Below are 132,267 nucleotides of genomic sequence, written 5' to 3'. Positions count from 1 at the left end.
TTCATGCTGTATCACATTTCTTGTGGTGGTAGTTTCAAGCTTCTCTTGTTTGAGAAGTGCTTTATAATTTACACGTGCAGTATCTCATTTAGCCGTATCTCATTTAACCTTTAACAATATTGTAAGGAAATGGCCTTAAAGAGGTCTTGCCAGCTCTTGGATGGCCAGCCCAAGTTAACATATCTGGAACTTGAACACAACCTTATGATGCCATATCTAAGATTATATCCGGGTTACCTCACCTTTCCTTTTCTTTTGTTTTTTTTTTTTGTTTTGTTTTTTGAGATTGAGTTTCGCTCTTGTTGCCTAGGCTGAAATGCAATGGGAGGCTCTTGGCACACTGCAACCTCCACCTCCAGGGTTCAAGCGATTCTCCTCCTTCAGCCTCCCGGGTAGCTGGAATTACAGGTGTGCGCCACCACACCCGGCTAATTTTTTGAATTTTTAGTAGAGACCGGATTTCACCATGTTGGGCAGGCTCCTCTTGAACTCCTGACCTCAGGTGATCCACCCGCCTCAGCCTCCCAAAGTGCTGGGATTACAGGATAAGTCGCCGCGCCTGGCTACCTCCCCCTTTCCTTTCTCAGTTTCTTAAGCATCAAATCCCTCACACATGCTGCAGCTAATTCCCTTCCATTGATGAGAAAAACAAGGCTGTCTGAAGAACTGCCTCGCCTTTCTACTTAAAAAATCCATGATTCCTCACACCTCCTCTCGTACCTCTCCTGACTGCCATTCTTTAGTGCCAAGATTAGTTCCTCAAGATCTTTGCTTTTTATCCCAACCTCTCCTGCTTCCTCAAAACCTTATTCTTCCTATGTTTTATTCAGTCCATTTTTCTGCCAAGAGTTCTGATGAAGTCCTGAAAGGGGAAGAAAATCGTCTTTTGATCTAGCTCCTCTTCAACGTATTAACGGTGGTGGTTCTCACCGCTATATTTCTCAAAAGAGTGGTCTCACTGTCTGCTTTCGTCATCTTTTTATAACCATCACCACCCGTTTATTCCTCCCCTCTTTCCTATGGAGACTTTCTTGTAGATCATGAGTGACCATTTTGCTGGCCTTTTCTCAATAGGCAATCTCTTTAGTATTTACCATTTTTTGTACTTCCTCATCCTTAAAACTTGTCTCCTCCTTGACTTCTGAAATACTCTACTCTCCTAGTTTTCTATCTCTTTGGCTGCTTCTCACACCCTCCATCCTCACTAGTTCCCCTTCCTCCACTTTATCTCCTACCTTTGCATCTACAATTCCTCTTATGTGAATGATTCCCAGACCAGCGTTTCCAGTACTGATGTCTCCCCTGAGCTCTTGTCATAGATTTCTAAATCTGCACTCAAATGTGTTCCTATCACCAAGTCCCACATAGCATAAACTTCACTGAACTTCTTTGCTCGCTGAACTGCACTCTCTGAGTTTTCCTATTTGATTCTCTCCAGAGTGTCATCATTCTGCTTTCCCTCCTGCATGAAACCTTAGAGTGCTGCTGGCCTCCTTGCTCTTGTTCCATATCCAGGCAGACAGCAATTTCTTTCCATCCCCACTGCCAACACCTCACTGCATACACTTTTTAAGATGCTATAGCTCTTCATCACCCTCACTTTAAGTATCACAGTAGTGTCTGAATTATCCCTGCCCTTTATTTTTTAATTGATCTACACAGTTCTTCCAAGTTGATTGTAAAAACATATACAAACATGATGCAAGTCAGTCTTCATTCTAAAACCTTCAGTAGGCCGGGCGCGGTGGCTCAAGCCTGTAATCCCAGCACTTTGGGAGGCCGAGACGGGCGGATCACGAGGTCAGGAGGTCGAGACCATCCTGGCTAACACGGTGAAACCCCGTCCTACTAAAAAATACAAAAAACTAGCCGGGCGAGGCGGCGGGTGCCTGTAGTCCCAGCTACTCGGGAGGCTGAGGCAGGAGAATGGCGCGAACCCAAGAGGAGGAGCTTGCAGTGAGCTGAGATCCGGCCACTGCACTCCAGCCTGGGTGACAGAGCAAGACTCCGTCTCAAAAAAAATAAATAAATAAAAAATAAAACCTTCAGTAGCTCCCCATTTTTGTAGGATAATACCTGGATTCCTCAATAGATTCCTAAAACTGCTTTTTAGTTATTCCCTAAACATTGTCAAGCACATTTCTTGGTCTTTGCCAAGTTGTCGGCAACATTCTCCTTCTTTTATTATTCAAACCTACCCTTCCTTCTATGAAAGGCTTACTTCACAATACACCCTTGAAGCTTTCTCTTATCTCAAGGCCCCAGATTCAAGCTTAATAGCTGTTTTGCCTATATTATTCACTTTGCAGTTTGTGCTACCTTGTGGTATTGTTTTTATTTATTATGTGTATATATATATGCATGTGTATATATTTACACACTATATATATCACATACATACACGTATACTCTCTCTGTTAAGATGGAAAATCTTGGCAACCTAGACAGTAGTCATTTAATAAAGACCTGTTATTGATGAAGGAGAGAATGGTGATCTCAAGTAATGGGAGGACAAACAGGACCACCTTCAATCAAGAGTTTCGTGGATAGTGAAGACCATAAGTGATACGGGGTGACATCATAGGATGAGAGCGGATTTGTTAAGGATGCTCCTTTCTCAGAATTAATTCAGTGTCTTCTTCCATGCTCACACATTGCTTCATCTGTCTGGGGACCCCAGGCAGCAAATAGTTAAAGGGAAGTGCAAAAGTCATGGGATTAGACGAACAGGACTTATGAAAGTGACCAGGGTTCATGAAAGTATCTAAAGATGGCCGGGCGCGGTGGCTCATGCCTGTAATCCCAGCACTTTGGGAGGCTGAGGTGGGCGGATCACGAGGTCAGGAGATTGAGACCATCCTGGCTAACACGGTGAAACCCCGTCTCTACTAAAAATACAAAAAATTAGCTGGACGTGGTGGCGGGCCCCTGTAGTCCCAGCTACTCAGGAGGCTGAGGCAGGAGAATGGCATGAACCCGGGAGGCAGAGCTTGCAGTGAGCCGAGATCGCGCCACTGCACTCCAGCCTGGGCGACAGAGCGAGACTCCGTCTCAAAAAAAGAAAAAGAAAAAGAAAAAGTGTCTAAAGAGTTTCAGCCCACCCCTGTTGCCCAAGACAGGGATGATACTGAAGGCAAGAAAGACAGGAAGGGAGAATGACCCATCAGGAAATCAGGCAAGCCTGGTTTGCGCACTTTGCTTGATCAATACCACTAGACATTGAGTGGATATATGGAAAGGGACCAGAGAGCTCTATCAGACTTACCTTTCACCATTCCATCTGTCTCTGTTGCCATCCTTCCTTCTTTCCTTCAAAAGAAGGAGACTCCTTTCTCCTAAGACCTGTGCTTTGAAGTTCAGCCCTGCCTACCTCCTCTCTCTCTCTGTCTTTATCTTCTTTCTGGTGGATCTTTTTTCCTCTCATGTCCATGCTTCAGTCTCTCCTTCTACCCTATGCCCCTCTCTAGCTCCCAATCTCTACTTCTTTATAGCCAAGCTGCTTGAAAAGAATAGTCTACATTTGCTCCTCTTCTTCTTCTTGCATTCTACTCCTAAACACAGCTCTATCTGGCATTTGCTCTCACCATTCCTCTGAACTTGCCTTTGCCAAAGTTACCAATAACTTCGTATTTGTTAAACCCATTGGATACTTTTCAGTTTTTAACTAACTGAATTCACTGTAGCTTTTGACAGTGACAGTTTTTTGTTTCTGTTTGTTTGTTTGTTTGCTTGAGACAGGGTTTCACTCTGTTGCCCAGGCTGCAGTGCAGTGGTGTGATCATAGTTCACTGCAGCCTCAATCTCCTGGACTCAAGCGATCCTCCCACCTTAGCTTCCCAAGCTGGGATTATGGGTGTGTGCCACTATGCCCAGCTAATGTTTTTATTTTTGTAGAGATGAGGTCTCACCATGTTGCCCAGGCTAGTCTTGAACTCCTGGGCTCAAGTGATCCTCCAGCCTTGGCCTTCCAAAATGTTCAGATTGTAGGCATTAGCCACTGCGCCTGGTCTGACACTGACAACTTTCTTCTTGAAACTTTCTTCTGCCCAGTTGCCATATGCTATTCTTGATTTTTCTTCTACCTCCTGCCGCTCTGACCACTTCTCTTTTTCTCTACAGGACACTGCTTCTTCCACTTGGCTCTGAAATGTTGCTAGTTCCCAAGGTCCTTAGCCCTCCCTCTTTTTTTTTTTTTTTTTTTTCTGAGACGAAATTTTGCTCTTGTTGCCCAGGCTGGAGTGCAATGGCACAATTTCAGCTCACTGCAATCTCTGCCTCCCAGGTTCTAGTGATTCTCCTGCCTCAGCTTCCCAAGTAGCTGGGATTACGGGCATGTGCCACCATGCCTAGTTAATTTTGTAATTTTAGTAGAGATGGGGTTTCACTATGTTGGTCAGGGTAGTCTTGAACTCCTGACCTCTGGTGATCCACCTGCCTTGGCCTCCCAAAGTGCTGGGATTACAGGCATGAGCCACCTCTATGGTGGCTGCTTCTTCCTCTTCCTCCTCCTCCTCCTCATCTTCCTCCTCCTCTTCTTTTTGTTTTTCTTCTTTTTTAACTTTTTCATCCTCCCTTGATTGATGTGGGATTTGGAGGTGATTTATAAAGCATGAGCCCACTTGTTACATGGGGGCTCTTTTTACTCTATTATTACCTCCATCATATCTCTGAATTCACTCCCTGTTTTCAGTTCATTCTCTATAATCCTGTTAGTGATCTTTCTGCAACTCCAGTTTGATCATACTCTTTGGTAGCTCTTCCATGCCTTTGTTTACTCATTTAATGTCCTTTGAGTACCTGGAATATGATTTTCCCAAATGTCTTCACAGCTTACTCCCTACTAAAATAATAAGTTCCTTGACAGCAAGGACTTTTGACTATGTGCCAGGCACCAGAGATGTTTTGTTAAAACAAGCAAAAATGCCTGCTCTCATGGAACTTACCTTCCAGTAGAGGGAAGCAGCCAATAAACAATAAATATGTCAGGCACGGTGGCTCATGCCTGTAATCCCAGCACTTTGGGAGACTGAGGTGGGCGAATCACTTGAGATCACTGGCCAACATGGCAAAACCCCATCTCTACTAAAAATACAGAAATTAGCTGGGCGTGGTGGTGCACGTTTGTAATCCCAGCTACTCAGGATGCTGAAGCAGGAGAATCACTTGAGCCCGGGAGACAGAGGCTGCAGTGAGCGGAGATCATACCGCTGTACTCCAGCTTGGGTGACAGAGCGAGACTGTCTCAAAAAAAAAAAAAAAAAAAAAAAAAAAAAACCCAAAAAAACAATAAATATAATAACTGCGAAACTATATGGTATGTTAGAATGTGAGAATGCAATGGAGAAAAATTAGGCAGAGTGAGAAATTAGGCAGAGTGAGGAGCGTCCAGTGCAGGATGAGGGTGTTACAATATAGTTGGAGTGGTCAGGGTAAGTATCATTGAGAAGGTGATATTTGAGCAAATACTTGAAGGTGAAGGAGGGACCCATGGGGAAAAGACAGTTCAGATGAGGGAAGAGTTGGTGCGTACTGAGAGAGGAACGTGCCTACTCATGTTTGAGCAACAGTGAGGAGGCCACTGTGACAAAATCAGAATGAACTAGGGGGAGAGGAGTAGGAAGTGCCTTCAGGATAAAACTCCATATGTCTTAAAGTGATATATATAATCTCATATGTATATATGGTTTCCCATGACCCTGCCTCTGTCAGCCCAGTCAACCTCATTTCTTGCACTGCCCCATCCAAACCCAAGCATGCACACCGGGTTTCAGCCTTCTTTTATGATTATACAAGCTACTACTTATTCTGCTTCGGACACCCTGCCCATTCTTCTTTGTCTAATGCATTCCAACCCATTCTTCAAAGCTCAGTTTAGACATCAACTTCTTTGGGAATCCTCCATTCATCAAGTTTTCATTAGGTGTCCCTCTGGGTGCTACCCATGGTACTCCGTGATAACCTCTATCAAGTCTTTAACATTCTGCATTTCAATTTTCTACTTGCTTGTCTGATTCAGCCCTCTGTTCTCACTGTTCCCCTCCTTTTCCACACTGGGAACTCTTAAGGACAAGGGACCTTGTCCTGTTTCTGCATCCTTAATACTGGGCCAGTGTCTGAAACTTAATATGATTTAATAAATGTTTGATAGTGAATAAATGGCCAAGATTCATGTTTCATTTCTAAGAAACTGATCATTAGGACAGATGACTGGAGAAATTTATTGTTCATTTCAGACAGATCATTTTTGTCTTTCCGATTTTCTTTTTTAAAAGGGCCTGATTCCTAAAACACAGAATCTGTAGTGCCATCTAGTGGAAACAGCTCAATAAAAATGCTATACTATGAATAAAACTCAGTTTCCTTCTGTTGTATTTTATTTATTTTGAACCAAGATGGACAGGGAAGGGAGGACGAGGTTGCACAGACTTCAGTGCACACTGCAGGCTGGGCATTTTTATTTTTATCTAAAAGTTCACTGTACCTGAGAGGACTGTAGTTGTGAGATCTAACAGGTATAAATAGTCCCTTATCACTGACATTTTGTGAAAACGGGCAACTCTTCAACTTTGAGAAGGTAAGAAGGAAACAGCTAGAATAATGTGAGCTTTAGAACTCTCCTTGTGTAACTGCTTGTAGGTCAAACTAGAAGTACACAAGATATCAGTTCCATTATTAACAGCTATCCTTTTAGAAAAAAAATTCTTTACTGTTATATCCAAGACAGACTCCTTAGCTCTTCTCAATTGACTCCTAGTTGTCTGATCAATTGTTTGTCATGACCCCAAACTATAGTTGATATAGTCAGGACAGGAAGCTGCACCCAGTCTTAGCTGGTCTGGTATAAATATAAGCGGTTCTTAGACTATTTACATTTTATTCATCTATTTCTCTGAACTCCCTTTTTTATGTTTATTACATAATAGAGCTCAATATTAATGTTGTTTGAAATACATGTTTTAAAAATTACCTGCTACATTCTGTTAATGTATTTTATTTTTAAAATGTGGATAACTGTGTTGTGATTATATTATTTTTACATAAATTTATCTTCCATATAAAATATTCATAAGTCAAATGAGTAACAATAGTAAGAAAATGGCACATTTTAGAGACTGAATTTTGTGCTGCATTTGGCAATAATGCTTGTGATTAAAATTAGTACAGTGCTGATGCTGCTGTTAGAGAATTGATCATAAAAGGCTCTTGATAATATTGCATTATAATTTAACACTTTTTTCCTTTTAGGATTCTTTCATTACTTGTACTTATTAAACATGTCAACTTTAAAGATTGATTTTGAATGGAAAGTTTTGGTTTAGAAGGGGCCCTTTATTTGGAATAAGTTTGCCCCAGTTATCTTGCTCTCTGCCAGAATGCTAAGTCAATGAGGGCAATCTGTTGAGTTTTCTGTATATCCTCAGTGTCTAGTTGCAAGTCTGACTCATAGTTGGAGCTCAGTAAATATTTATTAAATGAATATATGAGAAAATTGAGGTGCAGCAAGGTAAAGACACTGATTGAAGGTCACATATGGCAAGGTAAAGACACTGATCGAAGGTCACATATGACATTACTGGCAGAATCAGGGCAAGAATCCATGTCTTCTGACTCCCACTCCATTGAGTGGTTCAATATAACAACTTGTCTTGAATCAGTACTGCTTTTAGATTCAGATGCCTGTGGCACTTGCCCTGGACCCTTTGCTTTCAAAGAACCCACCCTGGCCCTTCTCCAGCCACACCTCTTCCCATGGGCCAAGGCATCCCAAGAGTACATCTCTCCCCTCACCACCCCACCCTCACCTCCTTCAGACTAGGTTCCGGCCACCTACAAGCCCGAAATTCTCTGACAAATAGCCAGAAGCCCACTCCCAGGCCCATGCAGTTGTGGACTGCGAGCGTCAGTGTACAGACACTTAGGCCTCAGGAGTGGTCAAAGGACAGCTTTTGCGGGGGTGGAACTTGATTAAGCCTGTTGGAGTGTCCACACACATATGCAAGGGCCTCTGGTAGGATGGAGAAAGATGAGAACAGGCCGTGAGCTGGGTGCCCCTGTTTGTCCTCTTGCTAATGGCCACTCAAATATTAGGGGTAGGCCTGCCTCCTATATTAAATCTAGTTTCTCCACATATTTAATATCGTTTAAACCAGCACTAAATGAATGCCAGTATTATGCCAGACACTGTGCTGGATATTTTCAAATGCATTACCTCATTTAAATGTTATTCTTCCATAAGAATGCTCAGAAGTAACTTACCCGACTTACCTAAGGGCAAGCAACTGGTAAGTTACATGCATAACCTATATCCTCAGGAAGTAAGTGCAGCACCAAAATATGGGGGGGTGTGTGTGTGTGTGTGTGTGTGTGTGTATACATACATATATATACACATATACTTTTTCTCGAGTAAATAATGTATCTGATGAAAACATGCAAACAATTTATGAGAATGTAAGTCAACAGTAAATCTCCCATGCTAGGCCTCGAGTCAGAGACAGCCAGTTAATAATTTTTTTAAATTAAAAATATCTACATATTTTAAAATTTATCATCAATAATTTTTAAACATTTTTATTCAGGAAACTTCAGATATATGATATATACAAGCATAGGGAAAAGTATAATTAACCCCTAAGTACCCCTCACTCAACTTCACCAGTTACAGCATTATGTCACTCTTGTTTAATATACTTCCCCAACTTTTATTATGTTTTCTCTGCTGGGGGTTTTTAAAGAACATACCAGATATCATGTCATATTATTACATTATATTAAAATATTAGATGCTTAATTTATAAAGATTTTGATGTAAAGATGGAAAATATTTTGAATTTTCCATGAAGACCTCTTAATTTAAAAAATGCCACATAAGATTATATATACCATATAACATTTTACCAATGTTATTTAAATTTATTTATTTATTTATTTAGAGATGGAGTCTCGGCCTGTTGCCCAGGCTGGAGTAGAGTGGCACAATCTTGGCTCACTGCAACCTCTGCCGAGTTCAAGCAATTCTCCTGTCTCAGCCCCCTGAGTAGCTGGGACTACAGGCACACACCACCACACCTGCCTAATTTTTGCATTTTTAGTAGAGACGGGGTTTTGCCATGTTGGTCAGGCTGGTCTCAAATTTCTGACCTCAGGTGATCCACCTGCCTCAACCTCCCAAAGTGCTGGGATTACAGGCATGAACCACCATGCCCAGCCCTGATTTTTAAATATTCAATATTTCCTCCCTTGTTCCAAAGGACTCAGGTGAGAGTCAGGCAATACATAATAATTTTGTGACTATAAATTCAACGTGTAGCATTCCACCTCATGCCATGCAGTTTTCTTTGCAGGATTCTGTGAGACTGAGTCTCTTTTTATTTTATAGTCCATCCACTTTTTATCATCCTTTCTCTTCTTTTGGAAGAGCTGTTGAAAATGGTAAGCAAATAAATGCCTTTTTTTCTCACTTCTCTGAGAGATAAAACCTGAAAATGATGAATATATAAGGGCAAACTATGATTTAACGTAGTGCCTTTTCTAATTCAGATGACAACTAACTTTTCTGAGCTAAAGTGTGCCCACATCCTGATGATAATATTTAGAGGATGAGTAGGTTATAATATATCATGGCATACAGAGAAGTCTGTACATTAGTTCCAGGAATGTTGCTAGGAAATATAAATAAATAATGTTCCTAGATGCAAGGAAATAGAAATAATTCCACCAACTGGGGCAAAGCCTAGGTATTTATTTCTATATTGACAGCAACTATTTTTTCTTAAGTACCTATTTTCTAGATAGCATTTAAATCTGCACTGCATTTTAATACATTTTTCACTTTTTTGCACAGTGTTCAGGACCTGAAAGCTCCTTCTCCTATTATTAATGAGGAGTATATGATGTCTTCAGGAAATTCTGATGTAATAAAGCCCTTCTATTATTCAGTGTTCCGTGTCCCTCTTTTAGACAGAATCCCATCAAGAAAATCTTTGGAATAGTGCTGTCTGGAGCACTGGACTGGGGAGGGCCGGGTGAATCTCTGTGTTTGAGGAGCTGAGAGGCAGCAATCTGGGTGGAAAGAAGGTTCAGAGACTTGTTTGGAAGCTGCCTTTGCAGGGTAAAGCACTGTTTCATATATGCATCTAGTGTGGCCTGGAGCAATGCTGATAGAGATTAGGAGGTAGGAAGAGGTGAGGTGGGTAAAGTCCCTCCAAGCCACCTCTGGTACTGCCATCACTCTAGACCTGTGTTGTCCGACATGAGCACTTGAAATGTAGTTGGTCCAAATTAAGATGATGCTTTAAGTGGAAAATGCACACTGGTTTTGGAAGATTCATTATGAAAAAAAAGAATATAAAATATCTTGTTAATAATGTTTTATATTAATTGCATGTTGAAATAATAATTTTTTTTATTTTTACAGTTTTTAAGGTATATACTTTTTTACAGCAGTTTTAGGTTCACAGCAAAATCATGCAGTTTTTTGTTAGAAAATTTACAATTTATCTTACTTTACATTTATATAAGTGATGACTATATATATATATATATATATATATATATATATATATATTTTTTTTTTTTGAGATGGAGTCTCGCTCTGTCCCCCAGGCTGGAGTGCAGTCGCCGGATCTCAGCTCACTGCAAGCTCCGCCTCCCGGGTTCACGCCATTCTCCTGCCTCAGCTTCCTGAGTAGCTGGGACTACAGGCGCCCGCCACCGGGCCCGGCTAATTTTTGTATTTTTTTAGTAGAGACGGGGTTTCACCGTGTTAGCCAGGATGGTCTCGATCTCCTGACCTCGTGATCCGCCCGTCTCGGCCTCCCAAAGTGCTGGGATTACAGGCTTGAGCCACCGCGCCCGGCCGTGATGACTATATTAATATTCTTTCTAAAAACTAATTGTAATAGGAGTTCATTCTATTATAATCTGATTTATTCCTTCTTTATGTTAGATCTGTTTATCTCATACATTCTAAATGGGAGCAATATTGCTGCTAAATGGACAGAACTTGGTTCTTGGATTGTTAAAAAATCCTACTCTTTTAAAAAATTTTTTGTTTTAGATGGGGGGTTACTCTGTCACTCAGGCTGGAATGTAGTGGCACAATCATAGCTCATTGCAACTCTGAACTCCTGGGCTCAAGCAGTTCTCCTGCCTCAGCCTCCCAAGTAGCTGGGACTACAGGTGCACACCACTATCCCTGGCTCTTTGTCTTTCAGCATACAAAGCACAGATATATATGTAGTACAAAATCAGAGACAGATAGATGATTGATTGATGATAGATAGATAGATAGATAAAGATAGATAGATAGATAGATAGATAGATAGATAGATAGATAGATAGTTTCCTGAGGAGTGATTAGGAAAAAAAAGTCTAAAATTGTTCCTTATGGGGTTCGTCATGAAAGGCTGACAAACACTGATTTATCTACACTTGATATTCTTAGAGTGTGTGCACATAACAATGGAGCTTTGCAATGAACTATCAATCTCCAAAGCTTCCTAAGGAGTGAGAAAAGTATAAAATAGATGAAAGATACAGAAAGATTTACATTTACAGATTAGGAGGAAGGAAGTATCTGAGGAATGTTAGAAATCTCTACCACTGGCCGGGCGCAGTGGCTCATGCCTGTAATCCCAGCACTTTGGGAGGCTGAGGTGGGTAGATCACTTGAGGTGAGGAGTTCGAGACCAGCCTGGCCAACAGGGTGAAACCCCGTCTCTACTAATAACACAAAAATTAGTCAGGTGTGGTGGCGTGCACCTGTAATCCCAGCTACTCGGGAGGCTGAGGCAGGAGAATCGCTTGAACCCAGGAGGCAGAGGTTACAGTGAGCCGAGATCGTGCCATTGCACTCCAGACTGGGCAACCAGAGTGAAACTCCATCTCAAAAAACAAACAAACAAAAAGGAAATCTCTACCACCAACTAATCACCAGATGTTAACCTTTTTGCCAAATTCATCTCTCTCTCTGTCTCTCTGTGTGTGTGTGTGTATGTGTGTGTGTATTATCTAGGTGAAGCGAACATAGATGTTCTTTGCATTTATTTTTTCAAATGTTTTCTAGGTGTGAAATTTTTCCAAATAAAAGTTGGGGAACTGCCGAGCGCAGTGGCTCATGCCTATAATCCCAGCACTTTGGGAGGCTGAGGCAGGCAGATTATGAGGTCAGGAGGTCAAGACCAGCCTGACCAACATGGTAAAACCCTATCTCTACTAATAACACAAAAATTAGCCAGATGTGGTGGCGTGCACCTGTAATACCAGCTACTTGGGAGGCTGAGGCAGGAGAATCGCTTGAACCCAGGAGGCGGAGGTTGCAGTGAGCCGAGATCGTGCCATTGCGCTCCAGACTGGGCAACAAGAGTGAAACTCCATCTCAAAAAAAACAAACGAACAAACAAAAAGGAAATCTCTAACACCAACTAATCACCAGATGTTAACCATTTCTCTCTCTCTCTGTCTCTCTCTCTCTGTGTGTGTGTGTGTGTATTATCTAGGTGAAGCAAACATAGATGTTCTTTGCATTTATTTTTTCGAACGTTTCTAGGTGTGGAATTTTTCCAAATAAAAGTTGGGGAAAGACTGAGCGCGGTGGCTCACGTCTGTAATCCCAGCACTTTGGGAGGCTGAGGCAGGCGGATCATGAGGTCAGGAGTTTGAGACCAGCCTGGCCAACATGGTGAAACCCCGTTTCTACTAAAAATACAAAAATTAGGTGAGCATGGTGGCGGGCGCCTGTAATACCAGCTACTTGGGAGGCTGAGGTGGGAGAATCCCTTGAACCTGGGAGGTGGAGGTTGCAGTGAGCTGAGATGTACCACCGCACTCCAGCCTGGGCAACAGAGCAAGACTCCATCTCAAAAAAAAAAAAAAAAAAAAAAAAGATTAGGGAAAATGCCATACTTCCCCACACCCTGTCTCTACCCATTCCTGTACTCCAGTTCTATACTGGGTCCTATGGAACCACAGTTTCTTGGTAACATGTTTTCTCTCACCTCTGGATGTTTGCATATATTTCTCCCTCTGCAGGGGACATACTGTCTGGCCTCCCACTTTGTCCTTCACACACAGCCTTTGCCTAGATAACTCCCAAGGGTCTTTTAAAGTTTCACTTCCTCCAGGAAGCCTTTCATGATCACCTAACCCCACTAAAGTCTACACTAAGACTCTCATATATATTTCCTTTATTGTAATTGTTCTTATTATTGTCCTTGTCGTACAATATTATACATGTACATTAAACTTGTCTGTTTTCACTGCATTATGAGTTCCTTAAAAGCAAGGATTATGATTTTATTCATTCTTTGTCCTCTGCAACAATGACAGGGCCTCTCACAATATTTATTAAAATAATAATTAATTTTTCAATAAAATGCATAGTTGCTTATATAATCCCATTCAAAAGGAAGGAAAAAAACAAGAAAAAGGGAGGGAAAAAGAAACTTTGATGTTTTATTTGGTTTGTAAAGCTTTACTGATGACAGCATAATTTCAGGTTAGACTTATATAAAATGTTGAAAATAGCTCCCAGATCCCCATTATTAGAAACTCTGGGTGAAATATCCCTGACAGTCCTAGAAGAAATTGGTTGGTTGTTTCTCTCAGCGACAACCGAGCTGTTTCTGCCTCTATCTTACTCTGCAGGAGCTGCGGTGGGAGGGCGGGAAGTCGGGGAGAGTGGGGAGGATACAAAGATGAAAAGTAAGGGAATTGTTTTTCAGGAATTTGGAGTTTAGCAAGAGATACAGATTCATGAGTAATACCAACAGTTCTACCTTACATTTGTATCTTTTTTTTTTTGCAGTTTACAGTGCAATTTCCCATCATTTATTCCTCAAAAAGTCCTTTAAAGTAGGCATTATTGGCACCATTTTAAGGGTGATTTTAACATAAGCCAGAATGTGCTATGAAAGTAAGACGTTCTTTTTGTTTGGTGGTTTTCTAGAGTCCAGACATTTCCCCTGTATCTAGAATCCATCATTTAAAATCTACCACTCCTTACCATATTCTGCACCTTTCCTATTGTATAAAAGTGTGTCGGTATAACCCAGGCTGCAACTTCAGCCTTCAACAGCAGGGACTATTGTCTAATGAAAGTTGTACTCCAGATGGAAAATTTCTCAAGTGAAATGGATGGGATTGGTAAATCCATTGTTTTCTAAATTAGCAAATAGTTGGGTATGTAATAATATACATTTATTCAAGACAAAGGCTATGATTACAGCTTTTCAAAATACGTGTGCAAACGGATGAGGACTAAAGCATACACGTTCTGATCATTATTAAGGAGGTGGATTTAGGAGTAATTATTTTCTCTATAAATTAAAAATCATCAATAATTTTTAGCATATGTACATACCCAAGTTTTGCACATTAATTAAAGAAAGCTGAGAATCACCTATTTTCAGTCCTAAAGGATCCTTGGTTTATTTAACCCACTAGTTCAGTAGCCATTTTTCCTCTGTCTTCCTGGCTCCAATCAAGTCTTCCCACCTTCTCTCAAGAACATGCAGAGGACTTTGCCAGAATTATTGGATCAAACCACCGCACCATGACACATTGATCGACCTGGGAAAGAATTGTTTGTCTATTTCTCAACTTCATCACTCTTCTGTTTTGAACCTGCAGGCATGATGAATGCTTGCTCTCCCCTTCCTGATTACTTGTATTTGTATTAAAGGGGTGATTCTCGGGCCAGGGGTGGTGGCTTACGCCTGTAATCCCAGCACTTTGGGAGGCTGACGTGGGCAGATCACCTGAGGTTGGGAGTTTGAGACCAGCCTGGCCAACATGGTGAAACCCCCATCTCTACTAAAAATACAAAAAGTTAGCCAGGCATGGCAGTGGATGCCTGTAATCCCAGCTACTCGGGAGACTGAGGCAGGAGAATCACTTGAACCCAGGAGGCGGAGGTTGCAGTGAGCTGAGATCACGCCATTACACTCCAGCCTAGGCAACGAGACCGAAACTCTGTCTCAAAGAAAAAAAAAGGGGTGGAGGTGGGGGTGGTTCTTGGATCACAAATTGAAAGTCTGAGGGCAGGAAGACGAGTCTTGAGCCTATGGCAATTGTTCACTTGAGCGCTAATGCAAATCTGGGCAGAGTCCTGCAGGCCTCTTCTTCCCATATGTGGCAGGGAGTTGGCACCCTGCACATGTGGCCACACCCAAGTGCTCACCCTTTGTGCTGCAGTTTCAGTTGATCAATAGTTCAATGACATTTGTATGTAGGGAGGATTGCCTGACCGTCCTAATGGCTGTTAGGGAGGTCTGATTATTCCTTTTCTTTATCTGAGCAGATATACATCTGAAAGGCCCTGGAAGTCCTTGGAAGCACAAGCTAGTAACAGCTCCTGAGATTTGGGAGGTCCCATTTCCAACAGGGCTATTTCTTCAACTGGAGGCTTGCATAGCATCATGGTTGCCTACTTTTCCTGCAAATATAATATAGACCATTACTGTGGGGAAGGGTCACTCTCTACTGGAACATTTGAACCTGATGAGTCTAGTATAGCTATGCCCAGCCTAAGTGCTGTAAGGGCCCAGAGGATTACCCTGCTCCTTGAAATTTGATTGTGTTTCCCCAGAAAAGCCCTCTTTCATGTTTATACTACGTAGCTCTAGAAGTAAATGTGTCTGTATCCCTTTTGCCTGACTGGCCAGCACACAGGTGTTTTCAGTCTTCAAGGACTACAAAAAGTTAAGAGTGAAGGAAAGAAAACACACACACACACACACACACACACACACACACACACACACACCCCGGTTTCTATCCTGAGAGCCCCAGGACAGAAAAGATTGTAATCTACCTCTGGCCTAAAAACATCCCTAGCACTCAGCAATTTAGTTTAGTTATATGGAGACAAACTGCCCCTTTATCACTCAATTCTCCTCCTTTGAAGATTGGACCCACACTGGTTTATTTTTTATCTTTTCATGATCTATGGTCTTTTGTAACATTTAAAATAGTAACCTGTGGTTTGGGGAGGCCATTAGCCAATTCTGTTCCCTTAACAGCATCTACCTGCTGAGCCATTGTGCTCTAGTTTTTAAGTGTCCTCTGACCTGGTTTGCTATCAGTAGCTATTTGCACAAGACTTTCTGTTGTGCCCCAGCTGTTCAAGCATGAAACCTCTATTCTTGGTTAAATGGAGGGAAAAAAGCAAAGTTCATATCTTTCCTTTTGTGGTTCCTTGATATTCATTTGCTCTGACCACCACATGTACTTAATAACAGCTAATTTTTATTAGTTCCTTCATATATGCCCATGTTATGGACAGCATTGTGCCCCCCCACCCCATATTTATATGTTAAATTCCTGACCTCCAGGATACCTCAGAACGTGACTCTATTTGAAGAATCAGCCTTTAAAAAGGCAATTAGGGTCAAATGAGGTCATTTGGGTGGGCCCAAATCCAGTATGATGGTTGTCCTCATAAGAAGAGGGAGAACTCCATGTGCCCTCCCTTCCCATCCTCCTTCCGCCATCTCTCCATGCTGCCATAATGGAATGCATGAATGCCCTGGCTGATGCTCTCAAGAACGTAAACACTGGAAAAGGAGGCAGACACCAGATTCCTACTAGGCTATGCTCCAAAGTCATCATTGGGTTTCTAACTGTGATGATGAAGCATGGTTACATTGGCAAATTTGAAATCACTGATGATCACAGAGCTGGGAAAACTGTTGTGAATCTCACAGGCAAGTTAAACAAGTGTGGAGTGATAAGGCCCAGAGTTAATGTGCAACTCGAAGATCTAGAAAAATGGCAGACAAATCTGCTCCCATCCCTCCAGTTTGGTGTCCTTGTACTGACAATCTAAGCTGGCATCACGGACCACAAAGAAATAAGACAAAAACACACAGGAGGGAAAATCCTGGGATTCTTTTTCTAAGAATGTGATACATACTTACAAATAAAATGCCTTAGTGGAAAAAAATAAAAAGAAAAGGGAGCGACATCAGGAGTGCACACACAGAGAGAAAACGCTGTGAGTACACAGCAAAGAAGGCAGCTGTCTGCAAGACAGAGAGAGAGGCCTCAGCAGAAGCCAAATCTGCTGACACCTGATCCTAGACTTCCAGGCTCCAGAACTGTGAGAAATAAATGTCTACTGTTTAAGCCACACAATTTGTGGTATTTTGTTATGGTAGCCCTAGCAGACTAACACAGGCAGGCAATGTAATAACTGCTTTTTATGAATTATCTCATTTAATTGTAGGTACTATTTAGACAGGCACTCCCAGTATCAATTTCGCCCACAGCAGGAACTCTGTTGAGAGTATGCTCAGGCTTGACCCTGAAAGTAGGTAAGTAGAATGCTCCGGCTCGTAAATGGATGAGGTGGGGAGAGAAGTTTAATGGACACAGAATTCCCTGACACTTGTGTATCTTTATCGAGATTGTATCTACTTGTTTCCTCCTTGTTCATTAAAGGAGAATGGTAATACCCTAATTTACACCAGGAAGACTTCTTACAAGTGTTTGTTTATTTATTAAACTGATAAGCCCTTTCTGATTATTCACTAACAATTTCAAATTTTTTCCTCTATTTTGTTCTTTCTTACCCATCTCCATGGAATGGCTGGGTGAATGTATGTGCACATAACATTTTCCTTTCTGTATATGCTGGCTAAAACTGTAGGTCTCAAAGGTTATCAAAAGTTCAGAAACAGATACAAGTATATGTAAGAAAAATATACATAATAAAATATTTTAAAAAGTCAGTGGGGGTGAGGATAAATTAATTAACAAATAGTATTATAAAATCACTTGAAAAAATAATAGTTAATTCATCTCATCGAATATACAAAAAATTAATTTCAGATTGGATTACATATTTAAATGTTAATAAAACATGGAAGCATTAAAATGTAAAGATTAATTTTTTGTATAATCGAGGGCTGCAGAAGGCATAAGTACTAAAGGAAGTACTTAAATATAAAGAAAGAAACCAAAATAGAAAATATCGGTAGATTTGACTACATAAAAGCAGTGTGGTGGGTCATGGCAAAAAGGCTAGAACCATATGTAATCTATTCTCAACATTAGTGCACTCAGGAGGATTTAATAATTAAATCTGTTCTTTCCAGGTATACTTAAGACCAACAAGAAGGAACACATAATCTGGTCTCAGGAAACATTTTGCATCATCTGGTTAAGACTTCTGCCTCATCAGATTACAGACTACAGGTGAAGCCTTGAAGAGAGCTCCAAGGAGCTGCATGGGCACAAGGCAGTGTCCTCACAGTGAGCTAGGAGGAGGCTTGCACTGTCACTGCCAGACGCTTTGTGCATCAGGGAAGGCCTGAGCGTAGTACTTAAGCAGCCATTGCTGTCTCCTCCAGGGAGAGGAATCATCCTCTTCACAGACGGCTGAAGATCTTACGAAGCTGAACCTCCCAACAAATCCTCATATTTTGATACAAATAAGAATATGATTGTCAATATTCATGCAATGTTTTAAACCTTATGTAGCAATTTTGCACATGCTTGTACTCTTTCAGAAATAGTGTGGGTTGTGATGATAGATTTGGGTTTGAATTCTGGTTAACCATTTGGCTATGTGATCCTGGGTGACTGACTTAACCTCTCAGAACTTATTTTCTCCTCTATAAAATGATGATGGTGATGGTGCTAAGGTCAAAATGATACCACCTTATGGGATAAGGATTTGGTGACAGAAATACCTAGTTTGGCGCGTAGGAGGCACTCCATTTCCTTCCCTTCTATAAAAGTGGTTAGTTGCATCAGTAGACCTCAGATTTCCACAGTAGTTACATGTTTATATAGTGATGTGTTCTCTTCAAACGTGTCTCATGTTACATGGTGATTTTTTTAAAAAGATAGGGTCTCATTCTGTCACCTAGGCTGGAGTACAGTAGTGTGATCCTAGCTCACTGCAGCCTTGAACTCCTGGGTTTAAAATATCTTACCGCCTTAGCCTCCTGAGTAGTTGGGACTACAGGTGCATGCCACCACACTTGGTTAATTAAAAAAATTTTTTTTTGCAAGGACAGGGTCTTGCTATGTTGCCCAGACTGGTCTTGAACTCCTGGCCTCACGTGATCGTCGTGGCTTGGCATCCCAATGCACTGGGATTACAGGTATAAGCCACCACACCTGGCCTCACAGTGATTCTTAACTCAGCAATGTGGCATGGAGGTGTTAATATCTGTATTACTAAAAAGCACCCCTGAGCCTCCTGACTGAGAATTGTCAGTCTATAGTATATGATACCACAAGTATCTCTCATGAGTTTGATATTTTTGTGATACCTTATTCTTCACTCTTAGTAGCTTTATTTCAATAAAGTAAGGCTTTGCTTATATGGGAAGGCAGTGCATTAAGCTAACGAAAATTATAGTTGATAAACTACCTTCTCATATATAGCTGGATGCTAGGGAGTATTTTTGTTGGGGGTGGTGCTGGAGGGAGTTTTGATGGAAATAATAGTAGAAAGATGGAGAGTACACAAGACCTAGAGGAGGGTTGATTGAACCATAAGGAAAAACAGATAAAAGGGAAGGTGAGAGGAATTGAAGACAATGATCATTTTTCTCATAGAGCCTCATTTAGCAGGCTGAGACTTGGCTGTTTCGGGAGTACCGGCTGTCTCTCACTAGAAACTGCCATCTTTATGCTATCACCCTGTCTCCCATCCAGTCTCACCTACCCGAGGTATAAGGCCTGGACTCACCACTTGAGTTATACATGGCTACCTGATCCATCTCATCAAAGGCATATTAAGTACTATAAGATTCTCGGATTTAATCTGTCAAAACCTAAATAGTTCTCCCTATAATGATACATGAATGGTTACAAATAAAGTTTGGTAACTGCAAATATAGAAAACTAGAGAGAAAGGAAGTGGTCCCAGTCTACCATGAGCAGCTCATAGCCTAGATGAACTGAACATAGCTTTTGGTTTGTTCTAAGGAAAGGATATAAGACCGAAGTGTCCATAAAGTTCTTAAAGTAACTTTTAGAGTTTGGGGTAAGAGATCTTTCAATTGAAACTAAGAATACTTCTTAGGCCAGGCAATTAGATTTGAACTGAAGAGATAAGATAAAGCTGAAGGTCAAAGTTATGACTTTGAGAAGAGTCAGGCAATGTCATCATCAAGGGAGCCAATCTTCCAGTAGACAGGGTCTTCTGGAGTGATAACTACAGACCCGCTGTTTCCAGGCTGCAAATTAATTGCATTGGCCCAGCAGACACCATCAGTAAACAAGCCTTCCAGGGAATATCTACTTGATCCTTTTTCACAGAGCAAACTTCCAAGGGCTGCCTGGGTCCCATCCTTATTTTGTTACCATCTTCAGGGAGTCCAAGTGCACAGCAATGAAAAAATATTGTGTGATTTTGTGCTAAAATGCATGTGTAGACTAAAGAAAAGAGTAACATCACGGTGCGTTGGACCATGAAGTGATAGATAGCTTCATGAGGAAAGAAGAATTTGGCAGGGAAGTTGATGATGGGTAAAATTTAAAGAAAGATGGGAGACAGCAAATGTATCCATACTTCTGGAATGTTTTAGCTTTTGGCACTTAGGTTTGAGTATCCCCAGATGTCTGTGGTGTACCTCAAAATCTGGTCCTTGCAGTTGGGCTGATGTGATAACATCTGTTGTCTAAGGTATCTACTGTGTGCTCATGGACAAGGCATCTGTTTCTGTGACTGTTTATTTTCACTGATGACTCCCATATTGAAACTCCGGGGAATGATTCCATGAAAGATGAAATAAGCCAAAGTTCGAAGGAGCAAACAGTTCAAACACATAGTAATATAGTCGGAATTAGAGCAGCCTGATGGATGTGTGGAGATTCCACCAGCTGGAAGCAGACTGGGAATTACAGGTTTCATCAACAGAACCAGAGCACATGACATATGCCACAGGGCAGAATCCTTATTATGTAATAATGACCCTGCACACTTCTCTCCCTCAATTAACAATGCACAGATTGAGGTCATTGTGTATTTACAACCTGGAGATAGCTGATAGCCCATACTTCACCTTGAAGTTTGGCTTGTCTGTTCCCTCAAATGTGTTAACACTTCTGAAACGTTTTTACCTTTGGCACCTCGGTTTGAACATCTCCAGATGTTTATGGTGTACCTTAAAATCTGGTCATTGCAGTCGGGCTGATATGACACATCTGTTGTCTAATGTATCTACTGTGTACTCATGGACAAAGCCAAATAATCTGGGCCAGGATTGTTTATGCTTTCACAGTTTGCTTTCTCAGTTTGGTTCGGCATTGATCTCTTCTTGCAGAAAGCCTATATTGGGACCAAACTGGGAATGCAACAGGGCAAAGTTGGTCTAAAAATCCTCTGGGAATTTGCCATTTGGCAATTAAATTTTCTGTAGATTACATCTCTCTACCAATTACCAGTGTGACTTTTAGAACGTTATAAAATCTGAGCATAGCCAGTTACCTTTCCTTTTCCTTGAGCCTCTAGGTCTTTATCTGAAAAATTAAAGGACTAGAAAAGATGACTTTGAGTTTTTTACAGCTCTAATATTTGAGAATTTAATAACTGCTCAGTAGTGAAAGTCAGATTTCTTGACACTAGAGCAATTAGTTTGTCCATCTATACGTATTCCTCCTACATTTATCTGCCGGAAGCCCATTGCCACTAGTATTTTCCAAGATGGAAATGTGCCAGAGTGGTATAAGCCCAGTGGATTTTCACCAAGAAACTAGACCCAGCCACCCAGCCCATACTCACAGTCTTATCATTCCTCCCATTCATTTACCCATTCACTCAACAAACATTTATTGAAGGCCTGTTAAGTGCTAGGTACTAATCTTTAGAACCTACTCTATGACTTTTCAGTCCATCTTGCCTTCACTCACTTTTTTTGACAAACCAGGAAGACAACGGTGTAGGAAATGTATATTTAATCATTCTCTTGAACGATCAGAACTCTAAAATCAGTTTTCCATAACAACATGTAATACAGTCACCGTGGCTCCAAGGTCCAGGAAGACAGTGGTTAACACATGAAAAGTGTGGGAAGGGGGCTGGAAACATATTCTTTTCCATCAAAGCTTCATTCCTCAGGGCCTGAATTCCAACAGTCATTGTCCTTGCTTTCAAAAGTCTCTGTGTGCTTCATGAAAAGTATACGTTTGTTGCCTTAATTTGAATCGTGGCCAGGCAGGGTCTGGAGATCTAAATTCAGAGTAAGAAAACCTGAGCTAGAACTTAGGCAGCTCTCTTGGAACTTGGCTTGCAGGGTAGAATGAAAGGAAAGAAACTTAGAAGCTCAACAAGCTGAAGATAATCCCATCAGGCATTTCCCACAGGCCTTGTCAACTCTGTTCGCTGAGAGATGTTATCCTGGTGGCTGATAGAGTTCTGGCTCTCTGTGCTGAGGCAGCAGCCAAACAGACAGAATGCTTACTTGCCAATGACTAATGTGAGGAAGCAGACAGCTTTGTTGGCTCCCCTCTTTCTAGGCCCTTTTCTACTCGAAACCAGGGTTTCTTAGCCCTGACACAGTTGACCCTTCGGATTGGGTAATTGTAATGGGGAGACATCCTGTACATGGTAGGAGGTTGAGCAGCATCCCTGGCCTCTATCCGCTAGATGCTAGTAGCACTGTATCCTCCTCCACTCCCTCACTGTGGTAACAAAAATTGTCTTCAGACATTCCCCTGGGGATGGGGGGCGAAATCACCCCAGCTGAGTCCCACTGCTCTAGATGCTATTGAAAACTGAGGTCATAGCTGCCCATGCAGGATGGAAAGGAGAAGCCTCAGAGTTTGTGATGACAATGCCATCTATTCAGGGTGAAAGGTCCTTCCCTGGACCATTCACGGATGAACATCATCTGAGAAATAAATCCACATTTGTTTAAAAAGAAGGTGCTCAGTTTATTTATAAAATCAGTGTTGCCGACTGCTTTGTTTATGCTAAAATTATGATCATTTTTCTTATCTTTGGCATTTGTCAGTTGGGAAGAGAAGCTGAGACACCTTTGGAAGCATCATAAAAAGTAAATCGTTTGACCCATTACTAAAATGCAGCTGCCCCTGAGTTGCGAAGGGGCAGTCAATTAGCAGCGTCTTAGAGTACCTACTACAGCTTAATTTGTGGAATATAAGATGTGGATATATTGGGATAGGCTTTCCAGGAGTTTCCTCAGAGCAGCATTACAGCACATATAACTAAAAATTCAGAGACAAAGGACATTCACTATCCTATCCTCTCACTCCCCAGGTGATAGGTAGGGGGAGGTCCCTGAGATCTGGGATCACTTGTTCCATGTGCACTTTACTTATCACTCTTAACACACTTGCCTAGTTCAGATGAATTATTTTCCCAACTTCTAATATGCCTCTGAAGATAGATTTATCTTGTTCATGTTGGAGTCTTTTGCTTTTGGCTTCTTTTTGTTTCTTGTTCTTGTTTGTTCACTCCAGACTTCCAGATATGAATTCATTTCCTCCCAGAAATATAAAACTAGGTCATATCTGGTGGTGAAATACTTCTGTAGATCCCTGGGATTGTGGAAATAACAGCAATAAGATACCACTATAGCCATTCACAAAACAATTATTGAGAACTGAGAGCTTCCCTACCACTGCGTGGTGTATCTCTTGTTTAGAAAGGGGCTTATTTTTCAGTATTTTGATGTTGTTTTATTGAGGCCTCATGGTCCCATGGGTTGCTGGGGAAAAAGAGATAGCTTGCATCTCTCCTTAATGGGGTATCATCCCAGTGGCAGTCTCAAGGAAGAGACGGGTCCTCATAGTAAATGAGAACTGAGAGGAGTCTGGGCAGTCTCCTGAATAGAGGTGGAAAGGTGGTCTCTGCCGCAATTCCTAACCAGGGAGTGTGTGTGGCCTAAAATGCCATGACCCATTATATTGTGTGTCTCAAATAATGTTCTCTTCATTTACTTTTATTAATTTTTTTTGAGATAGGGTCTCACTCTGTTGCCCTGGCTGTAGTGCGGTGGTGCAAACAAGGCTCACTGTAGCCTCAACCTCCTGGGCTCATGCAATCCTTCCACCTCAGCCTCCTGAGTAGCTGGGACCACAGGTGCACCTCCATGCCTGACTAATTTTTAAATTTTTTTGTAGAGATGGGGTCTCACTATATTGCCCAGGTTGGTCTTAAACTTCTGGGCTCAAGCAGTCCTCCCATCTTGGCCTCTCAAAGTGCTGGGGTTATAGGTGTGAGCCACTGTGCCCAGCCTTATTCATTTACTTTAAAAAATCTACTTGATTTATGGTTATTCCTCTATGGTGCCAGGGAGGAAGAGGTGGACTGCAGCTAACTGGGTAATTGTATATAAGCCTACATGTGCTGCCTGTGAACATTATCCATTAGATGTATGCCATGGCTTTTTGTTTTTAAGCTGTCAATTATTACTCTAAGGGAATACAAGGTAAAGATGAGTCAGCTATGTTATATAGGACATTTTATTTAGTTGCAGGTTATTAAACACTCATTTGCAGTGTTGTGGGGAATCAGCGAGAGAAAAAAGTGCTTTTCCCTCTACTAGTGAGATTCCCAAGTTACAGTTTCCTTAGGGAAATCTCTGCTGACAACTGCGGAGGATTGGAAATGATGAAAACTGGCAAGTTTCCTTACAAAGAATCTCCGTTGTTCGCTGCACTATAGTGAAATCTTGGAGAACAAGAGAAGGAATGAAAAGCAGCAGATCAACAGATCTTTACCTGCCCCTGAGGACTTAGCAATGCAGGCAAGGAATACATGTGCCTTGGAGAGTGTAAGATATAGATCATACCTGCATGCCAAGAGGATGTAAAATACAAAGACCCTCGGGAAGGTGGGATATAAGCTAGGAAGTACTTTCCTAAAATGGATAAAGGAAGTACTGGGTATAAATTGCCATAGAGTAGAGAAGATTTCCAGGAAAAGACAGTGAGGGAGGGAGCAAGACCAGAAAGTAACGGTGGGTAGCAGGTAGTGGTAGGCAGCAGTAGTGGTAGGTAGTAATGGTGGGTAGGTATGTGTCTGTGACTTTGACTTTGATATAGTAATGCCCAGAGAGTCACTTTAGGCTCTGGAGCAAAGGAAGGCTATGATGAAATTATGTTTCAGAATACTTCGATTCTGGTACCGTGTTTCCTATCAGTTAAAATAGGGAAAGGAAGGAGCAGGCACAGTGTTTCAAAACCAGTCTGGGTGTGAGATGATGAAGGCTGGATTAGGGTCCATCTGAGAGGCAACATGGGAAAATGTGATAGGTAGGGGTTAAGAAATCGACATGAGGGACAGAGGGGAGACAAAAATAGCTCTGAGGCTCTAAACCTGGAGGCTTGGTGGGGATGCCACTGAGTCATATGGGAGTATCAACTGGAATTGCATGATCTCAGCTTTCTACACATTTCATATGCAGAAGAATATTCAAAAGGAAACATCCTAACAACCATTGGAGCCAGAGGACTGAAGTGAGAAGGAAATCTCAGCAGGAGGGCTAGTTGGTGAGTCATCTGCCAACTGTCCACAGGGGCCGGCTGGAGGGGCAGGGAGGGGTTTTCATGTGAATGATGATATGCACGTCATCATGCTTTATAAATAACAGTGAAATTCAGGGTCATTAGTCAGGGCTAAATATCTCTTTCTCTTCAATAAGTTATTTTGCCTTCATTGATGACTGAGTAACTGATAAGGTATTTGAATTTACACAAATACTTGAATTGTATGTTATTTTTCCTATGGGTCTGTCAATGAAGTCTAGGCTGTTTGCTTACCTAACAAATGATTACCTTTCCCAGTACTAGTGGAAATAATGTCACAGCCCTGGTGTCATTAAATGTTTCTCTCTGTGGCTGATGCTGAAGGCTATCTGACTCTCATTAGGAGCAAAAGCACCCACAGAACCAGTCTCCCACACTATTTGTGATTAATCTCACCTGTTGTAACAATGACTTTGCATGCTTTTTTTTGTGGCCGAGGCACATTATTTTAGCATCAGGTAAGGGGCGAGAGGCAGAAGTGCCCAGCTGATGGCAAGGAAAGAAGAGACACACAGGGAAGCCTTTGAGTTTAGCAGCTGCAGGTGACTCCGTCTTTTGATCTCAGATTCTGTGAAGTGAGAGAAAAAGTTAAGGGTCATGCAGGAGAAGCTGGCTGTCTTCTTCACATGACTGGTTAGCAAAGAAAAGTACCTGAAAAACAGAACAAGTTGTTCCTAATACAGGCAGTTTTTTACCCTTTGCCCACCTTTCCATAACTGGCTTAAAAGTAGAGTTTTCTCTTTCTTCAGAGAAAATTCCATTCTGTGGTCCACTCCAGTGAACATTCAGCCGAATGAAAAACTATACCAATAGAGAGATTGTTATTGGTTACCAAATAAAGAATAGGCTAAACAAATAGCCATGGCCAGTTCTTGGCTTGAGATGCATTTTCCCTCCAGGCAGTGATCTTTACAGGATCCATGTCATTACATTAGCTTTCATCATACCATTATAAAGTGTCTGGGAAGTATTATTCCCATTCTGAAGTAGAGAAAGGTAGATATAAAGAAATGAAATAATACTTCTTTTGCTCGATTTCCTCCCTAGACAATCCTATCTCTTTTTTTTTTTTTTTTTTTTTTTTTGAGACGGAGTCTCGCTCTGTTGCTCAGGCTGGAGTGCAGTGGCTGGATCTCAGCTCACTGCAAACTCTGCGTCCCGGGTTTACGCCATTCTCCTGCCTCAGCCTCCCGAGCAGCTGGGACTGCTCCCGGCTAGTTTTTTGTATTTTTTAGTAGAGACGGGGTTTCACCGTGTTCGCCAGGATGGTCTCCAGGATGGTCTCGATCTCCTGACCCGTGATCTGCCCGTCTCGGTCTCCCAAAGTGTTGGGATTACAGACTTGAGCCACCGCGCCTGGCCCCAATCCTATCTCTTTTATTTCATTTCAGCTCTGTCACTTACCAGCTGTGTGGCTTTAGGCAAGTTACTCAATATATGTGCTCCAGTTTCTTCATCTATAAATAGGGCTAAAATACTAATAACCTACTTCATAGGGTTCTTACGAGGATTAATGAGTTAATGCATGCCAAGCACTTAGAACAGTGTCTGGCCCATAATAAACACTCCATAAGTATTGGCTGTAAAAACGACAATGGAACCAACATCACTCAAGCCTAATAAGCATCACTTTCATGCTGGTCACTTCCAAGTCTACCTCCTTAGTTTGAACTCTGTCCTGAGTTCCACAACTAGATTTCCAGTTGCTGCTAGATATGTCGTTTAAAAACATAATTATTCAGTAAATATTTCTGAGTACTTACTATTGGGGTTCAAAGGAGTCCAATAAATAACAGCCTCTTCCCCACCTTAGCTCTGAACCAATTAAAGAGAAGGACGAAAAAGTAAGGCAACTGGAAGATCAAAATATCACCTTTAGTGCTGAAAATCTGTTACTAGAGAATGAGGCTTTGTAGGCAGGCAAGTGGGCTACAGCCTAGACTCCCTAGTTAAGACAGAACCAGACTGGCACAAGTCTACTGCAAGAGCAGATTCTACCCCTGAACAACTGACGGCCTGGAGGAGCACAGCAGAATGGATACGGGCTTCCTAAGCATTAGCAAAAACAAAGAGAAAAAGAAGGAGCTGAGCTACTTATGTTCAGCTGCTCCTAATATACTCATCAATCAGATAAATTAATTCCTTGTTCTCCGGGGAAGAGTGAAAGAGGGAGGAAGAGAGAGGCTAAAAAGATTACACTGGTGGGGATCCCTTCCCATAAAAGGAAATATATGGAGTAAGGGTGTAGTGTTTTCCCCAAAACCTATCACATGCCGGAGTATTGTGCTAAGCACTGGGCATCTCTACCTGCGTACACTATGGGCATTTTAAACTGAACATCTCTAAAACTCTCATCTATTCCTCATACATGTTGCTCCTATGTTTTGGGTTTTTTTTTTTTTTTTTTTTTCCTGGTAGCATCACCAACCTTCTAAGTATCCTGGGTAGGAATATCAAACCCATTTTGACTTGTGATTTCTCTTGACTTTCACATTTGCATCACCAAGGACTGCACATTATTTTGTTTAAGCAACTTTTGATTCTTCCCCCTTTTCTTTCCCATTGCCCCTGCCCCAGTTAACACTCTCACAATTTCTCCCCCAGACCATTACTGTAAGCTCCTGACTTCATGTCTTCCCATTTTATCCAAACCATTTTTTGTCTTCCAGCCTGAACTCTGCCTTATCTATGGATCCACTTCAGTCATAATTAACAACCCTTCCCCATAGGTACTAAATCTACACTGTGATTAATTTCTCTTTTGATACTTACACTATTCATTTCAGTATCTCAGGGGGCTTAAAAAAGCACTCTGAACATACTTGGCACACAATAGATATTTGTTAAATGAATGACCTAAATTAGTAGTATAGGCAGAGAACACAGGATGTAAATCCCATGGCCCCACTTAATTGTTTAAAAACATGTATGGAGCACCTACTTTGTGTATAACAACAAGAAATTCTGCGATTTTCTTAATTTTGAGCTACTAAACGTTGTATTTCATCCTAGACTGACACTTCAAACACTTGTTTTGATGTATCCAACAAGCATGTAAAGAAGAAAGATCTATTAATTGAATAAAAGGTGTGCTCAATGTCTATGTCTTGTTCAGTTATGGCTCTTGCTACTAGAAGACATTATTTACACAGTTTGGAGCTTTTCACTGAGAACTGGACTGAGATACCGTTGTCAGCACCCGTTGTTTTAAATGACCAATACTTCAGTCCCTCCTTCCTTCAGTCCCTCCTTCTCTTCTGGAAGGCCTTTCATCAGATACTGACTCAGTGGCCTAGGTATGGGCAGCTGACCCAAGTTGAGTCAAAGTCCTTCTTGGGAATGTAGAATGAGACTGATGAATTGAGGTTCAGTCTCATCACTCTCCTAAGAGATTTTTAACTATAGGTATGCTTGGCAACCACGTCTTGCCATAGGGACTAAAACAAGAGAGAGTAAAGAAAGAATTAAGTAGAAATGAGAGACAAAGAATCTCAATGGGATTTAAGTTCCTGGTTCCAGCTGTTCCTGAAGTCAACTGAACTTCCTGTCTTTGGTTCCATGACATTCCAGTACACTTCATACATTTCCCTTTCAGCCTAGGTTTATTTATATCGGTTTTCTGTTACAGGCAACTAATAATCCTAACCAGGATAGTTGCCAATTTGTTCCTCAAGATGGCGCAAGAGCTCTCACTCTCATATATAATTTTTTAATGAGATACTTTTAAGAAATTGCAGTAAAAGCCGGGCGCGGTGGCTCACGCCTGTAATCTCAGCACTTTGAGAGGCCAAGGCGGGCGGATCACGAGGTCAGGAGATCGAGACCATACTGGCCAACATGGGGAAACTCCGTCTCTACTAAAAATACAAAAAATTAGCCGGGCTTGGTGGCGGACGCCTGTAGTCCCAGCTGCTCGGGAGGCTGAGGCAGGAGAATGGCGTGAATCCGGCAGGTGGAGCTTGCAAGGAGCCGAGATCGTGCCATTGCACTCCAGCCTGGGTGACAGAGCGAGACTCCGTCTCAAAAAAATAAATAAATAAATAAATATAATTTTAAAAAAAGAAATTGCAGTAAAAACACAACAAATGTACTAGCTTAACCATTTTTAAGTGTACAGTTCAGTAGTGTATATCCACATTGTTATAAAACAAATCATTAGAACTTTTTCATTTTGCAAATCTGAAACTCTATACTCATTAAACAAAAACCTTTTCCTCCTTCAACTCCTCCACCCTGCCCCCTGCTAACCACCGTTCTACTTTCTGTTTCTATGAATTTGACTGCTTTAGATGCCTTGTTTAAAACATACAGTATTTGTCTTTTTGTGACTGGCTTATTTCACATAGCATAATGTCCTGAAAGTTCATTCATGTCGTAGCACATAATAGCATTTCCTTCCTTTTTGAGCCTGAATGGTACTGTATTGTATGTGTATACCATATTTTATCTAGTCATCTACTAATGGACATTTTGGGTTGATTCTACCTCTTGACTTTTGTGAATAGTGCTACTGTGACCACGGGTGTGCAAATATCTGATTCAGACTCCGTATTCTTTTGGAGGCATACCCAGAAGCAGGACTGTTATATCATATGGTAGTGCGTCCAGAATTGGTTGCTTCTGGTGGGTTCTTGGTCTTGCTGACTTCAAGAATGAAGCTGCGGACCCTCGCGATGAGTGTTTTTTTTTTTTTTTTTCCTCTTTGAGACGGAGTCTTGCTCTGTTGCCCAGACTGGAGTGCAGTGGCACGATCTCGGCTCACTGTAAGCTCCACCTCCGGGGTTCACGCCATTCTCCTGCCTCAGCTTCCCGAGCAGCCGGGATTACAGACGACCACCACCACGCCCAGCTAATTTTTTGTATTTTTTTTAGTAGAGACGGGGTTTCACTGTGTTAGCCAGTATGGTCTCGATCTCCTGACCTTGTGATCCACCCGCCTCAGCCTCCCAAAGTGCTGGGATTACAGTTGTGAGCCACCACGCCTGGCCTGACTGTTACAGTTCTCAAACACGTTGTGTCTGGAGTTTGTTTCTTCAGATGTTCAGATATGGCACGTCTGGAGTTGTTTGTTCCTCCTGGTGGGTTCCTGGTCTCTCTGACTTCACGAATAAAGCTACAGACCACTTCAGTGAGTGTTACAGCTTTTAAAGGTAGTGCGGACCCAAAGAGTGAGCAGCAGCAAGATTTATCGTGAACAGTGAAAGAACAAACCATCCACAACCTTGGAAGCGGACCCCAGTGCGTTGCCCCTGCTGGCTCAGGTGGCCAGCTTTTATTCTATTATTTATTCCTACCCACATCCTGCTGATTGGTCCATTTTACAGAGTGCTGATTGGTCCATTTTTACAGAGTGTTGATTGGTGCGTTTACAATCCTTTAGCTTGACACAGAGCACTGATTGGTGCATTTACAATCCTCTAGCTAGGCAGAAAAGTTCTCCAGCTCCCCACTTGACCCAGGAAGTCTGGCTGGCTTCACCTCTCAGTAGTTATTTTTTTAAATTGTTTTGATGACACTTTATACTATTTCCTGTAGCAGTTGCACCATTTTATAGTCCCACCAACAGTGCATTAGGGTTCCAATTTTTCCACATCCTCACCAACATGTTATTTTCTGTTTTTGCTTTATTTTGTTTTGTTTTTAGAGTAGCCAGCCTAATGGGCATTAGGTGATATCTCATTGTGGTTTTGACTTGCATTTCTCTGATAATTAGTGATTAGCATCTTTTCATTTGCCTTTTAGTTATTTTTATATCATCTTGGGATGAATGTCTCTTCAAGTGCTTTGCCCATTTGAAAATGAAGTCACTTGATTTTTATTGTTGTTGAGTTGTAGGAGTTCTTAATCTATTCTGGATTGAAACCCCTTATGTAGATAAAATGATTTATAAATATTTTCTCCCATTCCATAGGCTACTTTTGTGTGTGTACAATTTATTTTTTAAATTGATATATCAGAGTTGTAGATAATTTTGGGTTCATATGTATAATTTCAAATTAAAAAATCCTAAGAATATGATTTATTCAGTTAGATTCAGCAAACATTTATAGGGTACTTATAATGTGTAAGGTATTTTGTGCCTAGTGCTAGGTTTGATTTAAACGGCGGCTTCCTGACATACTCCTTTCACTACAGTTTGAACCCAGTTTAGCCCCAGGAAGGATGGTCTTAAAAGTCATAATTCAGTCTATGCATTCTCTTGATACTAGCTCAACCTAAGGTTTTGTATGCACTAAAGCACTGCAGGGAAACTAGGGTGCTGGGTCTTCTCAGCCAGTTCTCAGCTAGGGTGCTGGGAAACCAGTTCCATCTAAGGCTTTCAGATTAATCCTGAGCCAAATTAGTGGGATCATGAGTCAGTCTCATGAGGGATGAACAAAACTAAGTCAGACTCCAGACTTTAGTCTTCAGATTCATAGGCTTCTCAAAGTCAGGGTGGAACCAAACCTTGGTTTCTAGCCTAAGATTTGGAGGGCTTGAAGTCCAGCTGAACATATCAGAGATGTCAAGTAATTAATTATCACTTCCCCACTGCTATGCCAAGGTAGTCCTACCGAGTTACACAGAGTCTCAGAATCCTAAACACTGTTCCCCAGATAACCGGTCAATGAGAAAGCATACAAGATGAAACCTAATTGCCATCTTCGACCTATATGTCATACATATTGTTTTGTGTTGGGCTTTCTCTTATGAAATACAATCTCAACTGGAATTGAGTGATTAAACTCTTAGTGAAGAGGACTTTATAGAGATTTTTGTGCCTTGGTATATATATCTATTAATGTAATTAAATTTTAATTTAGATTTTACTCTTTCCCAAGTAAATCCATACAAAAGCAGGGAGGAACCCACCTGTCACTTTGATATCCCCTGTTGCTTTGGCAATGTCATTTTCAATCATACAGGAGTATGTGTTGTTGATCGTAACATTGTACAGCACAGACACAACCTTCATGGTCACATTCTCAGAGTTCAGCTCGAAGCTGGTATTGGAGACTTCCGAGAAGTTGGCTCCCTGGTCAACTTGGGATGCCCAGACCACTGTGGGCTGGGGGAACCATCGGGGAGCCTCACACCGCAAGGTCTCTGAGCTGGCGTTATAGTCCACATTCACCTCTGGTATGCTGAAGGCTGCAGGGTCAAAAGTCGAAAAGGGCAGATGCCAAAGTCAGACACATAAGACAATACAGCCTTTGAAGTGCTAGGTCTTAAAAATGCAGTCATTTCTTTTTTTAACCATTGAAGCTACTCAGTACTTCCTCAGAGGTCCATCTGTGTGTGGCTGATTGTATTATAGGCACGAATAATTATTTGCTCATAGTATTGCTATACATCACAACCCTTTGGCCAATCACAAACCCCAAGGACCTAAATTCTAGGTATATTACTGTTACAATAGGTAATTTTCTCCAAGTAAGAGGAACTTCAGTGGTCATAAAAAAGCTTATCCCTTAGGGAAATTAGGCATTTTCCTAGGGATCTATGAAGCTTCTGGATTTTATGTATTTTTCTCCCTGGAGGATAAAGTTAGGGTGGGGAGGGAGAAGGAGAGAGAAGAAACAAACAGTATTCATCTATCACCCATAGAAATTCCATCCACAAGCTTTGTTATCACAGAGATTTGGAGTTTGCTTGGGTAGAGACTGTCTGCTCTGGTATCCAGGGATAGAAATAGAAATTTATTTTCCTCCAAGGTAATTCACCTCACTGGAGAGGTAACTGCATTTTGAAATTAAGACTTAGCTTCCCCCCATATCCAGGCAGAGAGACAGTTGTGGAAAAATGTTAAAGCCTGGACTTTTTATGGGGGCAAAATATAATTTATTAATTTATTTGGCATCTTCCTTTACCTGGGACTGAGCTGGTGCTGAGTAAGTAGTAAAAGGAAAGCCCTTGCCTAACCCTTAAGGAGTCTGTTATCGAGCAGGGGAGACAAGACTCATATGCTCGGAGCAGGCAGGGAACTTGCTCTTGGGAGATGATGTGGGAAACTAAGTTTACATGACAATGAACCACCATTCATTAAGGGGGCACATACTCTGTGCCAGTATTGTATTCCAGACCTTATTTCATTTGATCCTCACAACACTCCTGTGAATACTATCATCCCCATTAAAAAACAAATCAACTTTTAATTTTGAAATAATTTTGGGTGTACAGAAGAGTTGCATAGAAGGTATAGAGTTCTGGCATAAGCCTCACCCAGTTTCCTCTAATGTTAACATCTTAAATAACCAATGTGCATTAGTCAAAACTGAGAAACCGGCCAGGCGCAGTGGCTCATGCCTGTAATCCCAGCACTTTGGGAGGCTGAGGTGGGCAGATCACCTGAGGCTGGGAGTTCGAGACCAGTTGACCAACATGGAGAAAACCAGTCTCTACTAAAAGTACAAAATTAGCTAGGTGTGGAGGCGCATGCCTGTAATCCCAGCTACTTGGGAAGCTGAGGCAGGAGAATCACTTGAACCCAGGAGGCAGAGGTTATGGTGAGCCTAGATCGCGCCATTGCACTCCAGCCTGGGCCACAAGAGCGAAACTCCATCTCGAAAAGAAAAAAAGAAAAAACAGAGAAACTGTCATCGGTACATTACTATCAATTAAATACCAGATTTGATTTGTATTTCAAGTTTTTCCACTAATGTTCTTTTTCTGTTCCAGGATTCCATCCAGAACACCACCATGCTTTAGTCATCATGTTGCCTGAGTTTCTTCTAGTCTGTCATGTTTTCCCAATTTCTGTATATTCCATGACCTTGACTGTTTTGAGGAGTACTGGTTAGGTATTTTGAAGAGTACTGGTTAGGTATTTTCCATGACCTTGACAGTTTTTGAGGAGTACTGGTTAGGTATTTTGTAGGACGACCCTCTGTTGGAATTCATCTGATGTTTTTCTCCTGATTAGACTGAGGTTACGGGTTTGAGAGAGGAAGAGCACAGGAGGCAAAGTGCCCTTCTCATCACATCCTATCAGAAGGAACATGCTGTTAACATGACTTATTAATGATGTTAACCTGGATCACCTGACTAAAGCAGTGTTTGCCGGATTTCTTTGCAAGCTGGATTTCACTAAGTCTAATATACCCTGAGTGGGGTAGGGAAGGTTTCAAGCTCCATTTTCTGGAGGGGAAGAGATCTAAATAAATTATTTGGAATTCATCTGTAAAGGGAATTTGTTTCATATCCCTCATTTATTTAAAAAGTATGAAGTCATATGTATTTATTCTATACCTTTGAGTTATAATTCAATACTATATTATTTATTTTGTTGCTTAAATTGCTACAGCTTTGCCATTAGAAGCTCTTTCAGTTGGCTCTAGTATCCCTTTGACATGACCCCATTTTAAGATGAAGAAACTGAGGCTCAGAGAGATTGCTTTGCCCAGGCCACTGTACGTACGCAGGTCTGATTCTAGATCTGAGCTTCGAATCATTGCATATACATATTATGAGGTGTGCAAGAAAGGCCTGTGCATACTAGTTTAGGCTGGAAAGGCCCAGTTTCGGTCTATCCTTCAAGGCTGCCCTCCAATGCCAGCTTCTCCAGGGGGCTTTCCCATGCCTCCCCTCCTATGCATTTGAATGGGATATCTCTCTTCCTCTCAATCACTCTATTTATATTTCTCTTAAAGCATTTGATACACTTTACTAATTATTATCATTTACAGACTTTTATTATCTCTGTCTGGACCCTTAACTCTGTGAGATCTATACTATGAGCTCTGCAAGGGTAAGGGAAATCTGTTTCATCATCTTTGTACTCCTCACAGTACCTGAGTCCCTTGTATACAAATTCAGAAAACAAATGTTAAATTGGGTTGGCAACAAAGGGTGGATTTCAGTGTTGCAGGGGAAGGGGAATTGATAAGTTTACAGGACAGTGTTGTTTTTGTTTTGGTTAGTTCCCTTTGAACTTCTAAAATGTGCCCACTGTCATGAGTCTCTGAAGGTACTGATTTCAGGACTGGACTTGGGTCTACTTAGCATGGAAATGTCCCAGGCTAGGCTGCTCTTATTAGCTATACCAGGGGCTACCACAAAAGAGACTACATTTATTTTGTTGAATAGAGAACACACTGGGAAATTCTGAAGCAGTGAGAACCCAGAACAAAAGATTTTTAAGGCCTCTCTTATAGTTGGCTACCTTTGGGGTTGGTGTGGGTCTTGGCCATAAAATGGCAAAAATAGCTGTTAGCAGAATTGGGAGTGTCATTGTCTGATATTGGCCACAACATGATATTTCATCAGTAACTCGTAATCTTTAGCCTCAAATAGTTTTGGTGCTTTAAAAAAATGTCTCTCCAAAGTAACTCACCTCCAGTTTTATACTCAAGGTTAGCATTCCCCTTGCCTTTAGAAGTGATGATATAACATTTGTAGGTGCCAGCGTCTGTAAGTTGTACATTTTTCAGCCGCAGAGAGGCATTGCCAACTATCACTTGATCAGCAAACACTGCTGTCCGGCCTCTGAACATTTCATCCTGCTCCGACAGCTCATCTTTGCCTTCTTTGAACTCATGGACCAAGCCTATAACACCTTCCTTCAGCCATTGTATCACGATATCAGAAAGTTTGATGTCAGGTTCAAAAGTGCAGCTCAGGATTCCATCCTCCCCAATGTTCCCAGCTGAGGCAACAGTAGTGACTGTGATGGAGTGTCTTCCTGCAGTTCAGGAAGCAAAGATCAATGCTAAGGGAAGCCTTGGAACTTCTACAACCAAACCCTTCATTACTGAAAGCCAGACAGAGACTTCTGTGATAAATTAAAAATACAGAAGAACATGAGAGGCATTAAGAAAAAGAAGACAAGAAGAGAAAAAGCAGGAAGACAATCGTTTTGATATATATATATAGCAGATCTGTCATATATAATGGCTTATGTAAGACCAAGTAACCCAAACCCTGAGAACACATTGGACTTGGGGTTTGAAGATGAAAATTCAAGTCTTGATTTTGTCACTTAATAGCCATGTAACCTTCAATAAGTCATGTAACCTTCTTGGATCTTAGAAAATTGGAGGTAACAATATCTGTCTTACCTACTGTATTAGTCCATTTTCACACTGCTGATAAAGACATACCTGAGACTGGGAAGAAAAAAAGGTTTAATTGGACTTACAGTTCCACATGGCTGGGAGGCCTCAGAATCATGGCGGGAGGTGAAAGGCACTTCTTACATGGTGGTGGCAAGAGAAAAATCAGAAAGATGCAAAAGCGGAAACCCCTGATAAACCCATCAGATCTTATTAGACTTACTCACTATCATAAGAACAGTATGGGGAAACTGCCCCCATGATTCAATTATCTCCCATTGGGTCCCTCCCACAACACATGGGAATTACGAGAGTATAATTCAAGATGAGATTTGGGTGGGGACACAGCCAAACCACATCATTCTATCCCTGGCCCCTCCAAATCTCATGTTCTCCCATTTCAAAACCAATCATGCCTTCCCAACAGTCCCCCAAAGTATTAACTCATTTCAGCATTAACTCAAAAGTCCACAGTCCAAAGTCACATCTGAGACAAGGCAAGTCCTTTTCACCTATGAGCCTGTAAAATCAAAATCAAGCTAGTTACTTCCTAGATACAATGGGGGTACAGGCATTGGGTAAATACAGTCATTCCAAATGGGAGAAATTGGCCAAAACAAAGTAGTTACAGGGCCTATGCAAGTCCAAAATTTTAAAGCTCCAAAGTGATCTCCTTTGACTCCAGGTCTCACATCCAGGTCATGCTGATGCAAGAGGTGGGTTCCCATGATCTTGGGAAGCTCCGCCCCTGTGGCTTTGCAGGGTGCAGTCTCCCTCCCAGCTGCTTTCATAGGCTGGCGTTGAGTGTCTGTGGCTTTTCTAGAAGAACAGTGCAAGCTGTCAGTGGATCTACCATTCTGGGGTCTGGAGGACAGTGGCTCTCTTCTCACAGCTCTACTAAGTGGCACTCCAGTGGGGACTTTGTGTTGGGGCTTCAATCCCATATTTTCCTTCTGCACTGACCTAGCAGAAGTTTTCCATGAGAGCCCCACTCCTGCAGCAATCTTCTGCCTGGGCATCCAGGCATTTCCATACATCTTCTGAAATCTAGGTGGAGGTTCACAAACCCCAATTCTTGACTTTTGTGTACTCACAGGCTCAACACCACATAGAAGCTGCTAAAACTTGGGGTTTGCACCCTCTGAAGCCATGCCCAAGCCCCTTTTGGGCACAGCTGGAGCAGCTGGGACACAGGGAACAAAGTCCCTAGGCTGCACACAGCATGAGGACCCTAGGCCCGGCCCACAAAACTATTTTCTCCTAGGCCTCCAGGCCTGTGATGGGAGGGGAAGCCATGAAGACCTCTCACATTTTCCCCATTGTCTTGAGGATTAATATTCAGTGCCTCATTACTTATGCAAATTTCTGCAGCCAGCTTGAAATTCTCCTCAGAAAATGGGTTTTTCTTTTCTTTCACATTGTCAAGCTGCAATTTTCTGAACTTTTATGCTCTGCTTCCCTTATACAACTGAATACCTTTAACAGCACCCAAGTTACTTCTTGAATGCTTTGCTGCTTAGAAATTTCTTCTACCAGATACCCCAAATCATCTCTCTCAAGTTCAAAGTTCCACACATCTCGAGGGCAGGGGCAAAATGTCGCCAGTCTCTTTGTTAAAACATAACAAGAGTCACCTTTCCTCCAGTTCTCAACAGGTTCCTCATCTCCATCTGAGACCACTTCAGTCTGGACCTTATTGTCCATATCACTATCAAGTTTTTGGTCAAAGCCATTCAACAAGTCTCTAGGAGATTCCAAACTTTCCCACATTTTCCTGTCTTCTTCTGAGCCCTCCAGACTGTTCCAACCTCTGCCTGTTATCCAGTTCCAAAGTTGCTTCCACATTTTCAGGTATCTTTTCAGCAGTGCCCCACTCTAGTGGTACCAATTTACTATATTAGTCCATTTTCATGCTGCTGATAAAGAAATACCTGAGACTTGGAAGAAAAAGAGGTTTAATTGAACTTAACAGTTTCACATGGCTGGGTAGTCCTCAGAGTCATGACGGGGGGTGAAAGGCACTTCTTACATGGCAGTGGCAAGAGAAAATGAGAAAGATGCAAAAGCGGAAACCCCTGATAAAACCATAAGATCTTGTGAGACTTATTTACTACCATGAGAACACTATAGGGGGAACTGCCCCCATGATTCAAATTATCTCCCACCAGGTCCCTCCTACAACACATGGGAATTATGGGAGTATAATTTAAGATGAGATTTGGATGGGGACACAGAGCCAAACTATATCACCTACTTTAAAGGTTTCTTATGAGGATCAAATCAAATGGATATTAACTTGATTTGCAAACTGTAATTACACATATAAGGTATTGTTATTCTCAGTTAACCAGAAGTGGTACAGAAGTGAAATCTCATGTTAACTAAATGTGGCTAGTCATTCTGAAGAATGCTGAATTCTAAAGTGCTGTGACTTTTTTTTTTAAATTTATTTATTATTATTATACTTTAAGTTGTAGGGTACATGTGCATAACGTGCAGGTTTGTTACATATGTATACTTGTGCCATGTTGGTGTGCTGCACCCATCAACTCGTCATTTACATCAGGTATAACTCCCAATGCAATCCCTCCCTAAAGTGCTGTGACTTTTATCTCAATTTGAATGATGAAGAAACTAAGGCATTGAGAAAATAAGTGATTTGATCAAGTTTATAGTGCTAGCTATAGCATAATGAAGAATTGTGTTTAATTCGGTTGACTTTTGGTTTAACATGAAAGCCACCCTCTCCTCTCCAAACATACCACCAGTAGAAATATTAATTATGTGCCAGCCGTATCCAACTACTTCTTCTTCACTTGGCCAGACTACAGCCCACCCAGTCAGGGAAGGATCAATCAGCTGTTCATTGTACACTGGGGGCTGCTGACTGAGGACACCTACTGGGGTGATTTAATTAACTGAATCTTCTTGAGAGGCTCTTTCTGTGGGTTGGATATGAAACTAAGGGCAGATGGCCTTGGAGCCCAAGAAGAGTGTGGAGGAGACACAAAGAAGTATGGGGGAGAGACCATGGGAGAGAAAAATGGAAAGAGTCTTCTATCCCCAGAGCTGTCTTGGATCCTGGGGGTGTTCAGGTCTAGTTCCTGTCCTAATCTCTGCATATCCTTTAAACAACACCTGATATTAAAGTGGCCTGCACAAATCTCTCTTTCTTATAGCCAAAAAAGCCCAACATAACGGGTCCTGAGCACTTCTTAACTGGACTTTTCAGCTTCTTTATTGATATTTCTACCTTTCGTCTTTGCCTCCATCCAATCTACTTTACATGCATTAATCCTACAGGTAGACCTTCTTACAATATAATTTGAACATGTCTGTTTCCTAATCACTCATCTTTAATGGTTCCTAAGAGCTGTGGAATGGATTTCACATTTTCCAGCCTGACCTTCAAAGCCAAATACTGCCTGGTACATAGTAAATGCTCCATACATATTAGCTCTTACTGCTATCTTTGCAGCCCTATCTCCAACTACATCCTCTCACAGTCCATTCTATCTGTATCAAATTATTTCTTGATTTTCTGCCTTCAATAAAAAACACACAAACAAAGCAGACATGTGTGTTTTTTTTTAATGTAAGAGGTAAACATTATCGGCATAAGGATATCCTTGGCTCTTCTCCTCTTCCAGCCTATTAGGGGTTGGAATTATCTCATTGACTCCTAGACCTCTACAAAGTAAATGAGGGTAATGAATGAGGAAGAGAGAACTGGAGAAGCTAATCTAGATGGATTTGCAGCAGAAAGAACAGAAGGCTACTGATGGAAGAAAAATTATAACTAGAAAAGGAGGAAGAGGAGACAAAAACAAGTACATAGCCTGGTTTGGAAGGATGTTTTAGAGGCTTGAGATTGTGAGAAGAGAGACTTTGGAAGCAGCTGCCATGCATGGCCATTCCTGTGGGAGATCTGGGAGAGGAATTATAAAAGGGGACAAAATGAAGTTTTTGTGGTGTAATAAGAACACAACACACCTCCATTCCCTGTGTTGGTATTTTCTTGAACATTGATTTAAAGATTCAGTTTGCTTTTCAAGTATTGTTACTTAAAGACTGATATCCAAGGCATCCCAGGCTAGCATGGGTTATACAATTACACTATGCGCCTTCACACCCCTGTTCATCTTGCACCTTTTAATTCACAGCTCACACTTCTTTACCACCAGTTATCCAAATTCTACTTATATTCAAGTCTGTTCAGATGGCAGCCCTCCCATGAAACCTTCTTTTAATTAACGAAAGGAAAAATTAGTAGATTCTCTCTTTACTTTCTTGTACCTTTTTTTTTTTTTTTTTTTTTGCCTTTATTATAGCAGCTATCTCCCTCTACCTGGTCTCTAGTCTATCTCCGAACTAGTTTGTGAGTGTTTCAAGAGCAGAGACTGTCTTAATCCTATCTGTAAGTCTTGTAGTGCCTACAGCTATGTTTCTGCAGAGAAAAATAATGTTTGTTGAGTTTATGAATAAATGAATAAATAAATGGAAATCAGTAGAAATCAAAGCATTGTTTGAAATAGGCTAAAATTATTGTAGGAGTAAGGGACGTTTGGCGGGATTACCACATCTAAATTTTGGGGAAATGTGAGCCAGTGAAAAGGAAGGCAATAAAAATACAGAAAGGTTCACAATAAAATCATGAATCAAATACAACCATGTTAGAGCAAGGGTAAATTTGAGGGTTGTTGATAAAGTGCCATTAAAGTTGAATTGAAAAATTACTTCTCAGAGAAAAATACATGATTAGCATGGTTTATGGAGAGAATGAAATGGTAGTGACATATCTTAGTTCTGTAATTGTATTACTGAATTAATTTTAATATGTTGGCCTTGAGCTCACAGGTAGGGAAACCAGCCACCTATCTCCCGGAGAAGTTAATGATTAAAAGCAGCAGCTGTAGAGTGCCCCAGGGACCTGCTGCAGGTTCTAGTCATATAAGGTTGCATTAATGATGTGGCAGATGGAATGAGTATAATGTTGATTAAATCCCCTCCACCCCAATGTCAAATAAAGAAGAGAAATAAGAGCCAGTGAGAACTTAAAAAAACCACAGGGACCTAGCCATTGCTTTGCACCCAGAAAGCAGTCAATAAAATACTTGTTTGTTAAGTGAATAAATGATTGTTAAAAGTGATAAAATTTAATTTGCAAGCAACCACATGTAAATATTACTTCTCACAAGAAAAGAAACTATTCAGACTTGCAAACAAACATAGGCTTAAGGAGGATTATACCGTCCGGCCTCGTATGACTCTCCAGGCCTATTGACTACCAGAGATTCTTTTTTATTTTTGTTTTTTGGAGACAGATACTCACTCCACCAAAGATTCTTGTGTGATTTGTTGAGTCAAAGGACAAAAGGGCCCCATGGAGATGGGTTAGAGGCAGGTACCTATTGATAGAGAATTCATTAAATGGGCACAGATTTTAAGCATTTCATTAGCCTCTAAGATTTCATCAAACCCCTTTAAAATTGGAAGACTGAGCCACTTACTGAAAATTAATTATCCAGCTTGTGAGGGCTAATTACTACCACAGCTCCTGTCTGCATGAGGAAAGTGGGGCTGTTAAAGCGGGGGCAAGAGGAAACCTGAGCAGCTCTGTGTTCACACGGCGGGAGGGAGTACTATTGAATCAGCGCTCTGTTCTAGGAGCAGGAATATCTTGAAGTGGGGGTACGGGTAACACAAGGCAAGGATTCTTTGCAGAAACTATGATGCTGGGGCAGCCTACAGCACTGGATGAAACCTGGAAAATGAGTTGTCCTTTGAAATGACTCAGAAAGACAAGTTCTGTACATTCCAATAGCATAGCGAGCATGCTAGATGTCTTCAGCAGATGGTCATCAGCATCTGCTAAAACTCAGCTGTCCAGATGGGCACCACAGCACATGGCTTACAAGGTGGAAATGCAAAGATTAACCTTGGGATCACACCTGTGAGTGCCACTCTTGCCAAAGAAGACGGTGGGGTTGAGAGAACAGTTCGTTCTGTGAGAAGAAATTTAAAAGGACACTGGGCCAGGCCAGATACGGAACAATGTAGGAAAGCAGCAGAACATGGTGTTTGAGAACATGGCACAGGTGCAGGCTGTCTGTGTTCAAGTCCCAGCTCTGCCACTTATTGGATATGTAACCTTAGTCAAGTTTTCCAACCCTTTATTTCATAATTTTTTAAAATCTGTAAAATGGGGATACTCCCTTAGAGGGTTCTTGAAAGGACTTAATGACACGATGCAGGTAAAGTGCTTAATACAGTACCTGAATTGCCACATGCTAAACCTTAAATCAGTATTGATATTGATAACCATTATTAACTAGAATCATTTGGAAAGATTGCAGATCAGAGCCCCAGGAGGTAAGGAAAGCAACATTTCACTAAATGTTTGCTTACAGTGACTCATTTGAAGCCATGAGAGAGTAAGAATGACCATTATGCCCATTTATGGATGAGGATAGAGACTCCGTGAGGTTAAATGGCTTGCTGAATGCCTTGGATCTAACTGTTAGTGGAGTCAGGGTCAGACACAACCTGGTCTGGCCCTGAGCCTATGCCCTTTCTACCAAATTTTGCTGATACCCAGGGCCAGATTGAGACATGTAGAGTGCCAACCCAATAAGAAGATATCCCTACTTCACTTAAAAATCCAAACCATTAAAAACCACAAAATAAGTGTAAGAAAGGCCCATAGCGTTTATTTTCTCAGATGACTCGAAGTTTTTTTTTTTTTTTTTTTTTTTGGATAGATCAAATATTTTCTAAATAAACTGTGCAATGTTTCCGTTTTGGTGTCATCAGCACACACCTAGTTGGTTTATCCAGTGTTTGAAGCTGGAGCATTACTGCAGTGTGATGAGTCCTTCACCAGGTTACTTAAGGGTTTGTGTCTGCTGCTTGAACCCCAACAGCTGGGCGGTGAGCCAAGGCCTTGGTGCCCAGCTGAGGAGCAGATGTCCCTGAGAACCTAAACATCCCAGACAGTATCTGAGAACACACCAAGAAAAACAGTCTCATTGCAAACACACCGCAGGCAAAGAGCCAGAAAACCAGCTTAAATGTAGCCTAGACATGGGAGACGGCACAGATCTCTAGGGCTGTCTTGTGCCGCCCAGGAGTACCCTGTATGTAAGTCCTAATAAACTCAATTACTCACCAGACTGGACTTGTCTAAGTCATTCTTTGGTCTTTCAGCTGCTTCCCAGTTCTGGCAGGGGGGTGGGGGTTGTGGGGGCGATGCGGGACACATGTTACAGTTCCAGGTTTTGCTCGTAACAATTATTAGGAGGCAGCATCCTGTGGCTTCAAAGGAGGCCTTTCCTGGTGTGACCAGGAAATTGTGCAGTTCCTAGGAGGTGCTATAGGAATGCGTTAATAATAGCAAATTTTTACTAAAAGCACTGATGGCATCCATATAAATAACAATGGCAGTTGCTTATCACACACAGGTGTCAGGCACTCGATAAGAACTCTCCTTTAATTCTCACAATGACCCTGCCTGTTTTACCAGTGAGGAAACGTTTAAGTTGTATCCCAAAGGATATACAGTTACTGTGAGCCCTGAGATTTGAATGGCTCTGATTCTGAGATTCCTCCATTATACAGAGCTGTTCAAAGTCACTCAGAGAGTGGGTGATAGCGCAGGGACTGGGCTGGGTATGGTTAGGGGCCTTTCCGTCACGTCTCCTTCCTTCTCGAAGGCTTATCCACAAGAGCTGTCCTTTAACCAGGGGCTGATTGGAACCCCTCAACCTCTCTTTCAAATGGTCTACCCCAAATGCATTTTATGTTTTATGGGGTCTTTATTTAGAATTTATAAGGAGCAGGATGGCTATGCAAAGGTGGCTATACAGCATCAGGAGAGTTACCAAGAAATAGAATTTCTTTCTGTATTGGGGAAAAGTTTTACATTTTCAAAAGCTGTAGTCTCAGGAATCATGCCTGCAAGGCAAACCACAAAACACCCTTCTTCACCACAACTCTGTGTGGACGTTGTCCTTGGTATGGGGTGATGGGTAGGAGTGTAGGTTAGTGAAGCAAATTCCCAAGGCTGGAAATACAGCCATGCTCACTTGCTGACTGTGTGTGTCCTTCCACAAATTTCTCATCTGAACATAGTAATAACATCTACCTCCTATTTGTTGTGTGTAGTAAGACAAATCATGTATGCAAAGTTATTCAGTACAGTGGAGTGCAGGAAGAAAGGATTCAAAAGATATTATCATCAAGATAAAGTTTAGATATTTGTCTTCACCCAAATCTCATGTTGAAATGTAATCCCCAATACTGGAGATGGGGCCTGGTGGGAGGTGTGTGGGTCATGGGGGCAGATCCCTCATAAATGGCTTGGGCTATCCCCTTGGTGATAAGTGAGCTCTTGGGCTCTGAGTTCACATGAGATCTGGTCATTTAAAAGTATGCGGCACCTCCTCACCACTCTCTCTCTCCCTCTTGCTCCTGCTTTCGACATATGACATGCCTGTTTCCCCTCGCTGTCCATCATGATTGAAAGCTCCCTGTGGCTTCACCAGAAGCCAGGCAGATGCCAGCAACATGCTTCCTGTAAAGCCTGCAGAATCGTGAGTCAATTAAACTTCTTTTCTTCATAAATTACCCAGTCTCAGGAATTTCTTTACAGCAGTGCAAGAATGGCCTAATACACATCATTGTCTGCTTAATGCTTTTTGCTTAATTTCAATGTCTTATATATTAAACCAGCTAACATTTTACTGAATTCATTTAAAGTGTGCTCATATGATGATCTCTGATAAAGGTTATAGTCCTTTTAATAGAGGCAATTGAAAAGTCCAACTAAACAGTATTAAACTAATAAACTGCCCATTTTATCCAAATAACCAGCTGTCACCCAGTGAAATGGGAAGGAGGCAGAACACCTTTTTATTGGCAGTAGTAGAGTTTCAAATTTTTAATGGTACATTACTGGATTGAGTAGACTATTACTTCTATCTATTCACACCTCCATGCATCCATCCAACTGTCCATTCAAAAAGCATTTAAGGAGCACCCTGTGCATTCAAGGAACTGAATTCAGTTCTCAAGGTGGCTGTCGCTATGCAACAGGAAAAGATATGAGTAGCAAACCTGTTGACTAACACAGGGAAGTTATGACATTCTGAAAATTCTTGCTAGGGTAGTCAACACCACTAACAACCAAAAGATAAACAACTCTCTGAGTTCTGATGCCACGTCAGTGAGCCTCAGGTCCAAGAAAGTTTTGTCATTAAGATTTAGAGTGACAAACAAATACTAGGGTTTTAATTGAAGGTGATGTATAAGATCAGGAATAGGGTAAATTATAATTAAGAGTTAAACCTTAGTGAGGAAGGTACCAAAATGTACTTTAGCATTAATATCTTTAAAACTTATTCTAAAATATTTGGTTTATCAGTCAATATTTTATTTTCTTATAAAGAATATATATGTAAATCCGAAAGCAGTGGCTCATACCTGTAATCCTAGCACTCTGGGTGGTTGAGGCGGGCAGATCACTTGAGGTCAAGAGTTCGAGACCAGCCTGGCTAACATGGCAAAATCCTGTCTCTACTAAAAATACAAAAAATTAGCCAGGTGTGGTGGTGTGCGCCTGTAATCCCAGCTACTCAGGAGGGTGAGGCAGGAGAATCACCTGAAGCTGGGAGGCAGAGGGTGTAGTGAGCCAAGATTATGTCACTGCACTCCAGCCTGAGCAAGACTCTGTCTCAAAAAAAAAAAAAAAAAAAAAAAAAATCAGCCAGGCGTGGTGGTGCATGCCTGTAATCCCAGTTACTCAGGAGGCTGAGGCAGGAGTATTGCTTGAACCCAGGAGGCAGAGGCTGCAGTAAGCCAAGATTGTGCAACTGTACTCCAGCCTGAGCGACAGAGCAAGACTCTATCTCAAAAAAAAAAAAGAATATATATGCATATAAACATAAAGTGTATATATACATTCATGACATTATATACATATTACATTTATATACATACATTTACAAAAGTTTTTGTATGTCTGTATTGAAGTATACAAACATAACAATCCACATATCATAACTGTACAGCTTGAAGAATGATTATAACTTTATTCCATGTAACCATCATCACAACAAAGAATAGAACCTTACTGCCCTTCCAGCAGTGTCCTCATTCCCCTCCTCACTGCTACCTGCTTACTTGTACCCAAAGGTAAGAACCATTATTATTACTCTACCTTTTACCAGCAGAGATCATTTGCCTATTTTTCAACTTCATATGCATGGAACCATACAGAACTTACTCTTTTGTGCTCTTCTGTAGTTCCACATTATGGTTTGCATATGAAAATGTACTCAGTCTCTGTCACTAGGAAACAGAAATTAAAACCACAAAATTCCACAACACCCAGTATTGGTGAGGTCGTGGAGAGCTTGATCTCTCATGCATTGTTGGTGAAGAGTAGATTGGCTCATCACTTTGAAAAATGGAATGGCCGTATCTACTTAAAGCTATTTATTGGCCTTTTGTACATACTCCTTGTGAGCTGCTTTTTTAAGCACTCACACTCCTTATGAGCTGCTTTAAGACATTAGAAAAAGAATCGAAAGATGGTCAAATAAAGCAGGAAGAGGAATATTAATAAAGACAAAAGCCAAAATTAGTAAAATAGGAATACAAATCAGAGAAAACATAAATAAGCTAAAAGCTGGTTCTTTCAAAACTACTATAAAGATAACAATACCTTATAAATCTATTTTAGTATATGAGAGAGAAAGAGAAAACAGAAGAAAGAAAACAAGAGAGACAGAGTAGAATAGAGAGAAAGACAGAGAGAGAGAGAGAGAAAAAAAAAACAACCAAGATTATGAACGGGAAAAGAAATAAATTAACATAGGAAATCAATATTAGAATGAAACAGGCTAGTGAATTCAGAAACAGATGCCCACACATTTGGATACGTGATTTACGACCATGATGGCACTGGAGGGAAGTGGGGGAAGGACAGTGTGTCCAATAAACGGTGCTGGGTTTACTGGATACCATAAGGAAAAAAATGAATCTTGACCCCTCTCTTGTACTACATACAAAATTAACTCGAGATGGTTTGCAGATATAAATGCGAAAGACAAAACAATAAGGCTTCTACAAGATAATCTAGAAGAACATCTTCATGACCTCGCAATAGGCAAAGATTTCTTAAACAGGTTACAAAAAGCTCCAAATATAAAGAAAAGGATCAACAAAAATTAAAATTAAGAACTTCTGCTCATTGAAAAACATCATTAAGAGAGTGAAAAAGCAAAGTGTAGAGTTTAAGAGATTTGGTGATGCCTGTAACTAGCTTGCATCCACGATATACAAGGAATTACTGACAAATCAAAAAGAGAAAGACAAATATCCCAATAGAAAAAAATGAATGAAAGATAAAATATACATGTTATTTATTTTTTTATTTTTAATGTAGAGACAGGGTCTCTTTGTTGCCCAGGCTGGTCTTGAACTCCTGGCCTTAAGCAGTACTCCCACCTCAGCCTCCCATAGTGCTGGCATTATAGGCATGAACCACCACACCTGGCCTAAAATATACATGATTGATGATGAAGAAAGTGGGGAAGGGATGAATGTCTTTCTAGCAAACACAACTCTAGCAAGTTTTCTTAGCTTTGACTTTGTGACAAAATTGAGTGGCAGCATGTCTACACTGGAGGAGTGTGGCAGAAAGGTCTCTGGAATATAGAAACTAAAGTTATGGAGCTTTGGTCATGACTGAGTTAAAATGAATGTGTTGGACTGAATCAGGTGGTTTATGAAAAAAAGAGCAGAAAATTCGCCTCAGGGAAGACAGCTGCCGGCCTTAACTCACTCAATGTCAAATTAAAGCAGCATCCATAAAAGATGCTTCAGAGGAGTGGCCTAGGCAGAAGAGGAAAGTGAAGACTCTTCCGCAACTGACATTGGTTAGCTACGTTCAGAAACTAACCATCTGTGCTACAGTGGTATCTGTTTCCTACAAGGTAGAGTAGTCATGACCAGTTTTCTCTTTACCTAAGACCCCTGTGTACAAAGATTTGACATTCTTTAACACTTCAGTTGAAGCTTCGTTGCAAAGAAATCATCCACCCAGGACAACCACTGACAGAATGGCTCAGAGGCAGCACTTTACCTGTGATCCCAGAATGACATCTTCAGCACTGACTGATAGACTACTGATAAACATGTCGTTTGATTATCTCAACTAACTGGTGATGTTGACAGTATCTCCCCACTCAAAAATGAGGAAACTAGACTGGGCACAGTGGCTCAGGCCTGCAATCCTAGCACTTTGGGAGGCCGAGGCAGGTGAATTGCTTAAGCTCAGGAGTTTGAGACCAGCCTGAACAATATGGTGAAACCCCATCTCTACTAAAAATAAAAATATTAGCCTGGCGTGATGGTGCATATGCCTGTAGTCCTAGCTACTTGGGAGGCTGAGGTGAGAGGATGGCTTGAACCCAGGAGGTGGAGGTTGCAGTGAGCTGAGATCATGCCACTGCACTCCAGCCTGGGCAAGAGAGCCAGATCCTGTCTCAAAATAAATACCTACCTAATGAAAAATGAGGACACTGACGTCGAGGACTTAAATGACTAATGTGGAGAGAGCACAAGAAGTAGAAGAATGAATGCTATACTCTGAGGTTTTCTGGGTCCAAGCTCTGGGCTCTTCCCATGCTACCACACTGAGTGATTAGGAGTTTAATGGTGAGGGGTGAATAGATTGCAGTAATGCAAGAAATCACATACCTGAAATACCAAAGCCAATGATGAGTGCAATTGCTCCAGCCAGAATAAAGATGATGCTAATTATGCTACGGGAAGAGAGAGAGTGAAACACAAAATTACTTCTCCGTTCCTCTTGATGTGCTGCTTTGCAACCAGGGTACAAATCTGTTGTGGATAAGATGAGTTACATAAAGCATCTCAATTTTTTCTTCCACATAAGCTTCTTCCTAGAAATGGGTACCTTAGAAAGGAATTTCACCAATTCCATCCCCATCCCCCTGGGGCTCTGTGATCAATGAAAAGAGTGACCCTTGCCTCTGACTGTGCCATTTACTGTCCTATTTCCAGATCAGGGAAGACCATATATGAAGGCTATTGGGGCAAGAATGATGAAAACACCTCTTCAATGCCAGGTGCCACTTGAGAAGGACTGGTCCCTTTCCCAGCCTGCCCTGAGCATCACTGTCCACCCTCTTGTGTCATTTGTCTTCCTGTCTTGTCTCCTTCCATAGACTTTAAACTCCATTAAGGATAATGGCCACATCTTCTTTACTTTGTACCCACTCATGCCTCATCTACTGCACTCCACACGTCCTCAGTGGGAGTCTGTTTTCTCTTATTAAAAAAACAAAAACAAAAACATATTTACTACAGAAAGTTTAGAAAACATAAAGAAGCAAAAATGAGACAAATAAATCACCTGTAATCCCATCATCTAAACACAACCACTGTGTTTTGATACGATCCTCACCAATTATTTTTTATTTTAAGTTCTGGGATACATGTGTAGAACGTGCAGGTTTGTTACATACGTACACATGTGTCATGGTGGTTTGCTGCACCTATCAACCCGTCATCTAGGTTTTAAGCCCTGCATGCATTAGGTATTTGTCCTAATGCTCTCCCTCCCCCTGCCCCCTAACCCCCGACAGGCCTCAGTGTGTGATGTTCCCCTCCCTGTATCCATGTGTTCTCACTGTTCAACTCCCATTCATGAGTGAGAACATGTGGTATTTGGTTTTCCGTTCCTGTGTTACTTTGCTGAGAATGATGGTTTCCAGTTTCATCCATGTTCCTGCAAAGGACATGAACTCATTCATTTTTATGGCTGCATAGTATTCCATGGTGTATATGTGCCACATTTTCTTTATCCAGTCTATCATTGATGGGCATTTGGGTTGGTTCCAAGTCTTTGCTATTGTAAATAGTGCTGCAATAAACACACGTGTGCATGTATCTCTATAGAAGAATGATTTATAATCCTTTGGGTATATACCCAGTAATGGGATTGCTGGGTCAAATGGTACTTCTGGTTCTAGATCCTTGAGGAATTGCCACACCATTTTTTATGATGGTTGAACTAATTTACACTCCCACCAACAGTGTAAAAGCATTCCTATTTCTCCACAACCTTGCCAGCATCTGTTGTTTCCTGACTTTTTAATAATCACCATTCTAACTGGTGGATCCTCACCAATTTTTAATGAACAGATTAACAAATGACACGTGGGAAACTAAATAAATAAATAAGGAAGTATTGCTTACATGTACTAAGTGCTAGAATTATATGGCAGACATGTTGTTCCAAGCAGCATTTATAACTTATATCAATTATCCATTTAGTAATCTTAGGAGGAGAGCAAATTTTATTGTCTCCATTTTATAGATGGGGAAGTGACACAGGGAGATTAAGCATCTTCCCTAAAGTCACACAGTTGGCAAGTGGCAGAGCAGAGATTAGATTTTAGAATTTGTCTCTTAAATCTGTACTCAACTCCCTCCAAGTGTACCAAGGGTAGGAGCTCACAGATGGGGCGGGTCCCCTTTCTTTGCCAAGGGGAACATGCACTCCTTGAGGGGTCACCTGCTTTAGCTCGTGAGAGTGACTCAGGCAGAGCAGAAGGCACAGGTCAAAGTGGTTCCTGGGAAGCTCGCCCGTTGCTGCCTGTCCTGGTGCATACATCATCGGTCAGACGTCCTCAGCCGCCCTCTCACACGGCTGCCAATTCACACGCTCCCAACACCCACGCTGATGTTACTCAATAGGCAGGACAAAAGAAAGGCACAGGGAGGCAAAGAACGATGCTATAGAGAGGAAAATGAAGCACGGAGCATTGCACTTTCTGCCCTGAATAGGCTCATTGTACCCAGCCTCCTATGGCTCACGAATGGACCCACCAGACAGAAACAAGAGTACCCTGCAGGCCAAGCCCTCATGAGGTGCAGCCACAGGGCAGCAAGTGAAGCTTTAAATAATAGGGCATCTGCTAAACTGATTCCAAGGGGAGACTACATTTGGCCACTGCTCCTCTTTTTCCACACCTCAGTGCAGCCTCAGTGCTTACTGGTCCAAGAGAGTGAGAACAGCTAGATAAAGTTATAGCAAGAGGCACCATCCTCCGGCTGTCTTTGACTACTGAGACAGGCAGCTGACTTGTGTGTGACCAAGGGTTTTCATTCACTTTGGGTAAATTACTTCATCTCTCTGAGGCTCATTTTCTTTTTTTGTAAAATGGGAAATAAAGTAATTCCTGCTTTACCTATTATAAAGGTTGCATGTCCCCCCCCCCACCCCTGCCAACATTCACGTTGAAGTCCTAACCCCAAGTACCTCTGAGTGTGCCTTTACTTATTAATAGGGTCACTGTGAGAGGTGAAGCCAGCTGGACTTCCTGGTCAAGTGGGGACTTGGAGAACTTTTCTGTCTAGCTAAAGGATTGTAAATGCACCAAGAAGTACTCTGTAAAAATGCACCAATCAGCGCTCTGTGTCTAGTTAAAGGATTGTAAACACACCAATCAGCACTCTGTAAAATGGACCAATCAGCAGGATGTGGGTGGGGCCAAATAGGAGACTAAAAGCTGGCCACCCCAGCCAGTAGGGGCAAACTGCCTGGGTCCCTGTGTACACTGTGGAAGGTTTGTTCTTTCGCTCTTCACAATAAATCTTGCTGCTGCTCCCTCTTTGGGTCTGCACCAACTTTAAGAGCCCTAACACTCACCATGAAGGTCCATGGCTTCATTTCTGAAGTCAGAGAGACCCCGAACCCACTGGGAGGAACAAACAACTCCGGACACACCACCTTTAAGAGCTGTAACACTCACTGTGAGGTCAGCGGCTTCATTCTTGACGTCAGCGAGACCAAGAACCCACCAGAAGGAATAAATTCTGGACACAACTGCAGATGTAATTAGTTAAGGTCATACTAGAGTAGGGTAGGGGTGAATTCCTAATCCAGTATGGCTGGTGTCTTTATAAAAAGGGGAAATTTCAATGCACATGAACACACATACCCACACACACACACATGCAACACCATGTAAAGATGAAAGCAGAGATCTACAACTCAAGGAACACCAAAGGTTGCCAGCAAACCTCCAGAAGCTAGGAGAGACATGCAACGGATTCTCTCTCACCACTCTCACAAGTGACAAATCCTGCAGACATGTCCATCCCGGCCTGCAGCCTCCAGAGCTGTGAGATAACACATTTCCATTTCTCAGCCACCTGGTTTGTGGTACTTTGTTACAACAGCACTAGCAAACTAATACAAAAAGGTCATTTCAGGATCAAATTAGATGATGAATGTGGCATTATTCAGAAGGGGCTATTCATACACACTTTTTACTATAAACACATTTTACACATAAGCTATTGCTGCAAGTTTATTATTAAAAGCTGTGACTTTTACGGGAGGGGACCTGAGCAGCGACACTGAACAGATATGTGGGCACTCACCTAGAAGAGGGGGACAATGGAAGTTGTGTATTTCAGCCAAAGCTCCTAGCCCCTCCATCACACCAGGCCCACGTTTCCCTCACTGTGAAAACAGAACCCTGCCATCTGTCACCAAATTCCCTATCGGAGCAGGAATCACCTTGAGGTTTGTTCTGAACGAGTATTCCCTTGGGAAACAGTTCAACTTCCAGAGCCTTGGAAAGAGAAGCAGGAACTATCAGAGCAGCCAAATTAATTCCTGTCTGTTGCTTATTAATTTTTTAGAAAGATGAAAAAAATATTTCACTGTAGGGGTTCTTACATTGCTTTCTGATCTTTGCTTTCCCCTCAATGATTTCCAATAACTATGCTACAGGAAATGTTTAATGCAAAACTATGTCTTCTAACCACTGCATTGGGATTCACAGTGTACTTTTGGTACCCACTCATTACAAAAGGGCCCAAATAAAAATCAATGCTTTCGGAGGGCTTGCTCATTTAGTAAACATTTATTAAGTACTTACTATGTGAAAGACATAGTGCTAGTCAATATGAAGGAGACGGAGAGATGTTGTAAACAAAGTCCCTGCCCTCAAGAAGCTTATAGTTAAACTGAGGTGACATACACACAAACCTTTGTAATAATCTGAGGCAAAATGTGATCAGGGCTTTAGTAAAGAAACAGACAGACCAGGCACGGTGACTCACACCTGTAGTCCCAGCACTTTGGGAAGCTGAGGCGGGCGGATTACCTGAGGTCAGGAGTTCAAGACCAGCCTGACCAACATGGTGAAACCCTGTCTCTACTAAAAATACAAAATTTAGCTGGGCGTGGTGGTACACACCTATAATCCCAGCTACTTGGGAGGCTGGGACAGGAGAATTGCTTGAGCCCGGGAGGTGGAGGTTGCAGTGAGCCGAGACCTAGGGAGGTAGGAAGAATTTAAACCCAGGGGAAACAGAGATAATCAAAGTGCATTTCCATGAACAAATTTCAAAGAAAGTGAAGAGAAAGGCTTTATTCAGAAATGTATTGAGCTGATCCATGCTGCTACACACTCTCTGTCCAAGGCAGAAACACACAGAAAAGGTATTATTTCTGCTGCACTGGGGGTGCAGGGGGTCAGGATCTAAGCATTGCACTTTAGTGCTCTGGGCTGTGGGCTGGGAAGGTGCTTTCAGAGGCTGCAGAACCCAGAGCCTTCCAGGTGAAGGAGTAGCTTTGCAGCCTGGAATTCTGTCCCCCTTCCTGAGGAGGGCCTGGTTCGGTTCCCTCACATTCCTGCTTCAGCTGCTGCTGCCTTCTGCAGCACGTGAAAGAAACTGGGCCTTTGTTAAAACATGATATGCACATTCCTGAAAAGCCTCACATTCTGCGAAATTACACAATAAAGGTAACAGGCCTTATGGGGAAAAATAGGGTTAAAGGCAGACCGCTCGAAACCTATGTGGCTTTGTCATTACTCTACTAACAGAAACAATAACTAGTACCTCGGGAGATAACTTGGACAGACAAGTCAGGCAGCTCAGTAGGGCCGGAAACTACTTCAGGGGAATATATAAATATAAAAATGAATATAAAAAATGCACAGATATAATAAAATAAATACTCCGGCTGCTGGGTGCTGTGAGCCGGCGTGGTTGCTGTGAAGGTGGGTGCGGCAGATGTGCAGCCTAGAACTCGCAAGGGTAGGATGTACTTCCCTGGAGAGGGAGCCCCGTGTGCAGATGTTCATTCAAAAAAATTCTTCTTAATAAAATAAAAATAGAACTGAAAGCCATGCTAAGCCTTTCCCACTGAAGTTCTCATTCTATTCTGCTATTTCAACTCTCCTTGCTTTGAAAAAAAAAAAAAGGCATGTGAACCAACACAACCTCCATGTTGTCCTGCCATCATTCCCGTTTTTAAACCATACATGAGCTCACTGATGCTATAGAAACATACACTGCAGCAGACAGGCTGTATTACTGTACCACACACCAAAAAATAAACCAGAATAGAGACAACTATCTCTCCCTCTCTCTCTCTCTTTTTTTTTTTCCGAGACGGAGTTTCACTCCGTTGCCCAGGCTGGAGTGCAGTGGCATGATCTCAGTTCACCACAACCTCCGCCTCCCAGGTTCAAGCTATTCTCCTGCCTCAGCTTCCCAAGTAGCTGGGATTACAGGCGCATGCCACCACGCCCAGCTAATTTTTTATTTTTAGTAGAGATGGGGTTTCACTATGTTGGCCAGGCTGGTCTTGAACTCCTGACCTCATGTGATCCGCCTGCCTCAGCCTCCCAAAGTGCTGGGATTACAGGTGTGAGCCACCGCAGCTGGCCGGAGACACCTATCTCTTAAGGACAACCATTCATTTATCAGAGGTCCATGGAATGGCATAACAGTAGCTGACGCTTAACAGGCATGTGTGGTAATTCTTCATTATATGGTATCTCGTTCAACCCTACAGCAACCCCATGAGATAAGTACTACTCTCATTACCTTTTTACGTGTGGGGAGACTGAGGCTTAGCTTAAGTAACAGATGAAGCTGTCATAACTGGAAGGTGGGAATGTCAGGTTTCGATTTGAGGGAGTATGACTTACAGACTTGAGGTCTTAACTACATGCTATACTTCTAGAAAAAGTGGCAGGAGGCCTCATGTTTGGAAGGCCCCCGTCACCTCCTCAAGTTCCTTTTCTAAAAACAAGAGCTTTCTGGATCTGCTACACAGTGTATAGAGCCCTCAGTCTGGAAAACATAAAATGCTTTTTGTTTTATTCAAACATGAATGGCTTCTATGTTCTCGAGTTTCTGCTTCCTTCTCAAATACTAACAGAACTGAGAGATACCACATTCCTTATAGATCATAGTTCAGCTCCACTCGTGTGACTGATAAATGTCTAAAACTCTGAAAACTAGATTAGTTTTGCAAATGTGTGATTTATTTGAATATACCAAGCAGGATTTTTGAGTAAATCAAGTTGCAGCAAACATATTACATTGTTCACAAACCAACGAAGTGACTTGGTTTATAAAGAATGCTGAAATTAAAGACATTTACTTCAGCCTATCCAAAGAGGAGATTAAGGCTGGGTGTGGTGGCTCATGCCTGTAATCCCAGCACTTTGGGAGGCCGAGGCGGGCAGAGCGCTTGAGGTCAGGAATTTGAGACCAGCCTGGCCAACATGGTGAAAGCCCGTCTCTACTAAAAATGCAAAAATTAGCTGAGCCCAGTGGTGTGCATGTGTAGTCCCAGCTACTTAGGAGGCTGAGGCAGGAGAATCGTTTGAACCCAGAAGGCGGCGGCTGCAGTGATCTGAGATCGTGCCATTGCACTCCAGCCTGGGCAACAGAGCAAGACTCCATTTCAAAAAAATCAAAAAATCAAAAAGCAAAAAGGAGAGTAAAAGCAGAAAAGGAAATTTATTTATGGGGAAAAAGTATTTCCTATAAAGGGGAAAAGGAATTATTTTCAATGCTATGTGGAATAAAGCACTGGGCTTCAAGGTAAAACTAAACATTTTCTAGATATTGATTAGCATAGGTTTCAGGTTTCTGAGAAGCTTAGATTGTTGTCCACTCCAATTTTTGTTTTGCTGAAGAATTCAAGGTGTAGAGTATGTTTCCGCCGGGCGCGGTGGCTCACGCCTGTAATTCCAGCACTTTGGGAGGCCGAGGCGGGCGGATCACAAGGTCAGGAGATCGAGACCATGGTGAAACCCCCTCTTTACTAAAAATACAAAAAATTAGCCGGGTGCGGTGGTGGCGCCTGTAGTCCCAGCTACTCAGGAGGCTGAGGCAGGAGAATGGCGTGAACCTGGGAGGCGGAGCTTGCAGTGAGCCCAGATCGCGCCACTGCACTCCAGCCTGGGCGACAGAGCGAGACTCCGTCTCAAAAAAAAAGAAAAAAAAAAAAGGTGCAGAGTATGTTTCCTGGCCTCTACTCCTCTCCCTGTATCTCTTTATACTGGTAAAGTCAAGGCCTGCTTTGGTCCAGGAAACCAAGAGCAGAAGCATCAGGAATGGTGAGTATAGGCTTGAGGAGAACTTGGCAATGAGGAGGAGTCATTACATGAGACTTGAGGGGTGTGTGTGGAAGAGAGAGGACTTCCTTTCAGGGCAGCCTCTGCTCCATCAACATGGCAGTGAATGGCCAGGCTTTGTATTTGGGAAAGGAATTTTGGGGAATTGCGTACAAGAGACTTGGCTGCTGTTGAGTATCAGATTGAGGCATCCTCTTTTCTTTCTAGCTACCCCCAATAATCATAGCACAGTTTAGTGGATTTCTCCAAAGCACAGGCCCCAGAATAAATCATGACCTGGGTCCCAACACTGTAAAACTAGGGTAACATGGCTGGCAGAAAGATTTCATCTTGTATGCCAACAATCATTTGAATGACTGGCAGTTGTGGCTTAGAATATTGTGTTGAAAAGACGGCAAGATTGCCTCTGTGTTCACAGGGAAGAGTGCCACCACTAATGAGTCTTTTCTTTCTTTCTTTCTTTTTTTTTTTTTTTTTTTGGCGGGGTGGGTGGGGTGGGCGACAGCACGTTGCCCATGCTGGAGTGCAGTGGTGCGATGACGGGTCACTGCAGCCTTGACCTCCCACACTCAAGCAATCCTTCCACCACACCTCCCTGCAAGTAGCTGGGACTACAGGTGTACACCACCACAGGTGCACACTACCCAGCTAATTAAAAAAAAAAAAATTTGTAGAGACAAGGTCTCACTATGTTACCCAAACTCCTAGCCTCACATGATTCTCCCATCTTGGTCTCCCAAAGTGTGGGGATTACAGGCATACCAGACTGCGTGTTTTCTTTCTTTTTCTCTCTCTCTCTCTTCCCTTCTTTTATTTCCTTCCCTTCCTTCCTTCCCTTCCCTCCCTTCCCTCCTTCCTTCCTTCCTTCTTTCCTTCCTTCTTTTCTTTTCGAGATGGAGTCTCTCTCTGTGACCCAGGCTGGAGTACAGTGTCATGATCTCGGCTCACTGCAACCGCCACCTCCTGGGTTGAAGCAATTCTCCTGCCTTAGCCTCCTGAGTAGCTGGGATTACAGGCATGCGCCACCACACCTGGCTAATTTTTTGTATTTTCAGTAGAGATGGGATTTCATCATGTTGGCCAGTCTGGTCTCGAAATCCTGACCTCAAGTGATCCACCCGCCTTGGCCTCCCAAAGTGTTGGGATTACAGGTGTGAGCCACGGCACCCAGCCTTCAGTGTTTTCTTTTTGTTGTTGTTTTTAGAGACAGGGCTAGCTGTTCCCCTGGCTGCAGTGCAGTTACACAATCATATCTCAATGTAGCCTTGAACTCCTGGGCTCAAGCAATCCTCTCGCTTTAGCCTCCTGAGTAGCTGGGACTGCAGACATGTGACACAATGCTCAGCTAATTTTCTTTATTTCATGTAGAGACAGGGTCTCACTATGTGGCCCAAGCTGGTCTCAAACTCCTGGCCTCAAGCAATCCTCCCACCTTGGCCTCTAAAGTATTAGGATTCCAGGCGTGAGCCACCACACCTAGCCTTGTGAATGTTTTCTAAGTGAGCATGTGGGCCCCATGTATTCCATCCTTGGGTTAGCAGAAACACATGAAAAGAGGCTTTAAGTCACGCCTAGCTACAAAACCAGGGGAATCTCAGGCTAATTTAATAGCAATGTAATGGCAGTACAATAGCAATGTTAGCTGACACTCCTCCATGCACATTTTTGGCTCACACTTTAAGAAGAACACTGATTAACATGCATACTTAGAACAGGGTTTCTGAAACTCCGCACTACGAACTATTTGTGCTAGATAATTCTTTGTTATTGGGGGTCATCCTCTGCACTGTAGCATGTTTAGCGGCATTCCTGGCCTGTACCTTCCAGATACCAGTACCACCACTACCCTTGTTGTGACGACCAAAAATGTTTCCAGACATGTCACCCCAGCTGAGAACCATTGATTTAGAAGAAGTGAAATCAGGGCGGTGATATGACTAGAAATCATGTTTTTTGAAAAATAGTTGAAGGAACTAGGGTGGTTCAATTTAAAGAAGACTAAATATAGTGATGTCATTTCAGTATTTGAAAGGTGGTGTTTGCAGGAAGGGGAACATCACACACCGGGGCCTGTTGTGTGGTAGGGGTAGCGGGGAGGGATAGCATTAGGAGATATACCTAATGTAAATGACGAGTTAACGGGTGCAGCACACCAACATGGCACACGTATACATATGTAACAAACCTGCACGTTGTGCACATGTACCCTAGAACTTAAAGTACAATAATAGTTTAAAAAAGCAAAAAAAAAAAAAAAAAAGAAAGAAAGAAAGGTAGTGTTTGGCCTGTTCTCCATCACTCTGGAGGAAGAAACAGAGGCACTGAGTGAAAATTCTAGGAGATTAGATTTAGACTCAAAATATGGAGAAACTTTCCAACAGAGTTCGCGGAGACTGGCCTGCAGTTTCATGTGCAAGCAGGGGCTGGGTAAACACACAGTGGGTGGGAAAAGTTTCTAGTACCAGATAAAGCTTCAAAGAATTTTGAAAGTCCTTTTCAAATAATTAGTTATATGATTCTGTAATTTGATATTTTCTGGGATTTGCTGCGGCCTTGGCTTTGTCTGCACATGCCTCCTAAAACCTTTGTTAATAATATAAGAATGATTGCTAATATTTATTTGAGTACATTGCCTCATCTATCTAATATAATCCGTAGGACGACCTATGGAGATAGATACTATTATCTTTGTTGTATAGATGAGGAAGCTGAGGCCTAATGTTAAGTAATTCCCCTGAGGACTCAGTCCTGGGAAATTAGAGAGAGCAGGATTAGACTCAGGTCTCAGATGCCATCATCATTGGTCTTCATCATTATACCATATTTTATATTAATCAAAAGATTTGTAAATCTTGGGATTTGAATCAGGGGTTAGGCTTGTGTTTGTACAGTTGTAACTGATGGAAGGACAGTACATACAACCTTACATAGATTGAAAAACATTTCTCTCCCCCACAGGAGGTGTCTTTCATCTCGGACTCTGGAAGGAAAACTGGAAGGGGCGTGAGTATCAGGTGGAAAATTTCACAATGTTAACAAGTAGACACCTTTCCTTAAACCATATTTGAGTTTTCAGCAAAGCCATTCTATTTTATTCTTAAGCCTGTCCTATATATAACATCACCCTGATTGCCGTAAGCACACATTAGCATTTCATCATCATCCTTGAGCACACTATTTGTCACTGGCACAAGCGGAGCGAGACAAAAGGCAATGCAAGGTTGATTATCAGTCCTTTTCGTAATCATACCTGTATTTCCTGTTCCTCCTTATTCGCACTGCAGAGAAAAAAAAACATTTCCACAAGATTCCTTCAGCAGCATAACTGATCCCATTGTGTTGAATAACAAACCCACTCCAAACCTTTCATGACCCTCCCACAAAGGGCCTGTACTGTTAGAAAAGCTGAGTATCCCATAAGCAGTCTCTGTGGTGTAAACAAAAACAGCCTAATTGTGTGTCTTCCAAAGTGGAGGTTAAGAGAGATTGCAGGGGTGCTCACAGCACCTGGGGGAGGTCTGGCTGATAATGAACACTTCTTTTCATGGTTGGCTGTTGTCCTGGCTGCTCTCCCATTCACCGACTCCCCCGCACCATAATCTTGGCATTCCCTTGCTCTCCCCACCTCTCTCCACTTCTGTTCACCTCTCCTCCTCCAGCCCAGCCATAGACAAGGGCAGGAGCACCACTCAGGGAAAGCCTGATCATTTCTGGAATGGACAAAACAAAAAGAAGCTGCTGCTATTCCTCCCTTTATCCACTCCAGGGAGAATCCAGCATTTCCTAACGGGGGCTCCACAGGAGCAGGAGACATGAACAGCTGGGCAACACTGCAATTCATCCTGTACCTGCCTCCAGATTCAACACGACTTTTTTCCACAGGGCTATTGTGAGGGTCCAAAGAAACAAACTATTCCTTACAAAACGTAAATATTAGCTGTTATTTTAAAACCATAAACGTTAATTCTTGTCTAGGCATGGTGGTTCATGCCTGTAGTCCGAACACTTTGAGAGGCCGAGGCGGGAGAGCTGCTTGAGGCCAGGAGTTGGAAACCAGCCTGGGCAACATAGTGAGACCCTGTCTTTACAAAAAAAATAAAATAAAATAAATTCTTATTTTTACTTTTCACTATTCCCAAATTTAAATAACTCCTGATTGCTTATCAAAGTTCAAACTGTTCTTGCCTGGTGGTCATGGAAAAGAAAAAAGAAAATTGAAACTGATCCTAGAATTTAAGACCACCTTTAAATGCCCCGAGCTGTTTTTCTAACCCTTCTCCCTTTAAGAAGCCCTGTGTTCTCATCAGACTGTTCACTGCCCCGTTGCTCTCTGCTTAGAACACGCTTCCACCTCTTCCTAGGTAATCAGAAGCAGACCCATCCAGAGCCCGGCTCAGCTCTGACCTGCCTCAGGCTCCTTCCTGAGGGCCAGCCTGGAATGTGCCCTCCCTTCTCTTTTTTAAATGGATGTAAGGGAGTGGGAAGGCAGGTGAACCTCAGGAGGCTGAACCTGTGTGAGGAGAAGAGGAGGAAGGGCTTGAGTGGCACTGGGGTTTGAGACGGGAGCTGGGAGGGGGAACTAGGCCCCGAAAGGGCTGACGGGAAGGACAGGGCAGGCTCCCTGTGAGGGACTTGCATTTCTATTTAGCCTGTCCTCCCCATCAGTCAGCGAGGTCATCAGTCAGTGTGGTCATCAGTCAGCATGCTCATCAGTCACCCTGGTCATCAGTCACCCTGGTCATCAGTCACCATGATCTGGGCCTCAGGCAGATGGATGGCCTGACAGGGAGAGTGAGCTGTAATCTAGATTACCTTTGCAACACCCTAAAGCCACCGTGACTATTTTGAATTTCATTCCTTTACTTGCCTTCAGGAAATCTGTGCCTGTCACTGAAGAGATTCAGAGAAGCACTTGGGCTGGCTGCTTCTCAGAAAGCCTCGCCCTGGGATCAGTTCACTGTTTATTCATTAATAAAGCTGGAAACAAGTACATCTATTACCCTCAGAGCTTTTCTCTACAAAAGCCTATACACCCGTCTCAGGCAGTCTGAGTTCTCTATGTACAAGGTCGTATTTGTACACTCCAAGGCTTCTGTCATCCACTGTCTTTATTTTATAATGCCAGAAAGTCTTCCCAGTGAAAAGCAGACCACTGTATCCTAGAAGTAAGTAGGGGATGTATTATTCAGTCTTCCAAAAGATCTACCATGAATTCCAATGCAAATCCTCAACTGCTGGGATCCACATTCTCTTAGTTTATACTGGGGCCCAGTTCTGGAGGTGTAGCCATGTAGAGCTTGTGAGAATTTAGGTGCGAAAATCAGGCTGCCAGACCCACCCCTTGAGGGCCTGGCTTGCCTGAGCAATTCCCCGGCTGCAGCCCCTGGGGCCGCTCTGTACCGTAACAACCCTTGCCTGCCTACATCAAGGCAGGGGAGATGCTCCCTGTCCTAGGGTGGAGGCGTCCTTAAGTAGATGATCCTGACCATCTGTAGCAGACACAGAGGAAGCTTCCCAGGCCTTCCAGCCTGGAATCTGTAGTTTTCTTACTCCCTGGAGCTGCCTTCAACCCAGGGCCTGCCTTGTGATTTCAGATTCTGTTACTTGGTCTTTTCTGTCTGGTCCAGCCTGACTTCCTGGGCACCAATCTTAGCTTTCTCCTATAGATTTCAGCATTTCCCCGGTAGAGACTCCCAACCTGATGCTATGTGCTACGTCCTGTACCTACCCCACCTCCGGTCGCCATTCTGACCCACTGAAGCCCGGGACCGGACACTGACCTGGAGATGGGCTATGGGGCTCTTATGAATCACAAGAAGTCTGTTTTATTTTCTAAGCCTTCTATACATTCTGATACCATTTCTTAAAGAAAAAGAATAAGATTAAAATATAAAGTATTGATTTAAGCATGGAAAGCGAAGAAAGCATACTAAACCTGAAAGTTTGAATAAAAATATAAGCTCAAGAAGAATTTACATAAACCTGTGACTACTTTCTCCCATCTCCCATCAGCTCCATACTCCATCCATTCTAAACCACTCTGGGTCCCTGACTACGCCAGGTTGCTTTTTGCCTCCATGCCTTTGTTCCTATTATTTTTCAAGTTCTTGGAACATGCGAGGAACTTACTAAATGCTTGTTAAATAAATGCCCCACCTTACAGACTGTTTCCCTCAGAGCGTCTAGCACATAGTCTTTAAAATATGTTGAATTAATGAACAAATAAATATCCATGCTGTGCTATTAAGAGAAACTAACACATTCTTAACTTTTGAGAAACCATTTATGGGAGAAATTGTCATTTATCTTTCTCTTTAAACAGTCTTTTGAAAAATTGAGGTATGGGAAATCTTACTGATGCTATAAATTGTAACAAAATGCCTTGGAGGGTTGTACAGGGAAGACCTGGTTGACTGTGGTTAAGAAGGGAACCTAGAGATTCATAATAGCTGTGCTTGAATAATTGTTAATCTTGAGTCCTCTTGGCCATTTCTCTCCACAAATAAGTTACAAAATAGAAGTGTTTCTCTAAAAGAGAAAGGACTTTGTAGGGAATGAAGAGTTAAATTTCCAGAATAGTGCATACTAAATAGCCTTTTAAAAAATCCTTGCTAAAAATACTTAAAATGCTGAACAAAAAGAAAAGAAAAGAAAACAACAACAACAATAAAAAACAAGACAAAACCACACACACATTTTTGAGTACTTCATTTTTGCCAGCAAGAAAAATGAGGGAGATTTGCGGAGGCTAAAAATGAAACCAACACATGCATCCAGATCAGTAAGAGAGTTCTGGGCACACTGGCTATGCATTCCAGGGACCAAAAGCTTCTGTCTTCAGAGCCATGCCAAATACCAGAGACAGAGCTAAGGGGCCATTCAAGCTGGGGACTCACTGCCAAGAAGGAGGCCTTTAAAATGAAATCTTGGTTTCAGGGGTTTTGGGAAATGGAGGTGTTATGAATTCAGGCCTCAAATCTGCATGATGACTGGCTTATATATACACAATTTCAGGGAATAGATATATTTTTTCTTTACCTAGCACCAAGACCAAGTGAGGTTGTTGCCTTCTTATACTCCCCGTGCCCCAGCTTTGCTGTCCAGCAGTCCAAGTTATCAAGAACCTTAAGATATGGAAGGTATTTATTAGGCCAGTCCGGTGTCACCTGAAGTCTGGGCAACACTGGGCTATCTGCAAGGCTGACTGAGCTTGTCCTTCCAGCATTAGCCAAGCAGGAGCGGCAGCCTATCTCTCCCATCCCTGAGCAACACACCCACAAAAAGGGACCAGATGGAAAAGTTAAGATTCGATGAACTTATCTAGAAATTTATAATCAGGAAAACTAGAAAGAAGTGATTTTAAACATTTTTTTTTTTTACCTTGTATGTATTTTTATAGTTCCGTATTCTTTATACTTTGAATTCTATGCTGGTTGGTGGGGATGTCAGTGGGCAGTACTACCATCTTTTTAATACTTACAGCATTTTTCTGAGCTTGAGGGAAGAATATTTACAGTCCAGAGACGGAGCTCTTTCTTCACTTGGTGCCCTTCTTCATGATGTGTGTATGTAGCGTTGGGAGGATAGTGCCTGGCATGGAGCAAAGGCACTAAAGATGTTGGCTCTTTCCTGCTACTCCGAGGTTAAGGACTACAGTAAGAGCCAGGGTGACTGTGGATACCAAGTGTGTTGTGTTTCAAGGCCAAAGGGGTGAAGGATAGAGTTAGGAGAAGGTTTCATCCGGAGACACTTAGAGGTAGATTCTGTTAGGGACTGAGAATCCTACTAGGCCTAGAAGCAATGCCTAGCCAGTTTTCCCTTGATCTAGAAACTAATTAGCTTTGCTTCTTGCTAACCCAGAGACAAGAAAAAGAACCAATGCTGGTACCTCTAATGCTGCCACAGCGAAGTCAGATCGTGACTTAGACTTGAGAAGTCAGGATAAATAACTAGCTCTGTTAGTTTTATATTTATAATGTTTCTTAGTTTCTCCCATCTTTTAGGCATATCTTACCCAAACCTAGGGCAGAAACATTTTTTTCATATTTTAGTCAAATACAACAGTTCCCAGTGGTCACGCAAGTCTCAGGTTTCTTCCTGAGAAACCCAGGAAAGACCAAGTTATGGCAGCAGGAACCAGGGCCTTATGGGAAAAGAGGCAGGAATGACTAGGGTCTTGGTCCTTTTCCATCCAGGCAATTTTTCTACTACTTCATGGAAACGAACCACATTCCACTAGAAAAAAGTTTCCATGGGCTACCATCAGAATCAAAATATAGCTAGGCTGGGGATGTCCTGATCCCAATGCAAAAGTGGCATTTGTAAACCAAAAATAAAATTCTGAGACCCCTCAACTAGCTGAATGGACCCCTCCTCTTGGCCAAAGGCATTCCAAAGTTAACCTGCAAAACTAGTTCAGGCCATGATGGGAAGCACAGACATGCCCCATTATACCCTCATCTCTTTTGGAATTCAAAAATATCCCACCAGCATTACAATCAACATAGGTTTTATCCGATAAGAAACATTTACAATGTATTATTCTCTCTGAAGCCTGCTACTTGGAGGCTTCACCTGCATGATAAAATCTTGGTCTCCACAACCTCTTACCATAACCTAGAAATTCCTTTCTATTGATAATAACTCTTTCAACCATTTGCGAGTCAGAAAAGTTTTAAATCTACCTGTGACCTTGAAGCCCCCCAACCCCCACTTCAAGTTGTCCCACCCTTCTAGGTTGAACCAATGTAAAGCTTACATGTATTGATTGATGTCTTATGTCTTCCTAAAATGTATCTCAAAGCAAGCTGTGCCCTAACCACCTTGGGCACATATCATCAGGACCTCTGGAGGCTGTGTCATGGGCACATCCTTAACTTTGGCAAAATAAACTTTCTTAATTGATTAAGACCTGTCTCAGATACTTTTGGGTTCACACATTCCTTGCATGAAATTCTGCCTCACTGTTGTGAAATGTGGTCCCTAGCTATAGGAGCTATCTTTTCCAGAAACTGGAAATGTAGTTCAACCATAGTCATGAGTGTTACTTCCAGGCATGAGAGATCTGAAAGGTATAGTTTGGCTTCATAGCTATTTGAATTTCTGGAATATGTCAATGGTTGGAGAGACAATAGGTAATATAGCTGAAATTAGAACAATCATGTTAAATCTGAGGCATGCAGCTATCGGTGTGGTTGGACTCCCAAGGAGGCATTTTCTCTCAGTGTGTAAAGTGGATTGTACCTGCTAGGACAGCCAAATGAAACGTCTTCAAGATGCTGGGGCTCAGAAGCATAAACCAGGCAAGGCCCTTAACTGGTTACAGCTTCCTGCTTCCCTGCCTCAGCAGTATTAGAGGAGCAAGTTCATTCTTAGGCCTTTTGAGTATTTTGTGATTTTATAATGTTATGTTTTATGTTGGGACCGGGGCTTGGAAAGTGAAATGAACTAGTTATTGCAAAGGAAAAGAAATAATTGGATAAGAGATAGAATGCAGGGAATGAGAGGGTAGGTATATTGGATGGGGCCCCTTATTTTCCCTCTCCACTTCAAGTCTAGATATTCTCTGTACATTCATTGATGTCCGTGAAGCCATGGGCACTGTAGGAAGACACATCTGAATTATCCAGGTCAGTAGTTGCTCATATCTGGAATCCCAGCACCTTGGGAGGCTGGGGCAGGAGGATTGCTTGAGGCCAGGAGTTCGAGACCAGCCTGGGCAACATACCTCGTCTCCATAAAACAAATTAAACAGTATTTTTCAGGCTCCAGAACTGACCCTGTTCTTGAATTCCTTAGGGCAGATTCAGAGGGGATTACCATTTTTATATATGGCTGCTAAGATTTCTGGGCTCTTTTTCAAACCTTTAAAAAAAGAGCTTTTTGGCTAGGAGCAGTGGCTCATGCCTGTAATCCCAGCACTTTAGGAGGCCAAGGCGGGTGGATCGCTTGAGCCCAGGAGTTCAAGACCAGCCTGGGCAACACGGTGAAACCGTACCTCTACAAAAAATACAAAAATCAGTTAGGTGTGGTGGTGTGCACCTGTAGTCCCAGCTACTTGGGAGGCTGAGGTGTGAGGACTGCTTGAGCCCAGGAGGCAGAGGTTGCAGTGAGCCACTGCACTCTAGCCTGGGTGACAGAGCAAGACCTTGTCTCCAAAAAAAAAAAAAAAAAAAAAAAAAAAAAGAAGCTTTTTCCTACCCATTTAACAGTATTACCAAGAACCTCTAATTTCATTATTGTTCCTTCTGGCACTTGAGGAACTAGGGGACAAATCAGTAGCACGAAGTCCCCAATGACATACAGGATCCTGTCAGCGCGCTTATGAGCTACACAGACGACTCCTTCTTTAGTGTATAGCTTCCCTCCAGACAATTTTTCAGGGAAACTGGTGACCATATACATCAGAAACTGTTTCTGTGTCCTCATTATACCAGGTACAGTCCTCTAACACAAATTTGTTACATTGTATTGAAATTATCTGGTCACACATTTGTGTCTCCTTTAGTCTCCTCTAAGTTTCTCAAGAACAGGGACCATGTCTTTTCATTTTTGTATAACAGGATGTTACATTTAAAGTTTCAGCTGAGGTTCCAAGATACAATAGATGCTGCCTACCAAAGTGAGGTGCCACATCGCTTTGCAGAGCTTAAAAAGGGAATCTTTAAAGAAAAAACCCAAAAATAAAAACTAAATTATAAAATGAAAAAAAGAAAAGAAAAAAAACTAAATAAAAAGGGGGTATTTGACAATCATTTCCATAATTCTTACCCACCTCACTCACTGAGACAATTATTTCCACAATGCTTAGCTGCTTCACTCAGATGAAGGATATTAAAAGGACCAGGGTAGGAAAAGATTTGGGAAGATATTTCTTTGGGGATTTTTTTTTTTCTGTGCTATGTGAACATCCTCCTCCCCGCCTCTAACACACGAATACAAAGCTTAACTTGAAGAGCTTGTAATGTGTTCTTGATGGGGTAAGGTGGGGGACACCAAGGATTAGAATTTAAATCATACTTGAGAAATTCAATATGATCTAGAACAGATCAGAGAGAGAGGAGAGAGACAGACAGACAGAGACAGAGAGAGGGAACACAGAGAGCTGCGAGACACTCTTCTATGAGGCAAGGAATGTACATCCTTCCAGCAGGACAGATGTCCTAGAACCATGTGGAGTCCTCACCAGTAGGAATAACTGGGAGAGGGAACTGAGCAGTGAGAGTCATGTGTGAAGTAGACTTTTGGGGAATAAGGGACTGGGGCAACATCAGGCAGTTGAAGGTAAAACCAGGTTTTCATTAGAGGCTTCAGAAGTTTCATCATGTATTTCTATACATACGCTTTAAAAGGTCGGAGATAAAAAGAAATTATTCCTTTGATTATAACTACTGGTCATGTTTCATCAATCACATTTATTTCCCTAAGTGTCAGACATCATGCCTGATTCATCCTAGGCATTTGATAAATGCTAAACTGAGCTCACCTGATTTTGGGACATGTTCTATTACTATACCAAAATATGTCCATGAGACAGCCCAACTGAATGGCAGCCCATTTTTTTTCCCCAAGATCCTTCAGGCCATTGAAAGCAGTTCATATTTTCATTTCAGGGTAACGACTCCTTAAATTATACTTTTGGATAGGTTTTATGTGAACAATTTTAGGTAGTTTTATGTGAACAATTACAATTAACTAAATATAAATACATATTTAGAAATCAGCTAATTGGCCAGGCACAGTGGCTCACACCTATAATCTCAGCACTTTGGGAGGCCTAGGCGGGAGGATCATGAGGTCAGGAGATCAAGACCATCCTGAATAACATGGTGAAACCCAATCTCTACTAAAAATACAAAAAAAAAAAAAAAAAAAAAAAAATTAGTGGGGCATGGTGGTGGGTGCCTGTAGTTCCAGCTACTCAGGAAGCTGAGACAGGAGAATGGCATGAACCCGGGAGGCAGAGCTTGCAGTGAGCCAAGATCATGCCACTGCATTCCAGCCTGGGTGACAGAGCGACACTCCATCTCAAAAAAAAAAAAAAAAAGAAAAAAAAGAAAAAGGAATCTGCTAATTACTATATATAAGTAAAAAATAGTTTTCTAACTCCAGAGATACAATGTTATTATAATCCATATAAAGTCCTGATGTCTGTGGTCTAGGTTTTGGCAGTGTCACGGTAAACAAAATATCAGCCAAGCAGAAAAGTTTAGGTGAATCCCATGAATATTTAGAAAAATATCAAATGCATTACATGGATAACACATGGCAAAACTTCCTCTTGAAAAGATCCTCTTTACCAACTTCCACCCTTCTTATTAGTTCCCCCAAACTTTTCCCTTCCTAGAATTTCCTCAAAACTCTCTCTGAAGTTCACTTCCTCATCTCTTCTCCCTCTGTGCCCACCCTGCTGCCTATGTTCTTGTTTTGCACCTGCAGGTCCACTATCCTCTGTCCTTTCTGTCATTTCCTTTTCAGTCTTCTCTGCATGATTTACTCCATTGAACTCATAATTGTGAGTTGGGGAATGTGGAGATTTAGCAAAAAGTGCCAAGATTTTCACAAGAAGTTGGGTAGAAAAGGAAAATTCTGTGAGTACTTAATTGTTTTTCCTTGTCGTTCCATGAAAGGGAGACTTGGCAAAAGTCAGCATCGGGAACAACAGGAAGAGATGACCTGCTTTACTTGCTCTGAAGCTCTGCAGAGGTGGACTTTCTTCACCTCAAAATAACTCTCATCTTTAGCCTGATAATAAAGTGAAACTTTAGAACAAGGAAGTTATTTCTTTGTTTTTGTTCCTGATTAAAATATTTAGTATGATGTTTCACTCATTAGTTATTGAGAGCTGGGTAAATGAGTGTATCAGTTACCTTACTGGGAGTAGAGTTGGGTGGTAAATTAAAAGGAAGGCAGCTAAGAAGGGGGACATCAGTAAAATGGTGGGATAGGAGATCCCCACTCATATTCCCCCATAGCAATGTTAATTTGGCAACCACTGGTGGATCCAGGTACCTTTGTGGGAGCTTTGGAATCCAAGTAGGAGGTTGCAAAACCCCAGTGAAGCCCAAGACCAAGGAGGTAGGCTCATGCCTTGGTGGCAGACTCACCCACTACAAGATCCAGAAACAGCTGCATCCTCTGTGGATTCAGCTACAACCCCATTTGGTCTTGGTCCTGCCACCAGCAACATCAGCCAAGGAGCCCGGGAGGAGTCACACACCACACATAAGTGCCTCAGGTAACAGGCCCATTGATCTTGTTCCCACCTGTGGGCTGCAAATCAGCCTATGACCCAGTGCTAGTCCCTCTCCACTGTGCCCGTGAAGCAGTCCTGTTCACTCAGGACTTGATGGGAGACGTAACTGTCCGTGCCCATGGAGACAGACCTGCCAATCTCAGTCCAGCTGAGGATTCTGAAGCAGCCCTATGACCTACCTTCAGCACTTCTCAGGCTATGGCCTCGACAGTCCTAACCACCCAAGAACCTGGCAGGAGCCATGCCCATCCATGTCTGCAGAGGTAGGCCTGAAAACCTTGGTCTCAACTGTGGATCCTGAAGGAACTCTGTGACTTGGTTTCAGCCCCTTTTAGCCACAGACCAGAGCCAGTGCTGCCTGCTTACTAACTCAGCAGGGATTCTCCCAGAGACTTGGCAGGAGCCATAGCCATACACACACCTGATAACAAGACCACTGTCCACGACCCGCAGACCCTGAGGCAGACCTTTGTCTCAGTATCAGCCCTACTGACCAAAATCTAGGACTCCTCCAGACAGGATCCACACCTGCCCAAGCCATTGGTAATGGGTCCACCAACAGTGGACCCCGCAGCAGACCCAGGAGCAGTTATGTAACCCGACTCCAACCCTGCTTAACTATAATCCTGGATGCAATACCATCAGCCCAGGGAACTGACAGGCAAATGTCCTTACCTGCCAAAACCAATCTATAAAGTCTAAAACAGATGTTTGGTCCTTACAATACATAAACACTAATGCAAGTCTATGCAGATTAAGAAGAATCAGGCAAACGTGACACCACCAAAGAAACTAGTAAAATTTCAGCAACCAACCCAAAATATGAAAATCTATTAATTGCCTGACAACAATTTAAAATAATGATCTTAAGCTCAATGAGATGCAAAAGAACACAGACAATTAAACAAAAATCAGAAAAACAATACATAAAAAAGAAGAGTTTAATAAAGAAACAAAAACCATAAAGAAGAATTGAACAGAAGTCTTGGAGCTGAAGAATGTAGTGACAGAACATTTGATAGAGAGAGAGCTTCAACAGCAGACTTGACCACGCAAGAAAAAAAATCAACGAACTTAAAGACAGGTCATTTGCAATCAGCCATTTAGAGGAACAAAAAGAAAAACAATGAAAAATAGTAAAGAAAGCACATAAGACCTTTGGGCCACTATCAAGTGATCAAATATATCCATTATGGGAGTCTTAGAAGGAGAAGCAAGAGAGAAAGAGGAAAACATACTATCTAAAGATGTAATAGGCCAGGCGCAGTGGCTCATTTCTGTAAACTCAGCACTTTGGGAGGCCAAGGTGGGAGGATTGCCTGCAGCCAGGAGTTTGAGACCAGCCTGGGCAACATAGCCAGCCAGACTACATTTCTATAAAAAATAAAAAACAGTCTGGATGCTGGGAGGCCAAGGCAGGCAGATCACCTGAGGTCAGGAGTTTGAGACCTGCCTGACCAGCATGGAGAAACCCTGTCTCTACTAAAATTACAAAATTAGCTGGGTGTGGTGGACCATGCCTGTAATTCTAGCTACTCAGGAGGCTGAGGCAGGAGAATTGCTTGAACCCAGGTGGCAGAGGGTGCGGTGAGCTGAGATCGCGCCATTGCACTTTACCTTGGTTGGGCTACAAGAGCGAAACTCCATCTCAATAAATAAATAAATAAAATAAAATAAAATAAAAAATAAGCTGGGCATGGGGACAAACACCTGTAGTCCTAGCTACTTGAGAGGCTAAGGTGGAAGGATCTCTTGAGCCTAGGAGTTTGAGGCTGTAGTGAACTATGATCATGCCACTACACTCTTGTACTCCAGCCTGGGCAACGAAGCAAGATGCTGTTTGGGGTCGGGCGGCGGGGCGGGGGGGCCAATATAGTGGTTGAAAACGTCCCAAATCTTAGGATATATATATATATATAGACATCCAAATTTACAGAGCTCAAAAGATTTTAAGCAGGGTCCCCAAGGAATATTACTCCAAGACACATTATAACAAAATAAAATCCAAACTCAAAGACAAAGACAGAATTTTGAAAGCAGCAAGAAAAAAGAGACTTGTCACATATAAGGGAAATTTTATGAAGCTACTGGTGGATTTTTCAGCAGAAGCCTTACAGGCCAGGAAGAAATGGGATGATATATTCAAAATGCTGGAAGAAAACAACTGTCAACCCAAAATACTAAACCTAACAAAACTGTCCTTCAGAAATGAAGAGCAGATGAAGATATTCGCAGATAAACAAAAAGCCAAAGGATTTCATTACTACTAGACCTGCCTTATGAGAAATGCTAAAGAAGGTTTCTCAAGTTGCAATTAAAGGATGCCAAGTAACAATATGAAAGCATATAAAAGTACAAAATTCACTGGAAAAAGTAAATATACAGTCAAATTGAGAATACTCAAATTCTGCAACTGTGGTACAGGAATCACATTATACTGTAGTATAAAAGTTAAAAGACAACAGTATTAAATATAACTATAGCTATTATTTATTTATTTATTTTTGCAATGGAGTCTCACTCTGTTGCCCAGGCTGGAGTGCAGTGGTACGATTTCGGCTCACTGCAACCTCCGTTCCCCAGGTTCAAGCAATTCTCTGCCTCAGCCTCCCAAGTAGCTGGGATTACAGGTGTCTTCCAGCAGGCGCGGCTAAGTTTTGTATTTTTAGTAGAGACGAGGTTTCACCATTTTGACCAGGCTGGTCCTGAACTCCTGACCTCGTGATCCACCCACCTTGGCCTCCCAAAGTGCTGGGATTACAGGTGTGAGCCACCACATCCAGCAACTATAGCTATCATTTTTTAATGGGTATATACTTTTAAAAATATAAAGTGTGACATTGATATCATAAGATGTATGTGTTGAGGGTAAGATTGTAGAGTTTCATGTGCAATTGAAGTTAAGTCGTTAGCTTAAAATAGACTGTTATAAGGTGTTTTATGTAAACCTCAGGATAACTCAAAAAAAATTCTAGTAGACAAAAGATAAAGAGAAGTGAATCAAAGAATAACACTACAAAAAAGTAATCAAATCACAAAGGAAGACAGAAAGACAGAAGGAAAGAAACTACAAACCACTCAGAAAACAATTAACAAAATGAAATAATAATAAGTACAGTTAGCCATTAGTATTTATGGGTTCTACGTCTGTGGATTCAACCAACTGTGCATCAAATATTAATATGTCAGGAAGAAAACAATAAAATAACACAGCAATAATAATGGAAATAAGAATAACAATACAGCATAACAACTATTTACACAGCATGTACATTATATTAAGTATTTTAAGTAATCTAGAGATGATTTAAAGTATATGAGGGATGTGCATAAATTATATGCAAATACTACACCATTTTATATAAGGAACTTCAGCATCTGTGGATTTTAGTATCAGGCATTTTGGGGTTGGGGGTGGTTCCTGGAACCAATTCCCCACAGATACTTAGGGATGATTGTACTTGCCTATCAATAATTACTTTAAATGTAAATGGATTACATTTTTCAATCAAAAGACAGAATGACTGAATGGATTTTTTAAAAAGATCCTACAATATGCTGTCTACAAGAAATTCGTTTTACCCTTAGGACACAGAATGAAAGTGAAGAAATGGAAAGAGATTCCATGCAAATGGTAACCAAAAGAGAAGAACAATGGCTATGCTTATATGAGACAAAGTAGACTTTCAGTCAAATTTTTGGGAAAGACAAAGATAATAACAAAGATAATGACAAAGGGGTTAATTCATCAAGAGGATATAACAATTATAAATATAGCTATGCATCCAACCTTGGAGCATCTAAATATATAAAGCAAATATTAACAGAACTGAAGGGAGAAAAGGCAGCAAAACCAAAATAGTAGGGGACTTTAATATCCCAGTTTCAATGATGGATAGATCATTTAGACAGAAAATCCATAAAGAAATGGTAGGCCTGAATAATTCTACAGACCAAATGGACCTAATAGACATAGACAGAACATTCCATCTAATAGCAGCAGCAATAAATGGTATTGGGAAAACCAGAGATCCACATGCAAAAGAATGAAATTGGATCTTTATCTTATACCACACACAAACATTAACTCAAAATGTATTGAAGACTAAATATAAGACTCAAAATTCAAACTACCAGGAAAAAAGCTCCCTTTGATGCTGGATTTGGCAATGACTTTTTGGATATGACACCAAAAACACAAGCAAAAAAGCAAAAATAAATAAATGGAATACTTCAAACTAGAAATCTTCTGCAAAGAAAACAATCGACAAAACGAACAGGCAACCTAAAGAATAGAAGAAAATATTTGCAAACCATATATCTGGCAAGGAGTTAGTGTCAAAATATATAAGAAACTCATATTACTCAATAGCAAGAAATCAAATAACCCTAGTTTTAAAAATGGGCAAAGACTTGAATATACATCTTTTAAATGGCCAGCAGCAAATGAAAAGGTGGTCAACATCACTAATCATTAGGGAACTATAAATCAAAACCACAGCGAGATATCACCTCACACCTATTAGGATAGCCCTTATCAAAAAGACAAGTGATAAAAATGTTGGTGAGGCAAGGTCAGGAGATCGAGACCATCCTGGCCAACATGGTGAAACCCTGTCTCTACTACAAAAACAAAAATTAGTCGGGCACAGTGGTGGGCGCCTGTAGTCCCAGCTACTCGGGAGGCTGAGGCAGGAGAATGGAGTGAACCCAGAAGGCGGAGCTTGCAGTGAGCCGAGATCGCACCACCGCACTCCAGCCTGGGTGACAGAGCGAGACTCCGTCTCAAAAAAAAAAAAAAAAAAAAAAAAGGTTGGTGATGATGCAGAGGAAAAGGAACATTTGTATACTACTGGTGGGAATATAAATTGGTATAGTTATTGTGGAAAACAGTATGAAGGTTCTTCAAAAAATTAAAAATGGAACTACCATATGATCCATCAATCTCACTGCTGGGTGTCTACCCAAAGGAAATGTAATCAATGTCTAGAAGGCATATCTGTACCCCCACGTTCATTGCAGCATTATTCATAAGAGCCATCATATGGAAACAACCTGTGTCCATCAATACATGAGTTGACAAAGAAATTGTGTCTCATATTTACAATGAAATATTATTCAGCATATGAGAGGCAGGAAATCCTGCCATTTGTGGTAACATAGATGAACCTGGAGGTCATTATGCTAAGTGAAATAAATCAGACACAAAAAGACAAATACTATATCCTCTCATTTATATATGGAATCTTAAAAAGTTATACTCATTGAAGCAGAGAGATGAATGGTGGTTGCCAGGGGATGGGGGGTTAGGGAAAATGGAAAGGTGTTAGTCAAAGGGTACAAAATTTCATGTATAAGAATAAGAAGTTCTGAGGATCTAATATACAGCATGGGGCCTGTACTTAAAAATATTGTTTTATAGGCCAGGCACAGTGGCTCATGCCTGTAATCCCAGCACTTTGGGAGTCCGAGGTGGGTGGATCACCTGAGGTCGGGAGTTCGAGACCAGCCTGACTAATATAGTGAAACCCTATCTCTAGTAAAAATACAAAAATTAGCCAGGCATGGTGGCAGGCACCTGTAGTACCAGCTACTTGGGAGGCTGAGACAGGAGAATTGTTTGAACTCGGGAGGAGGAGGTTGCAGTGAGCAGAGATCACACCACTGCACTCCAGCCTGGGAGAGAGAGCAAGACTCCATCTCAAAATAATAATAATAATAATAATAATAATATTTTATTGTACAGTTGAAATTTGCTAACAGCAGATCTTAAGTGTTTTCAATGCACACACACACAAATAACTGAGGTGGTATATGTGTTAACTGACTTGATTGTGGTAATCATTTCACAATGTATATGTACATCAAATCATCACATTGTGTGCCTTAAATACATAGAATTTTTGTCAATTATACCTCAATTAAGCTGTGGGGAAAAAAGAGAAAAGAGGCTAAGAAACAAGAAAGAAAATCTCAAATATTGAAGAAGATGGGAATGTTAAATTAAAATTTTGTCATTTTCTTTTTCAATATGTTGGCAGGGTTAGTGTTGGTTCTGGAAAAAGGCTTTAGTGAAAATTAATACTTTAAGGCATCTAAATGGTTGGTAGGAGCATAAGTTGGTACCAATTTTAGTGTGGGGAGAGGCGGAAACATTTGGCCACATATATCAGAAGACTTACGATATGCACAGCCCACTTTGATCCAGTAATTCTATTTCTAGGAATTCATTCTACAGAATCAACAGGATGCATTTCCAAGGTTTTCTATAGTGTTGATTAAAATTAATGTAATAGGATTGGGTGCAGTGGCTCACACCTGTAATCCTAACCCTTTGGGAGGATGAGTAGCGAGGATTGCCTGAGCCCAGGGGTTTGAGACCAGCTTGGGCAACATAGGAAGGCCTTGCCTCAACAAAAATTTAGAAAATTTAGTCAGGCGTGTTGACATGCACCTGTAGTCCCAGCTACTCGGAAGGCTGAAGTGGGAGGATCACTTGATCCTGGGAAGTTGAGACTGCAGTGAGCCATGATGGTACCACTGCGCTCTAGGTGAGGCAACAAAGTGAGACTGTGTCTTGATGATAATAATAAAATAAAATATATGTAATATTTGTGGCAAATAATTGAAGGCAATTAAATATCCAACAATAGGGAACTTCATGAGTGAATTAAGGTTCATCATTAGTGACAATACTATGCATTTGTTAAAAAATCATATTATAGAAGATTTATTTGAGAAATACTTATAAGACCAATAAGTAGAAAGTAGCTTCCAAAATAATATGTACAGTATTTTACTATGTATTAAATACATATATAGAGAGAGAGACAGAGAGAGAGAGGAAAAAACAGACTGGAAGGACATATAAATAGTGGTTATCTCTAGGTTAGGACCGATAGAGATTTTCTTCCTTTGTGCTTTTTTGTATTTTCCAAATTTTCCACACTAATCCAATATTATTCTTATAAAATAAACAAGGAAAACATATTCTAAAAAAGAAAACCCTGCCTTTTTTTTTTAGAAGAGTACAATCTAACTCTTTTAGATGTTGGGCAAACAGGCATATCTCTCCCTTTAATGCTCTCATAAAGCTGGTAACTTAAATACTTTCCTGGGTTAGTGGTTTGCATTTTCAGAAGAACTCTCACAGAAAGAGCTAGTACCCAAGTGAATATGTGCTATAAATTATAGATAGCTTGTTTTTCTTCATTTCAGTGAGCAAGCATGTTCTTCATAAGTTGATACATGGCTCACAAGCTACCCCAGGCAATGGTTAGAGAGCAGCCTCAGTTCCAGAGAGCCCAAGCGAGCAGCACCTGGAGCCCCTAGAATTTTCGAATAAACAGAATACTTCCTTCCCAGTTTGACACCTTTGGGGAATGCTAATAAAAGTCACCATCTTGCAATTCACTTCTTTACAACTTTATTTGCCTTAAAGATAGAAAATTGTGACGCTAGCAGGAGCCTCTACCCAGATTAAAAAGATTCTCTTGCAGTTCACATACTTTCTGCCTTGGAAAATCATCATTTACTTTCACGCAACATGTTTATTAAGATAAGGACAATATGTTGGGGTCAGTATTAGTGAAACTATAAGTACTTATTTGCTAAGCCCGTAAAAGTCAAGCATTTCATTGACCTAGTAATTTGTCTACTAGAAAATATCAATGTAGAAATATGAGAAAACAGATTTATCATGTACCTAAAGAGAAGTAGCAATGGTCATACCCCTCCACCTTCTCATTGCTCTCAGAGAACTCAGGATATATTATTAGGATTTTTTTGACTTTTATAGAGGACAAATTTGAGGCAGGAGAATAGGGTCTGGAGACAGGGAGCATATGGCCCATTCATGCTGACTTCCTAGAACTAAATCAAATGGAAACGCTTCAGCTATAACAGGAAATATCCTCTCCATTTACTTAGGGCGTACACTGAGTAAATGACTTTGAAACTTTACTTCATCCTCTTCATTTACATAGGGCGTACACCAGGTAACCAATGGAAACCTCTAGAGGGTATTTAAGTCCCTGAAAATTCTGTAACAGGGCTCGTGCGCCCCTATGCTTGGCCTGCTCCCACTGTGTGGAGCATACTTTCATCTTCAATAACTCTCTGCTTTTGTTGCTTCATTCTTTCCTTGCTTTGTTTGTGTGTTTTGTCCAATTCTTTGTCCAAGACGCTGAGAACATGGACACCCTCCACCAGTAACAAAATGAGAGATAAGGATCTGGAAGATGGCATGGCTTATTCAAGGTTTGCCAGTGTTTGCTTTTTCGGTGAGTCTAAATCAAGGGCTGTACTTCCATTTACATCATGAGAAAGCAAAAAGCTTGTTCTTATGCCTCCTGGTAACTGGGTGTTTGTAGCAATGCCCCTGAGAGTCCAAGAATTTCTCCTGTAGGTATACTCACTCTGGGCACTGCTTTCTACTGCAGGGGCACAAAACTGTCGGGGCCCCATTTAATGTCACTTCAACCTTACCCAGCTACAGTTAACCACTTTAATTACATTAACATGTGCTATCCTAGGGATGCCCCCACCCTACCTTTCAACTCTCATCTTCCACTTCCCTGAATTATCGCGATTATTTCTATTCACGTCTAACAACTGCTAGGTAACCAGATCAGATCGGCACAGTGATGTCAAAATGCCTTCTCACTCTCTAGAGAACTGGTCATGCTAACAACATGTGAATGACAGACAGCCCTAATAAAGGCTTGTGTGTTATATGTGAATGACAGACAAGCCTGTTAAAGGATCTCTCGTGGGAAAGATTCCAGATAGTGGGACAGTGGAGTAAAAAAAGAAAAAAAAAAGTAGAAGTACTAAGGATTTAGTCCTGGCCAGCCATTGTTTCACTGTACTCTGATTCTACCCCCATCCGACATTTCCATTCCCTGTCTTAGACATTTGGCTCCAGTGGCTGCAGAAAAATTAATTCAAATTCTGGTTACTTGTGCCTTCAGCATCTGTGGTCTGTGTAGGGGTATAAGTAACCTAGGGCTGCATCGCCTCCTGCGTCCACACTGGCGTCACCCACCTGGTAGTTGTCAGCAAATGAAATGAACATCTATAAACTAAGATGAGAATAATACCCTGAAAGGTAAAGTAATTAAAATTATAACAATGAGACAGCAGTCAAAACAATACCCATGTTTATTTAATATCTATCATTTGAGAACTATGGGGTGGCCCATTCCTATCACCTCATGAATCCTCTACTTTTATGAGAGAGGAAAGAGCGTAGGTCAGTTACAAAAAAAGCCAATGTGGGGCAAGGTTAATCAAAAAAGCATTGTTGTAGAAGGGGAAGGCCTGAAAAATATGATGACTTTGGATATCAGATATGGGAGGGCATTCCTGGGAAGTAAAAATACCAGCCTGTCCTTTGGTTCCTGGGCATCTGCTCAGCCAGCATCTGCATCCAGTTTGGAAGGTGGGAGAAGGCCCCAGACGCTGCTCCTGGGCTCCCACATTCACATACTTTTGTCTCATCGTGGCTTCTATTCTTTTGTAATTACCCCAGTGCCTAGTTTCTTGAAGGTGTCCTAATGTATATTAACAAGTATTATTTTTAAAGGCATTACATTTTCATAATATTGGGTGAATCACAATTAAGCAGATTTCTTTAAGTCTATAGGATTGTTTAAAGCCTTTAATATGCTAATGCACAATGAATGCCCTAGAAGAATATATATTAGGTCAAATCCTTTGAAACTACCATTTTTCTTTTTCTTTTTTCTTTTTTTTTTGAGACTGAGTCTTACTCTGTCTCCCAGGCTGGAGTGCGATGGCACGATCTCTGCTCACTGCCAACTCTGCCTCCTAGGCTCAAGTAATTCTCCTGCCTCAGCCTCCTGAGTAGCTGGGGTTACAGGCGCCCACCACCATGCCCAGCTAATTTTTATATTTTTAGTAGAGACGGGGTTTCGCCATGTTGTCCAGGCTGGTCTTGAACTCCTGACCTCAAGCAATCCACCCACCTTGGATCCACCCTCCCAAAGTGCTGGAATTACAGGTATGAGCCACTGCGCCCAGCTGAAAGGTTCTTTTTTTTTTTTTTTTTTTTTTTTTTTTTTGAGAAGGTGTCTCGCCCTGTCGCCCAGGCTGAAGTGCAGTGGTGTGATCTCGGCTCACTGCAACCACTGTCTTCCGGGTTCAAGTGATTCTCCTGCCTCAGCCTCCCCAGTAGCTGGGACTACAGGCATGTGCCACCACGCCTGGCTAATTATTGTATTTTTAGTAGAGACGGGGTTTCACCATGTTGGCCAGGATGGTCTCCATCTCTTGTGATCCGCCCACCTTGGCCTCCCAAAGTCCTGGGATTACAGGCTTGAGCCACCATGCCCGGCCCACAAGGATTCTTTTAACTGTAAAATTGCTTTAAAATTTTGTTTTAACATGAAAAGTTTTCATGGAGAAAGCAGAGCACAAAAGCACACACATTGTATTAATAACTATGTAAAAACTATTCACAGTTGGACTTTAAAACGGCAAAAACAAACAAAAAAACAGAGTCATTTATAAGGATAGAACTATGGGCCAGTCATGGTGGCTCATGCCTGTAATTCCAGTTCTTTGGGAGGCTGAAGTGGGAGGACTGCTTGAGCCCAGGAGTTTTTGAGACCCACCTGGACAAGATAGGGAGACACCATCTATAATAAATAAAGTAGCCGGGCATGGTGGTGAGTACCTGTAATCCCAGCTACCTGGGAGGCTGAGTTGGGAGGTTGCTGGAGCCTGGGAGGTCGAGGCTACAATGAACCATGATCTCACTGCTGCCGCCCAGCCTGGGAAACAGAATTCTGAGAAAAATCCCAGTGTACGCCCTCCCCATTCTTTCCAAGGTTGGAGAGTAGTGTCAAGAAGAAGATGACCTCCAGCCAGGACTTCAGTATTACGTTCCTCTGGCCTCCTCACTGAGCTAGGTGGACTCCAAGACCTAAGAGACAGGTAAAGCATTACTCTTTGGGCAGCTTCTCTGTCTCCTTACCCAGATGAAGCCTGCCTACATAGCTCTTCTTACCTGATTTCTTCAGGTATTCCCATCACCCAATGGCTCTTTTCCAAAGTTTGCATTTAAGTTGGTTATTTGAAGTTCTGTACAGGATCCTACAGCAACACTATTTACAGATGATGGTTAACTTTTCCAGCAAGGCCCCACATATCTGTTGGATTCTAATGTTTTAGATGTCCTGCACTTGATTTATTTTGAGGCAGGATCTCACTTTGTCACCCAGGCTGGAGTGCAGTGGTGTGATCTCAGGTCACCGCAACCTCCGTCTCCCCAGGGTCAAGCAATCCTCCCATGTCAGCCTCCTGAGTAGCTGCGACTATAGGCGTAATCCCCGCTACTATGCCAGGGTAATTTTTTTGGTTTGTTTTTTGTTTGGTGGGGTGCAGGAGGTAGAGACAAGGTTTCTCCATGTTGCCTAGTCTGGTCACGAATTCCTGGGCTGAAGTGATCTTCCTGCCTTGGCCTCCCAAAGTGTTTGGATTATAGGTATAAACCACCCTGCCCAGACAATTCTGTACATTTATAACGGGAAAGGAAAATAGTAGAAAATAATCCTATCATAAATGCACAACTGCAGTATAGAATGCACTCTTGAGGGTAACTTAGGGAACTAGCTCCAACTTACAAAGCTGTGGCCATGGGAAAATGCCATCCTGGGCTTGCTTACGTCACTATCCCAAAAGCCCCTCAGCAGTCTCTTGGTGGAGAGCGAGACTGTCATTGCCCAAGAGAATTCCTCTGCCCAGACCTTTAGACAAAGCCTGGCCTGCGGGAGGGACTCCCAGTGCAGCAGCACCACAGAGCTGCTGACCAGAAAGGCACAGTAACTCAGGATTATGGCTTTCCCCCCGGGGGCTCTGTGGGGGAATCCCTCCGTGTAGGGGAAATTCTGGAATCCTGATCTCCCCCTTTCCTTGCACACATCCCACTCACAAATGCAGTCTTGTTCCTAGGTTCTGAGCCAGCAGCAATTTGTAAGCCTGTCCCTAATATTCCTTGCATACTGTCCTTCTGAAGGACCTGACATGAGTAAGTACCCAAGAGATATATAGCCCCTTTATGGGAAGCACCCACAGAGCTGGTCCCAAGGTGAAGGTGAACACTGTGGGGGGGGGGGGGCCTAAAAACTTGGCTTGTTTTGCTAAATTGCCATGACCCCATATTAAGGTTATTAGACAAAGATCACCCGGCCTAAGGCCAATAAAATGACACCATGACTTCCCCATCAAATCTGGCTGCTTCTCTCTTGGCTGCAGAAAATCATTAATATTTGGTCTCTCTTCAACAAATGGAAGAAAGAAGGAAGAGGCTAGAAGGCAGTTTCCTTGCATGAGCAGAAGTGAAATCAAATCTCAGCTTCTTGCCTCCCTCATCCAAATCTCTCCTGCCTCAGGGCTTTCCACCAGGACCTGTCTGGAAAACTTATCTCAAGCTTTAAGGGCTTATGCCTGGGGCTCCTCTGGATGCGAAAAGAAATTCCCTCCCACACAGTACTTGCTATTACATGACTTACCCTATCATGCCTCATAAGACTTTATGAAGCTTCTGCCAACCACTTTAAAAGATAATTGTTCCCATACTGTTATATTCTGTTCCTGAACACTTAGGTCTTTTGGCAAAAGGTAGGGTCAATCACCAAATATAGGAAATGGATGAAAGGGTATGTCCTTGTACCTGACTGCAGAGCTTGGTGGCTTTGAGTCGTGGGGGCAGCAGAGGAGAAAAGCTGCCACCAGCAACTACATATAGAGAAACGGAGGCTGAGAGACCAGCCGATGTCAGGAGTGAGGGGGAGAGCAGCAGATCAGGGGAGTGTAGTGTCATGGAAACCAAAAGAAAGAGCTTCAGGGAGGTGGTGGGGACATCTGTGTTGAATGCTGAAGTGAAGACAAGATAAGAACAGAGGTGTAAACATTAGACTCGGCCATGTGGAGGTGATGAGAGGCATTGACAGGAACAGTATCTAGGTATAGTGGGGACAAAATCCATCTAGAGTAAGTTGAAAAGGAAATAAGAATATGTTGCTAAGCGCTTTATGTCTTAGCTCATCTAATTCCTATTACAATCTTACGATGTAGATTCTAACGTTATCCCCATTTTACAGATGAGGAATCCAGGCACAGAGAGGATAACTAAATCGCTCAAGGTCACACAGTTAGAAAGTGTGACTCGGCTCACTGCAGAGTTGGATGGACCCAGACAACCGGGCTCCAACCTGTGCTTGAAACCGCTACCTCACTCTCCTTTTGCAATGCCACAAAACCAGAATGAACATTCACTCCAGGCAACACCAGCAACAAGTGCTGAAAAGGAAAAAAAGAGAGATGGGGTGGGTAGCTGGAGAGGTTGTGGGACCAAGACAGGGTTTTCTTTAAAGACAGAAAATCCTGATACACGGGTTGCACGCTGATGGGGATAATAGAGGTGCAGAGGAGAGATTGATGATGTCGGCTGGAGGAGGTGTTTGTGAGCTGGGAGATGAGATGGATCCAGAGCACAGAGGGGCTGACCTTTGATAGGAGCTGAGCAAATCCTCTGGTACCAGGAGGGGAGGCAGAGAAAAAGGGCACCCGGTGAGTGTAGCAGGTAGTTTCGGATGTGAAAAGATGAAGGAGTACCTGTCTGCTGGTTTCTCTGTTCTCAGTGAGGGGTAGAGCAAGATAATCGTCTGAGGCTGGATGGGGAGAAGGGATGTGGATTGTAAGAGGATTGAAGAGGGAAGAGAGGTATGAAATGGCCATTCTGGGGGTGGAGGTGCCAAGAAAACACAATGAGGAGGCAAGGCGGGGAGCTACAAGAGACAATTCCTACATTTTATGGATGCACTCTCGGTCTCTCAAATCTTTCATGGTTTTTATCTATGACGTTTTTCATTTTAAATTGCAGAAAAAGAAAGAGGATAACTGCCTGCCCTCTCTCCCATGATCCCTGTGCTGGCAGCAGCGGGAACACATCTGAAGTGATGTGATAGAAAATCAGAAGCATTGCAGGCGGATGGTTTGGGATTGTGAAAAGCGCATACGGAGAGAAATGTAGCCTGGGTTTCTTACCTGTAGAAACTTCATGGCTTTTCCTTTGTTTTCATCGAGACCCATCTGCGGCTCTGTAGTAGACTTCTTAAAGAAGAATGTGCAATGATAAATGATCCCAGGTGAAATTTATATCTGTCTGCATTAAATCCTTGTGCTTTTCTGGAGGAATCAGGGAGCACAGAGAGGCTGCTAATACAGACAATCACCTGGAGGTCTTGTTACGCCACAGATTACCAGGCCCTGCCCCCAGAATTTCTGATTCTTTGCAGGATGGGAGGAATGAAAATTTGCATTTCTACTAATTCCCAGGTGGTGTGGATGCTGCTGGTTGGAAGACCATACTTTGAACATTGAGTTTGGATGGGGAAGGCCTTAGGGTTCATCTAGTTCACCACCTCAGGTGGCAGAGGATTTCCCACACCTCACAGCACAAGGATTAGAAAGAGGATATCTGAATCCATTGAAATCTCAAAAGATTCCAGACACAAAATGTCCTTAAGTCCAGCTGCTATTGTTGGACTTGTCATTCCTCTCCCTCCCTCCAAGTCTCTGTTTTCTGCAAAAACATTGGAGGGAATAATTTGAGAGTAATTAACACATAAAGTGCTAACTATTTACAAGACGCTGCTCTGAGCTCTTTACTTGTATTAACTCACTTAGTCTTTATAACAGCCCTGTGACCTAGGTGCTACTATTACTAATGCCCAATTTACGGATAAGGTAATGAAGACACAGAGAGGTTAAGTAATTTCCTTGAGGTCACCCAGCTAGGAAGTGGAGAGCTGGAATACATCCACAGATCAGACTAACTCCAGTATCCACCTTATTTCCACACTTTCATATGGCAAAAGTAAGTATGTATGAAGTCTGGGTCTCTCAGATTTGTGGATTCTTGGTGCTTGGGTAAAATGTGGTCTGCTAGGGTCCAACACAGTTCCTTTTTTTTTTTTTTTTGTTCTTTTTGAGAGGGAGTCTCGCTCTGTCGCCCACGCTGGAGTGCAGGGTGCGTCTTGGCTCACTGCAAGCTCTGCCTCCCGGGTTCACGCCATTCTCCTGCCTCAGACTCCCAAGTAGATGGGACTACAGGCGCCTGTCACCACGCCTGGCTAATTTTTTGTATTTTTTTTTTTTTTTAGTAGAAACGGGGTTTCACTATGTTAGCCAGGATGGTCTCGATCCTCTGACCTCGTGATCTGCCTACCTCGGCCTCCGAAAGTTCTGAGATTACAGGCGTGAGCCACGGCGCCGCGCCACTCAACACAGTTCTTAGCTAGAGTCCCTGGGCAATGTAAGATCATTGAAAAAACCCTGTTTTGGCCGGGCACAGTGGCTCACGCCTGTAATCCCAGAACTTTGGGAGGCCGAGGCGGGCAGATCACGAGGTCAGGGGATCGAGACCATCCTGGCTAATACGGTGAAACCCCGTCTCTACTAAAAATACAAAAAATTAGCCAGGCGTGGTGGCGGGCGTCTGTAGTTCCAGCTACTTGGGAGGCTGAGGCAGGAGAATCACTTGAACCTGGGAGGCAGAGGTTGCAGTGAGCCGAGATTGTGCCACTGCACTCAGCCTGGGCAACAGAGTGAGACTCCATCTCAAAAAAAAAAAAAAAAAAAAAGAAAGAAAGAAAAAAAAAGAAACCCTGTTCTACCATTCTTTAAATGCATGGCCCTTGGACAAGCTGCATACTTTATTCTGATTATCCCATTGATAAAATAAGGTGTTCTGACTTTCTGAATTTTTAAGCTAAGAAAGAGTTTAAATATATATATATCTATAAAAACATATATTTATTTATATAAATATAGAATATATATTTTGTATATTTTATATATATATATGGAGAGAGAGAGAAAGAGAGAGAGAGAGAGAAGTCTTGCTCTATTACCCAGGCTAGAGTGCAGTAACACCAAGGCTCACTGCAGCCTTAACCTCCCAGGCTCAAGCAATTCTCCCAGCTCGGTCCGGAGCTACAGGTATACACCACCACACCTTGTTGATTTTTGTATTTTTTGTAGAGATGGGGTTTCACCATGTTGCCCAGGCTTGTCTCAAACTCCTGAACTCCTGGGCTCAAGTGATCCACCTGCTTCGGCCTCCCAAAGTGCTGAGATTACAGGTGTGAGCCACGGTGCCCAGTCAGCATATAATTCTTACTGAGTTTCAGTCACTCCTTACTCCTGCACTCATTCATCTAGAGCGGCTGCCTGAAGCAACACAGACCAACAATCCACAGTTTCCAGCCAATTCTGGGAAGAGCTCTGCCCTTGGCCAGCTAAGAATTCTTCTGCCATGACAGTCCCTGAGGAGGCGCATTTTTTGCCACTGATGAAGGGTTCTGCTTAAGTAGCAAGAGAATAAGCACAGCTGATTAGAAAGGTAATTTTTCAATAAAAGTCAGTATAGAGGACTAGGTAGTAACAGGTTGGTTCCTGCCACTGGCTGCCTAGGAGACACTGAGCAAGGTAACTTGCCTCAACATTTGCATCTATGAAATGGAGATAATTAGGACTATGAGACAGTTTAGCTAATTAAGCATTACCACGTGCTTGGTCATAGTCACATCGCTCCAACTGGCCCCTGAGGTGGTTGTTCTTGATATCAGCAGTGCCTCAGCAGAGATCTAGACACTGAGCTTGTACACACTAGGACCTCCCAAATGCACCTCACCCACCCTGAAGCTCTTCGCCACCAACTTTTAATGCTCTATACTGGAATTAAAAGAGTCAGACATTTAATAAGTCTAAATCCTAGCATCCTCAGGTTTAGAGAAGGATTGTGTCTCAGACTCATGGCAACAAAAGGTGTGGTGGACTTTATTATTATCTTTTTTTCTTTTCTTTTCTTTTCTTTTTTTTTGTAGAATAAGAATCTACAGAACTCTACGAGTATTCTCATGACAACAAAAGGTGTGCTGGACTCTATTATTATTATTATTATTATTATTATTATTATTTTGTAGAATAAGAATCTAGAACTCCAGAGTTCTTTTAGAGCTAACTGAATTTAAGAGATCCCTGGGGAAATTAATCCAAAGTATACCCTCACTGCAACATCTATTTCAGGGTCAGAAGTGCCAGTGGAGTCGTGAAATTGAACTTAACAAATTTTTATGGAGAGCCAACCAAGTACCATGGATTGTAGAGGGAGTTGCAAGTAATGAGTATAGCAATAGCTAACATTTATGGAGTTCTTAGGATGTGCCAGGAACATAATTATCACATGTCATTCATACAGCCCTAGGAGTTAGGTACTATTATCTGCCCTATTTCATAGATAGGGCAATTGAAGCTCTTGGAGGGTAAATGTTCATGGTGGAACAAGGATTTGAATCCAGATGCACAGCCATAGTGCTGCATTGCCTCCCTACCACAATGAGCAAGACAGAGTCCCAACCCTCAAGGAGTGAACGCTGGTAAGGGAAACAGGCACCAGGAACAGATATTCATAAACATGGCTGACTGTGAACATAAGATGGGCAACTGATGGCAACTAGGAAAATCCTGTAAGACTTCAAAGTGGAGGTGGCATTTGAGCTGAACATGGAAAGAAATGAGTAGCATTGCAACAGGTGGAGACGGGGGAAAAGCGTAACGCTCAGAAAATCATCTACCCCCGATGGGGGCAGGAACACAGGTGCCACTTATTTAAGTCTTTCTTCCAATGTACAATTTATCTTATTTTGCAGATTCCTGTCCTGTTCACAGGATGGACTCAGAAGGTTCTGAAGGCTCAGATTTTATAGGCTCAGGGAAGCTGAAAGTTGGACACCAATATGGCCTGTGCTGAGATCTCCTCAGCCCAGGCTCAAGCAAGATTTTCTTACCAGACAAGCTTCCATGGCGTTGCTCGGCACTGTTTTCCCCGACCATCAGGGTCTGAGATGTCTGAGCCAGGCACCAGCTTGCAAACTTAGGAGAAATGGGAAACCAAAATTCCAAAGCAAACTCCCTGAGCCTCCTTGTTCCAGGCTCCCTCATTCTCTACTTCATCCACCTTCCTCTGGTAGAAAGATCCCTGCTCCTTCTCTACTCAGTAGCTTCCTTCCTGTGACGTTTTTATCAATCCCATTGTCACCAGTGATTTCAGATGAAACAGGGCAAATGTTTATGGATCACTAGCCTTGCGTGTTCCATGAGACTCCGCTCTGTTGACATTCATTAATCTCAATCCTGACCTCTTGCTACCTTTCTTGCCATTTATTTTCAGCTCTTTCCTTGACCCTCCCTCTTCCTCTGCCCACCTTGAATGTTGGTGTTCTTCAGCTCTCCATCCCAGCCCCTTGCTTCTCTCCCTCCACGTGCTCTCCTTAGAAGCCACCCGCTATGACTATTCCTTGCCCTTGAGCTATTGACACTCAGATGTCTATCCCCAGCCCTGACTTCTCCTAGTTTTAGCCTCATGCCTTCTGCTGCCCAGGGAGCATCCCTGTCTGAAGGTCCCAGGGGAATCTCAAGCTCAACACATTAACTAGATCTCCTCTCTTTTCCTTGTCCCCAACTCACTGCACCCAATCCAGAAACATGGAAGTCATTCCAGGATCTGCCCTTTGCCTCATCTATTCTTATTCTGCAGCATCCTACCTGCCCCTCCAATCATTGATCAAATATCACCAGTTTTAAGTCCAGTGTTTCCTGAATCCATTTTCCTCCTGGAGTTCTTTACTGTCACTCTCATCTATGCCAGTCCCTGTCATTCTGTATACTCTGACCACAACTGTTTCCCAACTCTTCTTCTGGCCTCCAGGCTTACTGCCCACCTGATGAAAACCACCTTGACCCCCTTCTGAAGGCTCTGAAGGCTCAGATTTTATAGGCTTAGGGATATTGAAAGTTGGACACCAATATGGCCTGTGCCTGTAATGGCTCCTCATCACCACAAATCCCAGTTCTGAGTCTAGTGAAGAAGGCCCATTGTGGCCTGGTGTGACCGCTCAGCCTCATCTCCCAGCATTCCCTGCCTCATCTTCATGTTGTGATGATAATACAGAGTAGTGTGCAGCTTTCCAACATACCATACTCATTCGTGAGTGTTACTGCATTTGATTTAATTCTGTTTCCTCTACTTAGACAGCCTTTTCCACCCTTCTTCACCTGGGTCATACGAACTCATTGTTCAAGACACAACCCACCCATCCTCTGGCTCAGAAACCCTCCCCAAAAGCCTTGGGTGACGGAAGTGCTCCCGTTGCAACCTGTGCTTATTGTCTTAGGACTTAAGGGTGGCACGTTAGCATTGTTATGTGGGAGTCTTTCTCCTCCATTAGGTTATGACCTTAACAGCATCTTGCATCTTAGTCACCTTTGCCCCATTGTCTAGTGCAATATTCAGGACATAGTAAGTGCTCAGTTAATATTGTTCACTAGAACTTAATCCCCTCAGAGCAAGGGTTTTCTACCCCTGTCCTCCTAGCAGGCACTCTGCAAATGTTCCATAAGCGAATGCTGCTGCTGTCGACAGCCGTGATGGGGAGAGGGGAAGAGGGTTCTAGTCACACAGCTCCTAAATGTGCATGGAGGCCAGGCATGGTAAAAACTGCACATCAGCATTCGATCCCTGAGCAGCATGCATGCTGGGAGTGAGATCTGAAGGAATTAGGCTCTCTGGTAATTATGAATACTTAGGAGAATAACTCACCAGGTCTGCAGAGGATGGCAGGCCCGTTCATGAGCATTCCCACATCACCACTGTCATGATCACCTCCAAGAGAGGTATCTTTATGAATGAAGGCCATTATGACAAAGGGAGAGGGTTGTTAGGGTCAAGAGTTCCCCCAGGCAGGCTCCACCTGCATCCCTGAGATGAGCTTTCATGATCCTGCTCCCCACTGAAGCTGCTCATTGGCCCTCTTCCTGGAGGCCCCTTGCACAAAGGATCTGTCACCCTCATGGACAGTCACTGCTTCTGAAACTGCAGAGCGTGAATAGCTAACAAGGCACGCAGGGGCCAACAAGAGGAGTCTCTGTTGATTCCAATGGGTTTCTGAAGGGTGGGGGATCCGAATTTTGAACACCCACCTCCTGCTAATCCTCCAGCAAAACCAGTCAGACTGGATGCAAAGCATTATGAGAGAGCCCACACGTCCCATCTGACCTCCGAACAACGGAGCCACTTGTCATAGGAGGAGCATTTCATGTCCTTGGGATCAAGGCTGGAGGAATGGGGGGCATGGGGAGCTGGGACTGGCAGGAGCAGGGGCAAGGGTGGCAGGGGGAAAGAGCTTGGGATTTCAGAGCAAGATCCCCGCATGCACAGTTTCACAGTCACCCAGCCTTAACTTCTCTGAGGTGATAACGAGCCCTCACAAGGCAGTGGTGGACACACTGCTCTAAGCCACCTAGTGCAGGGCACAGAAAGAGGCGCTCACAAAATGCTGGCTCCTCTGACATAGGTGCTTCTTAGGGACATCCTCTCAGGGCAGAAGGGTCTAGAGGGAAGCCCCCGCCACCCACTGCTTCTCCCGGAGCACAGTGCTCTAGCCAGGCACGGGGGAGGGGGAGAAGTGCTGCCGCAGCCACCCCCGCCAGCCCTGAAGAGCTCCCCACCCCTGCTACCCAGCAAGTGATTTCAAATAAATGTGAGCCTAGTCGGCAGGAGCTGATATTTTGTTTCAAGGAAAAGAATTTTCTAGGCTGCCACTGGGAAGTAACATTACTCTCTTAGTCTCTTCACAAACTTTTCACAGTTGACCTGAGGATTCCTTTCCTCTCTCCTTCCCTCTCTTCCTTTCTTCCTTTTGTGGGAAAAAGAAACAGAAATTGGAGGACTGGTCCTTCAAACAACCTCTAGAACCAACAAATATCAGTCTCCCTAAACACTGTCCTGAGTTGTGACTGACATTGGATCAATCATTTCAAGAAAACCCTGCACTTTCCATCTCTTTCTCTCCAGGACGGTAAATGCTATTCTGAGGGAAAAAGAGGCAACTAGAATGTAGCTCAGGGGAGAAGCAAAATGTAGGGGAGAGGGCTTGCTTCCTTCTTCCTCTCTGGAGAGTTCAGCAGCAGCAGCAGCAGCAAGTTCTCCTCTCCAAGGAGCTCCTAGGAAAACTAGGGACCCCACCTTTGAGCTGGGGGGGCCTGGGGAAGGGTGTTGGTGAGAATTGTTCAGGAGTAGCAAGAAATCACACCCACAGAGAAATGAAAGTACATTCTCCTCCTTCCCCCGGGCGCTGCATCAATGGTCCTCCTGCACCCCCTCCACCATCGCAGTCATGGATTCCCTGCCATCCCGCAATGCAGCCCACACCAGCCTGCTCGGTGTCCCCAGAACGGTGCTCACAGCCTTGACATCTCAGGGGAATGCCCAGCCTGGCACACACTCCCCTCAGTCCAAGCTGCCCAGCAAGGGCCAGCCCTCCATGGCAGGCCACCAACCAAAAACCTCCCTAACCCCGAGCAGGTGCCCTGAGCAGCTGAGGTGGGATGTTAAGTCAAGTCCAGTTAGGCTCTTGTCTGGCCAGGCTCCCACTGGACCAGATAAAATTATAGGTGGGGTCCTATGGGACAGCCCAGCAGTGCTCAGCACCCCCAAAAGACCTCACTGCTGTTCCCTTCACCCATAAGGATAGACAGAAGAGTATATACTACCTCCAGAAGAGGATCTGCCCCAGGGAAGCCATGGCTGGGGAAGGTTCCCAGCGTATCTGGGTACTGGCTGAGTAGAGCTGCTGCTGCCCTCCTTGGTGACTCACAACCAGCTCCCGTGTGCTGGCCTTAAATAGTGTGTTCAGGCCGGGAGTGGTGCGTGCACCTGTAGACAGCTCAGGTATGAGGAAACTGGCTGTGCAGAATTCCCTGCAGGCACAGTGGCTGCCTGCTCCAGCCAGCCAGCCAAGCCAGGGGCTCAGAGCTGCCTTTCCAAGCCTTGACTTTGGGAGAGGGTGACGGGGAAAAGCTTCCCAGGTCCTTGCTTCAGGGCTTGTATTCAGCAGGACTTTCCTCCTGACTGTGGAAGGGAGCTGTAGGGAGGGAGATTTAATCTCAAAATAAGAAAGGACTGGAATAACTCAAAGTGTCAGGCTATGCTAGGAGCCTGGGGGCCAGGAGTCCCCATCTCTGCTGGTAGATGATGCTCAGAGGCTGGGTCACCACTGGTCAGGTCTCTCATGGAGGAGATTCATGCTGGGGGACCTCAGGAAGGCCATGAGCTGAAGTGACAAGACCACTGAGTTTGTCACTCAAGACTGAACTTGCCTAGGTCTCCTGAGATGCCCAGCTGGGTGTGCAATTCTCTTCCAGTTTCATTTCAGTGGGAGCGGGAGAGGGCCAGTACTTCCCACCTTGCAATTTTTTTGACACTTCAAAAAGACACTGAATGTGCTCTGCTTCAACTGGCCCTCTCTGGAGATCCCAAGATCCAGAAGCAATTGCTGTCAAAGGTGAGTGGGTTAGCAAAAATCTGACATTTCATCCAGCAGATTGCCAACTAGGCAAGATTCTCGTTAAAGCCTAAGCCTTGCTTTCTGTCTCTCTCTCTCTCCCTCTTTCTCTCTTCTTATTGTTTCCTCCAGCCCCCAGGAGAACCTCGGACGGGAAAGTTTCATGACTGGTTGCCCAGTTTACTGCTGCTGCTGACTGACTATGTTTGCAGTGAAGGTGCTCCAGGCCTTCAGCGGCATCCTCCTAATGTTGGCTGGTGTATGGGCAGGTGGAGCAACCATTGAGTAAAGATGGTGCAGGAAGGGAGAACTGAGCAGTGAAAAGAAAGCAACAGGAGAGGGCAAGGTCACAGTGGAAAGACCTTCAGAGTCACACAGCTAGGTTCAATTCCTGGATTCCTAATTCATCATGTGGCTTTGAGAACATCACTTTACTTCAAGGCGTGTCTCACTGGGCTGGAGTGAGGAATAAATGAGAGGGGGTCTATGTGCCTTCCCTTCCCCAGAGTAAGTAAAGGGCGATGCCCTGGAATCTATGCAGCGCCGGTGCTGAGTGGGTCCTTCCCGGGTCTGGGGAAGCTGAGGGCAGTGGGAGCAGTGGTTTCTGTAATTCCAACCAAAGGCACAGGGATTCTGCCCTGCCCCTCAATGAGCCTTAAGAACAGCAGCCTCAGCTGGGCACTGCGGCTCAAGCTTATAATCCCAATATTTTGGGGGGCCAAGGTAGGAGGAATTTTTTTTTTTTTTAAGACTGAGTCTCGCTCTGTCATCTAGGCTAGAGTGCAATGGCGCAATCTTGGCTCACTGTGACCTCTGCCTCCTGGGTTCAAGTGATTCTCCTGCCTCAGCATCCCAAGTAGATGGGATTACAGATGCACCACCACACCCAGCTAATTTTTGTATTTTTAGTAGAGACGGAGTTTCTCCATATTGGCCAAGCTGGTCTCGAACTCCCGACCTCAAGTGATCCACCCACCTCGACCTCCCAAAGTAATGGGATTACAGGCATGAGCCACTGCACCTGGCCGGTAGGAGGAATTCTTGAGCCTAGCAGTTCAAAACTAGCCTGAGCAGTATAGTGAGACTTTGTCTCTACAAAATTAAAAAAAAAATCGAATCCTTCTGGTAGGAGGCAAACAAACAAAAAATTAGCTGGGCATGTAGTCCCAGCTGCTCAGGAGGCTGGGGTAGGAGGATCACTTGAGTGGGAGGTTGAAGCTACAGAGAGCCATGATCACACCACTGCACTCCACGCTGGGCAACACAGCAAGACACTATCTCAAAAAATAAAATAAAATAAGAAAGCAGCCCCACCTCAAACGTCCTGGGGCAGAGTCATGGAGTTTCTCTCTTTTAGCCATGCATCATCACTAAAGGAACAGCTAAGGATGACCCCGGAGGGAAAATCAAGACAACCCAACAGAGACACCTCCAAGTAAGAGGGAAAATGCCACTGAAGCGGCCCACCTGTTAGAGGGCAGGCATTACCTGGCAGGGATGTGGAGCTGGAAAGCATTCTGCTGCCTCTGGAGAAGCAAGTGGACAGTACTCTGGTTCTGACTCCAAAACCTTAAGAGTATCACACACAAAATAATAGGGAAATCATTGCAAAGCAACAGCCCAAACGTGTGTGTGTGCGTGTGTGCACGTGCGTGCATGTGTAAAGAGAGAGTCTTGGAAACATTGAACTCTCCAGCATTTGAAAGCTTCTCTTGGCTCCCCTGACACTGTTTTCTGAGACTCTCACTAATGCCCCTCACTGCCTTGTGCCCGGGCCCTTTTCCTTCACCTCTCCCGTAAGTGATAGGGGTCCCTGTGGTCCTGTCCTCTTGCCTTTTCCTCTCACAGTATGCATGTGCCCTGGGCGACCTCATCCACTGCTCTGCTTCAACTGCTCCTCTCTCTGGAGATCACAATATCTGCATCCTCAGCTCCCTTCCCTTGACCAAACCCCAACCCCACACACCCAGCTGCTTAGTGGACATCTGTACTCGGCTGTCTAGAAGGCACCATCTCCCATCTCTAACCCAGCTGCTCCCCCTAGGTCACACTTTTTGGAACACAACAGCATCCCACACTAGGCTGCACAGTCAGAAACCTCAAAGTCACCCTTTATTCCGTCTGCCTATCTCCCTACATCCCTGATTCCTCCTCCTTGTATTAGTCCACTGAGGCTGCCATAAAAAGGTACCATAGACTGGTGGTTGAAACAATAGAAATGTATTTTCTCATAATTCTGGAGGCTGCACAGCTGAGATCAACATGTCAGTGGAGTTGGTTTCTCCTGAGGCCTCTATCCTTGGCTTGTAGATGGTGTCTTCTCCCTGTGTCTTCACGTGGCCTTCCCTCTGTGTGTGTCTGTCCTGATCTCTTCTTCTTTTTTTTTTTGAGACAGAGTTTCACTCTTGTCGCCCAGGCTGGAGTGCAATGGCGTGATCTCGGCTCACTGCAACCTCCACCTCCCAGGTTCAAGCAATTATCCTGCCTTAGCCTCCCAAGTAGCTGGGATTACAGGCACCTGCCACCACGCCCAGCTAATTTTTTGTATTTTTAGTAGAGATAGGGTTTCACCACATTGGCCAGGCTGGTCTCGAATTTCTGACCTCAGGTGATCCACCCGCCTCGGCCTCCCTAAGAGCTGGGATTATAGTGCCAGCCCTAATCTCCTCTTCTTATAAGAACACCAGTCAGGCCGGGCACGGTGGCTCAAGCCTGTAATCCCAGCACTTTGGGAGACCAAGACAGGCAGATCATGAGGTCAGGAGATCGAGACCATCCTGGCTAACACGGTGAAACCCCGTCTCTACTAAAACATACAAAAAACTAGCCGGGCGAGGTGGCGGACGCCTGTAGTCCCAGCTACTGGGGAGGCTGAGGCAGGAGAAGGCGTGAACCCGGGAGGCGGAGCTTGCAGTGAGCTGAGATCCAGCCACTGCACTCCAGCCCCGGCGACAGAGCGAGATTCTGTCTCAAAAAAAAAAAAAAAAAGAACACCAGTCACATTGGATTAGGGCCCACCCTAATGACCTCATTTTAACTTAATTACTTCTTTGGAGGCCTTATCACCAAATACAGGGCATTAGGACTTTATGAATTTTGGGGAGAGACATAATTCAGCCCGTAAAACTCCTCTATGCCTCCTAAGTCCATCCCTTATCTCTATCCCCAATACTATTGCCCAAATTTCCTCCCTCATCATTTCCAATTTGAATTACGTTATTAAATAGTGTCCTTCTCCTAGTCTGCCTCTCCCTGTGCCGATCCACCCACTTCCACTAGAGTGATCTTTCTCAAATGCAAATCTGATGAGGCACTTGCCTGCTTGAAATGACCAATGCCTGTCCAGAACCTGTGGTCTGGCCTCTGCCTACCTGTCCAGATTTTTCCCTCACATCCCCTCTTCTCTTTCTGTGGACCAGCTCTACTGCACTGCTTCAGGTTGCTCTAAAATGCCAGCATGTTCTCCCAAGCCATCCTGCCTTTACATACGTTGCTCTTTCTATTTGGAATCCATCCCTGCCTTTTTCTTGTTTTATATAAAGTTTATGGGAAACATTCCAAACAACTACCATCTGGCAGGTGCCATGCTCCGGGCTCCCATGTGAACCTGGTGCCACTTACTATGTTCCTAAATTGGGACCATTGAATTGTCTGTCTCCTTCACTAGACACACCTTAGAAATAGAAAGGTGTCTTATTCATTTTTGTATTTCACACCAGCATAAGGCATGCATGCACAGAGTAAGCAATCATTAAATGTTTGTTGGATAAATGCACATTTTTCTTTCACAGCACACAGTAATGGTACTATTTTCCATTTATGCATCTATCTCATTGCTAGTCTGTGAGCTCCTGGAGGGTAAAAACTAGGCCTCGTTCATCTTTTTTTGTTATCAGGTCCTAGCACCGTGCCAGGCATAAAAAGCACTCAGTAACATTTGATGGATGAGTGAGCAGGGATCAACCTGGGGTGTAATCAATCAAACATTTTCTGGAGGAGATGTCTTGTGAGCTGGATTGACACTATTAGAGGCAGCAGAGAACAAGTCGCATTTGAGATAGAGGAACAACTGATGATTAAGACAAAGGTAAGGCAGATGTAGGAGATAAGCACAAAATCTATTCTCTCGTTGTTGATCTTGGGGAAAGAGACAGAGACTGCTTAATGTATCTGGAATCAAAATGTCTTATGAATTTTTTTAAAAAATTATTTAAATCATCCAGTCACCTGGAGTTCTATTTTCTCATTGTGTATCTGCACATTTTCCTGTGTATAAGGCTTGCATTTCCTTGGAATCACAGCACATTCTGGCTCTGATAGGAAGAGCACCTGCCTGTGAGTAAGTGTGGGTCTAGCCAGTTGTTCCAAGTGTTGGCACAGAAGTGGGCTCTGTGCTGTGCTTGTGACTGGACTAGGCATGTTGCAAGCCACTCCCCTGGTGGTCTCTGGCATCCAGACAAGGGGAATGCAGTGGCACCTAGGCAGGGGTGTCCATGATCCCAAAGCCCCAGAGGGGGTGTTACAGCATGCTAATTAGTTCTTATAGTCCCAGTTTCTACTGCCTAGTGGACAGTGGCATGTTAACAGCTCTGTGAGTTCCTCGCCCCACTCTGGCCAGCGGCTCTGGGGCTAACTTGGCACCACCACTGCTTTCCATCGCATGGGGCAGCCGCCCTTCACCGGTGGAGGGCAGGGGGCCACAGTGTTACAGCCTTCTGTGTCCCCTCATTTGATGGGTCCTAAGTTCTTGTCCCATGTCCAAGAAGAATGAGGTCATGCTGACAATTGAAGGGTTGGGCCTGAACAAGGCCTGGGCAGGGTCATTGCTGACAGGAGCTCTCCGACTGGCAGAGTGATCAAGAAAAATCCTGTGTCATTGTGACCTCTGGAGTAATGGCTGGCAATTGTTTGTCTACACCTTAGCAGAATTCAGGCTCCCTTATCCTCCTAGCCTGGTGGTCTGTCATTGGTTTTACAAAGGCAGTTAAGTTTGGGGGAAGAGCTATTCTCACTTAAACTATAAACTAAATGTCTCCCAAAATTAGCTTGGCCCAAGCCCAGTAATAAGTGTAGCTTGAAGGCTAAGGGTCAGAAGTGAGTTGGCTAGATCAGATCTCCCCAACTGCCATAATTTTCTCACTTATAATTTTTGTAAAGGCAGTTTCAATTCTGAAAAACACCTTGTCAATAGCAGGAATTTGGAATCCTGCTAAAGGAGAAGAGATCTTATAATATTCTGCAGAGCTGGGAAGAGCAGACCTTGTAGTCTTAATATAGCAAACTTCAAAAAGGTTAATTGAAGGAGATGCTGACATCTGGTAAAATATTAAGGAGCTATCACTTTATCTGAGACCTTGACTTTCTTCTGCTAGTTACTAGCACCTCCATATAAGGGAAGGGCTGATTGCTTCATCACTGGCCAGGCTGAGGACCAGTATCTGAGGCAGATGCTATGCTTCTTCTCCATTCCTCCTTCCTCATCCTTCAGCCAGAAGCCCTCAGGCATCAATTCCTAGCAGCCCTGCCTATTGGTTTACCAGTTCACAAATTGGTGTGACCCCTACTCTTATCACTAAGTCATAATGTCCTGGGGCCTGAGTGGAATCTCTGGTCAGCAGACCCCAATTGATTTATTTATTTGACACAGGGTCTGACTCTGTCGCCCAAGCTGCAGTGCAGTGGCGTGATCTCAGCTCACTGCAACCTCCACCTTCTGGGATCAGGTGATCCTCCCATCTCAGTCTCCTTAGCAGCTGGGACTACAGGTGTGCACGACCAAACCCAGCTAATTTTCATATTTTTAGTAGAGATAGGTTTTCAACATGTTTCACAGGTTTTGGCCAGGTTGGTCTCGAACTCCCAGCCTCAAGTAATCTGCCCGCCTTGGCTTCCCAAAGTGCTTGGATTATAGGCATGAGCCTGTGAGGAAAGATCCGTTCCATGCCTCTCTCCTTGGCTTGTAGATGGCCATCTTCTCTTTATGTCTCTTCATATCATCTTTCCTCTATGCATCTGCCTCTGTGTCCAAACTTTTTCTTTTTATAAGGACACTATTCATACTGGATTTAGACCCACCCTAATGACCTCATTGTAACTTGAATACCTCTAAAGATCCTAACTCCAGGCCGGGCGCGGTGGCTCATGCCTGTAATTCCAGCACTTTGGAAGGCCAAGGTGGGCGGATCATGAGGTCAGGAGTTCAAGACCAGGGTGGCCAACATGGTGAAACCCCATCTCTACTAAAAATACAAAAATTAGCCATTTGTAGTGGTGCATACCTGTAATCCTAGCTACTGGGGAGGCTGAGGCAGGAGAATCACTTGAACCCAGGAGGCAGAGGTTGTAGTGAGCCAACATCATGCCATTGCACTCCAGCCTGGGTGACAGAGCAAGACTTTTTCTCAAAAAAAAAAAAAAAAAAAAAAAAAAAAAAAAAAAAAAAAAAAATTCTAACTCCAAATGAAGTCTCATTCTGAGGTACTAAAGGGGGATGGTTAGGACTCTAGTATATCTTTTTGGGAGGTGCAATGGACTGAATATGTCCTTCCAAAATGCATATGTTGAAATCCTAACCCCTGATGTGATGGCATTGGGAGATGGGACCTCTGGGAGGTGATTAGATCATGATGGAGGAGCCCTCATGAATAAGATTGAGTGCCTTTATGAAAGGGACCCCTGGCCGGACACAGCGGCTCACACCTGTAATCCCAGCACTTTGAGAGGCTTAGGTGGGCGGATTACCAGAGGTCAGGAGTTTGAGACCACCCTGGCCAACATGGGGAAACCCGGTCTCTAGTAAAAAAAATACAAAAATTAGCCGGGTGTGGTGGTGGGTGCCTATCATCCCAGCTACACGGGAGGCTGAGGCAGGAGAATCATTTGAACCTAGGGGGCGGAGGTTGCAGTGAGCTGAGATTGTGCCATTGCACTCCAGCCTGGGCAGCAGAACAAAACTCTATAGCAATAAAAACAACAACAACAAAAACAAAACCTGGGAGACCCCCGAGAGCTCTCTCACCTTCTCTCTTCCATGTGAGGACAAACAAAAGCTCAGCAGTCTGCATCCTGGAAGAGAGCCCTCACCACAACCTGACCATGTTGGCACCCTGATCTTGAACTTTCAGCCTCAGAATTGCAAGAAATACATGTTTGTTGTTTAAACTGCCCAGTCCACGGTATTCTGTTAGAGCAGCCCAAATGGATTAAGATAGTGGGACACAATTCGATCCTAATGTTCCCTGGAGGAGGCCCACTTTCCTCCCTTTCTCCACTCTGCTGCCCCTGACTACACACACGCTGTCTGCTCTGAGCAAGATGCAAGATCTTGGAGAGAAAGGTTGGGTGTGGGGTTAATTTGACTCTGAGACACATTATCACAGGCCAGGGATGATGTGCTGGCCTACCTGGTGAGATGGGCTCCCCAGCCTGCTTCTGACTCCAGGTGTGTGCTTTTTCAAAGCTGCACATCAACAGAAAGGACAATGATGGAGGATGAAATGTTCCCAAATATTTGCTGTCCCTTCTTAGGGGAAGATTGTACTTCGCTACCCTATTGACAGCAGGATTGGTCATGTAACTTGCTTTGGCCAATGAAATATGAATGGGAGGGACATGGGCTATTTCCGAGGGGAGGCTGTGAGACGCAGTGTGTGCTTGGTTGTGCTTTCTCTCCCTTTGGGCAAGATTGGTAATGTCCTAGATGGAAGTGGTCCACTGGTCTGGGGCCTGGAGGAAGGTTCATATGGAACCGAGCTTATACCAAACTGTGATGGGCATGTAGGATGAGCCAGAAATAAACCATACTGTTAAAAGCCACTGAGACTTAAAAGTTGCTTGTTATTGGTCATAACTTTGCCAATCCCAAATGAAAAAACAACCTTCCCAAATAGAGGAGAACTGGGCTTTAGCTAAGAATATATTGGTGGAGTGAGCACAAAGGTGAATTCTAAATGGATCAAACTTTATATGTGATAAATGAAACCATAAAAGTACTAGAAGAAAATAAGAATTACCTTTATAAGCTGAGAGTGGGGAAGGGCTTTCTAACTATTATTCAAAACTCAGAACCCTTGAAGGAAAAGATTGCATTACAAACTGCCTTACTTAAAAATTTCATACTTGATAGAAAAATAAACTAACACCACTATCACCAAGAAAAGAAATAAAAACCAAGCAAACAAATCTCATAAGTGTGGTAGATTGTTTGCAAAAATAGCCACAAAATTCCTTCCTTTTATTCACACTCTTAGGTATTCCCTTCCCATCCTAACTCTAGCTTTACCATGTTACTTGCTTTAGCCACAGGGACAATAACAAATGTGATGCGAGCAGGGTCTTAAAGCACGTGGGCGTTGGTGCTTGCTCTCTTGCTGTTTCCTGGAACCTGTGACCAACATACGAATAAAGAAGAACTGTCTCAACAGAACCCAAACCATAGAATCTTGAGCAAACAAGTGACTGTTGCTTCGAGCCAAACAATTTTGGGATGGTTTATACACAGAAAAAAGTAACTAATGTAAGGAGCAAAATCAAAATGAAAAACTTATTTGCAACTCATACCACAAACAAAGGGCTTATGTTTCTAATACACATTTTTCGCTATGCAAATTTCCTTCTTACAAAATTTAAAAGCCCAACAACTCAGTAGAAAAATGGGCAAAGTCGTGGGGTTGGGGGAGCGGGGAGGGATAGCATTAGGAGATACACTTAATGTAAATGACGAGTTAATGGGTGCAGCACGCCAACATGGCACATGTATACATATGTAACAAACCTGCAAGTTGTGCACATGCACCCTAGAACTTAAAGTATAATAAATAAATAAATAAATAAATAAATAAATAAATAAATAACACTTAAATGTAAAACCTTAAAAAAAAAAAAGAAAGAAAAATGGGCAAAGATTATGAACATACAGTTCACGGTGAAGAAAATACAAATAGTTGTTTAAATATATGGACACACGCTCAATCTCATTTTGAAGAAAATACAAATAGTTGTTTAAATATATGGACACATGCTCAATCTCATTCATAATAAGACAAATTCAGATTAAAACTCCCTCAGGATAGAATTTTTACCTGTCAGATTGGCAAAAATACAAGGGTTTGGTAACATGCTGAGCTGGTAAAGACATGAAGAAACAGGCACTCTCATACATGGTGGGTGGGAGTAAAACCTGATAGAGGACAATTTGGCAACAGCTATGCAAATTACAAATGCACAAATTGTTTCATCTAGTAACTGTATTTCTAGGAACTTATCCTACAGTGTACTCATATACAAAGTGACATATGCACAAGGTTATGCAATGCAGTATTGTTTATAATAGCAAAAGATTGGCAATAACCTAAATTCATCCCCATTTGTAGACTTACTCATGCAATGCTTCCAGTGGATGGCCTCCTTTTCTTTTCTTTTCTTTTTTATTTTTTTGAGAGGGAGTCTTGCTGTGTCACCCAGGCTGGAGTGCAGTGGCACAATCAATTTTTGCAACTTCCGTCCCCCAGGTTCAAGTGATTCTCCTGCCTCAGCCTCCCAAGTAGCTGGGATTACAGGTGCCCACCACCATGCCTGGCTAATTTTTGTATTTTTAGTAGAGATGGGTTTTCACCATGTTGGCCAGGCTGGTCTTGAACTCCTGACCTCAGGTGATCCGCCCTCCTCGGCCTCCCAAAGTGCTGGGATTATAGGCGTGAGCCACTGCGTCTAGTGTGGCCTTCTTTTCTTCTCTCTCCCTTCTCAAATGTTGCCCATCCTTGCAAGCCCATATCAAACTCAACTTTTCATTTGCAGACTTTCATGACCACACCCTTAGCAGTGACTTCTTCCTTCTTCATTATCCTTTTGTGTGTATATGCTTATTTCCTTAAATAATATTTACCTCCTTACGGTGAGAAACTTTATTCATCTTTGTAAATGAAATAAGGCATATAGAAGGCCTAACTCAGAGTTTGGTACAGAGAAAAAAAAACACTCAACACATGGTGGTTCTGTGGGTCTCCCTCACTGCCCCTAACATAATGCCTTGTCCCTGGTAGCTGCTCCACAAGTGATTGCTTATTAAAAGCATAGCTGTCTTCAGTGACCATGGGACACACAACAGAGAGGGAAAACTTAGCTTGGGGAGGCGGACATCCGGGTAAGAAACTGACAATTATGAATTCAGAAATGCTGGCCCAATATAATCACTTCCAGAACTTGTGGCCCTATCAGAAAATCATGTTACCCCACTCTACTGTGGCCTCCCATAATGAGAGCTGTATCCATCTCCCAACGGGCGGTCTTAGACTCAGATGACTGAGGCCACATTCGCCCAATCCAAATAACCGATGATGGGTGTGGCCCAATGACTGTGGAAAGACCCCAATGAATTCAGATTCATAGACTTATTGAAGAAGATTTACTGTGTGTCAGAGATGCTCATATATGCTGTCTAATTTGATCTTTCCAACAAGCCACAAAATCAGAATGCTTATCCCTGTCTCATAGATGACAGACCTTGGCATCAATCATGCCAGGATCCATCAATCATCTATGTAGCATGTATCAAGCACCTCAGGAGGTACAACTATAAGATTCAATTGCTGTTCTTGGGAAACTTCAATTTAGTAGGAAAGTGACTTATACATGTAAAAAGAAAATGACTATCATGAAATCAGCTACATGGCAGAACAAAAATCTCTCAGGTTGGAAGGAAAGGAGGGAGAGAGAGAAAAAAAATAAAGGGAGATATAAAGGGAGGAAAGGGGTTGGAATGGTCATTAGGAATGCCACCCCAAATATTTATGAGGGGCACAAAAGTGGGATGAAGCCCCAAACCCTCTTTTTATTGCTTCCATAGTCCTTGGATTGGTGGCATCATAAGAATCTTTGGTACATGTGGGCACTTTCTCTGACTTCCTTTCTTCTCCTTTCCTCTCTTTCACTGGTCATCATGGCCAGCTTTTACTTCAATTTGTCTTTCATCATCATACCTCTTTCCCCATATCCCCCCATACCCCATAACTCCCTTCTTACCAGAATCAAAACAAAACCAAAGCAGGCTATCAAGCCTCTCAGCCTCATGGGATATTCTTGGCTCATGGCTTTCCTGAGGTGGAGCCATCAGTGTCACTGGATCTGAAAGGGAAGAGGGTTTGACAGCAGTCAGTCCTGTTGAGTCTGCTTCCAACCACTCCACCCAAGGGGCACTTGAGCAGCAATGGGCGGAGGGGATATGGGAGAAGAACCAGCATCTTGCTATCCTAGGCAGCACCAAAGCTTCCCTCACTTGCTTAAAGCCTACTGGAGGAGTGAAGATAAAGGATTAGCACTGGGCAACAGAAGCTATGAACTCTCTCCTGAAGTACCTTGCAGGCTCCTCGATACTCTTATCACCAAGTCCGTTATTCACACAGTGGCAGCCACAGTGATCAAATTCATAAAGCAGATCACATCATGTACTTCCTAACAACCCTCCAGTGGTTTCCCACTCGAGCTAAACTGTCCTGGCCTAGAAGATCTGCATTCATCGGGTCCCTGTTACCATGTCATCACTGCATCCTCTCATCTTGTCATCTGTAAAATGGGAATGAGCATGGCTGCTTTTAGAATGAAACAAGATGACATATGTCACACACAGACACACACATACCATCACCACCACCAGGCCATCACGGTAGAATCTGAATAGTAAGAAATGACTAAGTTGAGCAGGTTTGTAGCCATGTGAAGAATGATAGAATCACGTACCTAGTAGATGTGAAAGGGTCAAGTTAATGGCATGGTTAATCCATCTATGAACAAGACAATGGACAAAAGTCTGGCACAGAGAAGTGAATGACAGAGAGAATGGAAACTTGAGGCACTAACAAGTGACATGTTGAACTGTAGTCTCCAAACTGTGATCCATAAGGAGTGGCTGGTCTAAGATTTTTAGAAACGCAAAAACATGTTTACTAATTGTCTAACCCTTGAGCTGGTGGGCCACTAGTATCTAATAAGCTTCATCACACAAGCACAACAGCTGTGTAACTGCTTGCTATGGTTTGGGTATTTGTCCCCACCCAAATCTCATGTTGAATTACAATCCCTAGTGCTGGAGGCGGGATCTGGTGGAGGCGTTTGGATCATGGGGGAGGATCCCTCATGGCTTGGTGCTGTCCTTGTGATAGAGAGTTCCAGGGAGATCTGGTCACTTAAAAGTCTGTGGCACCTCCCCTCGTTCTCTCTTGCTTACTCCTGCTTTTCCATGTAATGTGTCTGCCCCCTCTTTGTCGTTTACCGTGAGTAAAAGCTCCCTGAGGCCTCCCTAGAAGGCAAGCAGATGTCAGAGCCATGCTTCCTGTACAGTCTGCAGAACCATAAGCCAATTAAACCTCTTTTCTTATTAATTACCCAGTCTCAGGTATTTCTTTCTAGCAATGCAAGAATGGCCTAACACACTGTTCTGCCTGGTCTAACACTAGCTGGCTTTTATACATTAATGATGATATTTGAGCCTGAGTGTAATTCTATAACGTTTCATCCTACCCAAGTTTCATCTTGAAACTGGGCATTGTGGGGGATCCTGACAAATAGAATACTTGGTATCATCTAAGCATCTGTGTGTACTTGGTCCTTGCCAGAACTTGTAGGGCAAGCATGGACCATTTGAATTCCCATAATTATGAATAAAGGATTCATGTGGTCCACACCCAGGTATCTGTGGTCATGTGGCTTGCTGCTAAGAAAACTGGGTGTGCCTCTTCACTAATTAAAAGCCATCACATTTGGAATAAATAATAAACATTTGCCTGCTTCTGTATTTCTTGAGGTCTGATAACACACTTTGAATAATTTTGTATGTGGGCTCGTTGTATCTTTCAGGTCTAATTTCTAACAGTGTCATTTCCCATCTGAGTTCTGATTCCAGGAAGGTCAAATCCTGTAGTAACTGCTATTGGCACCCGGTGTTCACTTTGGTCCCTGGTCTGATTACAAGATATTCCACACATTCCAAGCTGAAGTCTGAGATCACTATTCCATAGTCAAAGGAGTCTAGTTCCTTAAAAAAATGCTGGGTGCCTTTCTAGTATGGGGAGTGGGGGAAGAGACTGTTTTAGAAGCACATGAGGAAGATGTTACTCAGTTTGATTATGTTAGGCAAACAGAAATTAGTTAACTGGCAGGAAAACACAAAGCCAAGTTGGAACCTCAAGCTGAAACCATGGTTTCAAGTGACTATTTGTCACTCCCTGAAATTGCAGCCCTGGACTATTTCCTTCTTTTCATCAGAGCCAAGGCTGATGACCTGCCAGGGCCTTGTATATCATTCTCTCACTCCAACAATAAAGCCCATAGTTTATTTCTAGGTTTGCCATCCATGAGCTACAAGAAAACACACTCCAAGCTGACTCCATTGCTGTCAGGCCTCTTTGCAGTGTTTACAATTAGATGAGAGGGACCACTTGACCTGCAACTGGATTGGCTGGCCAGTGGTTCTTGTTGTTGTTAATTAAAGAAGGAGGAAAGCAGACGTCATACAAGGAGTCCTGATCAAAAACCTTAGAGGGCTGTTCAAGGAACGCAGGGACTGTGTGTTTACGGTTGGATTTTACCTCAAACACTGATCTGCTGCGTGACTTTGAGGAAGTCCCTTCACCTTTCTGTACCTCAGTTTCTTCATCTGTAAGATTACCCTAGTGATGAGCTTTATACCATGTGTTTGAGTCTAAACTTTTAAAACTAGGGACCCAGCTACCACCCCATTGGTTTCTCTTCAGAAAGGTGTGGTCTTTTCCAGGCAGATTACATTCCATTTCCCAAATACAATGGTCTGTTTCATAGTTTGGGTGATTGGACTTACTAGCTCATTACAGTTTTAAAAATAGAACAAGTCACATAGAACTACAAATTTACCCCCTGAGGCTGATTGTGTTGGCAAGCAAAGAGGCAGCACTTTCCTCTCTCAGGATTTGACCTGAACACACAGGTTGTATGCATTTGAGGGATTCATATGTGGTCAAGCCTCCAACCTTTAAGCATCAGAGCATAGGAGGAGAGAGGACTGTTGACCCCAAGGCTTGGGGTTTTCTACAACGGAGCCCTTGATCTACTACCTCTTTGCCTGCTGGCTGCCTTCCGTCCTCCTTTGTGCAACAAAATCTTAGCTCTCTTTCAAGGCTTCAAAAGCCTCCTCTATGTTGCCTTCCCTGGGCCTTCTTCCTCCTTCCCCTTGCTGAAAGCATTCTCCTTCCTCTTTCCCCTCTATGAGCACCTATTTGTGCTATACATGTAAATTATATCACACTGCTTTGTACCATGGATATTTGTGCTTATGTTTCATTCTCTTCCTTGAGGTCAGGGACATTGTCTGTGATGTTAGATCCCAGACAGGGCTTTGCCTATAATAGGAAAATGGATAAACAAGAAAATGGAGGACTTTGGACAGGAGGATTCACTGACCTGGTTCTACTTGTCTTTCTCTCGTGCATGTCATGAACCCTCACTGCATCTGCTCTGTTTTTAGATCTCACTGAGTCCATTTGTTCAACCAACTACTTATTGGGGCTCTTATGGGCACTATGATGTGCTACACAGCTCCTGGGAGTGCTGCTGACAGCAAGCCCTCAGCCCTTATCACACAATACAATTGTCTAGCTAAAAAGAGCCCCTCCTCCAACGTCATGCCCCCTTCCTAGGACAACCTGCATGAATAACTGGTCTATGTGGGTTTATAAAGGTTCAGGCCCCATACACCAATTTGGAACAACTTCAGAGTCTCCTATGAGATTGGCTGGGGCTGTCGTCAGACTGCATCACAGCTTAACTTCTTCCTCTGCCCCATCCTGTTTCCTTCTTTTCCTTTTATAGCTGTTGATCCTAAGAGCACTCTCTAACAGAAGTCATGCACATCAAACTATTGCAGAGTCTGCTTCCCAGAGAACCAACCTGCAACAAGTGGCTACCAAGTTCCAGGTACTATCCTAGCTTGTGGCTTAGTGAACAAGAACAGGTCTCTGCCCTCACAGAGCATACAATCTACTGGGAGAAGACAGACAATAAACAAACACACACATAATAAGTTAAAGGAGGTGATGATCAGAATAAGCAAATTGGAAAGTGACTTAGGAGCTGTATTAGTCCGTTCTGATGCTGCTAATAAAGATATATCTGAGAGTGGGTAATTTATAAAGGAAAGAGGCTAATTAACTCACAATTCAGCATGGCTTGGGAGGCCTCAGGAAACTTACAATCATGGCAGAATGGAATACAAACATGTCCTTCTTCACATGGTGGCAGCAAGGAGAAGTGCCGAGCAAAAGGGGGAAAAGCCCCTTATAAAACTGTCAGATCTCGGTCGGGCCCAGTGGCTCACGCCTATAATCCCAGCACTTCGGGAAGCTGAGGCGGGTGGATCACGTGAGGTCAGGAGTTCGAGAGCAGCCTGGCCAACATGGTGAAACCTCATCTCTATTAAAAATACAAAATATTAGCTGGGCATGGTGGCAGACGCCTGTAATCCCAGCTACTCAGGAGGCTGAGGTAGGAGAATCACTTGAACCTGGGAGGCAGAGGTTGCAGTGAGCCAAGATCATGCCATTGCACTCCAGCCTGGGTAACAAGAGTGAAATTCCATCTCAAACAAAACAAAACAAAACATCAGATCTCATAAGAATTCACTCACTATCATGAGAATAGCATGAGGGTAACCACCCCCATCATTCAATTACCTCCCACCAGGTCCCTCCCACGACACACAGGCAGTATGGGAATTATGGGAACTGCAATTCAAGATGACATTTGGATGTGGACACAGTCAAACTACACCAGGAGCCAAGCAAGAATGTTATTTTTAATGAAGATGCTAAGGAGGCTTCACTGATAAGTAACAACGCAAATAAAATGAGGGAGAAAGACATGAAGATATCTCGGCAAAGAGTATCCTAGCCAGGCGCGGTGGCTCAAGCCTGTAATCCCAGCACTTTGGGAGGCCGAGGTTGGTGGATCACGAGGTCAGGAGATGGAGACCATCCTGGCTAACATAGTGAAACCCCGTCTTTACTAAAAATACAAAAAATTAGCTGGGCGTGGCGGCGGGCACCTGGAGTCCCAGCTACTCGGGAGGCTGAGGCAGGAGAATGGCGTGAACCTGGGAGGCGGAGCTTGCAGTGAGTCAAGATTAGGCCACTGCACTCCAGCCTGGGTGACAGAGCGAGACTCGGCTTCAAAAAAAAAAAAAAAAAAAAGAGTGTTCTAGACAGTTGAAATAGCAACTTCAAAGACTGTGCCAAAGGAACAGCAAGGAGAATGGTAGCGGATGAGGACTCAGAGGGTTAGATCATGTAGGGCCTTGTGGGCCTTGTGTCAATGTTCTTTTTTCTGTATTGGGATGTGGGTTCATAGGTATTTATTGGATTATTTAAAACAATAAATAAATAAAATTTAGAAAGAGGGCCAAGCACTGACAAAAACAAGTGTGTCATCAACCACAGATTATGATTCTATGTGCCTGAAATTTAAAAGAGAGAAATGTCTATTCAAAATCCAAGAGGAGATGCTGAATACGTGAGCCTTGCATTCAGGGCCTGGATGTACACTTGAGAGTTACCAGCACTTAGACAGGACACTAAGATGGAGAGGGTGATAGAAACGAGCTGTCTGGGGGCAGAAGCTGGGAGATCCCAACATGAAGAGATTGCAGAGCTGAGTAGGAAGCAGCAAATTCAACCGAGAAGAAGGGGCCAATGAGGAAAAGGGAAAAAGAGGCGACTCACTCGTCAAATGGTGCTTGAAAGGTCAAGTCAGAAGAGGTCTAAGAACTGGATTTGGTAAAATGGAGGTCACTGGTGATCTCAAAAGAGGAGTTTCAGTAGAGGAGTAAAGACAAAAGTCCAATCAAGTGAGAGCAAGAGAGACTAAGAGGACAGGAGGAGAAGACAATGAGTATACAAACAATGATCTCGTGGATTTTGCCATAAAAGGGTGCAGATAAATGGGATGGTAGCTGGAAGCGATGTGGAGTTAAAGGAGGGACAGTTGAAGATAGGAGATATTCATTCTTCAGTGACGATGTATTGAGCACCTACTTATTTTCAAGTGTAAAATTACGTACTGAAAACTGTGTAAACTCCTTTAGCAGGTGTTGTGGGTGCCTGCAACCCACCTCAAGGAAGCCCTGTGGACAGGTCTGTGCAAGTTTCTAGCATCTTACCTCAGACACACACCAGAGGACCTCTTTGCTTTTCTACCTCAGGAATTCCTCCAGAACTTCTCTGTATACTGATGGGAATTATCCCACTGAGAGGCAAAACTGATCATGCAGGAGAAAGAAGAGTCAATCAGTAGGAAGGTAACATCCATTGCACAGTTGGGAGGGTTAGCCTTAGACAGCAGCTGGGACAAGCTGAATTATGATGAGTGGGAAGGAGCCTGTGGATAAGGTTGCACGTGGGCTGGCTGACTTTGTTGTGGGAGTGTGTGGCTGTTCTCTTCAGATTAATTCTATTTTCACAGTGGAACAATTAGTAAGACCGACAGCTGGGTGCAAATTGTGGTAAATGAATTTGAGGTCTGAGGAAAGAGGAGAGAGTATGAAATGACTAGCCATACACATTCACTGCACATGTCGTATACTCACTGCACATGTCGTATACCGGACACTCTTCCAGGCACCTGGGATAGCACAGAGATCCCTGTCTGCACAGAGCTCACACTCCAGTGAATCCAGGCAGTGCCAGGCAGCACTCGGGACCCTCTTGAGGTTAGAATCAAAGCTATGAATGAGAGCAGTCCCATGACTGTGTGTTGGTCAGCTAAGGGATTCTGATGTCCAGCAGAGCACTGTTGGAGAAAATGAAGTAGGAACAGAGACATTAAAAATAAAACCCATCAATTTAAAATATCTACCTAAAACTAAAGAGACCCCAACTTAGGCCCGGGCGCAGTGGCTCACGCCTGTAATCCCAGCACTTTGGGAGGCCAAGGCGGCAGATTACCTGAGTTCGAGAGTTCGAGACAAGCCTGACCAACATGGAGAAACCCCATCTCTACTAAAAATACAAAAGTAGGGCCGGGCGCGGTGGCTCAAGCCTGTAATCCCAGCACTTTGGGAGGCCGAGACAGGCGGATCACGAGGTCAGGAGATCGAGACCATCCTGGCTAACACGGTGAAACCCCGTCTCTACTAAAAAAATACAAAAAACTAGTCGGGCGAGGTGGCGGGCGCCTGTAGTCCCAGCTACTCGGGAGGCTGAGGCAGGAGAATGGCGTGAACCTGGGAGGCGGAGCTTGCAGTGAGCTGAGATCTGGCCACTGCACTCCAGCCTGGGCGGCAGAGCGAGACTCCGTCTAAAAAAAAAAATACAAAAGTAGCTGGGCCTGGTGGCACATGCCTGTAATCTCAGCTGCTTGGGAGGCTGAGGCAGGAGAATCACTTGAACCCGGGAGGTGGAGGTTGCAGTGAGCCGAGATTGCACCATTGCACTCCAGCCTGGGCCACAAAGTGGGACTCCATCTCCAAAAAGAAAAAAGAGGGACTCAAACTTTATTGATTGGGTCTACATGCCCCCCATACCCTTCTTTATATCCCTGTTCCCACCACTCTAGTTCAAGCTCTCTGTTCTCAGCTGAACTATTTCAATAAGCTCTTAATTTACGTCTCTTTTCCGTTATTTTCTCCAGTTAGGCCAGTCCACAAAACCTTGTTAGATTACTTTGCTGTAAGTATAACTGTCAATGTGTCATTCTCCCACTCGGAAACCTATACAGCTTCTCACTCCCTACAGAAGAAAATCTGTCTAAACTTTTATTTATTTATTTATTTATTTATTTATTTATTCATTCATTCATTTATTGAGATGGAGTCTCACTCTGTCACCCAGGTTGGAGTGCAGTGGCATGATCTCGGCTCACTGCAACCTCTGCCTCCTGGGTTCAAGCGATTCTCCTGCCTCTGCCTCCCGAGTAGCTGGGATTACAGGTGCCTGCCACCATGCCCGGATAATTTTTGTATTTTTAATAGAGATGGGGTTTCCCCATGTTGGCCAGGCTGGTCTTGAACTCCTGACCTTAGATGACCCACCCGCCTCAGCCTCCCAAAGTACTGGGATTACAGGTGTGAGCTACTGCACTTGGCCTTGTCTAAACTTATTTTTATTTTCAGTGCTCTTTTCAATCTGGTTCCCAATGTACCCATGCCATTCTTGCATCGGCATATTTGAATGTCCTACTCCATTCAAACTAGATTACTCCACGGCCCTTGACCTTCACACGCTTTTCACAATCATCATGCTCTTCCTTTACAGCACCCTCTCTGCCTGTCTTAATGAACTTCTCCACAATTCAAGGGCGTGCTCAAGTGACATCTCTCTTCCCACCTAAGGCTGCAGTGAGCACTCACCCCTTGACTTCCATCCCAACGAATGCCCCTAATTCCAATTGTTTATATTATTCCTTTAGTTCTCTTACATGCTACCTACATTTATTATGATCTTTTGTGTCCCTTTCACACCTCTACAGCTAGATGATAAGCCCTTAGCAAGCAGAAAAGCGATGCCTTAGCTTCTCTGTCTGATCCTCAGCAATGATGCACTTGGAAAGTCAACCTTTCTTCAGCACTTAATTTTGTATGCTGACTCAGAGGCAAAAAGAAAAAAAGAAAAAAAGGATTCCTTCAGGGAGCCCTCATGCGGACACCTCTGACTGGTGGTTCCAATTACAGGAAGCTCACAAGAGAAGCCACCTCCCATTTGTTTTCACTCTATTAGGAAATTCTTTGTGTTAATTCAACATTTTGTCCTATGACCCATTAAGTAAAGCTCTGTTGAAAGCAATTTAATTAAAACCCTTGTGATTTTTGCAAGATTGCCAAAAATTTTAGCCTCTCTAGGCAGAACCATGGCTGGTAAAATGCAGCATTTTCAGATATCTACATATCAGCCAGGAGCCCAGCAACTCCGGCTTGTGCAAAGTTGAAGTTCTGAGAAGTTCCTCCCACTTTGGTTGAGGTCACTTGGCTGGTAGACAGATTTTGTAAATGTAGCTTACTGTCAAAAAGCTGTAGCATAACAAATACAGCCTCCCTTTCCCCACACATATAGACACATACACCCTCTCTTTCTTGCCTAAATAAATATAATAGCAACCTTGGTGAGCCAGCATAGTCTCAGCAATTACAGATAAAAACAGCAATTACCACTTCATAACATCTCAAGTTCTTGGTTCTCCAAATGAAAAGTCACCCTGTTTGAAGTTGAGTCTTTTCAGCACCCAGAACAGCCTTTCTATTATTTTGCCCAGTAAAGATTTATTGAGGGCTTACTATTTCAAAGATAAATGGAGTTGAAGTAAACAATACAAAGGAGTAAGCTCTTAAGGGGTTTACAAACTACTGATAGGAGGCAGGTAATATAAGGTTATTAAACTCAAGTCAAGTGCTAGGCGAGATGTGTAAATTGGAAACAGTGGGAATAGAAGGAGGGATAACTTGGGTGGGAAGGGAAAGGACAGTTCAAAAAAGTCTTCAGAGAGGACATTGTAAAAGGTGCTCAGTTGATTGGTGGTTCCTCATTAAGTTAAACATAAAATTAGCATATGATCTAGCAATTCCACTCCTTTGTATATACCACCCAAAATTGAAGCAGGTGCAAACAATAACTTGTACACATATCTTTAAAAACAGGTGGGGTAGGCCGGGCACAGTAGCTCACACCTGCAGTCCCAGCACTTTGGGAGGCTGAGGCAGGTGGATCACAAGGTCAGGAGATTGAGACCATCCTGGCTAACACAGTGAAACCCCGTCTCTACTAAAAATACAAAAAAATAAGCCGGGCGTGGTGGCGGGCGCCTGTAGTCCCAGCAACTCAGAAGGCTAAGGCAGGAGAATGGCGTGAAGCCGGGAGGCGGAGCTTGCAGTGAGCTGAGATCGTACTACTGCACTCCAGCCTGGGCGACAGACAGAGCAGACTCCATCTCAAACAACAACAACAACAACAACAACAACAACAAAACAGGTGGGGTACTAACTAGTCCAATGTGGCATTAGTTTTGCTGTTGTAAGTTTGCATAGAATAGGCAGATTGTTTAACCAATTAAAAGTGGTTACTTAGATACGGCAATTTTCTCAAATTCAGGAAGTTGTATTAAAATGGTAGTTTGTTGTGTCAAGAGAAAAGGTCTTTACGATATTTTATTTAAAGATAATCTTATAGGAACACAAACTTGGAATATGGCCTTATTTTATGAGGTACTTAAAACTAATTTAATGGGCCTGTCTGGAAAAGATAAAATGTTATGCAAGTGAACTACTTCTCCAAGATTCTATCCGTTAAGTGATAATGGATGCTGTTTACTGGAATGGGGTAAGCCTTTTGCAACCGTATTTTCTGACCAAAATAGTTCAAAGGGTCACAGATGAAAGGAAACCCAAAGTTTACCTATGCTTAGAAACACTTACACAAAAGGCAGTCCATTGACTTATTGCTTGGAAAGTAGCCACAGGCTCTTTTGAAACACACTTTAAGTCACCAATTCAGCCTGGAAACACAACGTCTACTCCCATTTGTCCTAGGGCCTTGTTAAAGTATGACATTGGTCAGAAATCCTTCATTTCCTTCTTGATTACCAAGATAGTTAAATTAGATCCTTTTTCCAAGGGAGTACTGTAGCTCATTAATTGAAGGTCTTTAAAGCAGGCAAGAACATTGCTGCTGAGCATGAGGCTCCACAGCAGCCCTGGCCCACGGAAAACAACACAAGCCACATCTGTGGCTTTACATTTCCTAGTAGCCACATTAAATAAGTTACAAGAAATGTGAAATGAATTTGACTTACATATTACCTAACCCAGTATGTTCAAAATAGTATCACTTTAACATGTAATCAATATAAAAATTATTAACAAAGAAAACTAGGTGGAAAAAAAAATGAAGAATGAAGGGAGAGAGATGAAAGGGAGAAGGAAAGAGAGAAAGGGAAGCATGGAAGAAAAAGTTCTACAATTTGCTGGCACAAAGATGTTTTTTCTGTGATATAAACACCTTTTCCTCTTAACCAACACCACTCTCATGGATCCAAATCTCCACAAATGTATAAGCACACTCATCTATACACGCACACATGTCCCCACAGGAGAGGGTGAAGAATCATTTAGCACTTAATTATGGTGCTGCTTCTAGGTATCAGACATTATTCAGTTGGTCTAGGTTACCACTCTAGGTTCAAACTCCTTCTCTCCCTCATCGGTGTCAGCTCAGCCCTGCCAAGGCCCATTCTCCTCTGTTGATCTTCCTCATCACATCTGTAAACTGTTACCTTCTTGCCCCCAAACTGCCGCTTCCTCCATGTCCCTCATCTGGTTAGTAACATCACCGTCCACCCTGACCCCCAACAGCATCTTAATTATACCGTCTGATGACTTTTTCAGTCCTTGCCTACTTAGCTTAAATGCAGCATTGAGTCATCCAAACATTCATTCAAAACATATTTGTTAAGAGCTTGCCATGCACATCGTGGTGCAAGGCATTAGCAATACCAAGACATAGATGGCTCTGATGTCCTCTTTTCCTTTGCCTTCCATCCCATGACATCATCTTTATCTCTTAAATGCTCAATTGTTCCTTCTACCAAAACCCTGGAAAACCAGAAATTTCTCTCACATACCACAGCTAACCCTTCAGCAGTTGTGTTGTTTCTGCCTTCAAAACTCATGTCAGGTTTGCCCACCTCTGACCATCTCCATTGCTCCCATCCATGGCCCAACCACTGTGATCTTTGAGCACCAGCTCAGTGGCCTGCTGGTGGGTCTTCCACTCCACACTTACTTTCTACAGTTCACAGTAGACAAACTGGACCTTTAAAAAGCATGTTGGATCATGTCACTCTCCTCAGAGCTCCCAGTGAGGTCCCCAACACATCTAAGAATAAACTCCAAGACCTTTTACCAGTGCCTACAAGGCCACAGCCAAAAGTCTTCTTTCCCTGGCCCAGCTCCTGCTGGCTCCTCTGCCTTCCTCTCTTCCTCCCCTCCCCAGTACTCACTCGACTGCAGCCCTGCTGGACCCTGCCTGGCTCTGCAGCCATTCCCCAGACACAACCAGCTGTTTCTCAACTCAGAATCGTTACACATCTCATTCCTCTGCCTGGAATGCTCTTCCTCCAGACCTTCTTATGGCCGCCTCTTCTCAGGTTTCTACTCAGATGTCACTGCCTGAGAGGCTTCTCCTTATTCAATCAAAAAGCGCTCCTCCACCCCTACTCTCCTTCCTCCTCCCCCACTTCCCCACGTCCCATCAATCTCAAGCCCTTATTCTGCTTTATTTTCTCCATGGCACTATTTAAAACCATATTACATATTTATGTGTTTGTCTATTGTGTGTATTATTTTACATTAGAATGGAGGCTCCAAGAAGTCAAGGCCTTGCTATCCCAGGACATAGAAAAGCACAGGGCACAGAGTAGGACATCCCAGGAAAAGCATGGGGCACACAGTAGGACATCCCAGGAAAAGCATGGGGCACACAGTAGGAGCTCCAGTGTGCAGATTCTCCTCCTCCTCCCACCTCCTGAGTGTAGGTGGTTCACAAAAGCTGTTCTCAGGAGCCTTTTGTTCTTCCTAGGCACTCTGGGGAATCTCTACTTCCATCGCAGTGCTTTTCAAAGTGTGATCAGCCCAGCACCTGCATCCACATCTTCTAGGATGCTGCTTAAAAATAGATTCCTGGTCTCAACACTGAATCTAACTGAATCTTTCTCTCCGCAGAGTGGAGCCTGAAACCTGCCATTAAATAAGCTCTCCAGGTAATTCTTGTGCTTGATAAGCTTAAGAACCACTATTTTTAGATTTTAGTAATTACTTTTACTGATTGCCAGATCTGTGTTTCCACCTCTTGTTTCCAAAGGATCCCCAAGGTTTGTTGATTCTGCTTCTGAAGCCTCTCTCAAATATGTGTGTTCCGTTCACATTTGTGGTCTCTTACCTGGCTCACAGCTTTATCTGAATCGCTACAGTAGCCACCAAGCTAGTACCTGTGATCTTTCTAAAGCACACAGCTAACCCATGTCATTTTCCTTTCTAAAACCATCAGTGGTTTTCCATTCTCTCCTCTCGGGGTCCCATTAAATACTTTTTAAATCTTCCCTCTCTAACAAGAATCAGTTTATGTGCCAATTTCTCTGGAAAATTCTCAGCTGAATGTGGTCTCCACTCCCACTTTGATGCCCGAAGAGCTCTGTCATCTCTTAAGGTATTTATTCACTTTACTTTTAGTAGAGCTATTTATTTATCTGTCTTATTTCCTCAAATCACGTTCCATGAGTTCAGGAAATGTGACTTATTCGTCTTTTTATACTCCAAAGCACTTAGCCCAATGATTGGTACTCAGTAAATGTTTGTTGAATGAATGATTGAGCTCGTGTTTGGTTCAAAATATACTTCATCATTCTGTGTTTTTTCTCTTCCAGTAGTTAAAAATGAAACCCACAAGATAGTAATTCAAAAATTTTGTTCATTTCTGCTAAAAGAAAAACACTGACAGCCAAGCACTGACACTCATTTGTGATAATCATCAATTTAGATATTGCAATGAATTTCAAAAACAAATTTATCATAATCAAGGAACATAAAACCATTTACTAAGTATGACAAAGGACAAAAAAACCTTTGAGTCCTCAATTATGGTCACAAAACAGCATTCAAAATGAATGCAAAGACAAGCACCCCTTTGTGAATATTCAATGTGTAATATAATTTAAATATAGCAAGGGGGAGAGTTGACACTCAGAACTCCACTCCTCAAGGTAACTTTTCCTTGTTCTCCAGTTTGCAACAATTTTGCCTTCTCTTAGGCAGATGCAAAGCTTGGGTGTATCTACTCAGTGGATTTGATCACCTACACAGATCCCTGCCCATAAACTGTCTTCATCACTGCAAGTCTGTTTCTACTACTGGGCTGGGGGAGATATGTCTACGGCATTACAGCTGGGAGTGTGGACTTTTTTTCCCAAGAAAAAGATGCTATACATGAGGCTAAATAAATCAAAATAAAATTTTGAAGAATTCTATTTATTTATTTATTTGTTTTTTTGAGACGGAGTCTCTGGCTGTCGCCCAGGCTGGAGTGCAGTGGCCAGATCTCAGCTCACTGCAAGCTCCTCCTCCCGGGTCTGCGCCATTCTCCTGCCTCAGCCTCCCGAGTAGCTGGGACTACAGGCGCCTGCCACCTCCCCGGCTAGTTTTTTTTTGTATTTTTTAGTAGAGACGGGGTTTCACTGTGTTAGCCAGGATGGTCTCGATCTCCTGACCTCATGATCCACCCATCTCGGCCTCCCAAAGTGCTGGGATTACAGGCTTGAGCCACCGCGCCAGGCAAGAATCCTATTTATTTATTTATTGAGATGGGGTCTTGCTATGTTGCCCAGGCAAGAGTGCCATGGTTATTCACAGGTGTGATTCCACTACTGATCAGCACAGGAGTTTTGAATTACTCCATTTTTAAACTGGGCTGGTTCACCCCTCCTTAGGCAACCTTGTGATCTCTCATTCCCGGGAAGTCACTATATTGATGATGAACTTAATGCAGACAACTGATCAGCACACAGCACTGCAGCCCTCCTGCCTCAGCCTCCCCAAGTAGCGGGGACTACAGGCATGAACCACCATGTCCAGCTTAATAACATTTTTATATTTAGGGTTAAACAGGCTTTTAGAATCTAGCCTGATAACCTAACCATATAGTCTTGATGGTTTGGACAAATGCATTTTGAATTCCTACCAAGAGATGAATTTTTGAAACACTCTCTTTCTGGACACATAAACAACTGGATAATGTTCTCCCCTTTCCTCACTTAGTCCCATTGACCTTGCAAAATAGCTCTTGGTCCTGTGGCTTCTCTCCCAGGAATATGGAAGAAATTAGAATTAGACATATCATTTGCTGAATTACACTTGAAACCCCACAATAGTGGCATTTCTTACAAAGAAAACCAAAAAATGAAACTGTACAATAATAAAGCATTTAAGATAATTTTGGAAATGTTCATCCTGGGATTTATTGCCATTATATTCTATTCATCTGTGCAAAGACAATATACTTCTCACATAATTCATCTGAAACCTATGCTGTTGTTCTCATTTGACCTACAGTCATTAACTCTCAAGGTTGGAAGAGCCCTTGGAGATCATCTGGCTAAATGCCCTCATTTTGCCTACAAACACAATGAAATTGCTTTAGTTTTATCTTTGTTATAAATTTGATAGGTCACAAATATTCTGAATGCTTCCCGTGGGTTACAAATGTAGCCCATTGGGTTCTATATTGAACCAGTTTTATTTATAAAATTGCAGGAAGAATTAATACATGGTATCTCTTTGGATAATACAGGACAAAAAACAATGTCAGAATCAATTTTATAAAGCGGTATTCTGGAAATAAAAGACAACAGACTCAAAATTTTAAACTAAAACTCTGCATGCAGGAAGAATAAATAGGAGAAGCACTCCTATTATTACGATTTAAACTCAGGAGGAATGAATGACTTAACCAGTGGCTTAACTCCCAGACTCCTTGGTACTTGAGAGACACATTTAATCTTGCATTTAACTTGTTTGGAAACTAGCTTAGTAACTTGAGCAAATAGAAGCCTCTTTATGAGAACTGTCTTTCTCTGTGGTTAGAGATATCTTTGTCCAAAAACTTGTTCATTTGTTTTTTTCATGACTGGGAATTTTTTACGATACATGAAAGCTGTGAGCAGGGGCGCCTCATAGCACAAAGAGTTGTTTGGGGGGACATTTCATGATACAGAAGGGTTACAGATACTTCTATCTAAAAAGGGTGAGTGGAGTCTTCATCAGGTGATGGAGAAGATGAGGAAATTGAGGAAAGTGGCAGAAAAGCAAACCTCTTATATACATGGATGCAGACAGAAAGAAAACTATGAAAAACCAGAATAGCATCTGTATCAAATGCATTGATTTACTCTTCAACAAGATCAGTTCCACCTTCATCTAAATTACGTGCTGAGATTCCTTGTAACATTTTGTTTTTAAGGAGTTGTACTGTGTGGTATTCAAAAAGGCTTGAAAACCATTGATCTATTTCAATTCCCTCGATTTAAATCAATTACACAGACATTAATTAAGCACCTGCTACATTTTGTGAAGTATTCTTGTTTCTAGGGATATAAAAATAAATAAGACACACTTTCTGCTCTTTAGAAGTTTATCATCTTGTGGGGAAAACAGACTCATTAATCATCACAACAGAGATGATAAGAGCTATGGGAACACAGATGAAGGAACAATTAATTCAGCTGGAGAGAGCCAAATAAAGATATAAAAAGGCAACATTTGAGCTGGGCCTTTAAATATGTTGGAAGTTTGTCAGGTGGACAAATAGGATAAGAGCACTCAAGGGTAAATATGCTTGGCATGGCTGAGGTTTGATGCTTGCGAGAGTGGTGGGTCTGCTGGAGATTTTTGGGAGGGGACGCTGGGGGTTGGCTCAGTGAGCACCATACCGTGTTAAGTGGTCACCAATTGCCAATACTATTGTTTTAAGAAGGGGGATGAAAGAATCAGATCTATGCTCTAAATACGTAACTTTGGAAACAACATGGCAGATAGAAGATGGGGGAGAGACCCCTTGGGAGGCCTTAAAAGAGTCGAAGTGGAAGAGGATGGGAGCCTGGATTCTGCACATCTGGATGGGAAAGAACAAATGCAAGAAATATTTGGAAGTAGAATTGGTTGTACTGGGTAATAAACTGAGTGTGACAGATAAGGAAGAATAGCAAAACAAACTCTGATTCTTTCTTGGGAACGGTGTGGGTAAATATTGGTCTTATTATTCTGTCTGCAAAAGTCAGAAACTCAACTTGGGCAAAATGGTAACTATGTCGTCCTCAGAATCCAAATTTAGGTTAAGAAAACAAATTGGAGATGCAACTGGGTATCTAAAACTGAAGAACAAATGTAATCTAAATCCATTCTTCCCCTTGCCTGCCCTCTCTCCTACTCACAACCCTACTTTCTGCTTCTTTCTACTAGTTTCCCTCTCATCTCTGCTTTTTTAATTTTTTTAAACAGCTCTGTTGAGGTATTATTGAATTGAAATGATAAAATAAACTGTGCATATTTAAAGCATACAATTGTATAAGTTTTGAAATACGCACACACCCCTGAAACCCTCATTATATCCAACACCCCCAATCTCCCCATGTCTCTTTGTAATTTCCCCCTCCCATACCTGCCTCGCCTCTCCTCTCCTCCCTTCCCAGCAGTGACTGACCTGATTTCTGCCATTACGAATTCGTTTCCATCTTCAAGGGTTTTATATAAATGGAATCATCTAGTAAGTACTTATTTTTGTCTGATTTCACTCAGATTGATTCATGCTGTTGTGTGACCTGTATTCATTCCTTTTGATTGCTGAATAGTATTCCATCATCTCTGCTTTTTTCTCTGTATTGTTTTATTCTTTCTCTGCTGCCTATTTCATGCAGAAAAAACCTGGCTCATGGAAGTTCCAAGGTTTACACTTTATGATTACCTCCACCAAGAACTGCCTGATTCTCTTTCTGGTCTCCAGTTCAGAAATTCCTGGAAAGGTTTTTGATTGGTTCTCTTCTGGGTCAGAGCCTCAACCCTGGGCCAGATATCTATGGCTGGATGGGCAAGGCTTCATGGAGAACATGGCAAAGCCACGAGAATCATCTGGATGTTTGTGTCCAGCTTTCAGATCACACAGTACCATCCTTCTGACTTTTTTCCTGGCCCCACTCCTCAGATTCACACTGAAATTGTGAAAAGCAAGTATTCCTGTAGAAGGCTTTAATTTAGTATTATTTTCATTTCCCAAATTTCTCTGTCCTTTAGGATATATTTCTGTTTTGGCTGATAGCTCAATGATTTACACAGTTTTAAATATTCTGTTATTTGACAGATTAGTACAACAGAATCAAAAATTCAGAAATAGGTTCAAATACATATAGGGATTTATGATAGAGTTGCTATCTCAAATCAGTGAGGAAAATAATAGACTATTCAATATATCATGTTGGAACAACTCTGGGTCCATTTGGAAAAAATAAAGTTGGATTTATGCCTGGTGTATTATACCAGGATCCATTCCAAATGAATCAAATATTATATGTAAAAAGTAAGTCCTAAAAGGAACATTCCTGTATAAATTCAGAGCAAGAAGACCTTTCTAACTATGAGAGATAAAATCTAGATGGCATAAAGGAAAAGGTTTTAAAAATTAAATTCCATAAAAATCAAAATCTTTGCTTGGCAAAAACTACTTGAGCAATGTCAAAAGACAAATGGGAACAAGTTGTTTGCAACTCATTTCACAGACAAGGTTTAATATCGTTAATATTTTAAGCACTCCTACAGGCCAATAAAAAAAAGATCAATTATCCAAAAGAAAATTGGGCAAAGAATATAAAGAGACAGTTCAAAGAAAAAAGGAAGTACATACAACTTTTAAATATATGAGTGTCAACCTTACTCACATTACTCGAGCTACAATGAGATACGATTTTCACTATCAAATTAGTAAAATTGAAGTGTACTAATTCACACTGTCATCATGGAAGAAGGATATGAGCACTATCCTACCCACTGTTGCAAATGGCATTTAGTCATGTAGGTGGGCAATATAGCAACAACCATCAAAATTGGTTATTCAAGGCTGGGTATGGTGGCTCATGCCTGTAATCCCTGTACTTTGGGAGGCTGAGGCAGGCAGATTGCTTGAGCTCAGGAGTTTGAGACCAGCCTGGGAAGCATGGTGAAACCTTGTCTTTACAAAAAATGCAGAAAATTTGCCAGGCATGGTGACACGCACCTATAGTCCTATCTACTTTGGGGGCTAAGGTTGGAGATCACTTGAGCCCAGGAGGTCGAGGCAGCAGTGAGCTGTGATCACACCACTGCTCTCCTGGGTATGCGACAAAGGGAGACACCGTATAAAAAAAAAAAATTAGTTATTCATTGCAGTTACTGTAGTAAGAAATTTGACAACAACCTAAATGTCCACCAATAGGGGATTGGTTAAATATATTATAGTACATCCATATAATAGAATATTGTATAGTTGTATTAATAGAAAGAGAATGAAGACACTTTTTATGAATTGATATTGAAAGGTTGCTAAGATGAATTATAAAGTGAAAAAAAAGTACGATGCAGAATAATATGCACAGTTTTCTATTTGTATGGAAAAGAAGAGATTGAATTGTAAATTTGTATTTGCTTGTGTACAAATGTAAAATCTCTAGAAGAATTCAAGGAAGCCGGCCACAGTGGCTCACACCTGTAATCCCAGCATTTTAGGAGGCCAAGGCGGGCAGATTATGAGGTCAGAAGATTGAGATCATCCAGACTAACACGGTGAAACCCCCTCTCTACTAAAAATATAAAAAAGTCCCAGTTACTCAGGAGGCTGAGGCAGGAGAATTGCGGGAACCCGGAAGGCGGAAGTTGCAGTGAGTCAAGATCACATCACTACACTCTAGCCTGGACGACAGAGCAAGTTTCTGTCTCAAAAAAAAAAAAAAAAAAAAAAAAAAGAATTCAAGGAAAACGTTGACTGGTTACTGGTTTGCAAAGGTGAAGTGGAAATGAACATATGCAGGACAAGGGTGGGAAAAAGAAATATATGTATATAAGTTTATTTAATTTTGAATCATATAAACATTTTATTTACGTTAAAAATTAAATACTTTTAAAAAAAATTATTCTTTGTCCTAAATCAAATTAAGCCCTTTTTTTTTTTTTCCCTAAGCTTTTGTTCAAGGTAAGCTTAACTTTTAGATTTACCTTAGTTTAGCAAACCAATATGTTTCTTTGAGGATTTAGCTTCATGATTTTGGCTTAAGTCCCTGACCCTACATATCTATGTCACACCAATACACACATTCACATGCACACTGCAGTGAACACTGCACATAGATAGGCATAGACACTCATCAAGACAGTGTGGTCTATGCAGAGGACCATGCATACATAAAACTCAATAACAGAGTTGAGTGAGTAGACAGCTGCATACAGGATGTGAAAGCAAAATAAATCTTGGGACCCCAAAATCACTAAGCTAAAGGGAAAAGTCAAGCTGGGAACTGCTTAGGGCAAATCTGCCTCCCATTCTCTTCAAAGTCATCCCTGTGCTCACTGAGATAAATGCATATCTGATTGCTTCCTTTGGAAAGGCTGATCAGAAACTCAAAAGAATGCAACGTTTGTCTCTCATCTACCTACAATCAGGAAGCCCCCCTCACCACTTGTCCCACCTTTCCATACTGAATCTATGTACATTGTACATATATTGATTGATGTCTCACGTCTTTCTAAAATGTATAAAACCAAGCTGTGCCCCGACCACCTTGGGCACATATTGTCAGGACTTCCTGAGGCTGTGTCACAGGTGCGCATCCTTAACATTGGCAAAATAAACTTCCTAAATTGACTGAGACCTGTCTCAGTTATTAGGGGTTCACAAGGAAGAAGGTGGGGTCTGAGTAAGTGCAGTGTGGGAGGTAATTGGAGGGGGAAAGAGAAAATAAGTAGGGGGAATGGAGGATAGAATTAACAGAAACAGAATGTAGTTCTTTTATGTCTCTTACTGCAAATGCTACATGTGCCTGTAAGGAGACGATTATCTCTGACTTAGCAGGAGATCTCAGAGCTGAATCATGCATCCTACAGCTTCGTGGGTGCTGATCCAAGAGGCCCAAACTGGCCCCACTTCTGTGACTCCCTGTATTGGATTTTCTTTAATTTAGGGCATGGGCAGCAGAGCTCTGAGGACAGCCAAGAGCTCTCTGGGTGCATCAAGGCCCTTTATGACTTCCCTACTGGCTTTCATTCCTGATGATGAGAAAGAAGCCTAGTAGAGAATGCCCACTTAATGTCCTCATTAGGGAAGTGACAGAATCTCTGTGTCACTGTGCCAGATTCAAATAGAGTCCTTCCTCCAAGGGAAAGGGTTTGCTGGCTTTAAGGCCTCTGGGACTAGAATCTTCATTTTTGGCTCAGGTACAAGGTATGCCTTCTGAAAATCTCCAGCTCATTTCCTGAGACACGTTCTGTGTCAGCCTGTTTTGTATTGCTCTAAAGGAACACCTGAGAATAGATAGTTTACAAAGAAAAGAGGTTTATTTGACTCACAGTTTTACAGGCTGTACAAGCATAGCATTGGCATTGGCTCAGCTTCTGGTGGGGCCTCAGGAAGTTTTCCTCATGGCAGAAGGCAAAGGGGGAGCAGGTGTGTCACATGGCAAACAGGGAGCAAGAGAGAGAGGCGGAAGGTCCCAGACTCTTTTTCACAACCAGATCTCATGTGAACTAGTAGAGTGAGAACTCCCTCATTACTGTGAGGATGGCACCAAGCCATTCATGAGGGATCTGCTGCAGTGATCCAAACACCTCCCACTAGGCCCCACCTATAACACAGGAATCACATTTCAACAGGACATTTGGAGGGGGCAAACACCCAAACTGTATCATCTCCCTTATGTCATCAGTGGAAACTGTTCTCAGGCAAGGGCTCCGCATGCATTAGAATCTGATCTCAGTCGTGCTCTGGAATGCTTCCAGCTCTGAGCCTCAGGACCCTCAGAATACACCTCTTAGGAGAATAAATAGGATGATGAACAATTGCTAACATTTATTGAACACTTACTATATACTAAACAACTTACATACATGATTCAATTTAACATTCAGAACTGCTTTATACCCTTTATGTACTTGTAACCATAATAGGTTCATTGCCCAATGTGTAGCAAGTCAATGTGCCAAGTCAATGTGCCAAGATGCCAGGTTGCAGCAGAGAAAGAGGTTTAAGTGTAGGGCTTCTGCCTGAGGAGACAGAAGGAAACCTCAGATCCACCCCCTGAGGAGGAGGATTTTTAAGGGTTTTGGAGTGGGCCAAAGTGTGGAGATGGATGATTGGTTGAAGAGTACAGGGTGACGTCGTGAGCAGGAAGATAAAGAAATTGTATTCCAATGTTGATTGGGTTCCTCTGTGGGGGTCTTCAAACTGGTTGGCACCAGCTATTCAACCAGAATTCAGGATCTGCTTAAGCAATTCCTAAAACAAAACCTTTATGATTCTAATGTCAGATATTCTATCTATCTTAAATAAAAGCCTTATGACGCTAACGCTAGAAAACCTATCTATGGGAACAATGGGGATACAAGTGGTCAATATCTAGTGCTCCCTGACTTTTGGTTGCAAAAAAGTGAGTCAAAGTTCAGCCTGATTGTTTAATTATAGCTATATTTCTGTCCAGAATTAACCATATTTCTGTCTTCTTGTTAGCCCTGTAAGGACAGCTTCTTACTGTTTTCATCCAATTTTACAGATAAAGAAACTGCAGCTTAAAGGTTAACTAACTTGGCCATGTTTGCAAAGTTGGTGAGAAGGGAACCAGTATCTAAACTCAGACATGTAAGATACCACCCCAGAACACGCTTAAGAAAACACTTTGCAAACTAAGGTTCCACACACATTACCTCTTGTTGTAATGTGTAATTGTATAGCTGTTGCTGTTCATAGCTAGCAGTTCTTGAGTACTTATGATCTGCTGCACATTTTACATCTATTGTCTCAATCTTAACATTAGCCCTTTGAATATATTACTGCCCACATAAGGTGTTTCTTTGTTTGGTTTTTTTCCCAGAGTAACACAGCTGAGAAGTTTTGAACCCTGGCAATCTGGCACCTGCTCTTCTCACCACTAAACTATGCTGTCTTCCCAAAGGCTCAAAGATTCATGAAAAATATATGATGAGGTGTTACTATTTCTTTCTTTTTTTTTGAGATGGAGGCTCGCTCTGTTTCCCAGGCTGGAATGCAGTGGCGCGATCTCAGCTCACTGTAACCTCCGCCTCCCGGGTTCAAGCAATTCTCCTGCCTCAGCCTCCTAAGTAGCTGGGACTACAGGCGCATGCTGCCATGCCCAGCTAATTTTTTTTTTTTTTTTTTTTTTTTGTATTTTAGTAGAGATGGGATTTCACCGTGTTGCCAGGCTGGTCACAAACTCCTGAGCTCAGGCAATTCACCCACCTCAGCCTCCCAAAGTGCTGGGATTACAGGCATGAGCCACTGCGCCCGGCCGAGGTGTTATTATTTCTAAACAGAAACAAACAGAATTGCAACATTCCCATTCTGTGTGAGCTCAGAACTTTAATGCTTGTGCAGATCCACTTTGAGTGAGACACAGTGTGAGCATCACAAATTTTCTCCCACAAGTACCTTTCTAACTCCACCCTAGTTTTGTGTCAGTTATGTAGTGCTCTATGCCCTTTGTATGAAGACCATTAATGATCAGGGAGCCAGCACAACTGTTAATTTAAGTGCTGCTCTCCTTTCCTCCTCCCCTAAAAACTTCATTTGTTCCAGCAAACAAACTGATGTGTCTTTTTCCCATGGGATTTTCTTCTGCCTTCTCTCTCATGGGTGCTTATCTGCAGACCTACTCTCAACTCAACTATGCATGGGCAAACCAACCCCCATTCTGCCAGGAAACCACATTTAATTGTCCTCAGGAAGAAATTCTATTTGTTCCCTCTATAACACAAAAATGCATTTTAGCCATGTCTACAAATTCCACACGCCCACAAGATTACTCCTGAGTTGTACTTTAGGATTGAGAGAGGCCGGGCACAGTGGCTCATGCCTGTAATCCTAGTACTTTGGGAGGCCGAGGCGGGCAGATCACCCGAGGTCAGGAATTTTGAGACCAGCCTGGCTACTAAAACTACAAAAATTAGCTGGGCGTGGTGGCAGGCGCCTGTAGTCCCAGCTACTTGGGAGGCTGAAGCCGGAGGAGAATCATCTGAACCCAGGAGGCGGAGGTTGCAGTGAGCTGAGATCGTGCCACTGCACTACAACCTGGGCAACAGAGAGAGACTCCATCTCAAAAAAACCCCAAAAAAACAAAAAAAATCAAGGTTGGTCGGGGGACTACTGCAAATTTACAAAATTCTCCTATCCTAAATTCACAGGGCTGACATGCGCGCATATATCTCTCAGGCTCTAGTACAAGCTAAAGACTGGGACCATTTTGTATTCACTTGTATCTCCCACAGTGTTTTACATATAGTAGGTGCTAAGTATTTCATTTGCTAAATGAATGCTATTTTTATACTTAGAAAACACTATTTTAACCAAGGAGTATGCTTTCTTTTTCTTTTTCTTTCTTTCTTCTTCTTCTTCTTCTTCTTCTTTTTTTTTTTTTTTTTTTTTTTTTTGAGACAGAGTCTTGCTCTGTTGCCCAGACTGGAGTACGGTGGCATGATCTCAGCTCACTGCAACATCCACCTCCCAGGTTCAAGCATTTCTCTTGCCTCAGTCTTCTGAGTAGCTGGGATTGCAGGTGTGCACCACCACACCTGGCTAATTTTTTTGTATTTTCAGTAGAGACACGGTTTTACCATGTTGGCCAGGTGGGTCTCAAACTCCTGACCTCAAATGATCTGCTCGCATGGCCTCCCAAAATGCTGAGATTACAAATGTGAGCCACCGCACCTGGCCTATGCTTTATTTTTCTTGTGCTTGTCTCTAAACCATAAAAATTTCTATTGACCTGACAGTTAAGATGGTCTTCTTCTAGGTTATATAAAGCTCCTACTATGTGCCAGGTACTCTGCCAGATGCTGAGAATACTAAGAAGATAAAAGCTAGTTCCTCTGCTCCAAGGGCGTGGTCTGTTTTTTAGCCATTTTCCCCAAGGGAGGAGTCCCATTGGTCACTTAAGGCATAGAGATAGTTCCAGACTACAGAATTCTGTCCTACATTTCCAAATTACCAGATGTAAACACAGAGAAGACAATTTCACAAGCTGGAAAACCAGGCAGCTTGAAAAGGAAAAGTCAGGCTGTCATGTTCTGCTCACGATGCCCTTGCTATTGTTCCAGGTGGAAGGCAGAGGAACAGCGGATGAAGCCTTTTAATTTGCTGACAATTAATTCTTTCACTTACTTGAAATTAAAATGTTTAGCTTCTCCCTGTCACTCATTAGCAACAGTTAATATCAGTGTCTTTTCAGCATTTGGAAGGCTCTAAGTATAAATAGCCCATTACCTTGCAATGAAAGATAAATTGTAAACTCCTGATTAAGTAGAATGCTCTCGGAATGAGCTTTCCTGGCTTACTGATTCTTCTACTTATGAAAGACTTAGCCGGAAAATTAATCTTTTTAGCATTCATTCATTCATTAATTCAATCAATTAATCAACATGACAAACAATAGTGGTTAAGATGAGTCGCTGGAGCCAGTCTGTCTGGATTGGATCTCAGCTCCATCACTTTGTTCTGTTGGGCAGACTGCTTACTCTCTCTATGCTCTGTCTCCTCATCTTTAAATTGGAGAGAGTAATAGTACTTATCTCATAGCATACAGATGAAAATTAGATAGACTAACATATGTAAAGTCCATGGGAAGGTGCCTAGCACATGGTAGGTGGTACATAACTGTTACTATTATTATTGATCACCTCCTCTATTCTATGCATGAGAGAGCAGTGAGCAGGATAAGTATGACCTCTGTCTCATCATGAATTCCCATCATCATAAAAAATTCAAACAATATAGAATTATACAGAGTAAAATATGAAAGTCTACTCCATCCTGCCTAATTCTACTCCCCAGAGGTAATCATTATTAATAATTTCATGCATATCCTTCCAGGCTATTTTTCTAGGTATATGACAATGTATACATAAATATCTATTGTCTAGTGTTATTAAAAATAGAATCATTCTGCTAACAACATATTGTGGGCAGTTTTGCAAGTCAGTCGATACAGACATACCTTCTTTGAAGTGGCTGCTTTGCTTTCTATAATAAGACAAACTTTATTAATCTTCCTCATACTGCTGGCTATTAGGATGTTTGTACTTTTTTGCCAATGTAAGCAATACCGCAATAAATATCCTTGTAGGTGTACCTTTGCACATTCGTATAGTACTTCTTTAGGATGTATTCTTTAATAAGCATTGCCATCCATTTTTCCCTTCAAATAAAATGCTTTGACAAAGCAGAGACTCTCTGATCTTGAAAAGATGGCCTCAGTGATATTATGACAAATTCTCACTTCATCACAGAAAGTTGTGGATGTCATCATGGAAGGGTAGCCAATTGGGCTGAAACTCTGGCATAGGCCTACGAGATTGGTTTTTTGAATGGATCTCTAATAACAGTTTATTTGATCATAGATTTTTTCTTTCTCAAGGTGTAGTGAAAACATTCATATTAATGGAGAGCTGTGACTCTGGGTAACTAAGGCTTTCATCTTCATATTAGAATCTCATTCACATCCTCTTTCTCTCTTAGTGCACTCTTCCCAAAGTATTATGACCCAGTCAAGAAATCCCATGACTCCATGACTTCAGTTCTCAAAATATTTAGAGCTTCTGTACAATAAAAGTGAGCATTAGGGGAGGATGAGTGAAAAGAAATGACAACCAGATGGGGATCATGATAATATTTAAACTGGAAAATCACTCAACAGAAACCTCCCACTGAAACTATGCACAGATTATGACAAAGCGGGTAGATGCTTTTATGGCCTTCAGCTAAACTAAAGACATGCCCAAAGGCAGTGCCTGGATATATGAATTAGGATACAAGTTTAACTGCCCTGGCAAAGAGACCCCAAAGTACAGTGAGACAGAAGTTTAATTTTCCCTCTTGGAAGGGTCCATAGAGAGTCTAGAATTCCAGAGCAGACAGGCAATGCTGTTCCCTAAGATCATCCCAAGGTATCGGCACGGAGCAGCTCTGTTACCCTTAGTGGTGGCACCCATGTGGCCTAAAGTGGCTGCTGCTGTTGCTGCTCTTCCCCACACAATAGAAAATGGATAGTGGAGCACAACAAGCCCTTTTATCTATAAAGAATGTGGCCCTGATGTTCTTCACATCACTTCTGCTCACACCCCAATAGGAGGAATTTGGTCATATTTCCCTCTTAGCTACAACAAAGGCTGGGAAATACAGTTGCTAACTGAGCGACCATTTGCCCAGCTAAATATTGGTGTTTTGTTGTAGAAGACAGAGAAGGAGACAAATGAAAAGAGAATGATAGATAGCTATTGGGGCTTTGATCTCTGATACAGTGAATTTATATAGAGAGGCATTTTATAGGATTTTGAACTAGAGGGTAAATATGGGAGCACTGCACACCAAAGAGTAAAACTAGCCAGGCAGGAGTTGGGGACACGTGTCTTCCAGCTTAATTTAAACAACATAGAATTATGTAGCCGGGCACTGTGGCTCATGCCAGCACTTTGGGAGGTTGAGGTGGGCAGATCACGAGGTCAGGAGTTCGAGACCAGCCTGATCAATGTGGTGAAACCCCATCTCTACTAAAAATACAAAAATTAGCTGGTCATGGTGGCATGCACCTGTAATCCCAGCTACTTGGGAAGCTGAGGCAGAATAGCTTGAACCTGGAAGGTGGAGGTTGCAGTGAGCTGACATTGCGCCACTGCTCTCCAGCCTGGGTGACAGAGTGAAACTCTGTCTATAAAAAAAAAAAAAACAAAAAACAGCGTACCCATTGAGGGCACCTTCCTGGGATCTCCACTATGTCAGTTTCCCTACTTTACCTTGAAACACCACACTGGGCTTCTCCTTTCAAAGTCCTGATCATACTTACAACTGATAACAGATAGTATAGGTATGTCAGTAGTTATAATACTAGGTAAATCCTATAAGAAGGGAATTCAGAAAGTGTCATAGGAACACAAAGAAAATAATTTCCAATTGAGAAGGTGGATGCTGCCATTGAAAGCTCGTCAAGTTGAAGTTTAGGTTCCCTTGCTGAACCAAGGAATGAAGAAACCAGATAATTCCCAAATAGGAATACAAATCTTGACATGTGACTAATGACTGAGCCTTGGGTAAATGGTACAAACCATGGAGAAACAAGGGAATCATTGCAATATTTTATTGCCCCGGGCCCCTGAACACCCACTGAGTACCCATTCTTTCAAAACTGAGCCTTGAACATCACTTGTTTATGACAATTTATCTGATTTACCCTATCCCACCCCATCCTGCTCAGATAGAAATGACCTCTTCCTCCCTATATCCACATTGTATACTACATTTCAGTCTATCACAGCACTTATAGCTCTTCAGAGCACTTACAGTTTAGATTCTGAGACCCTCTAATAGTCCATTCTTATGCTGCCATAAGGACACACCCAAGACCGGGTCATTTATAAAGGAAAGAGGTTTAATTGACTCAGAGTTCAGCATGGCTAGGGAGGCCTCAGGAAACTTACAATCATGGCAGAAAGGGAAGCAAACACGTCCTTCTTCACATGGTGACAAGAGGGAGAAGAATGAGAGCCAAGTGAAGGGGGAGGCCCCTTATAACACCATCAGATCTTGTGAGAGCTTAATATCACAAGAACAGGATGGGGGAAACTGCCCCCATGATTCAATTATCTTCACCGTGTCCCTCCCAAGACACATGGGGATTATGGGAACTACAATTCAATATAAGATTTGGGTGGGAACACAGCCAAACCATATCATTCCTCACTTGGCCCCTCCCAAATCTCAGTCCTC

The 132,267-nt window shown here is 42.7% G+C and overlaps 2 protein-coding genes across 2 annotated transcripts; one reads left to right on the top strand and one right to left on the bottom strand.

The window, feature by feature from the left end:
• The first annotated feature begins 16,510 nt into the window (after window positions 1-16,510).
• LOC119624307 (small ribosomal subunit protein uS8-like) lies at window positions 16,511-17,068 on the top strand. Its single transcript, XM_037998042.2, has one exon. It carries the CDS (start codon window positions 16,511-16,513, stop codon window positions 16,826-16,828), a length of 318 nt encoding a protein of 105 aa, XP_037853970.2. The 3' UTR covers window positions 16,829-17,068.
• A 6,059-nt stretch (window positions 17,069-23,127) lies between these two features.
• Window positions 23,128-92,029, bottom strand: VTCN1 (V-set domain containing T cell activation inhibitor 1). The gene is made up of 6 exons (XM_073008113.1): window positions 91,926-92,029; window positions 49,305-49,369; window positions 35,825-36,172; window positions 32,365-32,643; window positions 25,909-26,080; window positions 23,128-23,520 (listed from the first exon to the last, which is right to left on the bottom strand). The coding sequence occupies exons 1-5, from the start codon at window positions 91,955-91,957 to the stop codon at window positions 25,956-25,958; spliced, it is 849 nt and encodes a 282-aa protein (XP_072864214.1). The 5' UTR covers window positions 91,958-92,029; the 3' UTR covers window positions 23,128-23,520; window positions 25,909-25,955.
• Window positions 92,030-132,267: the final 40,238 nt, after the last annotated feature.

This window comes from Chlorocebus sabaeus, chromosome 20 (genome assembly GCF_047675955.1).
Source record: "Chlorocebus sabaeus isolate Y175 chromosome 20, mChlSab1.0.hap1, whole genome shotgun sequence".
Taxonomy (NCBI): domain Eukaryota; kingdom Metazoa; phylum Chordata; class Mammalia; order Primates; family Cercopithecidae; genus Chlorocebus; species Chlorocebus sabaeus.
This window is presented reverse-complemented; position numbering and strand designations above follow the sequence as displayed.

Excerpts from the sequence above, each read along its gene's own strand:
- VTCN1 (XM_073008113.1), bottom strand. The coding sequence starts at position 91,957 with ATGGCTTCCCTGGGGCAGATCCTCTTCTGGAG. Across the intron at positions 36,173-49,304 it reads CATTGGCTTTGGTATTTCAG|GAAGACACTCCATCACAGTC; the intron begins GTATGTGATTTC and ends CCTGAACTGCAG. Across the intron at positions 32,644-35,824 it reads CCTTGAGTATAAAACTGGAG|CCTTCAGCATACCAGAGGTG; the intron begins GTGAGTTACTTT and ends TTGACCCTGCAG.
- LOC119624307 (XM_037998042.2), top strand. The coding sequence starts at position 16,511 with ATGGAATGCATGAATGCCCTGGCTGATGCTCTCAAGAACGTAAACACT.